This window comes from Lycorma delicatula, chromosome 2, assembly GCF_047948215.1.
Source record: "Lycorma delicatula isolate Av1 chromosome 2, ASM4794821v1, whole genome shotgun sequence".
NCBI lineage: Eukaryota > Metazoa > Arthropoda > Insecta > Hemiptera > Fulgoridae > Lycorma > Lycorma delicatula.
Window position 1 is genome coordinate 90,735,091 of NC_134456.1, and position 119,501 is coordinate 90,854,591.

Genomic DNA, 119,501 nt, shown 5'->3' on the forward strand with positions numbered 1-119,501 from the left:
GTTCTCAAATACTGCTTACTTAAATACAAATACCAAACAATTAAGTGTGTATATTAATATAGATATATTTCTTTCCTAACTAACTTTACTACCCTCAAAAGGAACTAACTAACCTTCATAATGAGCCCTAATTTCTTTTTAATTATAATCCCTGTAATCTAGAGGAAGCAGACTTGAAATTTATCACATAATATAGTGTAAAAAATATTTTTATGGGTAGGAACATTGAAGTATGGAACAACATAATATGAAACACTATTAGAGATTTGTATAATTTTTATTTCTGAAATATAGTTAAAAATATTACATCATTAAAATATTAAGGGCATGTAAATAAATAAACAAACAATTTTTCCTGAAGGAATTATTATGATCAACAGTTGCACACAAACGACCATTACCATAATGATGAGTGCATGTGGCCAGGAATTTACATTATTACACAATCAGTTCTGAAGGAATTTATTGCCATGTAAATATTTTATTTCATTGGAACATCTTTCCCCACCTTCCATGATAAATAAATATAAAGCAATAATATAACAAAATAAAGTATATACAATGCTGATTATTAAAATTTTAACAAAATAAAAAATACTATAATATACAAAAAAAAGTATTGATCCTTGAATAATAGCACTATAACATGTTTTCAGTTAATTTTGAATTTTAGCACAGAATGATGTCCATTACCTGTAAAAAGAGAAAAAAATTCAGTAAATAAAACATTAAAATTGTAATAAAATTTTCTTTGCTTTTAAAAATTATAAGGGAATCTGTTAATTGATGCTAGATCAATATTGGATAACTGAAAATAGTGAACAGAAGTTTCGTTTCAAGTGACATTAGAAGGCAGCACAACACAGCTAACAGTTATTTAGTTACAGTTGCTGTGTGAAAAATGCATGAATGCCTACTCAGTTTGAAGATGACAACCATGCTAAGTAACAGGTTATAATTTGTGGGCAAAATGGTTTCGTATAAAGGATATTCAGAATGGAATGTTAACACTCTTGCAGCAAATTTTCTTAATGACAATCAAAAGTTGTTTAAAAAAGATCAATGTGATCCTTACTAGATAATGTATTACCATAATTGGAACTTCTAAAAAGTGTGCTCTGGATTGATGCCCAAATAACTAATTTAACATTTTTTCAACTACTTTATAGACATTCCTTTCTTTTAGCACCCGCCACACAATTCCTTATCCCCACTATCAGGAACACTAATAATGTATTATAATACCATTTCTTCTCAGTCACTTGTGTCAGCGCAAATATTGTGTCCATAGGAGTATTAATCTTAATTCAACAAACCAACAGTGCAGCCCTATTTTTGATTTTGATGATATTTAGTATATAACTCTACCATGTAGTGCCAAAAAATATTTTTTTAAAAGTAATGAACTATCTTTCTAACTCACAAACAGGTAAAAACAGTCATTTTCATCACTTTTTCCACTAGCTGTAACATTATTATTTTCCATCATATAGAGGGTCAAAAAGAGCTTTTCGGAAAGAGTAAAGAACTTCATCTTAGAATACTCAAAATTCATTTTGTTAAGTAATCAAATCTTTTAATGTTTACTTTTAAGTTGCATTTACAATTTTTTTTTTTTTAAATTTTGGGCTCAAAATAAATAATGAAGGGCTTAGGATAACAGGCCAGTTTTTTTTACAGTTTAACTCTTAGATAATAGTAGTACTTAAAAAAAAAAAAAAAGGCCACCAAATTGTAAGATTTTGAAAATGTCTCATTTTCAGCGACCAAAACCCACATGTGGCAAAAATCTGATATGTTAACAGCAGTAAGTAATTTTTACGCACTTTAAAACCATATAAAATTTGGTTTGTTATTCACAGGGGTTGACAAGTAATGAAGCCAACAATACTGCTAAAAACACCGTTCCTTCTAACCGTAAACAACATATCCAAAAATACTGATGTGTATGTTTTTCAGTTTATAAAAATTACAACTTAACTCATTAGAATGAATTAATTAATAAATAGTCAATTACAAAATGATAATTCAAATACATTAACAAGTTGTTCAATTCACTTTTACCTTATTTTATAAGGAAGTAATAAATAAATCTTGTACTTTTTAATAAAAAATTTCACATAACTTAGTACTCCTGCCATTTTTTTATTGAGTAGAACTGATACGTCCTTATTCGTCTTTGGTGTAATGTTGTGTCCTCTTCCAGTAGTTATAGAAAAAGCTCTAAAGAGTGAGAATCTTTGAAATATTTTCCAGTTGAACCTGTGTTTGAATAACCCCGATTGATTTCTTGAATGAAGTACCAGGATCCTGCAGATGGAAAAAGGGTTTTCGATATTCCTCTTCCTGTTCAAGTATTTTGACTTTACTAACTTCACCTAAACACTACTTGTCATTGTATATGCAGCAGATAAAAATAATCCCAGCTCTCTTGCAGTAATCTGAGCACTTCTTAGTGCCTGGACATTTTTCACACTGTGACAGCATGCACGTTTCATTTTCATGGATGAAAGAATTTTATAATCATATTTCATTTTTAATTACGTTTTTCTTTGAAGGCTGTGAACAATTCTTTTAAGTTACAAAGATAAGCCTTTTTTGAATATTAATTTTCTTCTTGTCAGCTTGTCTTAAAGAGACACAATCCTTCTTACCTATCATCATTCTGAAAAATCTTGGACACATTTAATAACATTTTTATAAATTACAAGACTGGGTTTCTTTTTGCAGATTTGTGGCAAAATTCCACTTGTTTTAATAAGTTTTTGGATTGATGGGCTAAATACAGACTAACACTAAACTCACTTTGATTTTCCAGCTGCTTGGTAATAAACTTAAAATATTAATTTTTTCCTGTGTTGATGTAACTGCTTTCATTTTATCCTTTATTTTAATGATTAATTCTTTATATTCCCTACCTAAATCAGCATAGTTTTATGGTACTAAACTGGTTTTTTCCGCAGAAATATTTAAATCAAAGGAATTGTTTAATTTACTGATAACTGACTAAGCTATTTTTGTATCTTTATTTTTTAAATTGGTTCCTTTGCACTCTTCGATAATTTTTTAACCTTAATGGAGGGGGGGGGGTGCCAAAAGTGCTTAACAAACTTTATTCACAAACTTGACTAACACGTTGTGGCTAAAGTATATCTTGACATTATGGTTCGCTTTCTCTATCATCTTGTGGTTTTTGTGTTTTAAGCATTTTGTACACATGCCTGAATTAATTTTAAATTTGGATTGCTTGTTGAAAGTGTCAAAGAAATTTCTTAACCGGTTTAGTGTGACAGCTGAATGGGTCAGAGCAACATTTCCCATTAATATGAAAACATTTATCTAAATATGTGGTTTTATGAAAAGTACAGATATATTTTGTTTCAGTACATCCACTTCTTAAAGATATCAATGTTATCTTCTGTTCTGTAAACTCTAAAATATCATGCAATACTGAAGATATACTGTAAGTCAATTTGTGACGTACTGCTTCAGTGAGAATGCCTATTGAACACTCCATAATCTGTTTTTTATAAAATGCAAGGGTTCTTACAATAACAGTACAGTTAGTATAAATTATAAAACTACCAACTGCACCTCACTTTGCCTTATCCCCAGTCTGTCTACAAGTAAAATAAAAATTTCTCAAATTAATAAATTAAAAATAAAAGATACTGCATAAAAGAGAAGTTCACTGCAACAATACAACACATCACATTGAAATCAAGCAGTAACTGAGCCTTCTACAATGTTTACATTCAGGATTACGCTAACATTCATGTCTATTCACTTTCAAGTTTAGAGTTTATGTGTAAGAGTCATACTTTAAGCAATAAACTATCTAGAATATAAGCTATCTCATAATAGACATACCAAAATATTTTGTACAGTAGACCTACATTATCATCTGAATAAATACATGCTGTGAATTTTTTGTATACATTGTTCAGTTAGGAGTAGGGTTTTTAGTGGTTTTACTCATCAACTTCTTTGAGTAACAAAATAAATTTTATATGGTTTTTAAATATATAAGTAAGTACTTACTGCTGTAAACATTTCAGACTTTTCCACCTGTACCGTACAGGGTTTTTGGCCCCCAAAATGAGACATTTTTAAAATCTTATGATTTGGCGGCCATTTCTTTAATGGACACTTAGATTGTTGTAAGTACTACTAGTACCTAAGAGTTAAAAGGTAAAAAATAGGCCTGTTACCCTATGCCCTTCATTATTTGTTTATGTAACAAAATGAATTTTGAGTACACTAAAATGAAGTTCCATCTTTACTCTTTCCAACAAGCCCTTTTTGACCCTCTGTACGATGTAAAATAAGAATGCTACAGCTCATGGAAAAAGTGACAAAAATGGCTGTTTTTATTTGTTGGCAAGTTAGAAAATAGTCTATTACTCAAGAAATTTTTTTTTAACTACAAGCTGGGTAGTTATCATATACCAAATATCATCAAAATAAAAAATAGTGATGCAATAAAATTTTTGAAAATTTGTTCAATTAAAATGGAATACCCCAGTAATGGTTCTACCATATCTTAGAATTCTATCTGTTGCTTTTCCAAACCCCCTTCAGTCTTCCTCAGATGCGATTTTCCAATACCCTTATTGAAAGAATATGATTTTTTAAATTATCATGATCATTAATTTTGGAATCTAGTTTAATAAGCAGCAGCATCATCTCACTTTATAACTTGCACAGTTTCCATAAGTGTGTGTATTTGTTAATACTAGAACCATAGTTATGCAGCAGCCATGTACTAGAGAAGTAAATACTTTTAAGAACAACTTTTTCATTCTATTCCCATAGGTGGTATGGGTGTTCACCAGTTTTCATGATATTTTACAAAAATGTATATTTTCCAAATTATAACTGTCGAATGGTTTAACTTTTTATCTTAGTAAAAAAATCTTAATATTGATTGTAATTAGAAAGAAATACACAAAAAGTTCTGGCTTAAAAAAAAGAAGTATAACTCTGAACATTTTTTTTCGTATCATCTTGTGAATCTAAAAAATGTTAAGGTGGTTCCTCTTAATTTCACTGAAAACAAGCAATTTTATGCCACTTTTAGAAATAATAGAGTAACTTTTTTTATGATTTTATAGTTATTTCGTGCACATAAACTTAGTTACTAAAACTTTAGATTGATCTCCAAACAGATTAAAATTATGGAAGATCTAACTAACACATACAACATAAACAATAAAATATTTAGGGTTTTAAGTAAATATCACAACATTTGCTAGAACTTAACTTATAAACGTATAAGTAAAGCTTTTAAAACTTTTTTTACCAATTAAACATAACTTTGTAACAAAGGGATTGAATATTTAGAACAAATTAACAAAAACTAACGTAATACAAATTTTGATAACATGGGATATGCTATTGGAGTACTTTGCAGAAATAGCAAATAGTTCAATTAACTTGTAGTGCAGCAGTACACTGTACAAATATAACAAAGAGCTTTATTAGTTCTTATAAAAAATTATGCCATGGCATTAGTCAACAAATTTCACTATTTATAATAATTTTCATATATGTTAACATTATTAAACAATTCTCTCTTTGTTAATTCTGATATAGACAAAAGTCCTGAAACTGAAATCGAAGATATGATATTGTCTTGATTCATTGTCTTGCAAAAAATAAAAATCTGCAGTCTGATATTTTGAATCCTGACCTTAAGTGTTAACCATTAATAAAACTTTTTAAAACAGTTCAAAATTTAAAGATCTTTATTTCCGCACTCAGACCCAATCTACTTATACAAACCAAATTTCCACGAGCAGAGGTATTTTAAATTATACAGGAACTAGAAGTGGATCAATTTCTACAAGACTGATATACAGAAATTACTTAAGAGGTTACTTTTAGATAACTGAATAATACAACTGAACTTCTGTTTAAAACAAATCATGGATAATGATTTGTTTGTTTGATGTTGATTCTTTGTTTGAAGAAGTTCATTTAAAGACTTAACACATACTTACTGTCACAAAAAATTACAAGATTTTGTAACTACCTTACAAAAAATTAAAATAAATCACAATAATACACGTAACATTACCAGTTGTTCCAATATATAGCAGCAATACATGCTAACATTTCTCTTCATTCAGACCATGTTTAAAAAACATAAGAACAGGTACAGAATCTCCATCAAGTTCTCTATATTCCAGAAGTGCAATCATTCCATCTACATCCATAGATTCACCTGTAAGAAATGAATTTATTTAAATACTGAGAATAATAAAAATTAGTTTCATATTAAATATTTTAATTTAGAATATTGAAAAAGCAACTTTGCACAATAAAATATCAAATAAAGTAGATATCTTGCTAATCATGAAATGTAAATAATAGTTCAGTCTTACAAACTTTTAGTAATTCATTAAGTTTTTCTATTCTTATTAATGAACAAAAAAGCAATACAATAGTCATAGTCTGGTGTAAGAAGTACAGTATATACTTGTTAATAATTATATTAAATAAAGAGTAAATTAGCATTTTCATTTTAACATTTAGATTCAGAGCAAAATGGATTTTGTTAATTAATTATCAGATGTTAATTTTATAGAAAATACGACATGAGTTTTGCATAGAATCAAGTCATAATTAAAGTTTGAGAAAATAAGCAATTGTTTTGAGCCCTAATGTGTTCTGTAACCTCACTATATTATGGATTCTCCACTGACTCACACAGAGACTTGCGCTTCTGAGACATTTCCTAAACGCATATGAATGATTTAGCATTCTGTAGCAACAGACTTCCATAGTACACAGTTTAATGTTTCTCTCATCTAACTTACGCATTTGTTAATATAAATATCAAGCTGTGTCACAAATGACATTACTATTACAGGAAATTTTGTAAAATAAATAAGTTATGTTCAGCTGAGAATTCTAGATTAGTCTTAATGGTTTGCTCAGGATTTTCCTACGATGAGGCTAATGCCAAAAACAAATGTCTTGGTTAGCTACTTGATTAGGAATTGAAAATTTACACATAGTGATAAATTATTGAAAAAATTTAAAACACTACAAAATGTCATCACATAAAATAAGAGATGAACAAGACTGCGTAAATGAAGATGCAATTAACAGTTAGTTTTTTTTTTGTGTGGAGATTTTGACATATGTGTCACAAATGATGTCTATGAATCAGCCATACAATTTTTTTCCAAACAGAACTGCTGAAAAAAATCTGTTAAAAAAGGGGAGGTGAGCAAAGACAGTTTCATTATGGATGGTGGTGATAAAAAAAAAAAAAAATGGTTAAAAAACAATTTGTAATTAAAATATTCTAAAGCATTTCACGGTGGATGAATGTTGTATAACAAAGTTCTTATTATATGAATAAAAATAATAAAAAAAAAATGCGAATGACTTCTAGTCTTTTAAAGCAATGGTTTCTTACAATTGATGCCATATGAATTATAAGAAGAATACAGCTGTCTTTATCAGTTAGGGGAAAATTAAATGATTCTGAATAGGAAGAGAATTTATCTGGTGTTTAAAGGAAATTTCAGAATACACTGCATAAACAGAAGCAAGTAAACCAACAAAAAGTACTTTTTATTGGCACTGGAAATTTTTAGATACTGAAAAGCAAGTTCCTTTTGGCTTTAAATTTAATCTTATTTTTACTCATGTTAAACCAAATTAGACATTAGACACCTATTTCCATTGGATTTAATATGTATTGAAATAGTTTAAACAAGCATAATCTTTAATTCTTTATGCATTATGTTTAATGAGTTTGTGAGTAAATCTTCTCTGATTAATTAAACTTTCCCAAATAAAATAAATATTTCATAATAAAAATAGATTAGACACTGTATTAACATTTAAATACGGTTAACTGATTAAGAGAATAAAGAAGTATAGCAGACAAGCAGCTTTTCACTTGGAGAGAGCAAAGTTCGTTTGAGGTTATAAAATACAATTATAAGCAACAATCTTCAGTCACAGTCATAAACATTTCTCTTATTATATTGCCAATTCAGACAAACTTTCTGCCAGAAGTATTTTGAGAGTAATAAACAATTTATAAAGTCTATAAATACAACTTGTACTGAAGGTACAAGTTATAAGGAGGGCTATATAATAGCAATCATTTAAAAGGGCACTTTAAGGCTGCCTACTTCTGTAAGATTACTACTGAATTTTATCACTTTTTTACCATCAAAATAAATTTTACCTCTTGAAACTTTGCATTGCTTATGTTTCACAGATAAAAATTTATGCAAACTTAGTTCAAAAAAAGAGAAGCCAATGTTTTCAAACAAATAAATTTTAAGAATTTTTTAAATAACTGCTAAATCAACAAATATGTATGTTAGAGCAAATTATTTCTAAAAGAAATAACTATATAAATATCCTTAAAATATAATACAACTTAATGAACAAAACAATTAAAATGATAATTTTCTTAATTTTTCGGTAGCTAATCAATCACTTATAAAGATATAAAAAATACTCAATTACCTGTAAAGAATTGGAGATCCTTAAACCTACTGAGAAGATCTTTCATTACTTTGGTCATGTTAGTTTTAAATGTGTTTACATCATCTGGATTTTTCTTTTCAATGTGGTCTACCAATCTATAAACAAAGCAACCATTGGTAATAATTTTTTTTTATAAATACAAACAAAAATCTTCAGCATCATGTTAATGTGAACAAAAACATTTTAATTCAATAATTATATTGTTACATTTCACAAAATAAATCCCACATGATCAATAGATAAAATGAAATTATTTCTCTTAAATAAGAATGATAAAAATAATGTAATACTTTTTGTAATAATGTAATACAAACCCCATTAAAGAAGTACAGTCAACTCCTGCTTATCCATGAGCAGTTTAACAACGAAGCCTCTAGAAAAAAATAAAGGGTTAAAAAGGTATAAAGAAGGTAAGAAGTTAAAGTTTTTTATTGTTCTCGGACAGATTTTACTCCATTCATATGTTACTTGTGTGTGCTTGTTTTGAATATAATGCTGTACTATAGTTCATTGTACGATATTGTTCTACGCAAACTACGTAGTTCTAATGTAAGAAAATGTTTTCAGTCACTAAAACAATCAATCGTGCTTTATTATTTTTTTTAATCTAAGAGTAAAATGCACAATTTGTATATAGTATGCAGTGGCAAACAATATTTCCTACTGCTCATTTCATGGTTGGGGAGAAAAGTGGTGGTAATATTAATTAAAGTTCACAACATAAATAAATCTTAATAACACAAACTGACTGTTCTTCCCATTGCACAACTAATGAAAAATGCTATCAAAGATATAATTATGGAAATCTATGTTGCATAAAAGTAGAGAAAGTAAAAGACAGGTTTAATCTGAAAGAAAGTGGTTTGTGGCAGTGTACTGATACACTTTCACCACTTTTTAACAGTAATGAATGATATATATAAGGTGGGATAATTTTTTATAAGAAATATGAAAGGAGTGGTATTTAGAGTTGAATACAGTACATTCTAGTTGGGCTGTATTTAAACAGATAACTGATGACATTTTCAGGGCTGTCATAAGATGTTCAGCAACTGAAAATAATGTGCCCCCTTCATAAGAAAATACACGAGATGACTAGCAGGAGTGGGATGACTGTAAAGTTATAAAAAAGTGGCAGAACTAGAAAAAGTCAATTTATTACCACTACACTAAACAAAAACATAAAATTCATAAAAATTAAAAAAAACCCTATATGAACAAAAACAAACTTTATAGTAAACAAAAAACAAAAGTAACTTTTCCCTAGCTTTTTCATTTGCAAATTGATTAATAATATCATATGTATTTAAGTTAAAATACGTCACACTATGGATAAAATATTCAATTTAATTTGCTCTGTCCCAAAGAAGACTGTAAATAATTTTTTGCCCTTTTCAGTGCTGAAAAAGATATTTTGCTGCTGCAATTTTTAGTGGCAAAACTTAAAAAAAAAGCGCAGTGCTGTGGCCACATTAAGAAATGTAAACTCAATTTTCAAGTCAATTATTGTCCTTAGTTATATTTTTTGTATTTTACAATAAATATACGCGTTTAAAATGAGGGTATTCCTCAATAAAATTAAATTCTAAACCATCCATATATATTTTGTACGACTTTGGACCATTCTTTCTAATTGTCTTCACTGAAAAATTTTTAATTGACCAGAAACCCTAATTTCAAATAAATGTCATCATAGGCACGCACACTTTCTCTTTAATACTTCTGCTAGAAGTTTATCAATAATAGCATAATATGTATTTATGTGGAATTCGTTATTGGCATCAAATTTAACTTCTTCCAATGTATTTTCATCATACTAAATTCTTCTTTTGCACATTCGTTTGTATTCATCACACATCTGGACAATTTTATACCTTCAGATTTATAATGATTAAGAGATTCTGTATTTTGTTTAGACTGTAAAAATTCTTCTAAAGAAGCAGATAACCCAATGATGAATGCTTTCAATAGTATTATCAATTTTTTGGAGTGATATATTAGTTTTATCTATGATTTCTAATATGGTGCTCCAAAATTCTACCATAATAACAGTTTCCAGTGAGTTGAACTCATTTAACAACCCCTCAACTTACAACTTTTGTTACAGGCTTTTGAAAATTATCTTCGTAAATTTTTTTCATAGCTTCTTTAAAATTTTAGTAACCGGAAATAGCTCACTGTATCAGCTTTTGCTGACCAACAGGTGTCGGTTAATTTTTTAGGAACTTTGTTTTTTTGCTACTAGCATATCTTTCAAAATTTCCCATCTTGATGACGTAGCAAAGAAATTCTATGGCTTTTGTAGAAATAAAAATAATTTAGTTGCTTTTACGCAGTATTCTGCTGCCAATTCTCCAATTAAATTTAAAGTATGTGCTGCACAGGGTACATAAACGGCAAGATTGATTTTAGATTTAATGTGTGTTTGGAGGCTGCTGTATATACCAGACATATTAGTGGCATTATCATAAGATTGTCCTCTATAATCTTCCAAAATCGAATAATAGCTTTAAAATACGATCTTCCATTACTGTGCTCTTATGGCCAATATTTTCTAAAAACTTGAAAAAACCTTTCAACAAGTGTCTCATTTTTATTGACTTAACTAATGACAACAGTTAATTGATCCATATGGGAAATATCAGGCATCTACTCTACTATAATGTAGTAATACTTTGCTTCTTTTAATTCAGAGGTAATAAAACTTCTGACATTTCTACCCATTATTTTGATGAAGTCATCGCAAATATTTGCAAATAAGAGACATGCCCAGTACCTTTATTTGCAAAATTAAATATATGTTGGTTGTAAGATGGGATCAAATTTTGCTAAGAGTTCTGTACATCCTAAATAAATAATTTCCATTGTGTTTATCCCAATAATTTGATTCTCTCCCCAAAAAGCCAACCCATTGAACTTAAAAATTTGTTCTAAAATATTTTTCCATTGATAAAATTGAATAATTTTTGAAGTATTCACAGTTAACAAGTAAATGGGTGTTTTCTTTATGCAGGATGGAATTTTTATAGTCCAACATTTTTTCACAGTTTCCAATCGTTGAAACCTACACTCGGTGTACTCACACTACCAAATAGTTTGCAAGGGATGCAATAAACTTTTCCTGAAGAATTTGAGTATAAAGCCAGTTTCTTTTTGGTTGTTTTCAGTTTAGTAAATGTCTATAAAATATCGTTTTAGTAGCATATCTGCTCTACGATTTGTAAACCACTTTAGATGCCATAAAATCTGTTTTTGAATATCTACATCTAAGTTAGATATGTTCTTCATTATATCTATTATTTTATCTTCGCTTAATCTTCCCCATAATACAGGATCATCATAATTAACACTCAACATATTAACTTCATCTTCAGCTAAATATTCTCTTCCCTGATTTTCTGGCCGTGGCTATTGCAGGTTTTGTTGCTCCTGCTCCTCTTGTTGTTGAGTATCTTCTTTTTCTTTCTCATTTTATTGTTAGGCATTATTATCATACTGTTGTTGATTTTCTTCTTTTCTTATGTAATACTTTCTATTTCATTTAGAAAAGGTTATTTTGTCATAAAAAGATTCTGAATAAAAATAACTAATAACAAGAAGAAAAAATATAACACCAATAAAAATTGCTGTCCCCTGGGGCTATAGCTCATTTAGTCCGTGGTTAAAGTTGCCCTGGACATTTTTAAATCTAATTATTTCCTTCTCACTTCCAATTACGTTCTGCAACTAGTGTGGGGGAATAAAATGAAAGAAAGTCAGCAGTTGAAAATAAAGCTCATGGTGTATGTAAATGAAACGGGCAAAATTAAAACCATAACATAAGTAAAGGAAATATTTAAGCAAGAGAATTTGAAGTACCTATATAATGGAAAAAAAGGAAAAGAACAGTAAATGAATAAATGAACACTGGAAGGCTAATGTCCCTAAGTAATGAGAAATGTATGTAACAAAGAAAAAATATGGGTGAAGAAATATAAAACAGGCTTCAGATTTTTAAGTTTTTTAAGCAGACAGGTTATTAAGCAATAAGCAATTAAGTTATAAGTTAATAAGTTATTAAGCAATAAGTTAATAAGTTATTAATCTTAAGCAATAAGATTAAGCAATAGCATGCCACACAGCTTCGAACTATGAAAATCTTCAATGCAACTGAGAAAAACTAAATGATAAAAACCCAGAAAAAATCTATGCAAATAGAAGGGAGTAATAAGGACAAGATAATCCTTTCAAAATAAGTAAAAGAAATCAAGGATTGGCTTTAAAGAATGACCAAAAAAATTTGGCAAAGGAATTAAGTAGGAAACTAAATAAGATGAATATTTAAAACATTTAATGCAAATGCTGTTAAGACGAATTATTAATAACTCTCACGTAACTGAAAAGAGAAAACCTACTATAGATTCTGTTTACAAAGTAGTTATTTGTTAGAAGTAAAATGTCATTTCGCAATCTCATACTGAATTTGAGTTTTGAATGGAAGAAAACTAGTAATAAAAACTCTTTGAAAAACATGATATAAGACTGAAAACAATGGTGATATGGTAAAGGAAAAATGTATAGAATATTGTGTATGCAGATTTATGGCCATAGCAATTATACAACCAGAAAAAGCTTGGATTGATAGAGAAGTAAAGATGGCTACTTTGCACCAATTTCTAAAGGAAATCCATCTAATAGTTAATGCTGGCAGAGAAACCGGTTTTGTTCCGAACTGTTTGTTAACGTTTTAAGTCAGACTTTACATCAATGGACTATTACAATGAAATAAATTATTTTAATTTTAAAAGTGGGCTGAAGAAATTTTAATCCACAACTTGCCAGATGAATCTGTTATCATTCTTGACAATGCACCGTATCACAATGTGATTGCCAACCCCTCTCCCAATTCAAATACCCATAGGGCTCAAATACACAATTGGTTGAGGGGAAAACAAAATTCATTTTTCAATGTTAAATCTGGAGAGATGTATCAATTGTGCAAATTGTGAAACCTAAAATAATAAAATATAGATTTTATTATTTTGAATCAGTACTGATGCCAAATAGGAAGTATGGTCAGAGGTTAAACATCATGTAGGAATAACAATGCAGTAAATATATGTAATGTGACCTCAGTTCAACAAGGTTCTTTTTTTAATATGAAAATGAGATTTCAGGAGTATTCTATTCTATAGTATTCATTCTATATCGATATCTTACTGTGCAGTGATTAGTCAATTTCAATCTAATGTTACAAAAATCTCAATTAATTATACCTCTATTTGGACTCTATAACAAAAATTTAGAAGAATAAAGTTCAATTTTGAGCTAATAATAAATCTTGTTCAATGAAATAAATAAATAATTTATACAAATTATTTATTACATAAATCAAAAAAAGTCTAGTGAAATATTCTCTGTAGTTACAAAGTATTTTATTTTTACATTGTTTGATGATTCTGAAGGCAGTTTCTCCATCTCTAATGAAACTTTTTCATCTCCTAATGTACTAGAAGAAATTTGGACAAACATTTCAGTTAAACCATTGGTTCTCTATAGTAACACTGAAAGTACTGAGGCAGAGAAAAAACTCTAATAAAACATAAGAAAAAATCCAGAGTACGGTCTCATAATCCACTTAATGGGAAAAAACATATAAATAAAAGAAACTACCCATCTAAGAAGGAATATATTTCTAGCAGCGGTAGCAAGGTAAAACCTGCAATGATTAAGACTACAAAAAATTGTAATAATTCTTATATTTTTACTTGTTCTAATCACAATTCTGACGACAAAATCACAATTTTTAATTCTTACTACAAATTAGATTATGAACCAAAAAGTTCTTTATGCTAAATAATACTATTGAAAATGTTACAAAGCCTAAAACTAAAAAGCGGTTACAGTTTTCAAAAAACTGATACAAAAATTAGGGTAGAAGAACTTCTTTTTAAATAACTTATGCGCAAGTCAAAAACCCATCTAGAATGCTCACAAAAATAAGAGCATTTCTGGAACACCATTTTTCTTTTGTTTGTGTTCTGGTATTACTTTGTTAACAAAAACACAAAGTTATGAGGAACAATAATTGATATAGTTGGCAGGTATTGCAGTTATTAATTTAACAATTTGTAATTTTTACTTTAATCGTTTTCTTATTTTTTGTAATTTCTAGTAATTTTTTTTTTAGAATATAAACTGCAAGTACTGGGCTACTAGAAAAAAATTGTTTCAGTTGGGTAAGTGCAAGATTGAAACTTGCAATCTAATTCTTGTTTCCTTATTAGATTCTACAACTAGGGAGTAAAATTAAAATACTGTATTTCATTAATTTTTAGTCTGGTTTTCTAAAACTTTTCAAGATAAGTTTTATGTAGTCGCTTACATGATCCATAATAACTAGTAAAAGTAAAATAAAAATGTTTTCATAAAATAAAAGAAAAACAGCATAATAAAAAAATAATCTTATTGGAAATATTGTTGACTGAACCTTATTGACTTCACTACACAGTAAGCACATTCATTTTGTTAAGTTCCAAATAAAGCAACACAAAAATAAAATCAAAATAATGAAAAATTAGAGTAAGGAAGAAACAAATTCCTGTTACATACTGTTAAACACAACCTTAACAATTGTTTAGGTAAAGTACATGCTCATGGTGATATAATGCAGATCTGAAAGATTAAAATTGCTATCCTGAAAATTTATTTACTCTCCTGAGGTCACAATATATATGTGTATGAAAATATATTTCTTATTAGTTATTAAAACGAGTGCTCATTTTTCTTGTTAAGATCTTTATAGTCATGTCCAGATTTGGCAACTGTAAATCAAGGGAATAATAATACATGCTTCAACATCAGTTTTGAATAAATAAGTCCTGACTGTAGGGCACTACAGAATTCTGATCGCAGAGTTGAACATGCTTAGAATGTCAGCAACACTTAAACTGATGCAGCAAACAAAAAATTTAGTTGGTTAGCAGATGAGAAAGTGGGTAATGTTATAATAGAAAATGTAAGAATTAATACTGCTTGTACGCGGAGGAAAAAACTCATGTTTTAATAAAGATCATTTGTTCAATTTCTTCTTACTTCTCAAGAAGACTAAAAAAAAAAATCATTATCCCTAAACTGAAACTTTCACATTCTAATTGAGTTGGTTACAAGATCGATAAATAAGAAAATTTAGAAACAGAATCCAGTTTAACACAGTTATCTCTAGTAATATATTTACATACTTTTTCATATAGTCCTTAAGGTAAAGAGTGTATTGTTTCTTGTCACTGAAAGCATACGTCTCTTGTAATCTGTGATTTAACACAACATCAACACCAGATTCAACAGCTTCATCTGTACCCTCAAGAGATTCTTCTGCAGATGGATTGAAGCCATCGATTTGAACATCACCCTGTTTTCTAGTAACATGCTGGAAAAAAACACAAAGAAATCATTTTTAATAAAAAAACTTTAATAATAAATGTGCACAGTGGTACAAGCATACATTCAAGGTATTTCTTTTTTTCATTAAATTAAATTTTTAATGGTAAATTTAAATAGTGTAAAAACTCTTAATGTATGTCTTCAAATGCCATAATTTTCTTAATTACTGTAGCAGTAAACAACTTCAAGACTCGTAATTTTGCATGCATTGCTCCCATAGCATCCATAATGCAGAGTTATGGGTATTACAGCATGCACATATTTAATAAATTAAGTATAAAAACTTTTTCAATAAATAAATGTTCTTTTTAGGAAATGTTTTTGCAACAAAATATGTAAAAGGGATATTCCATTTTAATTCAACAAATTTTCAAAACTTTTATTGCATCACTCATTCTGATTTTGATGATATTTGGTATATGATAACTACCCACCTTGTACTGGTCAAAAAATATTTTTTTATATTTAAAAAAATTTATATGAGTAAGACTATTTTCTAACTTGCCAACTGGTAAAAACAGCCATTTTCAACACTTTTTCAATGATCTGTAGCATTCTTATTTTCATCATACAGAGGTCATCAAAAAGGCCTTTTTGGAAAGAGTAAAGATGGAACTTCATCTTAGTATACTCAAAATTGTTACATAACCAAATCTTGTAATGTTTACTGAAGTACATTTACAAATTGTTTCTTCAAAATTTGGGACCAAAATAAATAAAGGGTTTCGAGTAAGGTCTGATTTTTACCTTTCAACTCTTAGGTACTAGTAGTACTTACAAAACAAAAACAAAAATTGGACTGTTACAGAGTACCCTTCATTTAAAAAAATGGAACACCAACTCGTAAGGTTTTGAAAATGTCTTATTTTTGGGGCCCAAAAACCACTTATGGGACAGGTGGCAAAAATCGGAAATGTTTACAGTAGTAAGTACTTTTTATGTATTTTAAAACCATGTAAAATTTATTTTGTTACTTGAAGGGGTTGATAAATAATGAAGCCATCATCAAAACCACTAAAAATACAGTTCCTCCAAATCACGAACAATGTATCCAAAAATTCACAGAACGTATTTTTTTCAGATAATAATGTAGGCCTACTATACAAAATATTTTGATATGTCTATAATGAGATCCTAATATAAGTATGACATACTCATGAACTCATGTTTAAACACAAAAGTGAATAGACATACATGGACACGAATGTTTACATAATCCTGAATGTTAACATTGTAGAAGGCTCAACTACTGTTTTGATTTAAGTGATATGTTGCAATGTTGCTGGTGTTAATACTACGGTTAAGTAATTTTCACTTGTTTATAAAGTCATTTTATTAACAATGAACATTTCTTTTATGCGATATCTTTATTTTTTATTTTATTAATTAGAGAAATTTTTATTTTAGCTGTGGAGAAATTGGCATAAGAAAAATCTGAGGTCCAATTGCTAGTTTTATAATTTATACTAACTGTATTGTTACTGTAAGATCCCTTGCATTTTATAAAAACGGATTATGGAGTGTTCAATTGGCATTCACACTGAAACAGTATGTCACAAATTGACTTACAACACATATCTTCAGTACTGCATGATACTTTTAGAGTTTACTGAACAGCAAATAACATTGATAACTGTACTTTTCATAAAACCAAATATTTAGATAATTATTTTTAATATTAATGGGAAATGTTGCTCTGACCCATTTAGCTGTCACACCAGCTAAACCAGTTAAGAAATTCTTTGACACTATCAACAAGCAATCCAATTTAAAATTAATTTCTGGCAGAGCAAAAAGTAACAAAATGCTTAAACAAAATACAATAACCATAAGATGATACAGAAGTAAACTGGAATGTCTAGATATAGTTGAGCCTCAATTGTTACAAAGTTGGTGAATAAAGCTTGTTCAGTACTTGGGATTTCTGTAAGACAACCTGAAGGAAGAATATTAATATTAAAAAAAGGCTTATCTTATGTAACGTAAAAGAATTATACACTATACAGCCTTCAGAGAAAAACGTAATATAAAAATTGTTTTTTCAAAATTTGTTGATTTTGAAAATCAGAAAAATCCTAAATTTTGTGTTCTGGCTGGTGGGTCAGATACTCGCTCTGTGTCGCCCACCAAAATGTCAAACTCATGTTATCTGCTCTAAAAATGAAATTTGATTATAAAATAGTAAAAATTTCATGAATTTGTGCTACCATCAAGAAGATTTTGAAATCACAGTTGAATGGAATATTTTTGCCTCACACCATAGAAAAGGACCGTGTGATGGTATTGATGGAACAGTAGAAAGAACAAAGCAAGCTTTCAAAGGATAGTTAATTACTGCAAAAACAATATTAAAATTATAACATTTATTTTCTCCTCTAATAAAGATGTTCAAGAGACTGAAGAATACTTCAGTTCTTGTCAGGTAATCAACAGTCCCAGAAACAGGAACCTTTCAGTTATGTTCAACAAGTCAGAAATATATTCTGAAATATATTCTTTTGGCAACTTCTGAATCAGAAAAATCAATAAACAAGGACATTAGTTTCTGATTGCTTTATAGGTTTACCAAAGCCAGAATGTAAAAATTATGTCTATGCATATACGATGGGAAGAGGTGGTTAGGCGAAGTCAGTGAATTCAAAATACATGAAAAGGAAGAGGAATATTGAATACACTTTTTCCATCCACAGGGCCCTGGTACTTCATTCAAGAATCATTAAGGGATAATAATCAAACACGAGTTCAACTGTAGAATATTTTAAAGATTCTCATTCCTTCAGAGCTTTATCTATCAAATACTGGAAGAAAACACAACATTACATCATCAAAGATGTATGAGGACGTATCAGTTCTATTCAATAAAAAAATAGCGGAGCACTAAGTTATGTTAAGTTTGTTACCAAATATTACAAGATTTATTCATAACTTCCATTAGGAGGAGTAAAATAAGGTAAAAGTGAATTGAACAACTTGTTTATTTGAATTTTTTATCATTTTGCAATTATTATTAATCCATCTGCAATTGACTATTTATTATCTATTTATTCATTCTGAGTTTATTTGTAATTTTTATAATCTGAAAAAAATCAGTATTTTTGGATAGATTGTTTACAAATAATAATAACAAATAATGGAAAAAAAGTGTAATTGTGTAGGTATGAATATTATTTCCTTATATTTATATAGAAAGTTTGCTTCAAGTTATGTAATAATTGTAATATAGTTTAATAAAATTAATTAAATTATTACTAAACAATGGTTGTAAATCAGTTTTAGCAAAATAGTAGCATTTGTTCTAAAAATATAAATGCAACAATATGTTATTACATTTTAATTATTATATTGGCCATTTCTTAAATTTATTTGAAGTTAATGGACTGAGAGGAACATTTTGATAATTTTCCAGAATAGCAATGAAAACTTTAACTTTCACTTTTTGACAGCTTCCTTTAAGCTGAATACTTATTCTACTAAAAGTTGACCTTTTTGAAAACTTCAGAAAAATGATTTACTTGTTCAAAATATGATATTTTTTCATAATTACTTTTCTACTGGATGCATATCACTTTCCAGTATTTTTTATGTTTGAAAGCAGGAAAGCCATACAACACTGACGAATAAGGTGAATTTGAAAGCAAGTTGTAGTGTTAATATAATTTTGCTTGTGCAAATTCCTGTACGGATCGTGTATTGTCATGATGAAAAAGTAACTTTTGCTTTGTCAAACTTAGTCTTTCTTAGTTCATTGTTTAAAGGTGTAATAACACTGCATAAATTTTCCTGGGATTTTCTCTTTCAAGGTAATTATTAAATTAGCATTAATGATATTAGTGCTTCTTTGAATGGTAAATCATTAAATAAAGTTAAAGAGAAGTTTTAATTGAACTTAAAAAAATGCATGTAAATTTCTACAGCTAACTAGTGAGATAAATATCTTTCATAAAATATCTAAATATGGTGATAATAAATTAAACTGAACATATTGAAAGAAAAGTTGCTAAACCAAACACAAAGAAGTTATTACAGCAAGTAATTACAATTCAATTTTGTCATATTACATAAAGAATTGATTTGTTGAATCCTCATCATTTTTTTTTGTCATTACTAGACCTACATTTAAAAAATGTGGAGTTTAAAACTATTAAAATTTAAGGAAATTAAATTCAAACGGTTACACATGAGTTTAAAAAATTATTACGCACATGACAAAACTATACATTGAAAAAGTTTGAATTCAAAAGGAATAAGTACTCTGATCTCTTCTCAAAATTCTTTTACTACAGTAACCATCAATCAGATTGTAGATGTAACTTTAACTAGATTTTAGATCCTAGAATAACACTACTAGCTTTAACAGCTAATGTTATTCTAAATGTGAATTTGATTATGTGAGTAATATTTTGTATTATGATAATCAGTTACTGAGTTCGCTTCTGCTGATTTAATTCTCCCATTCTTCTTCTATATTTTCTACCTTACCTTTTTTACTCAGACCTCTTGCAATGTACTCCTCAAAAACCTTCTTTTTATTTCCTCTTCCTCAAGCTTCTCTAAGTTCCGATTCAACTGACACCTTTTCTTCAGGTTTTTAAACCCTGATCTATATTTCATTATCACTAAATTATGGTTGCCATCAATGTCTGCTCCAGGATAAGCTTTGCAGTCAATGAGTTGATTTCTACATCCTTGTTCAACAATGATATAATCTATCTGATACCTTGCACTACCGCCCAGCTTTATCCATGTGCATATTCTTCTATTATGATTTTTATACTGGTTTAGCAATTACTAAATTATATTTCGTGCAAAACTCAATAAGTCAGCAAATTCAGATTGTGATCGTTTGGAGGATGATTGCGGTATATGTTTAATTTGTAATAATGGTCAAATAATATATCAAAGTTCAAAGGTTGTTTATAATGAAGACAAAGTCTATGTTGTTGGATCAAAAAGCATTAAACTATCATTACTGTGAATTACGGTTTATTTTTATATACTTTTGCTTTAAACGGTATACTTTTTTTTTACATAAGTATAATGCAACAAAGAAAAACTAGTTACAGGTAAAAAAAAAATCACTTTCAGTGTGACTTGATTTCTAAAACATGCAGGAAAGGCAAGTTTTTATACCTCCAGCTTCACTGACAATCACAATCTATCTGTAATGTATCATGTTCCTAATAAGATGACCATGTAAGAGGCAACACATTGCATATACTCCTTATACAGAGATGTATAATGTAAATAATTGTAAGTTTTTTCTAAATAGTGTAAAGTTTTTTTTAGAAGTTCTTTAAGATATTCCACCTCAATTCTAACATAAGGATCAGAAACATGGACAACCTCAGGACTGGAAGACAGTAGAATACATGGTGGAAATGAAACTTTCAAGTAGCGTGAGGAAAAAACTAGAAGGGACAGAATTAGAATGAGGATTTTCAAAGTAGTTTGGGGATGAGAGAATGATGGAAAAAATTGAGAACAGAATGAGATTGTTTGGGCATGCGGCGACGATGACTGAGGAAAAGGTTCCATGAAAAATGCTAGAATGGAGTGGAAGGGAAAGGAGACCGAGAAGATGAAAAGAAGTAGATGGTGATCACTAATGTGCCACCTGAACCATGAAAATGCATAAGGGCTAAGAAGGAAAAGAATAAAGGGTTATATAAAGTAAAATTCATTTAGATTAAGAGAATTTGGGTTGATAATGCAACAAGAACGGTACAACAGACCTTTCTTTTTCCTGTTTAGCCTCTGGTAATTGCCGTTCCAATAATAATTCAGAGGATGAATGAGGATGATATGTATGAGTGTAAATGAAGTGTAGTCTTGTACAGTGTCAGTTCGACCATTCCTGAGATGTGCGATTAATTGAAACCCAACCACCAAAGAACACTGGTATCCATGATTTAGCATCTAAATCCATGTAAAAATAAACTGACTTTACTAGGACTTGAACGCTGGAACTCTCGACTTCCGAATCAGCTGATTTGAGGACGCGTTCACCACCAGACCAACCAGGTGGGTATAACAGAATTGAGTAATGGATTCCTACCAATTAAGAAAAAAGCTGTGAAAAATATAATAAGAGGAATCCAAAAAGGGGCCACAAGAAACCCTTGTGGTAAAGGTAACAAATAACCCTTGTTATAAAGGTTACCGTTGTGGTAAAGGTTTGTTTACCAATAATCCTTTGTAATACTTCCCATTGATACACAATAAATGTTTGTATCATAAGAAGAGTTACTGGACCAAGGTTTGGAATTTCATGGGAAAATGTGAGGGCTCGGTCGATCATTCTCACGCTTCAACTTGGGTCTGGTCTGGCAGGTAAAAAGAATAAGAGTGTAAATACTCTGGGGAAAACCAGCTGAAATCAGTTCCATGAGGAAAATCTGTGATATAAGTTCTATGAATCAGTCTATGCGAGAAGTTATGATGTCAGTCGGCGAAGTGAGTTTGCAATATGAATTCTGCGAATCAGTCTAGCAAGATGTTATGATATCAGTCAGCGAGATCTGTATTCTGTAAGGTCATCAAATTTGATGCGATTAAGGTGATGTCACAAGTAACTCCGGTTCACAAAAACAAGAAATGGTTCGGTGAGCTACTGTAAGACTTAGAGAAAGAGATAATGTACTAAAATTTCATTCATAAATTGTTAGGGTAGTTTTACTTGCGAACAGCAAAGGTATTTGCAGTGAAATAACTTTACACTTGTCTTATCTATTGTAATATTGTTGTTAATACAAGACTACTGGTTAAAAGTGTTAAGACTAGCGGTTAGGCTATGTCTTTTGTCAATGGGACTGGATTCTGGTTTTTATTATTTATCTACCTGTGAATAAATCCTGATGATTACTATAAATTCTGTTTTATATGTAAAATCTGTTTATTATTTACTGTTGCCATTATTATTAATTTGTCTTGTTTTACTTATATTCTTTAACAAATAATAAAATGTAATTATATAAACATTTTCATTTATCAATCTCTCAATATCCTGATTGAGCCACGAAACACACAATATATTTCACTATAACTATAAAAGTAATTTTGGTGTGACTTTTATTAAAACTATAGAAATCTGTATATTTAAAAAACTGTAATGCTATATTTAGAAAATTATAAAAGAATAAAAATTAGTTTGTTTGTAATTATAATAAAAATGCCAATGAAAATTTCTAGAGAAACTGGTGATTTTCAACAAACAATTTTGACATTCATTCAAAAATATTCAATTGCAACACACAGGAAAAAAGGAAACATTGCCTACAACGCAAAAGTCCACAAAGTAGCATTGCCATACAGGTAATATTTATTTGCACATTTGCCTGTGAAACACAACCGCATATGGGGAACTTGCATTATTACTCTTAACATCCTCAACCTGTCTGTACGTTTAACACTATTACTTTCTACTAATTGTGAAATAAATTTCTTTAGACCTTTCTTAATTTATACTATGTGAGCTGAAGGTTTGCCCCCCCTCGCAGTGTTTGTCAACTGAACTGTTAGCTGATTTAGGCAGGAGGGGCGTGCAGGGTTTGTTGTACTATTTAACTGGATGACATCATCAAATTACTAATAACAAGACAGATTTGAATATAAAGTACAAACACATTAAGAATATTGTTAAAGTTTAATTGTGAAGTAGTGCTTGCCATGTAAGTTATTTTGTTTAAACTCATCTGTATTTTGGTTTTCCATATGTTATGTGCATTATCCTGTGTATATTTTTGTAATTATACTTAAATATTATTGAATATTTATTTTCTTGCATATTTTTAGTGTTTTCCTAACATTTGTGGAGTTTTACATCAAAATTTGGAAGGGAAAAAAATTGAATGTCATCAAAAATGATGAAATACAAGAACAAAGAATATATTATTCAAGGTATATTAAATGCCACAAAGATGAAAAATGTCCTCTTGTTTACATAGATGAAACATACATTTTATTTTCTCAACAAAACATGATCAGACAATTCTGATCACGACATACTACTTCATCATATATCAAAAGAGACTGACAAAGCGATAATCATGTATAGTGGCAGCAAGATGCGATTCATTAACAATGCTTTGCTGGTATGGAGAAGTAGTATGCGGGGATTATCGTTAACATAAACTCTGAAAATGTCATGAAATGAGTGAAAAACAAATTTTGTCCAAATCTAACCCTGCAATTGGTTGTATTACTGGATAATACTGCGTAGCATAATAATCACAAGATACCTACCATAAAATACAGTTTCATCCTAAAATGCTTCGACCAAAGCTTCAAAAACCAGTTAGGCTGAATTAACCAAGGCATAAGACATATACTTTGGGATTGCCTTCTGGAAGCTCATGGTCACACAGCCATTCAGTCACTTGCCACCATACCACCTGGATCTAAACCTCACTAAAATGAAATGGGCTAATGTAAAAGGCTGTGCGGTTCAAAGAAACATCACACTCATGTAAAATAACAGAGAAGACTGAAATTACAAAATGAATATTTGGAGAAAGAACATTTAGTTCATCATGTTCAAGAATTTATCAATTTAAGAGAAAGTAGTGATGAAGACAGTGGATTATTCATCAAAAAACAAAGATAATTTTCACAACACTTTTAGAGGAACAGTTTCAGCATCATTGCAAGTCAAAATAAAACAAAAGGATAAGAATAAAATGCATATAAATTAATACAAGGAATTAATAAATTTACATTGCGTATAACATAAAATGAGATAAAAATATGAGCAGGCATCGCATTATGTTTTGCATGACTAGTACACTAGACCGAGAGTTAATACATCTGAAGTGACCTAAGGGTGGTTGCTTGACCAATTAAAAAAAAAAATGAAACTTACCCACTTGTTTCTACATGTCTTAGGAATTTAAAAACTATTTATTTTAATTTTTTTATTTAAGCAGTTTACATGTGGCGGCAATTTTTGTTTTGGTTCGTATACCTATTTTTGTGATTGTAAGGGTTTACAGAAAAAATTATTGGTCCTGGAAGAATGAAAGAAAAAGAAATTTATTTACATTTTCTCAAGGTAAAAGACTGGTCCAGTGGTTTATTAACTTATCTCTCTCTTTCTATGAGAAAATTACCAAAAACTTTGAACATGAAAAACTGTGGAATTTCACTTTTGATAATTTTTTTCAAGAGGCAGCGATGACATACACAGTTTGAATTATTTTTTATATGTAGGTATTTGTTAGTAGTTTTACCATAAATAATATTAATAGAGATAAACTTATCCCTAAGTTATGAATTTTTGAAAACTAATTTTTTTTAAAAATTCAAATTTTGCCTTCAAATAACTCTGATGGGGACGGTGATAAAAATCACAAATTTGCAAAACTAATAGTGTTTTTGTAGATGTTTATGGCAAATAAAAAAGTTTCAAGTGTATTAACTAATAAAAAAGCCTCTCAAAATCCATGAAAAACCAGTTAAAAGCGATACCATTTTGACTCGTTGTTCTGAGGTGTTTTTTGTCTTCTTGGCACTATTAATAATATTTTTATACATATTACTATAGATAAAACAAACTTGTTTGAACCATTCAACTATAGTATTCATGTTGCAACATGCTCAATTAGGGGTATTCCATTTTAATTGAACAAATTTCCAAAACTTTTATTGCACCACTATTTTTCAGTTTGATGGATATTTGATACATGATAACTACCCACCTTGTAGTGGCAAAAAAATTTCATAATTATAAAAAAAATATTTCTTGAGAAACAGACTATTTTGTAACTTGCCAACAGGTAAAAACAACCATTTTCATCACTTTTTCCATGAGCTGTAGCATTCTTATTTTACATCACACAGAGGTAAAAATAGACTTTTTGTAAAGAGTAAAGATGGAACTTAATCTTAATGAAGTAACAGGCCTGTTTTTTACCTTTTAACTCTTAGGTACTAGTAGTACTTATAAAAAAAAATTGGACTGTTACCAAGTGGCCTTCATTAAAAAAAATGGGACACCAAATTGTAAGATTTTGAAAATGCCTCATTTTTGAGACCTAAAAACCATGTATGGGACACGTGGCAAAAATCTGAAATGTTTACAGCAGTAAGTACTGTAAAACCATGTAAAATTTATTTTGTTACTCTAAAGTGGTTGACAAATAAGGAAGCCATCAAACCGCTAAAAATAGTGTTCCTTCTAACCGTGAACAATGTACTCCCAAAATAAAGTAAGCCTATATACAAAATATTTTGATATGTCTATAACGAGATAGCTTATATTCTAGATAGTTTGTTACTTAACGTATGACACACACAAACGTATGTTTAAACATGAAAGTGAATAGACATGAATGTAAACATTGTAGAAGGCTCAGTTACTGTTTTGATTTCAATGTGATATGTTGCATTGTTAATACTGTGGATGTACACTTGTTTATAAAGTAATTTTATTATCTTTTTTATTGTTATTGTTATAACCCTTGCATTTTATAAAAACGGATTATGGATTGTTTCATTGGCATTCACACAGAAACAGTATGTCACAAATTGACTTACGATAGATCTTCAGTATTGCACAATATTTTAGTTTATTTAGCAGTAAATAATATTGATATATTTAAGAAGTGGATGTAATGAAACAAAAAATATCTGTAATTTCCATAAAACCGAATATTTAGATAAACATTTTCATATTAATTGGAAAAGTTGTTCTGACCCATTTAGCTGTCACACTAAACCGGTTAAGAAATATCTTTGATATTTGTTGATTTTCAACAAACAATCCAAATTTAAAATTAATTCCAGGCAGGGCACTGTGTACAAAATACAAAGACCACAAGAAAAAGTGAACTTTCTGCCACAAGCCATATGTTATACGACTATAGTGTAGGATACGACTTGTCAGTCTGTGAATAAAGCTTATTCACACACACATCGTTCTTCTGCTTCCAAAAGCAAGTTATAAATTGAGTAAATACACTGTTACCGCAACTTAAACAATTTTTCTGATGGCTCCTCAGCCCAGTATAAAAACAAAAAAATTTCATAAATTTGTGCAACCATCAAGATGATTTTGAAATCACAGCTCAATAGCATTTTTTTGCCTCATACCAAGGGAAAAAGGATCATGTGATAGTATTGGTGGAACTGTAAAAAGGACTGTGACTGAAGCAAGCCTTCAAGGATAGTTAACAGATTGTTACACCTGAAATGTACAATTACTGCAAACACAATATTAAAAATATAACATTTATTTTTTGTTCTAATAAAGATGTTCAAGAGACTGAAGAATACCTCAGTTCTCATTATCAGGTAATCACAATAGTCCCAGAAACAAGAACCTTTCACTGTGATGTTCCAACAAGTCAGAAATGTATTGTAAAAGTTCAGGCAATCTTTGAATCAGAAACATTTACGTTAGTATCGGTACACAAGGACTTTAGTGTTTCTGACTGCTTTATAGGTTTACCAAGGCCAAAATGTAAAAAATTATGTCTGCTGTGCATACGATGACAAGTGGTGGTTAGGTGAAGTCATTGAAGTCAAAATACATGAAAATGAAGAGGAATATCGAATACACTTTTTCTATCCCCAGGGTCCTGATACTTCATTCAAGAAATCTGTCAGGGATAATGAAACATAGGTTCAACTGGAAAATATTTTAGATTCTCGCGTCTTCAGAGCTTTTTCTATAAATTCTAGAAGAAGACACAATATATTACATCAGAGACAAATTAGAACCTATCAGTTCTACTCAATAAAAAAATGGCAGGAGCACTAAGTCAAGTTTGTTAAAAAGTGCAAAATTTATTTATAATTTAAAATTTATCCATTAGCAGGAGTAAAATAAAAATAAGGTAAAAGTGAACAACTTGTTAATACATTTGACTATTTATCAATTTATTCATTCTAATAAGTTTTGTTGTAATTTTTTATTATCTGAATAAATACAAATCAGTAATTTTTGGATACATTGTTTACGGTTAGAAGGAATGGTGTTTTTTGTGGTTTTGTTGCCTTCATTACTCCCTTTGAGTAACAAAATAAATTTCATATGATTTTAAGGTACATAAAAAGTAGTTACTACTGTAAACATTTCAGATTTTTGCCACCTGTCCCACATATGTGGTTTTTGGGCCCCAAAATGAGACATTTTCAAAATCTTATGATTTGGCATCTCATTTTTTTTTAAATGAAGGACTGTAACAGTCCAATAATACTACCAGTACTAGTTAAAAATCAGGCCTGTTACCCAAAACCCTTCATTATTTATTTTGGGCCCAAATTTTGAAGAAACAATTCGTAAACATACTTCAGTTAATATTACAAGATTTGGTTATATATCAAAATGAATTCTGAGTGCACTAAGATGAAGTTCCATCTTTACTCTTCCCCAAAAAAGCCTCTGTATGATGTAAAATAAGAATGCTACAGCTCATGGAAAAAGTGATGAAAATGACTTTTACCTGTTGGCAAGTTAGAAAATAGTCTTACTAAAAAACTTTTTACAAATATAAGATATTTTTTGACCACTACAAGGTGGGTAGTTATTATACACCAAATATCAAAATAAAAAATAGTGATGCACTGATCATTTGTTGAATTAAAATGGAATATCCCTTTTATGCTTGTTGCATCATTTAACTTTGCAGTTCAGACCGGTTAATCTGACATTAGTCTATGACCTCGTCACATCTTTACAGTGTTACAAATTCCATCCTGTGTTTGGAAGTTTTTATTAAATAAATAAGTTTTACTTAATATTTTTGTCAAAATCAGTCACCTATATGGACAGTGCTGTTGTGAACCTCTCAGAATTCATTAAAAAAAAAATAAGAAAAATTCAAGACAAATAACATTAGAGGAAACACTTAAAGAACACATTTTTCCAAATTTAAATTTAGTTCCTGGTAAGTCTCTGTATTAACGGTTTCAAAGTATTTTTTTCTCAGCAGAACAAAGAACTACATTAATGCAAAGACCAAGAACAATACATTGTCCCACATCACAATACTGAACATGTAACAGGTCATTCTCACACAATTTCACAATAATTATCAGAAAAAATATAACAGCTGTTAGTTAACCACACTAAATAATAAACTTTTATTGCTATAAAAACAAGCTATTTCATTGAAGAATAATTAACATTTTTTTGCAATTTATTTTTTCTGTGTTTAGGAGAAAACATATAAAAATAAAAAATTAATTCTTGAAAAAATGACGTGGGATACTCATTGAAATCTTAGTTTAAGTAAGTTCAAGCATTTTTGAATCAAAATTAGGTTACTGGTATTGGTTAGGTTATCATTAAATTACAACCTATCATTAACTAAAAAACAAAAACAAACTACTTTAAAAATACTGAAAACATCAACTTCAACGACATAGGGACTAAATATAAAAAATATGCAAAGAAGACAAGAACACTTCTTTAGAGAATCAAAATATACTGCTTTTATTAGGTTTTTCATGATTTGTGAGAAGTTATAACCTTTTTTATTAGTACAATACACAAAAAAAACTATTTGCCAATTTGAGATTTTTATCACCGGCTTCGTTAAGTAATTTGAAGCCAAAAATTGAATTAAAAAAAAAAAAAATAGTTTTCAAAATATTTAGGGGCAAGTATATAACCATTAATATCATTTATGGTAAAACTACTAGCATATACCTAGATATAAAAAATAATAATTCAAACTATGTATGTCATCCCTGCCTCTTGAAAAAAATTAGCAAAAGTGAAATTTCAGTTTTTCATGTTCAAATTTATTGAAAATTTTCTCACAGAAAGAAAATAGGCAAATAAACCACTGGGCCCATCTTTTACCTTGAGAAAAATATGAATATTTGTTTCATCCTTCCAGGACCAATCGTTTTTTATTTATGATTTTTTTCTGTAAACCCTTACAATCACAAAAAAAGGGTGGGCATTGAAACAAAAATGACCAACAAAGGTAAACTGCTTAAATAAAAATAGTTTTTAGGTCCTGAAACGTGTAGGAAGTGGGTAAATTACTTCTTTTTTTTGTGAATTGGTCAAGCAACCAGTTTTTTTTTTTTGGGGACACTTCTAATGGATTGACCCCACAGCAGTTGACGAGGGGCAAAGTTTCAGCTCACATATTGTAATTAACTCTGCAAATTAATAATTGTTAATGACATATGATTGAGAATTTTAAAATATTGAGTTATTTCAACCTTTTATTCACAAACCTTATAATAAAATCATTACCACTTAAAAATTAGGTTCATTACATATTAAAGAAACATATAACTCATAATAAGAAATTCTGGAGCAACAAAAGTTTTCTTAAAGGTATAAATTTATGAAGTTAATAAATCTGTTACTCACAAATGAATATATAACTAGCATTCTATTTTATGAAATAAAATGGCTATTAAATTGAACAGTTTCCTAGTTGCAGTTTTTTATCAGCTTAAAAGTATTCATTATCATAAATTCATATAAATAAAATTATATTTTCTTCTTATTGTTAATGCAAATAATACTAACAAAGTTTGTAATTAAAATTTAACAAACTACTTACTTTTCCATATACTTCATAGATGACATCATCTACTAACTTCATTTTGTATGTATCTGAGAACATTTCATCTCCTGTGGAGAAAGACAAATAAAATTTATAACATATGGTATATATAAATAAATTACATTATTCTGCATAACACAACTTGTCACTCTTATACAGCAGTCTTTATCTTTACTAAATTTATGGTTTTATATTTACACATTAATAAGAGCATAGTAGAAGTTCAAATGCTATTCTGGGAAATACAGTTTTTACACACCGAAGTGGACAATCTTAAACAAAAAAATAAAGGAAATAAATAATAAATTGATGTACTTCCAAAGTAGTATCAGTTTCATTATTGCCAAATTGAATAAATACATTTACTTGCAAACTATTAATGTAATTTCACATACATATTTCAGACATAACAATGCATTGAAAAACAATTTATTAAGATGGAACTTTGTCTTTAAACAACCTGCTTATCCCCAACTTACATTCAAGGCAAACATAATAAAAAACTTTAACAAGATATTCCTAAAGTAAAGACAAATTTAAGAAGTTACCATATTTTTAATGTCAGTAAATAAATCCCATTTTTACAATACTATTTGGTTACATAATTACTGGCTGCTGTTTGCCATTCATAATGTATGTTAAAACTTTAAAATAGAAAATATCGGAATAAAAAAAGGCAAATTACTTAAGTGATACTTTTGTATGTCGTTCACATATACGAAGTCAATTAAGTGAAACACACCCCAGGTTTTTTTTTGTGGACTGTTAAGTATCACAATGAGAGAAAGTTCATTACAAACACAAATAAATGTGTCTAAAAAAAAAATAAATTAATTCATCAACCAACTAAAATGAACATATTTGGCCTACTTCAGCATTCGTGGAATAATTATTGAGCAGAGGCATAAACTGTCAAAATTCCTATCACGTTAAATCATCGCAACAGTGGTAGAATACTTTTTCATTTACAATGGGAATGTACGTAATTTATTAAACTATCACTTTATTAGAATCTAAGTAATCCATAAGCAATATTTACACGGAACGCTTACGTTCCTTCTGGACTCGACCGTAACAAGTATTGGAATTATTTTTTTTTCATGAATATATTCAATGATTCACTAGAAAAGACAATACTAAAACAGAAATTAATAACACTAAGATAAACATATTAAACACAACTAACAAAAAAAAAAGTAGAAAAGATGCAATAAGTAATACGATGACAGTTTCCAAAGGTAATGATTCTCAACATACAATTTTTATTAAAACAGCATTAAACAGATAAAACATAAATTAAAAATAATTCATAATTTTTTTTAATTACCTGTAAAAACATCCTTAAAAATCCTCATTTTGGAAGATGGAGAAAGATAAAATACCTCGCAAAAGTTTTGTACACTCTCTACAGAGACCCTTCGGACCGGAAAGAACTGGTTGAGGCAAGTTTCCAGTGTACTGATACAAACATACAAAAACAAAATTATCTACTATACGTAATTTTCAATTTTTCGTTAAAAAAATAAAAAACCCTTTAAATTAATACAAATAATCAAGTAGTGGCAGTTTCATAAAAATGAGTTTTTTAAAAATTGATTTGAGAGAAGTATATGATTAATATAGCACGTATGACAGATTCGTAAGTAGAATATCTGAAAAAAAAAACATGGCGGCCTCTTTAATTTACATTTCACCAGTATTTTTTATTTAACTGATGGCATTATGAAAAAAATAATAGTTCTGAAGTGAGTAATAATTTTTATAATAAAATTATTTAATTCAGTAACCGGTTAAGGTTTTGAGTTATTGGTCACTGGAATAACTATTATTGGATGGATGCATGTAAAACAAATTAATTTTTCATTACATCATGTCTACTGTTCAAGCACTCTTAATTTTAAGCAATTCTAACAATCACCAATCAAGAAAAGATATTTTACTTAGAATCACAGCCTTCTATTTCGACAATAACTTTGAAAGCAATATGGCGTCGTTTCGTTAATTATAAATTTAGTTGAGGTTATGTTCCTGTACTATATTCTGATTTGTTGCATTGTAGTTTATTATAATAGAATTATGAAAACATGACTAGAATTGATACTATATTAATAATTTGTTTATATTTTCTTGTAGAATGAGCGAATTTTTTATAGTTTCTGATGATTACTTACAAAAAAAAAAGAAAGGAATTAGGATCAGTGCATTCTTAGTAGGTTTTTATTTTTTGATATTTTGTTTGAAAGGTTTTTATCTTAACGTGAAGCAACTTCTGTGTAATACTGATTTTAACAATTTAGGTAGGTTAATACTAATTAACAATTCTGCGTGTATGGGACGACCACTTATTTGACACATGTAACTAAATGTGCTAACAGTATTTAGTATTAAGTTCTTTTCCGAGTGATTTAAATTGAGTAATTCTTCGTGACCTAAATATATTTAAAGTTAACTTTATAACAGTGCGTAAAGTTTAATTTACGTTTCAACATTTAAATCGCAATTCTCTCATATATTTTTATATCTTTGATGTTTTTGTAGATTACATAATATTTTAATTTAAACAAGTTTTACTCAAATTGGAAACTTATTTGCAATTACTACAAATAAGTTACTTATAATATAGTCCAACTTGTTTTTTTTTAGTTATATGCACAGAATAAATTGTACACCAATATATGCATATTGAAGTTGTCCATGTATATAAAATTATATGCAACAAGTAAATCCCTCTAAATTTTTTTTTTAGAAATTAGAAAATTCTGACTGTATTTAAACATATGGTATTAACTGCTCAGAGTGATACTAATATTAATGGACATATTTTGAAAGGTGTGACAACTTTGAATATCCTCCTATTTGTGGTTCATTTTGTATTATCTACTATTGAGTTTAAGTACAGTAGTTTGAACATTATTATTGTGATGAGTGAGTATTGTATTTTACAGTTTTTATTTTTTTTTTAAACATATTCAAACAATTTTCTCCACTTTGTACTTAAGTGGGTGTATGCTGATTTTCTTTTTTTAATATGCTCCATAATAAAGTAATGTACCATTTTTTCATGTACTTTTCTCTTGCTTCAATATTTATTTGCCATCTTTTTTGATTCCAGCAAAGTGTAAAAGAGGTTGGATTGGGAATCCTTTATATATACAGAATATCTATGGGAACTTGTTGAAATTCATATCTTTTTTCGGTACTTACGTATTAACGCCACCGCAGCTACAGCTTTATTTAAAAACAAAGTAGTCAATCGGATTTCGGTAGAAAATGGGCCGATATAGAGTTTAACATAGATTCAAAACAGTCTCTTTATTAATTTTAATAAATGTTTATTTATATTTATTTATTTTATAAATATAATGAAATTATAAATTATAATATAATGAAATTATAATTATAATATTTATTTATTTTATAAATATAATGTAACCAAACATAATCTACGCTTGTTTCGTTAGCTAATCTTGACTAATAACAGGAGTGTTTTGATTATTTAAATAATTGCAATAATTACTGAATTTATTAAATAAATACTCAAAAAATTACGGTGTAATTAGTCAAGGTTAGAGAGCGTAGGTTAAGTTTGGTTAAATTATATTTATAAAATAAATAAATATAAATAACCATTTATTAAAATTAATAAAGAGACTGTTCATTTTCCACCGAAATCCGATTTACTACTTTGTTTTTAAATAAAGCTGTAGCTGCGGTGGCGTTAATACGTAAGTACCGAAAAAAGATATGAATTTCAACAAGTTCCCATAGATATCCTGTATATATATAAAGGATATTGCGTTAATACGTAAGTACCCTTTTTTCCCTAACAAAGGTTTTTAAAATGATAGTTGACCCCTTTTTATCTTCAAAATTTTCAGATAGTGTGCAAAGTATACTTCAGGGAAATGTACTTTGTGTTATTTTTGTGTGGTTGCAATAAATAGCATCATTAGTTGAATAGTAAATACCTCTGTGTGTTGATGATTTTCAATTTATGTTGCTTTTTGTAGGGAAAAACTGATGAAACATCAATTAAGGATATAGTGTATTTCAAGGCTAGCGGCTTGGAAATAATGTACTTGTTTCTCTTTCACCTGAAAACACTAAGTGCTAGGTGACTTATTATTGGAGTCTGATGAGTTTACTATCTAGTGAAATTTTTAGGGCTGCTCTTGGATGAAAAGTAAGGAAGGAGTTTAAGAAAAGAATACTGAATGTACATTATTAGTTGGTGAACATTGGTAGGGTTCTGAGCGGTTAGTCAATCTCAAAGAGGTAATTTATGATAAAATTTAGTTATATTTTATCACAAATTCCTACCACATTTAAAAAGTTGAAAACAGGGGCTATTTTATTTTTAGAATATTCATTTTTTTTTATTGCTGTTTTGCTATAGGCACATCATTTAATTTTGCCCTTTTTTAACTTTGCACTAATTTTAATAACTTCCTTGCTTTGAAAGGCATTAACTTCAAACTAAAACTACATTAATTTGCTTAAAAAAATACTGTATTTTATGGCCACTAACTTAAAACTCTTGAACTAAATACAAAGTCTGTTCGAAAAACACATGTCCTAAAGAAAATTTTATTGAATTTTTATAGCCTTATACAATTAATCTGCTTCAAGGAACTAAAGTACTTCAAAGTTTCAAATTTCTCCCCATTTATGGCAATTTCCATTTTACAGATATAAAAAAGGTCATTAAGCTAGGTAAAGTAAGGAATGATTCTGAGTAAATTTTTTATTCAAAATTTGTGAATTAGCTATTTTAGCAGTATTGGCATATTGTCATGGTGAAGAAACCATGTGTTGCCACACAAACTTTCAGTTCTCCTGAAATTTTTGCAGTGATTTCTGATGACTTCTAGATAATTTAGTGGTGGTTGACTGTCTGTTGTGTAGGTAGAAATTCATAGTAAACAATACCTTTGATGTCAACAAAGACTATCATCATTACCTTTGTGTTTGAATGACTTCTGCTTGCCTTTTTCAGTCTGAAACATTGTTTCCATATAAAACCCATTTCTCGTTACTGGTTATTATAGTCAACAATAAGGTTTCATAATCATTTGTATGATTTTCATTAACGTTTCACAGTTAGCTCTAGTTTATGTCTGAATCGTGAGATTGGGCTTTATCTTCTGCTAGATTGTCTGTTTTAATGGTGTTGGATGTTTTCCAGAATTCATTCATTCATCTTCAAATTGTGTCTTTTGATCTTGCTATGTATGAAGTCTGCTAGAGGACTGTGACATGTTCTTAACTTTTAAATATCCAGAAAGATCATTTTCTCCTTTTGTTTCCTGGTCTGAGCTTGACTGCATATCCTAATCACCTGTTGATGCTGTTATTAAATGCCTGTTGCAGAAAAAGGAATCCCCATTTGATGTTAGAGCACCATTTTTCTTACTAATTGAATCCACTCTAGTTAGAAAATAATACTGATTTCAACTTTACCTTCTATATGTGTGTGTGTGTGTGTGTGTATGTATATATATATAATATTAATTAATATCTAATTAATGTTTAGTTTATTTTTATTGACGAAGAAAAACATAGAAAACATCTAAAATTACAACATAACAGTACAATATTGCCTGAATGTACCATATATACTGAATTAGTAATTGATAGTTATGTAACTAAAACTATTGTTTTAATAGTGCGTAATTTAAAATATAAATATTTATATATAAATATAATGATCAAAAGATTATCTAGTAATAATAATCAAATTGTCCATATGATTTAATTTATTTGATGATAAAGATTTATTGAAAATATCTGTTGCTTGTTCTTCAGTTTGTATATATTCCACGCTATTTGTTTATGTGCAATTAATTGTCATAATTATTGATAATGTGACCATATGTTTTGAACGCTCTTAAAAATAGGTTTCCACTGAATTTAATGGTACTCTGATTGTCAGCGAACATCACTGGAATAGAATTTTTATCAATAATTCCAACTTCTTACAGTAGTTTCTTCAACCATACTAGGGATTTTGAAGTCTCACAAGTAGCCATATATTCTGCCTCCATAGATGGTTGGTACACACAGTTTTGTAATTTACTCTTCCATACTGGTTTATCACTGAATCTTAGCAATGTACTCTTAGAATATCTTGTAATTTTATCTCCAGCAAGGTCTACATCACTATATACTATGATTCTTAAAATCTATTTTCTTAAATTCAGTCCCATAATTTATGGTGCTTTTAAATATCCGCTTCATCAATTTAAAGTGTGCTTGAGTTGGTTTATCCTGAAGTCATGAAGCTATATTAACTCCTTAGGCTAAATCTGATCTGGTCCCTGACATCAAATACATTTAACTATCATTGATTTTATGATAGCTGTTTTTATCTTCTGCCAATGGTGAATCACCGGTTTCAATAGGGATCATTCATGATCTTTACAACATTCATGATGCATCATGATAATTCATTCATTTGCATCATGCATGAGCTTTGCAAAATTTTCATGCAAAATTTTTTAAAATATTTTATTTGCATTTGCAGTTTGAGAAATTCTAATATAATCATGAAATTTATCAATTTTCATTCCCAAATAACAATCTAAAGCTGACAAATTAATCTTAAAATAGTGGGCCAATTTGATTATGAATTCATTGATTATTTCCTTTTGTCCCATAACTAACCCATCATCCACATGGAAAAACAATATCAAACAGGATGTTTTCCATAAATCACAAGTTCGAAGAAATTTTATTAATATTTATACAAACGTTTGAAGCTTATTTCAGTCCATAAAAACTTAAACATATGTAATTAAACACACTATCTTTATTGTCATTGTATTCTTATAGTTGCTGCATGTATATATATATATTGCAATTCTTTTTCATTCTCTCTTTTGACTGAACAAATATTTTTTGTTCTTAATTTTTAAAATGTTTTTAAATTTTATTAACAAACGAGTTTTACAAAATAAAATGTAAAAAGCTAATAAAATTAAAGTATAAGTATAAACAAATCAAGAATTTATTAAAAAAAAATCACTGAAGATGGGCTTAGGCCCAAAAATATTTTGATGAGTGTAAAAAGGTGTGAAAAATTATATATATATGTATATATATATATTTTTTTTTCTGACACCATTCAAGAAAGCTGTTTTCATGTCAAATTGTTAATACTAGATTCACGTTGAAGAGCAACACCCAACAGGGCTCCCATGGTTTCTAATCTGGCAACTGGACGGCAACATATCATTAAAAACATATCCTTTTTTTTATTGAAATCACTAGCCACTAAATGAGCTTTGTACCAAGTAATTTAAACTTGGGAATTCATTTTTATGGAAAAAATCCATCTATTATAATGATCCATCTATCTATGATCTATCTAAATCCATCTATTATAGATGGATATACCAATGAATATACTTGTACTGTGAATTTACTAATCCCCACATCTTATTTTTGTATTATGATTTAATTTCCATTGCATCTTTCCCATATTTAATGGTTTTTTTTTATTTAATAACCCTATCATAATTCATTGGGTGTGCTGGTTCTTGAATTTTCCATCTATTCCTTAGATTATAATGATACTTTTGATTATTATCAATAATCTGTTCCTGTTGTTGATTTTTACTTCCAAATTGTAAAGAAACATCCTCATCTTGTGTTTAATTCATTGCTACTGAATTTTGCCAATTGTTCTCATTCTCATGTACTCAAATTATTATGTATGGGATATTTATCTTTTATACCATTTGAATTTGGCAAACAAATCTCATCCTCACTTTTACTTATAATTTTATTTGTTTATTCATGTTAATACATTTTTTTTAACATACTGAATACAATTATCTACTCTTCTTAGTTTCATCATACTTAAATCACATGTTGACACATTTTGCATATATTCAATTTTCAAAACTTGCTGTACTCTCAGCTATTTAATATTGATTAAGTAGTGATCTAGCACTCTGTGATTAAGTAGTACAGTGAGTTTTGATTTCTTTTTTTGGGGGGAAGGATTTTCTGGGCGTAAACCCCCCAAAAAAATGTTAGCACTCAGAGTTTTGAAAATGGAATATATTTAAAACATGTCAATAGGTGATTTAATTATGACGAAGCTTAGAAAGGTAGATAGTTGTACTCAGTATAAAAATTATGATGATCTTAGCAGAAAATATATATATTTTAATAATTTTCATTTTAATCTTTTTCGGTTTCTGTGAAAATTTGTTTCCCAATATTATATGTCTAGAAACACAAATAATTTTTCATGAGGAAAGTAAATTCAATAACCAAAATCTGGATAACCAACAATATATCCTCTAATAGATTTTACATCAGATTTCTTTCACTTCTGTTGGATAATCCATACAAAACATTCTGTACCCAATAGTCGAAATGGTGAAAATGGTACATCAAATTCTTATTTGATAATTAGTTATAGCTTCACCCCCATCAAAAGTTTGGTAGATGAACAGCTGATTGAAGCCAAGAACGTAACATCTCATATATATATATATATAATTCTCCTATTCAGCAACTCTGTTTTGTTGTAGAGTGTAGGAAACTGTATTTGAATGTTTTAGTCCAATATTATCAGCACACATTCTTATATCCTTGTTATCAAATTCTCTTCTCTCTGTATATAATTTTTGTATAATCAATTCAACTTGCGTCTAATTCAATCAATTTTTAAAATTTTTCTTTCTTCTTATCCTTTTTATGTAATAAACTTGTAACTATGAAACTGGAACAATTATCTTTAGAAAACAAGAAAATAACAATAACCATTAAAATCATTCTCCTCTATTTGGCCATAGATGTCAGCAAAAATCAGTTCTCAGTTGTTGATGTTTGCCAAACATACGTCCATTACAAAATTCATTATCCATTTGTATACTGGTATTCCATGATCCTTACAAAAATCTGCATATGCTTTTTTTGTAGACCGAATTTTTCATGCCAACTTTGAAGAGTATCTCTAGCCTCAAAAATAGCATAAGATTTTTCTTGACGAGTTACTGTCACTACCAGCCAATAAAGTTTATTATCATAATTACAAATAGCTATAGCAATGTGTACTCAATTTATGGACAGTCCATGATTTTTCATTATTCTGAATCAATTAGTCAATTCCATTTTGTTCAGTCTTTTTAACCGAGAACAGATTTCAAATTCCATCTGGACAGTATTATTCATCTTCAAAATAACAATCAGACCAATTTTGACCATCAAAAGCATTAATATTTAATGTTTACTAGAACAATAATTTAATGTTTATTAGAATAATAATTTAATGTCAACTAGAACAATTAAATGATTCTTAAATCATAATCATTAAACTTGTACATACCTCCCTTAATATGTTTTTTTATATTTCCTTCCATTAGATATTCAGCAGATATGGCATAATAATAAATATGATTTTTATCTTGATTTGAACAAAGATTTGATTGATGACCCTTCTTTTTACATTTGCAACAAACAATGCCATTCTTAACAGTTTGTGTAAATGTCAACTTTTCCATATGAGAAACACTGCTTTTGATCATTTTGTTTTAAAACTTTTGATGAAAAGACCTTTTGTTAATTAACCCTCGATTTCCCTTGTTTTTTAATCTGTATACTAGATTTTGATTTTTATAACATTGCTGCAGCCAGATAGACTGCTGCACAGATAGAGAATAGTTTCATCTCCATCAATCGAAATTCACAATTCTCAGCTTGGGCAAGTCATGCCAAGTGATATAAATATAATCAAAATTTTGGTAGAGTTTACAGCAATTGAGCATATAAATCATTTTCTTCAACTGGATTACCAAGTAGTGACATTTTTGTCTGTACTTCATCAAATTTTGCTAAGTGATACTGCACATCACCTGTTGATTCCCACTGGATAATATGAAACTGATGCTGCAATAAATCTTTATTTTCAATAGACTGAATATCATAAACTTGGTTCAACTTAAAACATTGTGGAGGATCAGTCGCGAGAATTCTCATGATTTGTCTTCGTTTTATCAAAAGACTGTTCACGAGAATCACTGGATTTTGTACATTGTTAACTCTCATACCATCTCTCATATTTTTCATCAGTTTCTTATTAGTTCTAAAGGTTCGTAGCCTGGACTGAATATTCTCTGAACATTATACACATGTTTGGTTAATGAATGCCCATTCATACTGTACTTTGAAGACGTCATTCATATCAGCTGTGTAAGAGGGGATTTACACCATGTCTAACGCAAGTTGATGGATTTAAATCGTAAATGTGACGAAAAAGATAATGAACTAAGCGAATTACTTTATAATATACTATCAGATTGTCCTAGTGAAGATGATGACTTGGATTATAGTGGCAGTGGAAGTGTTATACAACAACAAAGTACCCGTAAAGGCCAGTACTATTGAATATTAGTTCAGAATCAACCAATTTGAGTGATGACTCAAATTCAGGTAACCCATGGAAAGTTATAGACACTTTACCGAATTTAGAACCTTTTGAGGGTATTTCAGGTGTTAGGGTTCTACCTACTAATAATGAAAATATAAATGATATTATAGAACTAATTTTTTGGGAAGATCTTTTTGTTATGATGTATAATGAAACAAGCAGGTACCACCAACAAATGATAGGAGTACATAGAAAGTCACCTAAAACTCTCAAATGGAAAGATGTGACTGTAAATGAAATGAAAGCATTCTTGGACCATATTTTGATATTGGGGAAAAAAGTACAAAAAGACTGCATTAGAGATTACCGGGCTACTGACTTATTGAAACACCAATTTTTTTAAAATTATGAGCAGAGGTAGATATGAACAAATTTGGCAGTTTTGGCATTTAGTGACAATGAACAAGCAGGAAATATCACAGACAGATTGTACAAAATTACACCTTTATTTCATATCTTCTGGATAAATTCAAAACTGTTTATTAACCCAAGCAAAATTTGTCTTTAGATGAAGGAATGATTCCCTGGCAGGGTAGGCTGTGGTTTCAAACATACAATCTTGCTAGAGTTATAAAATATTGGTGATAGTCAGAATGGTATGTGAAAGTGACCCAGGATATGGTTGTAACATGGAACTGTACACTGGGGAAGGTAAATGATTGGAAGAAATTATTCTTTCTGTCCTTGATTGTAATCTTGGTTTATGGCATCATGTATACCAAGATAACTATTACAATAGTATTTCAATTACTGAAAGGTTATTAGAAAATAAAACCAGAGTTTGTGGAACAATAATAGATAGATCTATACAATAATAGAAGTTTACAGGGCACTTTGAAAGCTAAAATGAAAAATATGAAAAAAGAGGAATCCTCATCTATTCGTAGGGGTTATGTGCTACTTATTGGGTGGAAAAATAAAAGAGAGATCAGAATGATTTCAACAATCCATGGTAGCCAACAGCAAACAACTGGTAAAAGGGACAGAAAAACTGAGACAAAATATCCACACGTTTGCATTTTAGAATAAAACAACCATATGAAAGGTGTAGATCGTGCAGATGAAAACTTGTCATATTACTCAATTATGAGAAAGACAAGAAGGTCCTCTGCCTAATAAATTGTAGTCTTTTCAATTTATTTATAATATACAAATGTTTGAATCCCCCCCATAAAAAATTACATATAAGAATTTTCTTTTGGCTGTGGCAAAAAATTGGACACACCAATAGTAAAGGAAACCTCACAAGATTCTGACTCTGATTCAGACACTGACAGTATTCATCTAGATTCTTTCCAACCAACCAAATGTGCCCCATTTAGTGACCCCCCCCCCCCCCCATATAGACTGATTGGTGACATGAAGAAACATGCTTTTGATGTTACTGTTAGTTCTGGAGGGAAAAAATATCCTACAAGAACATATAGAGTGTGTGCTGCAAAGAAACCTAGAAAAGAAACAAGGTACATTTGTAAGTTTTGCCTGGTACCACTTCATAAAGGAAGCTGTTTTCAGAGGTACCACACCTTGAAGCATTACTAGAACCTCCCCTCATGATTTTCAGCAAGTTTCGTGGAATTTGGACAATAATGAGTGAAGATATGATTTTTTTTCTAAATGCATGCATAAATTTAAAGATCCAGTTTAAATACCCTGGTAGTAGGGTAAATGAAGGTCATTTAAGCTGGTCCACAATGTGTTAACATATATCTTTTGCAGTATCACATCCAGGTACATGAAATAACGGCTTCATATTGAGAGATAAAATAAGATTTTTTTTTCACATTTGCATTTGTTTTTTCCAAGTATCAAGGTTTTTTGATAATTTTCAGTACCAGGTTCAGTTTTTATAAATGTACCTCTACAAACTTCAGTGAAAACTGAATCATTCCAAAATAGTTTTTATAATGATTTTCCATGTTATTCACTTTTCTTCTCCAGAAAGAACTTATGTATTTGTTGCTTGTCATCATCCATTTTAATTGATGTTTCTTTGTTAATCTCAAAAAATTAATGTACAGCTTGCATGATACAATACAACTTCAACATCCGCTTTATTGTTGTGTTTCATTCTTTCATCAAAATTCAATTTATCAATAGAAACAACCACACTGATTAATTTGTAGTACATTTTTATTGACAAAGAAAAACATAGAAAATATCTGAAGTTATAACAATATAGCATCATCAACTTGAATATATCATGTATTTATTTACTAATCGATAGTTATGTAATTAAAACTTTATTGCTTTATGGTGCATAATTTAAAAATAAATATGAATATATATATATATATACGACAATTTTCAATTTTAAGTTCAGAAATCTATTTTCCAAAAATGGCATCTTGCAGAAGACTGCCATTCTGCTGTTCACATTCAGTAAGACTAGCTAAAGTCACCCATTACACCTTGCAGCATCTCTAGGGGAATTATTTTAACTTCTTCCTGAATGTGATGTTTCAGCTCTTGAATTGTGTGAGGTGGTGGAACTTTGAAGAGTTGGGATTTCTGATAACCCCAGAGAAAAAATCACATGCTGAAAGTTCGTGTGATCTAGTTATCCATGTGATACCTGGATATCCCATCCCAAATCTGGAGATAACACAGTTAGGAAACAGGTTTTTCAAAACTGCCATAAAAGCACATGCAGTGTGGCATGTAGCCCGATCTTGTTAGAAAACATTTCTTCATTAACTGGAAGATGGACAGGGCAGGAGGAAGGAAATTCTCCAACATGTGAATGAAATGTTCAGTGACGGTTACAACCCTTTCCTTCATATCTTCAAAAAATATGGGTTGATAACTCCAACTGAATACGTAGCTCACCAAATTAAAATAGATAAAGGATCTTGTTTGTTACTAAAAGAAATTATATAATAATACAAAAATAAGTTTGAAGGTAGAAGTTCTCATAAACTGTGATTATGGAAATTGTTCCTTCATTCTTATGAATGAAATACAGTTTTAACCTTGGACTAACAGCCAGAGTACATTTCAGTCTTATGCTGTATAGTAAAACAAAGAAAATTGTTTATAATAATTGTATTATAATAATGCTATCTAATTATATACACGTATATAATATGGCAATGTGGCTGTTGATTACTTTATAGATCATCTAAGAGCTGAGAGCTTAAGATATTTTGGGTGGTTTGAGTTGTTTAAAAATTAAATGCGGATTAGTTTTTTATGTTGATTTTTACACCAATAATAGCATCAATGCAAATTCAAACATCTATACTTTTTCATTTGCTCGTAAGTTACAACTGTTCCAAAACTAGTAGAACATTATTTTGACTGTAGTATTTTTTTCACTCTATATCTTGTTTATTATTGATATGAGGATCATTCAGATATAAACCAGAATAAAGCTATGCTTTACTGTTATTAGATAAAATTACAAATAAATTACCTTATTTTTCTACATAGTTTCCTTCAGCAGAAATACATTTTCTCCAATAAATAAGTAGTTTCCTGATCCCCTCATTGAAAAAAATATGGCTGCTTGAACAACCAGTTGCACACAATATTCGACTGCAGCATCAACTTAAAATCTTTCCACTCCTAAAGTTTCTTTCAGTAAACTAACATGTGGAAATAACATGGTGAGAAGAATGGGGGGGAAGACATCATCTTAACAACTGACAGTAGTATGCCACATTTACTGTCCTTCATTCATGCAGAAAATAATCAATCAGCAGCACACTTTCTGAGGCACAAAACACAGTTGCTTGTTCTTTAAGAACTGTCCAAGTGTTTCTTAGTCGCAATCAGTGCCTCCTCCTCTCTTTCCTTCACTCCATACTTGTTTTCTTGCTTTCTTGGGTTTTTGTGATAGACCCTTGGTTTAGTGAAGTTTCATCGCAGGTCATAATATGGTCCATAAATGCTCCTCCCCTTCCTCAAAGTGATTCAGAAACCACTTACAGATATCTTTCTGGACATATTTTTGTACCTCAGTGAGAAGATGTGGAACCCACTTTGCTATAACTTCATTTTTTTCTGTTTAGCTTCTAAACCACCATAAGGTATTACTTCAGAGAATGAATGAGGTTGATGTGTATGAATGTAAATGAAGTGTAGTCTTGTACAAACTCAGGTCGACCACTCCTGAGGTGTCTGGTTAATTGAAACCCAACCACTAGTATTCATGATCTAGTATTCAAATCCATACAAAAGTAACTGCCTTTACTAGGATTTGAACCTTAGAACTCTCAACTTCAAAATCAGCTGATCTGTGATAATGAGTTCACCACTAGACCAACCTGGATAGGTTATCCAAGGGTGTCTGACAACATGTATGCTCACCTCCAACAGTTAACCCACCCATCTTTGATACAATTATTGGTTATGCTGCAGTCATCTTCCACAAGGTCACAAATGGCCTGAATGTTGTGATCATTGATGCTGGTCCACAGACAACATTCTTGACTTATGTTCTCACTGCATCACTACTTTAAAGTTTTTTGGCCCAATAAAACACTTGAGTTTTTTGATAGTGTAGTATCTCCAAACTGTCCCTGGAGTTGAGTCAAAATTTCATAGGATTTGTCACCTTTGTTGGCGAGAAATTGGATTATAATTAGTTGCGCGATGGAGGATAATACTTCCTGCTTAGACATTCAGCTACCAACATGGGAACTTGATTTACGGGCATGGCTGGCTGGTTGCTCCCTTCCACACATATCCACTAACCACCCACAGTACCCCACCACATTCACTGCTCTTCGTCAGTCCGTGCAGCAAAATTCCAGTTTATGTTTGAAAGATCCTCATAATGTGTACATTATTTTGTTTATATTAGTATTTTTTAAATTTATGAAAGTATTTGTTAATTTTGTTGTAGTAAACGTTTCTGTGGTTTAGTTTTGAATTGATTTCAACATGAGCAATTACTTTTCACTTTGAACGATCACTTAAAGGAAAAAACATGGCACAAGCTGTATTTGATGTGTTAAATGGTAAGTAATCTTTATTTATTTTTTTAATTTTGACTTTTTTTAACATATGTATATAATTAATTACATTGCTGGACTGAACTATACAGTTGCACTTTGTTCAGCCTCACTATAATTAATTAACACTGGGTCAGGCTGGTCATACAAAAGCCTAACAAAACATTTGAGGAAAGATAACTGAAAACAAAATTAATTTCCTTCCTAGTTTTTCTCTCTAAATTATTAAAAACTACTATTTTGGCTCAAAAATGTATTACTGGAAATGATTGGACTGCTTATCTATAAATGTCACTGCTGTACTTGGGTATCAAATTAAGTTCTAATGACTAATTAAATTATTTGTACTTTAACCATTGTCTAAATTGTCTAACAAAGAAACCAGTGAGGCTAAAAGTTAAAATACTGTAAATAAATAAAAATGGGATGTTAACCTGTTCAGTGCTTTTATTTTGCCCTTATAAGAGGTAAAATTAAATCTTTCAATTTTTACCCAACTATCTCCCTTTTTCTTTTTCCTGTTTAGCCTCCGGTAACTACCGTTTTAGATAATACTTCAGAGGATGATATTATGTATGAGTGTAAATGAAGTGTAGTCTTGTACATTCTCAGTTCGACCATTCCTGAGATGTGTGGTTAATTGAAACCCAACCACCAAAGAACACCGGTATCCACGATCTAGTATTCAAATCCATGTAAAAATATCTGGTTTTACTAGGACTTGAACGCTGTAACTGTCGACTTTCCAAATCAGCTGATTTGGGAAGACCCGTTAACCACTAGACCAACTGATGGGTTACCCAACTATCTCCCTACCATGAGTAAACTGTCAGACATACTTGAAGTGTATTACATTTTATTTTAATCTTTTTAATTTATGTATATCTGTTATATTATTTACTTTTGCATTTCATATATATTCTTCTTATAACATTACTAATTTGTATTTGTTGTAATATTTATTAATCTATATCACATTATACACTAAGAAACTGAAACAGATTAGGACATGTGGCTGGAAGAAAAGGAATCTTGACAATTGCATTGGAAGGGTCAGTAAAATGAGATGGGAAGTGCGGAGGAAGAAGAATGAAGTTAATTGATGAGGTGAAAATCGGAAACTACAAGTAAACAAAAAAGAAGTCTTAAAATGAAAATTGATGGAGACAGTGATGACATAAGGGATCTGCCACCAGGCAGAACATCAGTTGATGATGATTACATTGTAATATGATTATTATTTTTATTTCATGAGCCTGCCTTTATATCATTAATCCATATTTTAAACAATAATCTGTCTTTATCCATATATAATTTATTTGTATTTTTTATACTATATAATTCACTCATAAATTTCTGATTAATGTAATTAAAAAAATGCGAAAATTATAAAAATTTGCATTGCACTATCTACCTTATTTTATTTTTGACTATTCATTTTGTATTCTTATAATTTTCATTTTGCTATTAATTTTGTATTCTTATAATTTTTCTTGTGTGGCACACAAAACAAAGAGATTTTAGATGATGTTGGATTATCCCATCAGTATGCTTTGTAGCAAGTCAGGTGTAAGTGGTAGTGAAGTTAAAATATGTTCAATTTCATTATCATTAATTGTAATTATTACAAATTAAAATCATCAAAAAGCAAAATGTATATAAAAAAATTACAAAAAGTGAATTAGGTTACGAGACTTACTTTGACAAATCCAGCAATAAAAGGCACCAATCAATGTGTTTTACAAAAATTATACACTGTTTACTTACATGTGGATAAAATATTTAAACAAATGAACGTAGTTAACAAATATTATAAGAACAGTATAGTTTCTGGATGTATTGGGAAAGTACTTGATGTTCCAATATACCATTCAATGGGACTGAAGTCTATTAAAAAGATGAATGGTAAGGTGTGATCGCAACTAAAGTTGATTAAAGTAGCCTTGGAAAAACAATCAAATTGACTAGTATAAGCGTTAAAAGGATTGTAATATTTTGCATTTGGTTAATCCTGAGTAATTACTAATTATGTACTGAAAAATATTAGCAAAATTTGTTATAGATCTCACATGTTATTTAAAATATGTAACAGAATTTATTGTATTTTCTAATTTGAATGTAAAAGAAATGAGTTGTTCTGAATCCACTATATTTAGTAGACCTTCCTTGTTCCTTCCTATTTGATAATTCTGTACATTTTTTGATTAAGCGCCAGGTTTCTATAAGATTTGTTAGTGCACAACTTAATGCTACTTTACTCAATCAGGAGAATTAGTAGAAACTGAAATATATTTGTTAAAGTAGTTTTAGTTATATATTATCAAAGCAATTCCTATTTTTCCCTATTGGTAGTGTTATTAATCAGTAAGTGTAATGTTAGTATATTTTTGTAATATTAGTGTATAGTTTATAAACAATTCCACAGTATGGCGAGACATATTTTCAGTTATAATGTATATGCAAGGAAGTTGCTGACAGCATGGAGTACATAAAAAGTATTATGTAATGGTTGATTAAATTAAAGTAATTAGAGATATGATTACACTGATAAACATAATTTTAGTTTCCTAACATGCGATACATGATTTTAATCTGTTTTTTGATGCTGAAAATGAATATGAACTCAGAATCTTCCATCACCCACCATATTTGAAAAATTTTTTAATATTAAAAGGTTTTTTTTTATTTTTCAACGTATAGTTAGCATTTTAAGCTCCCATATTGTATTTTGTTAGCCCGTTTTTTATTGTTTAACTTTGTTAACATATTTTTAAGCTATAAATAAACAATATTAGACAAAGAATTAAATCATACATAGTCACATATTATGATATCATATCTAATACTGAAGGGTGAGCCTTCATGGACAAGATTAATCATGTCTGTGCAGGTCAAAACATGTAGCTGAAAACACAGCTGTGTTGTTTATTAAGCACTGGATTTAGGAATGAATTAATTTTGTTCAGTCTTATTGCTGTCTTAAGTTTGTTAATAGTGCAGTGTCAAAATGCCTTGAAATTGTGTAAGTGATGTGGATGCCTATTGTGTATGTAATGAGTTTACTGTAAAATCAAATAGAAAAAAATATTACACCTTTAATTAAAAAAGCAAATCATTTGTACTTTCAGTGTAAAATTGATGATCAGCATAAGATGTGAGCTCCTCATGTAGTATGCACTAATTGTTCTGTATATTTAAGAGGATGGCTGAAAGTTACACAGAAGGCTTTGTCATTTGGTGTATCTATGGTTTGCTGTGAACCAAAGGATCATGTAACAGATTGTTTCTTTTGTTTAACAAGTGTGTCTTGAATTTCTAAAAAATCTAAACATACTGTAAAATATCCTTCATTGCAGTCTGCAATCAGGCCTGTACTTCATAGTGAAATTATTTCAGTTCTTGAGCCACCTGTGAATATATGTTTTGAAAGCAGCGATGAACAATCAGGCGGTGCTGAAGAAGACAACAATGATTTTGATTTTGAATTTTCTTCCAATAAGCCACATCTAATATCACAAGGTGAGTTAAATGACTTGGTTAGGGATTTAAATATATCAAAAAATCAAATTGAACTATAAGGATCAATATTGCAAAGTTGGATTTTACTTCAAAAAAATACAAAAATTTTGGGCTTTCAAAGCTGACAAAAAGAACTTTCTCAATATTTTATTGATGAAGATAATTTGGTTTACTGCACAAATATTGATGAGCGTATGTTGCACTTTGGACACAAACCTAAGGACTGGCAGCTTTTCATAGATTCGTCCAGCTATAGTTTAAAAGTGGTTCTACTACACAACAGTAACAAATATCCCTTGTTACCAGTTGCTTATGGTAGTAATTTGAAAGAGACATATGATGTGATAAAAGACATTCTTGAAAAAATAAATTATAAAAAAACATAGCTAGATCATATGTGGTGATATGAAAGTTATAGCTAGCTATGTTGCTAGGCATGCAGTTAAGCTGTACTAAGTACATGTGTTTTCTTTGCAAATGGGACAGCCGATCTAGGGATAAACATTATGTTACGAAAGAGTGGAAGAAACAAGACAACTCCAAATGGAAAAACTATTATTTATGAGCCCTTAGTTGTATCCAAAAAAATATTTTTACCCCCTCCTCATATCAAGCTACGACTAATGAAAAATTTTGTAAAAGCAATGAAGAAGGATAGTCCCAGATTTTTGTACATCAGGCAAAAATTTCCAAATGTAAGTGATGGAAAAATTAAAGAAGGAATATTTGTTGGTCCTCAAATAAAAGAGTGTTGGTCAAAGATGATGTATTTAACTTAATATTAAATAATGAAGAAAGTGCAGCTTGGGCTTCGTTTAAAGACATTTGCAAAAAGTTTCACAACAAACAAAAATCTGACAATTACCATGATATTGTTGATCAACGTCTTACTTCATACAGAGCAATGAGATGTAATATGTCTTTGAAAATACATTTCCTCCACTCACATCTGGATTTTTGACCGGAAAATCTCAGAGATGTAATTGACGAACACTGTGAACGTTTCCACCAAGACATTTCAGTAATGGAAAGCCTCTGTAAAGGGAAATGGAATATTAACATTCTAGCTGATAAATGTTGGACATTATTTCAGGATGTGCCTGAGGCTATTTATAAAAGAAAAGCATCATTCTAACACAGGTATGGCCATGCAAAATTAAAAATTTTACAGATTTTAACTATATTATTCCTTAATTTTTTTTGAAGTGTAATTTATTTAAAACTAAGGGTGATAGAAAAATTGTATTTACAGATTTGTAATGTATTCAATAAAGTAATTCAAGAAATGGTGGTGTCACACTTAGACACATTAAAAACATTTTTTGTCTATCAGTGTTATTAATGAATTTAAATGAACAATATCTTGAAATACAGATTCAAGATATCAGATGAACTTTTTATAGCCTTTATTAGCCATTATATAAATTGAACATCTTGGCTGAACTTAAAGATACACATTTAAATGATAATTTTTATGCCGTAATAAATTTAATTAAAAAAAACTTTTATATTTGATGAATTATTTATAGTTACATAATTGTAAAATGATTGAGTATAAGATGTTATTGTAATATGTAAAAATAAATAATAAAAAAAAAATATATATATATAATATTGTCGCCGAATGACTTCGACGGCACGTGGCACTTACTAACTTTATAGTGGCCATTTTTGTCGTCGATTGGCTTAGACAGTTTGTATTTCATAACCTTGTGGTGGCCCTGAAAAGGGCTGTTTTTTGCGTTAGCTCTGGGAAGAGCTGTTGGGTGCAGAAGCTGGTCTCCGGCGAGGTCGGTGAGTTGCGGCTCATCTATTGAAGGCCGACCGGGCTTTTCTTCAGTGCCTGTTGGGTCCGCACTGCAGCATGGCAGTGGTGGCATCCAGAGCCCTGCAGTGTTAGGTCGGCATCGGTCCTCCTTTGCCGACATGACCGAGGCGGTTCTCCCCGAGCAATCCCACGCTGCGCCGGCTCCTGTGGCTGAGTCTGCTGGCCAGGGTGATTGAAGCTCGGCGAGCTGGAGTGAGAAGGTAGCGTCTGCATCCAGCGACTCCCTCGGCGGGCCGGTCAGACCTGCTGCTCTGGCGGGGATGTTGGCATCCGCCAGGAGGTCCCACATTGAGCCGGTCAGGGAACTTCTTCTGTCTTCTTCCATCTTTTTCTTCTTCGTCTTCTCCCATCTTTTTCTTCTTCTTCGTCTTCTCCACGTGGTGGTCGACGATGAATTGCGAATTCACTCTCGTACACGCTCTTTTATTGGAGCCTGAGATTGTGGAGCTGCAGCACTGCTTGGTGGGAGTGATGCTTGTATTAGCGCGTCTGTATACTGTGAGCCTGCTCACATCGTTGCTACTGTTATTGCCCACCGATATTAAATTAGGCATATATGTGGTAACAATATATGTATAAAATATTCGTGTATGTTTGTTAATTTTATTTCTTATAATGCTCTGATAAAAAAAAATATAGTTGATTTTTTACTTTGAGTTTATAATTACTTGTTGATATGATGCATCTTAAGCTGAAGTCATATAACTAACTGCCTTTGTATATTCCGGTTTGACAGCTATTTATTATCAATAATATTAGTTTTTAATACCATTATATTTTGTGTAATTCAGGAAATTGAAGGTATATCTTCATCATAGAATTTTCAGTGGTTGTTTCAAGTATTTAAAAAAAATTAATGTATAAAACTTTTCAGTATTTTTATTATGTTTATTAAAAAAAATTATGATGTACTGAAACTTATTATATTTCCTTTTTTTATAAAAATATTTTTTAATGGCATCCCTTAAAAAATTTGTACTCTACTAAATTGAATTTAGATAGCCCTTTTATATTGTAATATTCTTTCAATTTTGTGTAGGTGTCTGTGTTGATAACCAGACTGCATTAACACTTCATTTTTTGCTTGGATCACAACCTGGAGCACCTGCCACACTTTCTGCTCATGGTACTATTCAGATTTTTAATTTAATGTGAATTTTTAAGTCAAGTTATAAATTGAAAACTATTATGTAAAATAGTTAAAGTGTCTAGTTTTGCTAAGATTATCAGACATTTTATTTCACGTTCAATTAAATGCAATACCTAACATCTCTTGCATACTATTCTTGTTTATAAATGATTCTGATTAATATGTTAGAAATGTTATTATAATTTACTCAAGGTTTGTTTTTGTGCTATATAAATATATGAGCTGAAATGTAAACATTTATAATAACTTTTTATTTAAAAAAAAATACAGTAATTTAAGAGTGGATTTTGAGAAGTGAGGATGCCAAAAAAAATGTTGAAGACTTTGCACCTTGAATAGTTCTATGTGCAGAATACTACAAGGTGCAGTAAAATTTCCTTACTCACAAGGGCTGAATACCTGATTAACATAAATTGAAGAGAAATATACTGTATGGGCTAAATGTTGGGTTCTCTAATTATAAAAAGGTTAAACTTGTGTCCTTATACTTTCTTGACATTTTTTAACAATTGAATTACATATTATCTTTTCAAAAACAAATTTCCCTGATGTTTAAAATGAACTGAGTTCTCAATTAACAGCTTGAAAAAATTGAGGTTATTTTGACTTTAAGAAAATATGTCTTTAATGATTTTCAGAATGAAAAATGTCCAGACATCAAATCAACGAGTGCAGTGATATATTGACCATTGTTCCTTGTATACGTTCCATTCAGCAGAAGTTTGATTGAGATAGTTTGTAACTAGAGAGCATAATGAGGAGGTGTTCCATCCTGCTAATAAATATAGGGATAACCAATGTCAAACACAGACTATGGAAATATCTTGGGAAGAAAACATATCAAGTTATGAGTCTTGAGATTCATATCTCAAGACAAATTGCTTGAGGATTTAACAAATCAGCAAACAGTTATGATAGTTTGAAGCTTGCTTTATCAGGCCCCACACAACTGAACTAGAGAAATTAGAATCTGCTTCATAAAAAATAATAAATATCCCTTTCTACTAATCTGCCAAAATTATCTGCATGAAATATACAAAGTAATCTTGACTGATAACACTTAAACTTCAATTACTTTAGAATTTTTACTTTTCTGGTATCATAGCTTTAGAGTTATGCCGCAAGAAGGAAAGTATTGTAAATCAGTAAAAAATGAGATGTGGGTTTTTTTATTTCTTGACCTTTCATGCCTCATGAACTCTAAAAAACAAAAAAAAAGGGGGAATGTTTATGTGCATGCATATGTGTTGGCGTGCTTGAAGCTTAATAACTTTTGACTAGATTAACTGATTTTGATGAAATTCTGTACCGAGACTCGTGCATATAGGGCAATTTGTTGGTAAAATTTTGGAGTCAATTTTCTCAAAATATAAAATTTCATTATAATTCAACTACCATCCACACCTCCAAAGAATCTTAGAGGTGATTTTGGGGGTGGGGAGCAGAAAAAGTTAAAAAAATATTGATTTTATAATTTTTCATCTATAGTTATTTTTCCTCTTGTAAGAATAAATTAATAACCAATGCCAAGAAAGTATAACATCTTTGTTGTCAGATTTTTGTTTACTTTTTTCAGGTATTTCCAACCTAATGGAAGCTCTTTTAGTTGTTTGAGGGCTACGTGGTATAAAAATTTCCATAATCAGACTGATTACATTCCTTGTTAATGTATACATTTTTATTTATTAATTGCAAAGACATTTTCCATTATTTAAGCACATTCAAATTATTGTCGAATTAAAAATCAGTTATCATTATTTAAAGACATTTTCTATTTTTAATTATTGTTACTTTAATTATCTTACTGTTCAAGTCATCACATATATTTTAATTGATGATTGATAATCTGCCACTTTCATACCCACTTAATTCAATTTCATGTACATTAAAGATCAAAACTTTAGCGTTAACTCAAATTAATCTTCTTTTTTTTTATCCAGGTTTTCTTAAAGGAAAATGTTGTAGACATGGCAAATGACATTTGTGTTTATAATTCAATGTGATTGTTGAAAACATAAATTATAACTTAGGAGTAAATAATTCCTTAACATTGATAGTTGTCTAGATGTACAAAAAACAGTAAATTTGTTTGAAATAGGTACTTCACTAACTAAACCTTAACTAGAAACTTCACAGCAAAATTAAATAGAGTCAAGGAGTTTGCAAATGAGGTTATTGTAATAAAGATCTAAAGGCTATTGTAATAAAGCAAACCACATTTTGTAATTGTAAAGGAGTTACTTTAAAAAAATGTATGGTATATTATACCCCTTTTATTATCAGGTATTTTAAAGATTTTAACTTTTTTAAAGTATCATAAAACAATGATAACAATTTTTTCTATTTTCCTGAATAATTTGTTAAATCATTTTGTAACTTTTATATTTAAGTTTTTAATTTAGATTGTGAATAAGTGATTCTGATTGGTTGATTGAATAATAAATACTTTATACATAGTATTCTGTAATCATTCTAAAGTAACACAGCTGCAGGTGATATTAATATTTCTATAAATGAGCAATTTTCACTATACTATATTTCACTTAAAATTAAGTAATGAGCTACTATGGGGTTGTTGACTAATACATCGTATTCAATTGGTTTGCAAAGTGTAACACACGGTTTAAATCAAAATTTACATGCAATCAGTAGCTTAAAATTTTTTTCCAAATCTTCTAAACTACTAGTTTCCTTAATCAGAGGTTTCACTGTATATACTCAGAGTTACGATTTAAACCAGTTATCACAGATTTGATTAAATTGTTTAAGTTCAGTTTTCCTGTTTGGTTTTATTTTTAAAAATCTCTTCAAAAATGCTGGAAAGTTGATAAGATTATATTGGTATGCTCCATTGAGAAATACATGGTTTGTTTGTGAAAATACTTCAAACTATGTAATAGAGGAAGGAATAGCCCAAAAGCCTGTTCGTAGTAGAGTGGTCTTTGTTTTATGATTGTTGAATTGGTAGCTTCACAAAATCTGTTACTAACTGTTTATTGATTTCTTCTTATTAAATGATATATCAAATGGTTCTTATATCAAATGGTTCTATCAAATGGCGGTGCTTTTATTCCCTCTTAGAGAAAAATTCTGAAGTTTTTATTCATGTAAAATGTGAGATATTGCACTCATTTGTTTTAATTTTATTTTGTAGGTGATGTTACCATTGATGAAGATGATTTATTTCAGTGTGGGAAATGTAAAGTTCAGTTTACATCATTTGCTGAATTCTTTGCCCATAAGAAGACTCATAGTTCAGGTAAATATTTGTACATACATGTGCAAATAATATTGTAATAATAAAAACTTAATTTTATTATTGATAATTTTTTGTGTGATTATTTTTAATGTAAGTTTAGCGATGGAATCATTGTAATAAGGATAAAATAAAAACCTAAGTCGCCAATGATTTTTAACATCTATGTGTCTACAAGTGCCCATGATGATGAGGTAGAGTGTGTATATGAAGAAATTGACAAAGCAATTAAACACATAAAAGGGGATGAAAATTTGATAATAGTTGGAGATTGGATTGCAAGGATTGGAAAAGGCAAGGAAGGAAATATTGCTGGGCAAAAGGAATGAAAGAGGGGATCGACTTATTGAGAGTTCTGCACGAAGAGTAATTTAGTAATTACCCAAATCCAGTTTAAAGATCATAATAGAAGAATGAACACATGGAAAAAGCCAATTGATACTGCAAGATATCAGATAGATTATATCATGGTTAAGCAAACATTTAGAAATCAACTCGTCTACTGCAAAACTTACCCTGGAGCAGACATTGATAGCGACCATAATTTAGTGATAATGAAATGTAGATTGGGGTTTAAAAACCTGAAGAAAAGGTGTCAGATGAGTTGGTGGAATTTAGAGAAGCTTGAGAGCGAGGAGGTAAGGAAGATTTTTGAGGAGGATATCACAGGATCTGTGATGTCCTCCTCAAATGTATTCTCCTCCTTCTTATTTTTTTTTGAGTAAAAAAGGTAAGGTAGAAAATGTAGAAGAAGAAGGGGAGAATGTTAAAAAGGAAATTCTTAAATCAGCAGAAACGAACTTAGAAAAAAGAGAAATGATTGAAAACCTTGGATATCAGAGTATGGATGAACATAGAATCCTAGTGATGAAGAAGGTAAAAGGAACTATCCACAGTCAAGAAATACTATAAACATGAAGTGCAAATTAGCAAAAGTAGAGTGGATTAAAGAAAAGTGTTCAGAAGTGGAAAGAGAAATGATCATTGGTAAAATAGACAGAGTATACAGGAAAGTTAAGGAGAATTTTGTGGTACATAAATTAAAATCTAATCATGTGTTAAGGGTGGTACATGATTTATAATATGAAAGAAAAGGTCAATAGGTGGGTGGAATACATTGAAGAGTTATACAGAGGAAATTAATTAGAAACTGGTGTTTCTAAGGAGAGGAAGTCGAAGAGGATGAAAAGGGAGATACAATACTGAGATCTGAATTTAATAGAGCATTAAAAGATTGAATGGCAGAAAGGCTCCTGGAATAGACAGAATACCTGCAGAATTACTGTTTAGTGCAGGTGAGGAAGTGATAGATAGATTATACAAACTGGTGTGTAATATTTACGAAAAAGGGGAAGTTCCACCAGACTTCAAAAAGAGTGTTATTGTCACAATTCCAAAGAAAGCAGGAGCAGATAAATGTGAAGAATACAGTACAACTAGCTTAACTACATCAAAAATCTTAACTAGAATTCTATACAGAAGAATTTAGAGGAAAGTGGAAGAAGTGTTAGGAGAAGAAGAATTTGGTTTTAGGAAAAGTTTAAGGAAAAGGGAAGCAATTTTAGTACTCAGATTAATAGTAGAAGGAAGATTAAAGAAAAACAAATCAACATACATGGCATTTATAGACTGGATGAAATTTTTGGCATTTTAAAAAATTTAGGGTTCAAGTATAGAGATACAAGAACAATTGTTAACATTTACATGAACCAAACTGCAACAGTAATAATTGAAGAACATAAGAAAGAAGCTATAATAAAACATGGAGTCTGACAAGGACATTCCCTATCCCCATTACTTTTTAATCTTTACATAGATCTAGCAGTTAATGATGTTAAATTTGGATCTGGAGTAACAGTGCAAGATAAACAGATAAAGATGCTATGATTTGCTAATAATATAGTAATTCTTGCCGAGAGCAAACAAGATTAAGACAAAACAATGAATGGCATGAATGAAGTCATACACAAGAACTACGTGTAAATAAACAAGAACTACATGTAAATAAACAAGAACAAAACAAAAGTAATGAAATGTAGTAGAAATAATGTAGATGGACCACTGAATATAAAAATAGGAAGAGAAAAGATTATGGAGGTAGAAGAATTTTGTTATTTGGGAAGTTAGAATTACTAAAGATGGATGAAGCAGGAGTGATATAAAATGCCAAACAGCACAGGCAAAACGAGCTTTCAGTCAAAAATATAATTTGCTTACATCAAAAATTAATTTAAATGTCAGGAAAACATTTTTGAAAGTATATATGTTTGGAGCATAGCTTTATATGGAAGTGAAACTTGGACGATTGGGCCCCTGAGAACAAATGATTAGAAGCTTTTGAAATATGGTGCTATAGGAGAATGTTAAAAATCAGATTAATGGATAAAGTGATAAATGAAGAGGTGTTGCAGCAAATCAATGAAAAAGAAGCATTTGGAAAAATATAGTTAAAAGAAGAGACAGACATAGACAACATATTAGGGCATCCTGGAATAATTGCTTTGATATTGAGGGACAGGTAGATGGAAAAAAATTGTGCAGGCGGACAACATTTGTAATATGTAAAACAAATTGTTAGGGATGTAGGATGTAGGGGATATACCAAAATGAAACGATTGGTACTAGTTAGGGAATCTTGGAGAGCTGCATCAAACCAGTCAAATGATTGAAGACAAAAAAAAATGTTTAATGTAAAAATATAGACATTAATTTTTACTTTTTGTTGCGCAGTACTAAATATTGTAATTGAATGGTTGATACATTTCTGGACAAAAACATTAATAATAATATTTGATCAAAAACTTATTTTGTTAATGGGGAAAATTAATACTTTATTCACTTCATAAGAATTTGTACATCTTGGTGGACACTAACATAGAATTTGAGCAGTAGTAAGTCTTTAATTATTTTAAAAAAATTTAGAATTTAATTTACATCAAACAAACTAAACAATATAATTTTCTGTCATTCTTTTCTTGTGATTAATTGCAGTTGTGTAAATTTCTTTATAAGGCTTACGTTTAATTAAGGATATTCTTTGTAAGGCTGGAGCAAATTAATCTTACACATTTAAAAATATGTATTATTTTATAATTTTTGTTCTTGTCTTTCTTGAAATTTTATTTGATGCAATTGCTTTTTGAGTATAATATCTTTCAAGTGTGACTTAGCAGGTCTGTTCAGAAAATAACTGAACTTTATTATTTTAATCTTTATTTTTAATTTTACAGATTATTGGTCCTTGTTTCCATCCCTATTCACACACTTTCCTAGCAGTGTTTCCACTTCGCGAAGCAGTTCTGGATAGCTTCATTTGAAATGGCCTTTAAGCTCTGTGACAAATTTGCTTTAATGTTATCAGTAGTCTCAAAACGGCTTCCTTTCATCACTGATTTTAATTTCAGAAATAAGAAAAATCTCAAGGAGCCCAGGTCTGCTGATTACGGAGGCTGAGGGAGGATAGTCATCTCATTTTTGGCACAACTGACAAATTGACATAGTTGAGTGTGTGGGCACATTGTCATGGTAAAGGAACCATGAGTTGTCTCACCACAGCTCTGATCTCTTGCAGATTTTTTCATGTAACTGTTGTAAAATGTCTTGATAATACGCACAGTTCACTGTTTCTTCTTGAGGAGAGAATTCAAAATGCACAATGCCGTTAAAATCGAAAAAACAGAGCATTACTTTGACATTGGGTTGAGACTGATGTGTTTTCTTGGGGTGTGGAGATCCTTTGCCAGTCCATTGTCATAATTGAACTTTTGTTTCAGTGACGTAGCCATAAACCCAGCTTTTGTCTCCCATTATGGTTCTTTGCATGAATGTTTTATCTTTATTGGCCAAAGAAGGAACAAACTTTCCTGTAACTTGATGTATGTTTAATTTTTAGTCAAAATGCCATGGTATGATCCAATTGTGATGCTAACCTCTTCTGCAAGTTCTCCAACAGTCAATCGGCGATTTACATATACCAGATCATTGATTTCCTGAACGTGGGTGTCGTCAGTTGAAGTCAAAGGTCTTCCTGGTTGAGGGTCATCTTTAGTTAACTGACAATCACTTTTAAATTGTGAAAACCATTCATAACATTGCATACAACCTAGAACATCATATCGTAAGCTTGTTTCAAAAGTTGAAACATTTCTGTGAAAGTTTTCCCTAGTTTCATGCAAAACTTTACGCAAATGGCTACTAACTCTTAAACATGTTGTACTCAGCTGGCAGCTACATGTCACACAATATCTCCATTGGTATGTAATTAAAAATGTTTGGTTATTTTTTGAACAGACTTTGTATATTGGACTACAATATACAAAAAAAAAATGATGAAGTACACAATCATAATGTACTTGGTTAGTACTGCTATCATTATTAAAAATTTCCCATCTTTTTAAGAGTATATAGAGAATACATTTATATATATATAGAGGACAAGCATATGAGAGGGAAGAACAGTCTTGATATACATTCTTGCGTGAATAATAGTAATACATTTAGTATTTAACAGTTAATGGGAGAAAAAAATTATATACAGGAAAGAGTTGCACAGATATTTGTAGATCTGAAAAAAATTATGATAACATACTTATAAAAAAAGTGTTGGTGTATAATATTACATAGTGGAGTGGAAGAAGTGTAATATATGTGAATTCGGTGAAATGGTGGATTCTCAGAGCAGGGTGACTGTGGGAAATGTACTGTTTGATGAATTCCCTGTTATAAAAGGACTAAGAGAAGGGTGCTGTATTTCCCCTACCTTGTTTAACATGTATTTAAGATCAGGTTTTGAGAAACTAATGAAATAAGAGTATGTTTGTGTAAATATTAGACATTTCATTTATAGTTTATTATTTGTGCTGATAATCAAGTTATATTGTCTGATGAGAGGAGGATGTTAGCTGTAAGTTGAAGGAAATTCTTGTGAAGTACCAGACTTAAGATCTTGAAATATATATTATAATACAGTACCAATGGACGAAATGATTCCGGAACCGATTTAAACTTTCTCCAAACTTAAAATCTCAATTAAGAAAATCGGTTTGCGCCTCCACGTTGGTTCGTCTGGATAACCAGTTAGAAACGTGGAGATTTCTACTGGTGAACTAAATCGGAATCACCTCTCTGGATCACATCCAGAGTTGTAACTCAGGAATTTATTCCCACCCAAGGCTGACTTGCCTTTGAAAGTCAAATATGGAAGGTCTTTAAAGAAAAAAATCCACCGTCTGGTAAATACCAGAGAAGGCTGCACTCGGATCCGGTGGGCAGCTGCTTAAAAGATAACAATGAATCGGAGCGTTTGGAAACACCCAAAAACAAACTTCAAAAAACAACTTCAAAATTGAGGATAAGACACAAGCAAATAAACTACATTGCCACTCACAACATTAATTCTCTAACTCAACCTAAAAACTAAAAACTCTAACAGACATAATGGACAAACAAAATATCCAAATCGCAGGACTTCAAGAAATGAGAAACACCGATCGAGAGCCGTTTGAATCTCAGGGTTACAGAATTTACAAAGGAATCCCCGGGAAACGTGTGATGAAGAATTGCCCACAGTTCGGAACAGGATTTGCAATCAATCTTAAAATAATTGACTCAGTCGTAGAATTTAAGTCTTACTCCCCCAGGATTTCAACCTTAACCCTAAAATCAGCCAATAAATTCTACACTATAATAAATGTCCATGCTCCCACCAATGACAAAAACAATCTTAAAAAGATAGAGAAGAGATGGACAAATTCTGGGAAATTCTTGACCAAACTGCAAACAACATAAATAAGACCCACACGAAGATTTTAATAGGGGACTTTAATGCCCAACTTGGTAAAGAACGAAGATATCGTGATATTATCGGAAAATGGCCTGCCCAAAAGAAAACTAACATGAACGGCCAAAGACTTGTTGAATTTTGCAGAAACCATAATATGATCTCAAAATCCACCTATTTTATGAGAAAACCAAACAAATTGAAGACTTGGAAACACCCAGATTGGAAAAAAGGAGAATGGCAACTGGATCATGTTTGCATGGACCGGAATTATCACAAGGAGATTTATAATGTAAAAGTCTTGAGAGGAACAGATACTGGATCGGACCATTACTTAATTAAAGTTAAAATAAAATTCACCCCGCATAAAAAGAAAAAATCCCAACCTAAAAACAAAAGAGCTTATGATCCACATAAATTAATAAACAATGCCATCTTTGAAGAAACAACAAAAAAAATCAAATTAACTAATAATTTAAAAGAACTGACATCCCAACTGAAAGAAATAGCTGAAGAACTAGCCCCTATAAACCCAAGAAAAAAACACCAATGGTGGAATGAAGAATGTGACAAAGCAGTCAAAGACCGACACCGGGCTTGGATCAACCACCAAACCCAGAAAACTGAAGAATCTAACCATGAATTCACCAAACAAAGGAAAATAACTCAGAAAATTATAAGAGGAACCAAACGACAAGCCCAAAAAAACTTGATTCAGCAAATAGAAGAAAGTTCCAAGAAAACTAATTTCCGAGACTATTATAAAATTTTTGGTCAGGCTCTTCAAAGATATGAACCACCCACCCTTATGCTGAGAGGAAAAAAAGGAAATATGGCCCACACCAATAAAGAAAATGCTGAAATTTTGGCAGAAACCTTCAATAGACTCAACTGTGACGACCCCCCAGAGCTTTTTGAGATTGACACTGAAACTCCAGTTAAAACTTCACCGGTAAATATCAACCCGCCAACAATTCAAGAAGTTCTCGCAGCCTTAAATGAAATAAAAAACTACAAAGCAAGCGGAGAAGACCAGCTTTTCGCAGAACTCTGGAAACACTCATCAGTTTATTCAGTCAAAACTTCCAGAACACTGGACCACAGCCCTCATCCATCCATTACATAAAAAAGGGGATAAAACTAATCCGGAAAACTACAGCCCTCATCCATCCATTACATAAAAAAGGGGATAAAACTAATCCGGAAAACTACAGAGGCATATCTCTCCTGGATTGCACATACAAAATCCTGTCGAGAATCATATACAACCGATGCAAAGACCAACTTGAACTGGAACTTGGGGAATACCAAGGGGGATTTAGGCCATGGAGAGGTTGCCCGGAACAAATAATATCCCTAAAACTTATGATGGACTTATATAAAAGACGGAAAAAACAACTAATAATCACCTTCGTCGACTTTAAAAGGGCCTATGATTGTATACACCGACCATCCATGCTGAATATTCTGAGAAACCTGGGCCTTCACCCTAAACTCGTAAACATGATAAAATTAACTTTAACCAATTCCCAGTCCAGAGTGAAATTCAGAGGTGAACTCTCTCAACCCTTCTACATAAAAACTGGATTGAGGGAAGGAGACGGCCTCTCACCACTCCTTTTTAACTGCGCCCTCGAATTTGTCATGAGAAAATTGTATGAAATAAATCCCAAAAATATAAAAATGGGTACTAAGAAAAACTCCATCACACTAAATTGCCTAGGATTTGCAGATGACCTCGCTCTTTTAGCAAATAATATTCAAGAAGCCAAAACACAAATCATGAGCCTTCAAAACCTAGCACAAAAGATAGGGCTTCATATCTCTTTCGAAAAAACTGAACTAATGGCCATAGATCCTCTGGTAATAGAGCAGATTACGGTAAACAATCAGAAAATTAAAATAGTAAAACAATTTAAATATCTAGGGGAAATAATAACTTATAATTTAAATGAAAAAGTGACATGGCAAAACAGGACAAATAAAATGATTAAATCCCAAAAATTAACTTGGTCAACACATAACAAAAAATGCCTTTCTGCTAAAACAAAACTTAAACATTATAAAACTGTAGTACAGCCAGAAGTCACCTACGGAAGCGAGACCCTTTTCAAAATCACTCAGAAAAACCGAATTGAAAAAATTCTGAAAATAGAGAGGAGAATTGTCAGAACGTGTATCAATAAAAAACACCAAAAAGAAGGCCAATGGTGGATTGTGCCAAATGAGGTGGTGTATCGAGAAATAGAGCCTGTTACTGATACTATGCGGAAAAAAAGAATCTCTTTCTTCGGTCATCTCATAAGGACACCGCAAACAAGACTGTCAAGAAATATCATTGAAAAGCTCTGGTTCCAAAAGCTAGAAGTAGGATGGATCAAAGAAATTAGAGAAGATATGAAAAAATTGGGAAATTCCCTGACTGACCTACAGAATAAAACTGGAAAAATTACAAAGCTAAAAGATAAGAGCATTAGATTTAAACAAAAGACAGACAAACTACAAAATACAACGAAGAGGGTGTTTACGGATGAAGAAAAGAAAGCAAGATCTGAACGGATGAAGAAATACTGGGCAGCTCGAAAGAGTAAAAAATAACACGCTTTTCTCAGAAAAGATCCAACTAAAATTGACTTAAGTGGTCCCATGTTGGCCGTAAAAGCATAATAATAATAATAAAGTACCAATAATAAAGTAGGATCAGGACAGGATTTGAATAAATTTGTCTCTAATGCTTGTTGATAGATTTGACTACTGTAATTAATAAAATTAACTGCTGTACAACAATGATAATTATCATTCAGAATTTTTAAACAATTCTTATTATTTCTATATTGTGTAAATAATTAGTAAATTGTAATAACAATGATGAATTTTGTAATATTCATTTTCTTGCTCATGTTACAAATCTATTAGTATTCTTTTGACACTGACAGTTATGTTAATGTTATGAGTATATTTGTTTAAAAAAATCAATTTAAAAATTCCAGGGTCTGAGGTGCCTTAAATAAATGGAAAGAAACTCATTAAAGTCATTTTACTGATCTGAAGCTCACAGATAATTTCCTGTAATAGAACTAAGATGCTAAAAAAGCCCATGGAAAGACTATCTTTATGAAGTCATAACAATATAATCATAACTGATAATGGCCATATTTGAAATCATGTCATTAAAAATTAACTTGTAACTTTTTAGGCATTGATGTTATTTGTTTTATGTTGTTGCTTCCTGTAATTAAGTTTTATAGGTTTATTTAAATGTTAGGGATTTTTTAAATTTAGAGAGTTTATCTTAATGACGTTTTCATATATGATGTTTTAATCTCTAGCCTATGCACATTTTTGCAGAGAACTACGTGGTAACAGTATTAAGTAATATTCAGAGAAAAGTTTTTGATTTTTAATTTAAAATATTGCAATTTATATTCTCCTTATCCCAGAATCTTTTTGTCATGTTTATGGCTTAGGAATTGAGCTTTTACAGTAATTCTGTTGTGTTTCATTATATGTAAAAGCGATCTAAGAAAACATTTAAGAAGGTAAATTATCTTTTATTAAAGACCCTGCCTATTTTTTATGTGATAGTGGTATGGAAATTAACACGTTGTTTGCCAACCACTCTGGTCGGAGTAACTTGGCTTCGTTCAGTAATGCTGCCCATTCCATTCAGAGTAGTGGTAACTAATCACTTTTTTGGCTGTATTGTGAATTTGGCATATTTGAAAGAATTGTTTTGCTGTTGTGACATCATTGATAAATCTCTTGTCTTCAATACTGTGCAGTCGTAGCTGAAAATGGCCAATACACCAGGTTGTGGACTCCAGCGTTAACGTAGAAATAAATCGTTAACTAATGAAGAACTACTGCGATATTTGGAAGATTGTGAAAATAATTTAGAAGATAGCTACAGTTAGTATTTTCCGGGTTTTCTGACGATAAAGCTGAGGTAATCAATGGTGAAGCTGAGTTAGTGAATGATAAAAATGAGCAGGTTAGGAACCAGTGGGAAGATATGGATATGCTAAAAAACAGCAAGGAATGCTTAATCCAATTCCGGTTGATGCTATGCCAATAAACATCTTTCAAATGATTGTTGACGATCATTTTTTCAAACTATTATCAGGTTTACTACTAGTAAATACGCCATTGAAGTTTTGTGTTTTCCACAAACAAAGGTGAGATCCCATATTGCAGATTGGAAGGATGTTACATAGAAGAGTTAAAAATATTTTTAGGCTTATTGCTTCACACTGACTATTTTGGTTAACTCATCTCAGTGCTTATTGGAAGACTGATACTCTTTTCAATCTACGAATATTCAAAAAGTACATGTCCCGAAACAAATTTATTTTAATTTTACTTCTTTTTTTAAATTTATGTATATGAAGGGACTACAGACATTTTTAGGTTGTACTGGTTATACAGAAAAAGTAGTGATGCATTTACTGCAAGAAAATTTAGGCAATGGTCATGCAGTATATCTTGATAATTTATTGATTTTTATAACAGCTTCGGCCTAGCTACCAAATTAGTTGACCAAGATACATACGGTCCTGGTACTCTCAGAGTAAACAGGACATTTAATGTCTGAAGAATTAAAAAAAGGAGAAAAGAAATTACTTTTTGTAATGAAGTTCATGTTGAGAAATGGTGTGGCAAGCGTACTGTGAATTATATGTTATTACTGAATTTGGGAATTGATTGGGGCTTTTCACAGATGAAAGAGGCACTATAACAGAGAAACCAGTAGCTATTTTAAATTATACTAACTTTATGTCTGGAATAGGTAGGTAGACAAGATCAAACAATGGCGTACTATCCTTGTAGTAGAAAAACTTTTGGTGGTAAAAAGCTTTTTGTACATATTTTGCAACTAAATTTGTTAAATGAATACATTTTATATTCTATGTACGTTAATTGTGACAGTATTTACAATTTTCGATTAGAAATAATGAGTTGATTATCATCCCATATGGCACTAAATATTCAACCATTGCCAAGCCTTAAGAAAATACTGCATCAGTAAAATTGAAAAAAACAGCACCAGAGAAGAAAGGAATGAAAGAATCAAGAAGAGTGTAAAAGCTGTAGACAAAAGAAAATAAGGAAACTGTATATGAATATAAAATGTGTCCAGGAAATTCCAGACTTTGTTTTAAACTGTTTTGAAGATTATCATAAAATGTAAAAATCATAAAATATACTTAAATTAAGTATCAAAATTTGAAAATTGTGTAATAAATTGTGTCATTTTTCATATCATTAATAAGATTCCAGTGTCGGGAAAAAATACTGAAATATTTTAAATTCCAATCACTCTGATTGGAGTTCATTTTTTAATATTTTATTTATAAATACTAATAAAAATATTTATAAATACATACTAATAAAAACCCACTGAACAAATAAATAAATTTAAATTCTGAAAACAGTGAATCGTCTATATTCAGTTAGCAGTCAACCTGTTAATACATTATTTCTGGCATATGTTAAAAGTATTATATATAATTGTAAACTAATTACAGATAATTTTTATCCTCCAGTAGAGAATAGCATAATGATTTATTCTTCAGTTTGATCTCTGATGGCAAATGTTAAGTGTTCATCAGTATAGTTGCCCCAGTGAATCGATGAGCTTGTGACATCATGTGCTGACATCTCATATTATTGTTTTCCAAAACATTATTTTTGTGCGTAATTATTATTTTTATTTCATTTTTTAACTTACAAACAATATGGGCACCCAACAATACATTTATGTTGTTGTGTGTTCAATTCCTTCCACTAGAGTTGATTATATGTATAAAAATGTTTAATGACTCAATTTTGTAAACAATAACAATTCCTTAACCAATGACTAAAGCTTTGATTGATATTATGTAGAGGCCTATAAAAATTTATACGTGAAGTTAGAAGTGATGTCATTCATCACGATTATATTTAGATCCGTCATTTGTAGTACACATTGTAGGATACAAGTTTATTACTTAGTCCAGTTTGTATTGTGTTCAGTAAAGGTATTCAGTGTTTTTGTGCGGTCATATTATTTTAGAATTACTCAATTTTTTCACAAATTTTTTGTAATATATTATTTTTCTTTGTGTATTAGTGCGGTTTGTTATGGCAGTATTTAAATCTATAGTTAAGAAAAAAAAAATAGGAGTCAAGCACATGATATTATCAATAATGTTTCTTATTGTATTAAAAAAGAAGCTCTAAAAGTAGGTAAATTAAGTGACGACAAACATATAATTGGCATTCAAAAATGTGAAGAAAGAACTGTTGCTGCTTGTGGGATATGAAGAATAAAGGTTCAAAAACTCAGAAGAAAAATGATTCTTCAATCAACATCCCAATCATCTTCTTTCAGTACGCCAAAGAAGTATAAACGATGTTCAAAACCTGTCAGTGGACTGGAAAGTTTTGATTTAGGTGTAGTTAAAAGAGTATTAATGAATTTCATTCAAAGAATGAATTACCTACTTTAGGTAAATAAGGCAAGAAACTTCTGTCATCTATTGATTTTAAAGGCAGCGAATCAACTTCAGCTGTTATTTTTAAAGAGTTAGGTTTCAAATGGCGTAAAACTGAAAATAACAGAAAACTTTTAATTGAGAAATCCAATATGAGTTAGAAGAGAATTGAATATTTTCAGGCAATGGCCAAGTACAGACAAAATAATATTACAATTGTTTATTTGAATGAAACATATGTTTTAAGTTTGCATTGTTCGACAAAGTCGTGGTCTGATGGTATTGTTGAGGGATTTCATGTGCCAATTAATAAAAGTGACCGACCATTTATTAGTAATTCATGCTGGAGGAGAAATCTGTTTTATTCTGAATGCATTACTAACTTGGAAAGCCAGTTTGAAAAGTGGCGACTACCATGGCAACATGAATACAGACAAGTTCATGAAATAGGTGCATGAAAAATTGATTCCAAATCTTCCACCAGTGTCAGTATAGTTGTTGATAACGCCCCTTATCACAATTCAGGTAAAGTGCCAAATTCTAACTCCAGAAGAAAAGATATAACCAATTGGCTGGATAAAACCCATATTCTGTGTAGTTCAAAAATGCTGAAACCACAGTTATATGAATTAGTAAAGTTACATAAAACTAAAGTACAAAAATATCACTTGGATGAACTTTTGAAAAAATATGGGCATTGTGTTCTTAGACTCCTACTTTACCATCCTGATCTGAATCTGATTGAGATGGTTTGTTCAGTCTAAAAAGACATGTGGCAAGTCATACAACATTTTCTTTCACAAATGTTGAAAAATTAACTATGAAGAAAATTAATTCCATGAATGAAGATTACTGGAAACCCTACTGTGAAAAAGTAAAAAAATATTGAAAAAGAATATGAAAAACTGGAACCACTGATTAATGAAATGACAGAATGTTATATTATATGTGTAGACTCTGATAGTGAAAGTGAAAATGAAAGTGACAGTGATAGCGATTTGTTTAGCAAGGATGGTGAATTTGCTAGAATTTTGTATTAAATGCATGAAGAAAATTCAAGTAAGCTTTTGTTTATTATTAAAAATTAATAATCTAGCAGAAATAAAAGTTATAAAAGAAATAATTATGTATTGTTTATAATTAGTAAATGTAAATATGATAGTTATTGCCATGTACAATATGATAATAAGTAATACTTGATTTGATGTTTTCAGGCCAAGTAGTAATACACAGTCTGCTTGTGATGTCAGAAGCTCGTAGATTGGCGGGGTATAATGTTCAGATTCCTAGGTAAAAATGTCCCAATCTTCTGAGGGATTGGGGGTGGGTGGTTTGGTTGTTTGTCTTGTGTCACGGTTTTTCCATGGGTAGATTGTTTTTCTAACCACTCACTCTATTTCCCTAGCCTTTGATCCCTTCATCCTCAGTTTGGGTTTTGTGAATGTAGGGCAGAAGATTCTGAGAGTAGCATTTAGCAGATAGAGTCAATCCATTGTTAGTGCGATCTGGAGGGAGCAGGTGTTACTCCATAGAGTTTCCTGACTTATGGTAGTGCAGTGCTTAGCAGTTGAAATGTGTATTGAATAAGTTGGGCTTTTTAAAATACCTATTTAAATAAAATACACCCTGCTTGAGATGAGAAAACTGTGTGTAAGATATGGTAAATTACTATTAAGTCAGCACAGCCATCTAGCTTTACCTCAATACAATCTGTTTTCTCTTTTTGCATTTAGGTATTTCCTAGAGTGTATTGGAAGTGGATTAATTTATAGGTTATCTTTTATTAATGAGGAAAATTGAATCTTCCACTGATGTACATTTGTTTTGTGAAACGTTTCTGTAACTGATTTCAATGATTTAAAAAATGTGCTGCTTGAGCTGTTAAGTGTCAAATTTTTTCTTTAAACTATTAACTATGTTATTGTGATTTTATTAGTGATGAAACTATATTTTCATTTTCATAAAATTATCTTAAATATTTTGTTTTGCAGTTCGCTTAGAAGCTATGTCCTCTAAAGGTGTTGAATCAAGTGGTCTTATGTATTCAGAAATTGTACCAGAACAAACATTTACACAACCAATTCTTGCAACCAATTGCACTTTATCAGATTCTGGATTTCTTTCATTAAATATGGATCAGGGTCCATTGAATATCGCTGCTACTTCTCAGGTGTGCAATTATTTATACATAAATGTTAGTTATTTGTTAATAAGAGTGGTTAGTTAAAAAGAGAAATACAGGGCTAACTTGACATCTCAACAGTTTAATTAAAATCAATTTTAAAACATGTCAGCTGATCATTTACATTAAAATCTGGTTTTGGATAACATTATAAACTGCATCCTTTACAACCTAATTCACACCTCTTTTCTACACCTTTTACCCTTTTTTCTTTTTCTGTTTAGCCTTTGAAGCCACCATAAGGTATTACTTCAGAGAATGAATGAGGATGATATGTATGAACTTAACTGAAGTGTAGTCTTGTACAGTCTTTGCTAGACCATTCCTAAGATGTGTGGTTAATTGAATCTTCCACTACAACTGAACCCCTGACATAATTCAGGTTTGGCAAGCTGGAAATTAATAAGTGTAAAGTAAGGTTAAAATGCCTCCAGTTGAAGCCATGTAACTGGTTCCCATAAATCAGTGAAGTTAAACAATATTAGTTATGTAATGTTTTTTATAATTTTTTCTTCATTGAGACAACAATATAGAATAATACTCTGAATTAATTGTTTGGCCCTTCTGAAGATAGTCATCAACTTTTTCCCAAAAAATAAGTGGTAGTTTAATCTTTCTTGCTGATTTTCAGTCATGAATTATTTTTCTTATGAAGAGCCTATGTATACCATACTAAAAAATTGCAGGTGTATTTATGTACAGTATAAATAACAGATATGAAATAATATAAGAAATATGTGGCAGAACCATTTCAATTATGCATATAAATTAGTAGCCTATTGATAGCATTGAAGCTGAGAGTTAATGGATAAAATAACCTGTTGTGCTCTCTCTCTCCCCCCTCTCAATCCCCCACCCCCTCCCTCTCACACTCTCTCTTTCTCTCTCCCTCCCATCTCCATTTTAAAAGCATTGTTTTTAAATTAAAACAATGCTTTTAAAATTAAAATAAACTCAATTATATTTTAAGTTTTATCAAGTTGGTCAGTAATATTGTTTGTATTGTAAATGTTTACACAGCAGTTGTAATAGTTATTTAAAACCAGTCTTTATCTAATCACTTTCATGTTTCCAAATAATTTTATATTTAAAAATAATTACAGATAATAAATAAAGAGCAAGATATCAGCCTACACTCTTCATTCAATTAACAGTATCAATTATTTTTTAAATTCTTAATAATTTTATATAAACTGTAATTATTTTGTATTCATACAGACAATGCTATATCATGAATGAATAGTTTATCAACTTCATACTTATATATATAAACAGCTTAAATTCTACAGCTTTTGACAAAGTCAAAGCTCAAATGTTAATGAAATCAAGCCATAACTGCTAAATGCAAGGTCTGACAAAGTGTTTGAACTATGTACAGTAAGATTTGTACATTCCTTACTGCTAAATGTCAGGTTGTTCCTTCAGAGTAATCTCCTTAGGAATCTTACTCTCATCAGAACCTAGTTCAACCTTTAAACAGTTTTAGAAGAAGTTTTGTGGAATCTCTTTTAGAGTTGTCATTACATTGTTCTTGATGTCATCAATGCCAATAAATGTGCCCTTATCAGTGTTTCCTTTATCTTTGAGAGAAGGAAAAAGTTTCTTGAGGTCAGATCCAGTGAATAACATGGCTATTTTAATATAATGTAATTTTTTCCAACAGGCTTTGCTGCACTTCTTTTCTGTACAGTACATTCAATTCACTATGCAGTACCAGTTGCTACAAATTCATAATGAACTATTCCTTTAATACATGAGTGCAGGGTGAAAAGTTCTGGGCCTGGATAAGAAAACAACATTTTTCTAGGTACATTTTGATTTTTCAACAGGCATCATTAAGGTTTATGCTCTGGTACAGCATTACACAAGTTTGGTATGTCGATCTATCCAGCTCCTTAAAATAATCATCTACGGCAGCAGTAACTTCAATATTGGTTGAAAATCTCATCCCTCCTAAGTCATTATTTTTAGGTTAGGAGTCAAAAAATATTCATTGGGAGCTAGATCAGGTGAATATGGAGGAGGGTGTTGGAGCAGTTTGAACCGTTATTCGTTGATTCTTGCCATTGCAGTGACTGAAATGTAAGTTGGAGCATTGTCTTGATGGAAAGCACTTATTTTTTTGCCAAATGTAGTCATTTTTCCGTAAGTGAGATGCTACATTTGGGTCTCATAGATTTGCCATTTATTGTTTCATTATTTTTAAGAAAATCAATGAAAATAACCCACATGCATCCCAAAAAACAGTTGCCGTAATTTTTTAAAGGATAATGTTGTTTTAGTTTTATTTTTGAGCAGGTTGACTTTTTTCAACCTTTATTTTGACTGCTGTTTTGTCCCAGAAATGTAGTGATGAACCCAATTCGCATTAATCATCACAGATCGATGTAAAAATTCCTCTGGATTATGCCGAAATAGCTCGAGACAATCGCTTGAAATGTTTGTTTTTTTCAGCACTGTTTTTAGTTAGCAATGAGCAAATGCGGCACTCATCTAAAGCACAGTTTGCTCATGCAAAATATTATGCATGCATTCTATTAACAGGCCTGCAAACTCTGTTAACTTGTTCACCATCACTCGTCAATCTACCAAAATGATTTTATGCACTTCTATCATTTCTGATGTTGTAGTCACTTCAGAATGGTGTCCACTGTGTGGTTCATCGCTAGTGTGTATTCGACCCATTTTAAACTCTGAAACCCAGCGTTCAACTGTTCTATTTGATGGGGAAGAGTCTCATAATGTCATATCAAGCTTTTCTAAAATTCCTTTGAACTTAAGCCATTTAGAAAAAATGTATTTAATCATTGCATGAATTTCCAGTTTTTCCATTTTCCAAAAATTGCTGTAATTCTCTGATGGACTGAAAATACTAGATTAGGTGATGCAGCGACTTGAAACTTTATAGTAAACTACTGTAGAATGGAATCAAGCGATACCATCAAGAAGTTAAGCATACCAATGCTATCTCTATGTGAGGCCTGGAACTTATCACTTCACCTTTGTATTAAATAGAAGTTAGCAGTTTTGTTTTGATTGTGATTTCTTTTTTTTGGGAGCATCGATTATTGACAGTCTAACATTTTGAACTTCATTCTAAGATCATATTAGGTTACATTGGTTAACCTATGACTCATCCATCACATGTGAAATAGTTCAAAATGTTTCTTGCCCCTTCAGGTTTTGGAAATTTCAACTTATCTTTATTTCTGTGAGCTGTTTAAGTACCATTTTTCATATACCTTACTCGTTTTAAGGTTTTCAATTAAATTATTCTTATAATATAAATGTTCACTTGCTCTGCTATGCTTCTGACAGTCAATGACTTTCATGCACAATCTGACAGAGTACAATATTTTCATTAGTTTTGTTTATTGGTGGTCATCCTGACTTCTTGTCATCAAAAACAGTTCTCCTTCCCTCAGAAACCTGTTTTATTCATTTATAAAGTGACGTTTTCTTTATACTTCATTCTACTAACTATAAATACATATAAATTAACTAAAATAATAAATTTGAACTAACATAAATTAACTAATATATAAATTTACATAATATATTATATATTTAATATAATAAATTAACATATAAATTTGTGCTAAGCACAATTTGCACTTCCATCTTTTCCAAGTTTGATAAGAAGAATCTAATATTTTGCTTTACTCTAACTCAAACGCTGACATTTTTTTTTATATTATACCTAAATAAGACAATCACAAACTTCTTTCAGAAACAAACAATTCTGGTGAACAGTAACACAGCTGTGAAATGCCAGTATGACATCAGTAAAGCAATATATTGCTGTCATACAGCCCTGCTACAACACACACTGGTGAATTCATAAAATTTATTATGAGACCTCTTGGTTTAACAACAAAATTACTGAATTAATTTTGATTGTATTTAAAAATAGATAAACTACAATGAAAAAAAAACTGCTGTCAGTTTTATAGTTTCTATATTCTGTTTACTTTATATTGAGGCCTGAAATAAACAATCTGCATGTGTTTCGTGCGTGTAAATAATCAACATACATACATTTGACAAAAATTAGCTACCATGTGATGAATGTTAATCATTACTTGCACCTGTTATTAATTTCAGATTATCACATTATTAGTTATTATGCAATTATAAATATGTTAGGTCTAGAGCAATGTAAACAATGCACTATCATTGAAAAATTTATACTAATTTCAGTTTCCTAATTTTATTATATTTACATTATTTGCTGCTTGAGGGCTAGATTAAACCAAACGTTCCTTGTGTTAGTGCAAGAATTTGAATTGCAATTCACTACATATCATGTACAATAAACTGTAGCAATATGTCATAGTTATTTATAGTTTTATGACACAGTTAAATTATATTTCTGATACTATTTTAAAAACTATTACTTGGTCTTGTGAAACTTTATTGTTATTTTAACTGCTGATGATAGAAGTTACTTTGAGTGAGGTTATTTTCGTTATTAATTTGGTTTAAATAAGTATTGTACAGAAATTTATGACTTATTTGCTTTATTACAGTGTTAGAAATTAAGTTTCTGTTTATAAGTGTTGTGAAATTTATTAAGTATGACTGAAAGTCCTTCCTGCTGTATAGTTAAACACAAAAAAGTAAAGTATTAGAAAGTGGGTAAAAGAAGATAGTTCTTAATGTTTTCAACAAATTTTGCGAAAAATATCCTACTTTAGAAATTAAACTAGTAGAAGCAGTTACATTTAAATTCACAGGTGTATCCATTTTAAGTATTGAAAAAATGTGAGTTGAAAGGAAAAAATATGAATAGGATACATGCCAAAAAAGAAAAGAAAACGTGCAAAACCCATTTTAGGCCAATTTGTGATTTCAATAAAAATACTGTCAATGAAAGTGGTTTCTTTTTTTAAAAATAGATCACCCACACTCAATAAGATGTTTTCAGCAGTCAAAAGAGATCTAGATTTACTAAAAATTAATTGGGTTAGTTTACATAAGCTTCTTTATTGATGATGGGTTTCAAATTTGCAGGAAAAAGTAGAAATAGTTTTATTATTAATAGAAATGACATAAAGATTTGGCGAAGGAAATGTTTGAAATAAATTAAAAAGTTAAAAAAAATGGAGAAAAAGATTTTTTATTTGGATGAAACTTGGGTGAACAAAGGACATTCAGTCAATAAAGTTTGATGTGTCATGTCCGTTAAGACATCTAAACAGACTTTTCTGTTGGTTTAAGTACCAGTATAAATCTGAAAATAACAAAGGAAAATGGTTGATTGTAGATCATGTAGGGAATGAAGTTGAATCTATTAATCGTGCATTATTAGTTATCAAATCCAATAAAAAAGTTGATTACCACAAAGATATGAACTGTAATTTTTTTTTAAAACTGGTTTAATATGATTATGAAATTAATTCCGTGTTATTGTTACAGATAATACACCAAACCATAATGTAAAATTAGAAAAAATCCCAAATACATCATAGCTAAAAGCGGATATAGTATCATGGCTGAAAGAAAAACAAATTCCATTGGATTATATATTTTTAAAGGTTGAACTCCTAGAAGAAGTTAAAAAAATAAGCAAAAATTTAACACTTATGTAATTGATGATATGACTGAAGAAAATGGGTATGCAGAATTATAGCCTCCACCATACCACTGCATTCTGAATCCAATATAACTAGTGTGGAGTCAAGTAAAAGGATTTGTAGCTTGGAATAACAAAATTTATAAATTAATGGGTGTAAAGGTTTTACTTGAAAATACTATTGCTGAGTTAACTCCAGATAAGTGGCAAAACTGCATTAAACATGTACTGCAAGAAGAAGAAAAAATGTGGAAGATGGATTATTTTGTTGATATTGAGGAGGCTTCCAGGATATTTGGTCCTCACTTTAAGGTTTATTTTATGCATGTAAATAGTATTTCAGGGTTTGTGTAAAGCACTTAACAGATTATTTACAAACCTATTTATGTTTATCATTTCATTAAACTATTATTATTTTGTATAACCACTAATTGCGTATAACAATTACTGCTGTAATGGTAAAACAAAATTACCATCAAAGATAACTAGTATATTTAAATTTTTTTTAAAGTATATTTACTAGTATTTTTAAATTTTTTACAGTAATATAAATGCTATCTAAAAAAAAAAAATCACCTTCAATGAACTCCGTAAAATAAACTTTTTTTTGTAAGTACAATTTAAAGTGAGAAAAAGTATTGTTCTATTTGCAACAAATTACATTAGTCCAGATTTCGTATTCATTGGAAATTCTGCTTTGACATTGCATATTTTTTATACAGGACTATGTGCCAATCGCTATCTTGACTTCTGAAGATTGCATCGCTAATGAGAAGTCTACTTGTGTTGTGTGGGTACAACTAAGAAATAAGGAAGTTAGTATCATTTGTGGTTTTGTAATCACATTTACAATTTACTTTCCTAAGAAGCTAGAAAATGATATGCACAAACAAGATCTGCTACTGCATTGTGCAAAGTAAGAAAAAATACGTTTGGTTGAATACTCAGGAATTGCAGAGCTTTCCCTTATTATTGACCTAATCTATATTAAATTTTACTCATTATCCTTAGCAGTAAAAAGCTTGTATTTATTAATCTTCTCCCCTTTATTGATTTTTTTTTTGTGTATCTTTCAGGTATTTGATGGCTGTGGCGCATACCTTACGAGTTCAACAAATCAGGAGCAAACAACATTTCAAATTCCTACTACAGTTCCTCCAGAAGAAGTTACTGTGTCAACTGCTACTACTGCTGCTGGTGCTGAGGTTTGCCATAGTCATATTTAACAAAAATAATTTTTTTTCTGTTATTATAGTCATTAGTGAAACTGTTATTAATTGCATCCTGCAATTCACATTTCCTTCAGTACACATATCCTAGGCTGATTTTAAGTAACTCTCCTATCAAAATGTTTTCAACTTTTTTATAACATATTCGTTGTTTTTATTTTAGAAGCTTATATTAATCTGGTGAACCAACATAATTGTAACCTAAGGATAAAATCTCAATCCTCAACCAGCTTTTTCCAGTAACCTATTTATAATGTGTATGCCCAGCCCATCATCGGATACATGTAGTGTAATATGTACATTTAACTGAGCTGTACATAAAACTTGGTTGTGTTTTGCCATTGTACATATGGCAGCCAAAGTATTAAATTAAATGTAATGTACTATTAAAATTAGAAATTAATATATTCGCTCACCTTTGTTTTTTTTTTACCTCTGTTTGTAATAATAAATCATTGTCAGTTGTCTTTAAAAAAAAAAAAACTGAAAAAAAAATACAATTTTTTTAATTATATATGCTACAAATTTAAGGTAAAAAACTGGATTTTAAAGACAATCAATTAACTTGATCCAATCTGTTAAGCTTTAACAATAAATAAGGAGAAATCCAGTAATTAGCTATTAATATTTTATCTATAAATATTATAATTCGATTAGATGTTTAATATGAAGAACAAATCTTAGTTTTTTGTTAGTAAAATGTTTCATGCTGATCGCTGATGTGAATTGGGTTGACTTGATCTGTTTATATAGTGTAAACTTATCACTTCTTCCTTTTCACTTACTTTTCTATTTATGTTTCTATTAATATATTAATATTTTCTTTTCTATTTTTGTTGGTATTACTGAATTTTGACTATCCTTCTTACCAATATAACCAGAAAGTGGGTTGTATATTTGAGTGGTGTTTTGTTTATACCCCTGTAAACAAGACCCAGAACAGCTGTATTAATCCTATCTTAACATATCTGTTATATCGTATACATTTGTTCAGATATATTATTAAAAGATTATTGGTTATTGTTAATAACCAATGTGCAAGTTATGATTTATTATATTTGGTACCAAAAGAAAAAAAATTAAGGTTTTTTTTAGACAATATTCATTATGTTTATATGGAGTGCCTAATTTTAATTTTTAAGTTCTTGCTTGTCTATTATTCATTCACCTTGTTTCAGACATTAAGAGAACAACAGAAAGAGATTACTGGAGCAAATACAATCACAGTGTCTGTTGTAGGAGCTGTACACGATCAGATAAATGGAGATGTTAGAAATTGTGAAATGTCAAAGGATGCAGATTCAGCTACTGGAAAGGTTGGCTAGTACTTATACACTAGAACATTTATTTGAGAATAATTTAACGCTATTGATAGTGAAATCATATCTTGTTAGTTAGCCATTTGATAGTGAAATGTAAATAAGATATGTAATGTTTTAAAATTTCTTAACTGTAATTTATCTGCTCCTGTATAAACTAATTAAGTTTTTATTTTCATGTTACATAGTACAACTAACAGGTTACACTGACTATGTTATGAAGTCAAATGTAAAAAAAATTAATCTGCAAAAATAGTAACAAAATTTACCCAAATGAAAGCAAAAGTTGATTTTTAACCCTTTGCAGTCCTTTGTCGTAATATACTTGATATTCTGAAATTCACATCAGGTCCAGTGGTGTAAACCCCGTGACATTATGTAATTCACGTAGCAGTCCAATGTTGTGCAACGCTCGTCACAATATTTAGACGTCAGTAAATCTTGAACCAAGCATCGTTTGACATTTAGACAGTTCTTGCTCGACATCATATTCTGTTTAGTTTAGCATCAGCTGTTTAATCTCAATCTGTTATTAGTAAAGCACATACGATAACATATCTAGTAGGCTGTGTTCTGACATCTTGTCTGAATTGTAAATAAACAAGTTAAGGTATGAAAGATGGCTTGAAGTTCTCGTAATCGAATTGGAAAATATTATGTATGAGCTTTCTAGTGATGATTTGGAAAGCCTGTTTAGTTATGATAGAGTGCAATCCAACAGTTAATGAAAATACTCTTGATTCGTCTTCAGGATTAGAAAGTGATGGTGAATTTGAAGATAGTTATGTGCCGGTTTGTGACAATATTGAAGATATTTCCATGAGTAATACCAATAATTCTGATAATCATATTGACTCACCTTTGGGAAATGGACCATTTGGTGATACTTGTTATAATGTGTTATGGGAAAAATACAATGTAATTGATGGTAATTTGCCCAAATTTCCAAATACAGTTCTGCGATTTGGTCCAGTATATAACAATAAAATGAAAACTGAATTGCAGTACTTTCAGTTATTTTTTACAGATTCATTATTGTCTGAAGTTGTTGCCAAAACTAATCGATATGCAGAAGAAAAAATACAAAAAAAACATGCCGCTTAAGCAATATTCTTATGGTGGGGCTGGAAGGATGTCACCCTTGTTGAACTTAAAGCATTTTTCTAGAGGTAATAATTAATATGGGTGTAAAAAATTAAAACTGATATTAAAGAATATTGGTCAGAAGATTGGTAGGATAAAATGTCATTCTTTAAAGATGTATTTGTGCATCATCAGTTCCTTCAAAGTTTTTGGTCACTTCATTGAGTATTTTAGTATATAAATGAAAAAAAAAAAAGAAGTAGACCACTCACCATTTGTATTATGATACTTTGAAAATTTTTAAAAAATGCAAAAATAAATATTGTGACTGAATGTTAATTTCACTGTACTGCATGCTTTTTCACTAATTTTACAAGATTGAAAACTAAAATAAAGTCACTACTCTATCTGTTAATTATTACAAATAAAAAAAAAGTATTCATTTAAATATTATAACAATAAATATGCACAAAAAGCAAGATGTGAAATTAGTCTGTATGTACTTGGCTTCAGTATGACACAGTGCTGTATCACAGTCTAAACACCTTCAGCCAGTTTCTTGTATCTTCCTGCTTCCCGTAGATGCTTTACTCTTTTTTGAACACACTTTACAGACCCATGCTGGCCGACCTTTTTTTCTGTGGGAGGAATCCTGTCTGGAGAGTTATGTCCAGGGAGTCTGAAGCAACGGACATAGGAATTGTTTCTTAAGCAAGAAATCCACCCTTATTGCCCAATTCTACTCCAAATGACTCAATAAACTTTTCTAAATGTATTTTTTCCTCAAATTTAGAAGTCAGGATTCACAATAAAGGAGAAATGATTTGAAATAGGCATCATAAGAAAATTAAAGAAGAGTTTCATCCACCATTTCATTTTTTTTCCTCTTGAAAGGGTAATAGGCAATGATGACATCAGGTTTAAATTTTGTAATCATACGCTCCTTTGAACAAACTTGAACATCTGTTCGAGTCATTTTGTGACTTGAGCTGATGACAATGCTAGAACATCTCTTGCGTATTTCCATTTTAGACATAGAAGATGTTTACGTCTCATAAAAACAGATTCAGATTTATTCAATTTTTTTGATACTAGGCAACTCTTTCTGATTCAGCATACATGTCCCAGCAGCTTTTGTTTTTCTCTGCCAGAAGCAGGTGAAGTGTAAAATCTGTCCATGAATACAGTATGTCAAGATACTGAGACAATAGTCTCAGGAATAGTTGATAGTTTTTTTTCATGTATCTCATCCATTATAACATTATAAAACTAACAAAATTATATGATGATTGTCAGTTTACATTAATACGAAATAAATAAAAAAATTACATACAATAACAAGTAAATGTACATGGAGTAGGACCTACTAAACAAAAATATTCATAGTCAGTTGTTAGTAATAAATCACAGAAAAAAATACAAAAAAACATGCGTAATTACAAAACATACATATTTGCATGCATCTTTGTTATTACAAAACAAGAATTACCAATCTTGTAACCTATTAAAAAACACAATAAACACTGACATAAAGAAAAAAAACTTACTGCAGTAAACTGCAAAATACACGCCTCATGAACAAAACTCGACTATGAACAACACATAACCTCAACGTGAAAATAGCTTGTTTTTCTTCAATAATTTAAAAAATCCTTGCCAGAGTATAGTGATAACAGAGTGATTTGAACTAAACTATTCAATGAATGGTTTACAAAACCCTAGGCATGAAAATAAGCCATGGAAGTTTTTATATAGAATTAAATTTGATAGCCTGAAAATTTTTGGGCTTCGTCCATTAGAGTATTTCAGTCAGCCTGAAAGTTTTCAGGCCTCAGCATCAATGTGTTAGCTGTATACTATGACTTTCATTTGTCTGTTTGGAGCACAGACATATTGTTTTATGACTTGAGAATGAGTTTAGATATCATATCCAGCGTTGTAATTAAATGCCCCGTGAGATTGGCTGGTGTCCTAACATACCCAGTCACAATGTGGGAGCAGGCGGCAATGTGTGGGTGCAGAGAAGGCACAGGATGCAAAGGTGTCACTAATATTAAGTGTGTGAAACTGATAATGAGATGGAAAACAGGTGAGAAGGAGGTAGCAGATGAAAGAGTGATTCATTCACATGCTATTGATTAGTAAAGAACAAAAAAGTTGTACACTGATTTTCAACTTTAATAACTTACAGACGAAGAATGCTATCAGAACCAGGAAAATTGCATTTTGTAGGAAATTTTATGGACTTTCAGAAAATCACCTCAACTTTGATTGATTTCCTCTGTTTTTAGCATATTTGTGAAAAACTAAAAAGCTGCTTGTTAAAAAAACTTTGCTTAAGGGGGTAGGAATAATTTTTTCAGAATGTAGATAACAGTTTTACCCTTGTTTTGAACTTTTAGTGTGAAACATTTCTGAAAACTGTAGATCAGTTTAAAAGACAAACAGACACAGAAACATTCCTCTTTATATTTATAGATTAGCTTTGTTATAGATGATAATAAATTGTGTTTGTTGTAGTTTAAATTTGCTAGTCTAAGTCATATTTGCTAGTAATATATGTTCTTAACTAGTTTTTTTATTTTAGACTAACATTTAAATATGACCCTCTGGATTGTGATATGTCTCTACTTTTTATGAGTAGATAGAGCCTTTTTATTACAATAAATTAAATATAACATAATTTATTTTCTTATATTTTATTTATTTACTTATCAAAAACAAAAATCTAATGCTACTCAACAGCTCTTGATGGATGAAAAATCCCAGTTGAAAAATGCATACCTGATGAGAGAAAAGCTTTCTCCAGATGAAAGACAGAGGTCTGGTTCCCTATGGACAGAGTGGCATTTAAATGTTAAATTAGAACATCGTGCTTAGAATTTATGAAGGTATAAATTCTGTTGAATCACTCGTGTGTACTAATAATAAATTCAGAATTGGTATGTAGAAATGCCTAGTGAAAAAATCCCTTAAATTTAATTTCTGTTACAAACATTTTTTAACTATTTAAAAATTGAAAAATTCAAATTAGAATACTCCTAATCTTTTTTTTTCCATCTTTTTCACTTAATGGATTAGGTCCCTGGTAAAACCTGTTCTGATATCAAAACTTATTTCCATGTTTTCATTGGTAGTCGTCTACTATTCATTCTCAGTTAATTTGCTAACCAACTGTCTTGATAATGAATTCGAATATGAATGTCCTCATTCCAACCTGATGTCTTCTAATCTGCAGTTTATTCTGAATATCCTCATTTCAACTCTGTCCATCCTGGAATACCTTTTAACTGCATTTCTGCAGCTTCTATTTGTTGCCCCTGATTGTCATCATCATTGTTATCTCATTGTCATCATCTTATTCTCTTTGTGGATGAAATTTAAAAAAATTTTCTTTTAAAAGTTTCAGTTTGGAACAGAGTTCAAGTTGATAGGAAGAAATTGTTTTTGAAATTTAATTTTCCCCAGAACATAATATGATAAAGCAATTTTTCTATTTTGCTCTAAAATTTTTATTTATTTTTCTTTTCTAGTTAAAGTGTGTGTACTGTGGAAAATCTTTTTCAAAAAACTTTGACTTACAGCAGCATGTACGCTCACATACTGGAGAACGTCCTTTTCAATGTGTTGTTTGTGGAAGAGCATTTTCTCAAAAATCAAATGTCAAGAAACACATGGCTTCTCATAAGGTATGAAATGATACATCTGTGAGCTTTTCAAATCATTTCTGTTCTAAAAATATTGTGATTTTTTTCTTTTTTTAATTTTATTTTTATTTGGTAAAATCAGGACAAACTTCACAAATATAGCAGTTGTTCAAAGTAAAATAATTTTTTTTTTGTTACTATAAAATAATTTTTTTCTTCTATGTTGATTTTGTCTTTAGTTGTATTTCTTATTTTTTGAAACTGATTTGTTAGTTTGTTACTTCTAAAGGACATGATTTTTTTAATATACTTTTATTAGTTAACATAAGATCATGCATAGTTATAAATTTTTATTTTGTTTGGAATTTATTCTGCATAATGTTCTAATTAAAAAAGTAAAAATTAAAAGTTTCGTCTTTATTTTGTAACATTTTTGTTGGTTTCGATTTAAATTTTTCAAAGAAGCATTTGTCTAAAGGCAGATTTTGTTAAAAGTTTTACTTTACTTAATTTTATTTTTAAATACTTTTTAATTTTTTTCTTATGTTTTTCTAGGTTTGGCCAAAGCGTATTAGAACTCTTTCAACTGATCCAGTTTCCCCTTCACAAAAAATTAGTATTGAGTCTGTTGAGTCACAGAATTCTGAGAGTGTTAGTATAAATTAAAATATTTTAATGAAAATTAAATTTTGATTGTTATTATTAAGGTATAGTAGTATGCAAGTTTTTTTCTGTAATTTGACAGTTATATAGATTATGTTAACAAAAGTATTTTGAAATTGTAAATTTGATTTTAATTTAAATAACACCTGGATTTCCTATGCTCATCTTCTCTAGTAATTAATCCATTGAGCTTATCCAGTAATAAAAGGATGCGTGTGTATGTGGGTGTACAAGTACATGTACAAACTTTAGTTAGATATGACAATAAAAATCAAGGAATAAAATTGAAATTTTTCTTTTCAACGAAGAATACCGTAATCCGCATCCAGTTATCTCGGTTATGAAAAAAAGTTAGAAGGAAGATGTAAGTTACTTTTCAGCCACCTGGTATATATACAGTTTACCAGCTGGCTTTATGGACTTCAGCTGCTGTACAGCAAGATCATTGATTTGTAAAAGGCAGTGGTTTTAAAGTATATTAACATTATGGTGAGATACCAGTGCATCTATATCCCTTTTTATTATCTGTATATCCCTTTTTCTAACTCCCCTACACTATAAATGATAATTTAACATTTAAAAATCAAAACGCACATTCAATTTTCTCCGTTTGTGTCAATGACTTGTTTTTTCTCTATTTGGAAGAAATTAACAACACCCACTTCTTCTAAAATTAAGCTCATTCATTGCTCTGTCAGCCACTAAAATTCATTCTTCCTATCAGTGAGTGATCTTCCATGTTTGAGCAACACATCAGGAATTTTGAATTCTTTCCAGTCATATCTTTAATCTTTGGTATTTCACCATAATGTTACTATACTTTATAAAATTCTGGCAGCTGAAGTCCACTAAAGCCACTGGTAAACTATAGTTATACTGCATGGCTGAAAAGTAACTTATGTCTATCTTCTAACTGTTTTTTTTTTTTTTTTTAATTTAGACAACTGGATGCAGTTTATGGCATTCTTACTTGAAAAGAAGAATGCCACAAACTAATATTATAAATATTCTTACAAGAGGTAAGAAATTAAAAAAAAAATGTAATTTTAATGTTGAAAATTTAATAAATTAATTATTAATTATTTTTTAATTCAAGACTAATTTTAATTAATAGAAGTATTTGAAAAATTTTAATAATTAATTTTTTAATTTTCTCATTAATGAAATGCTATTGTGATGTCCATTTTAGATTAAATAGTCAGAATTAATTGTTTTGATACCATTTTGCTCGTCTCATAAAGACTTAAATCATGTTTCACACGATTGTGTGATACCTTGTTTTAACCTGGCTTACGCCCCTTGAAGGCTGAATATTCTGAATTGGGGCTTACTGAGTTAGCCTCTGTCATCAAAGAAGATTTCCAAAGAGTGAATCGGATTGTCAAATAATAAAAAAATTAAAGGGGGGCATACAACTGTAGTTCTAGCTACCTGAATGGTAGCTTGCTCTTGTTGGCAAGGGCAGAATTTAGTTTTAACTGTGGAAGTTTTCTCATCTCATGCAGCTCTTTAAAATTTATATATCAAATGACCATTTAAAATTTTTGAGTTGCCCTCTCCCCCGCTAAGTTGCGTACCATCCCACTGACAAAAAACATAGAGTAAAATATACATTTATTGAAGTAACCTCGCAGAACAAGGAAGAATGTCATAAACTGCATCCAGTTATCTCAATTATAAAAAAGTTAGGGAAAGGTGTGTAATTTACTTTTCAACCACTGGTGTGTGTGTCCATTTAGAAGATTTATTATCAGTAGATCTACATGTAAGGATTATAAGGATTCTGTTATTTGCTTTATAAAATTGTTAAAAACAAGTAAAATGATTATTTATTGGGAGAATAATGTGCTATTTCATATATAAAGAAATGCAAAAAACTGTTACAGATACAGCATTGTTGGTGTTAGCCCATTATTAAAATGGGCTTGCTGATTTTAATATTATACATAACCAATCCAATCACTGACATGGATAATAATGATAATAATTTATTTTATATTTATTTTTTCCAGAAAGATGAAGATACTGAAAATGGAAAAGCTTCTGAACAAATAGTAGCTAAGTCATATGTATGTCAGTATTGCCCTGCTCTATTCAAAAACTATTTTGAATTGAAAACTCATCGGAAAGTTCATATACATCAGAAAGTAAGAAGAATTTATTTCAGTTTCTGAAATTCTTTGTTGTATTTATTAACCTTGTTTTTGTGATCATTTGTCATTGTTAATAGTTTCATGATATTTACTGGTATATTTTGTTTTGTTGATTCCATTTTATGGATACTGGGCAACCAGTAATCACTTAAACATCACTTATTCATGTGATGTTTAGCTTTTATTTAGTTTTGTTGTTTTCATATGGGATTACTAAAAATAATTTATTGAAATTCAATGTTTATTGTTTTAGGTTTATAGATGTATACAAAAGAACTGTAATGAGACTTTCAGTGATCTAGATGACTTTTTATATCATACTCAGATTCATGAGAATGAAGCACAGTATCATTGTCATGTATGTAATAAAGAATTTACATCGCTTGATGAACTCGGAACTCATCAGTACAGTCACAGTGTACCTACTCATAAGTTTACTCCTAGGTAAGATTTATATTATTTATTAACATTTTACAATTTATTTTAATCGCTCTGTTTTGTATATTTGAATTAATTTAGTGGCTCCTTTCCAAATGATTTTTTAAGTATCCATAATTTTCTTTGTGTTCAGGACATACAAATAACCATTTTAGTAGCTATTTTGCTATCTGCCACTTAAATATTTCATTTCAGATCAAGAATAAAAGATTAGACTTGTAGAATATCATTTGGTTATCCCCTGAAGGAAAAATTTGGGAAAAAGGTCAAGACAGAAGAATGAGAGAATAAAAATTCATGGGGATAAATCAAAGCACTTTCATTTAAAGGGCAATAATCAATGTCACCCGGTATCTACAGTAAAATTTATCCTCATTCAAAGAGTACCACTAATTGTTATTATGTACATTCACTGCATAATTAATAGTAATGCCAAAGAATATGTGATACTTTATTGTGAAATATACACTTTACTATTTCCTTTTATCCATGCAGTGGAATTTGGTGCAGTTCATTCACATTTTCTGCTGCCCATATTTACATAAGTTATAGAATTTATGGTACCTTCCATGTTTGTAAAAAAAAAAAAAATTGTGTTTAAATGGAAACTTTATGTGAGATCTAAGCAAAGACAAAAGCAAGATGTGATTTTCAATGTTTGTTGACCATAATTCCTGGATAGCTTGATTTTTCATGCTTGAAAATTTAAAAGTAGCTAAATTAATAGTTAAATAATTAAAATATAAATCCCACTTACCAACAAATCTTTTTATACATTCTAGCGCTTTTGAAATTCCATCTGCAGGAACTTAGAATTTTTTATATTATTCTTAAAAAAACTAAAACTTTGTCATCATAACTAGAATTGTTATGTAAAGTGTGTAAAATATATAACAGTGGTCTTCATGTGTTTAAAATTTTGTCGACTTAATATCCTGTCATTATGAATGTCTCCACAGTTATGATAAAATGGGAGAGAAACGGTATGGTCAACTCACTCTATAGATATTGTTTAGTACTTGCTTATATAATATATCATTTTCAAATGTTGTTTGTTCATTTATTAATTTATCATTAATAAAATATATATGGTACTTTTCTAAGTTATTGGTAATGTGTATATTATTTAAAAATCAAGAATGTCAGTAAAATTTTCTGGGTTATAATTATGGTTGTTATTTAAAATATGCTTAGTGAAATTATATTTTTCTACTATATTTTGACCTTTTATCATTCCATTGATATATTCTAGTATTCTAATTGAGAATGACCAATTGGTCATGCCAATGTATTTTAATTCACAATCTGTGAATTTTAAGCTATATATGCCTTGTTCACATAAATTATTACCATTTTTTATTTCTTTAGATGGAGATCTGTATTGTTTATATGTTTTATTATTTATTATTAGTTATATATGCAGTTTTTAAACCAAATTATTTAAATATTCTTTTGAAATTTCTATAATTTATGTTATATTTGATTTTAGTATAGGTATTACCGTTATTATTTAATTTTATGTATCTTATGAAAATGTTGTATTTTATTCTATTATATAATTTATCTATTAAATTTTTATTATATCCGTTCATTATGGTGATTTAATTATTATTTATTTTGGTTTTTAATTTTACATCATCATATTTTAATTATTTTAAGGCTTTGTATATCAATGTATTAAATGTGGCCATTTTTTGGTTCCAAGGATGAAAGGATTCATAATGTATTACTGTATTTTGCTTGGTGGGTTTCCTAAAAATGTCAAATTTAGTTGACATGTCTAAAAAATCTATACTATTATTATTTTCTTGAGTTAAGGTTAACTTTTTATATTATTATTTAAAGAATTCATTTCATTTAATATTTTACTTTCATCATTGCATTGTTGGATGTATATAATTAAAATTTCGTCAGCGTATCTTTTATATAGTAAAATTTGATATTTATTAATAATGCTATGTAAATTATTATTTTCTAGGTCATTTATAAATATATTGGCCAATATTGCTGAAAGTGGAGAACCCATGGTGAGAACCTTTTCTTGTATATAATACTTATTAAATTCAAAATAGTTACTTTTGATGCATAAATTTAATAAGTTTACTGTTTCATGTATTTTAAATCTGTTAATGTATTTTTAATTATATGTCTGGTTCTTACATTATCAATGCTGGTATACGTATCCTTTATATCCAAAGATATTAATTTAGTTGTACTTTTTATATCTATTTTATTAATTATTTCTATTAATTCGTACCCATTCTTTAAAATATATTTATTATTGAATCTAATATGTTCTTTAAGAATTTTGGCTAAAGTTTTACTTAGTAAATAAGTGGGAGAATTAACCCAGCGTCATTGAGGTTGGGTCAAAATGACCCAGTGTGTTTAAAAATGCAAATTTTTTTACGTATGCGCGCGATATTGCCATTCTTTTCAGTAGCTGGAGCCAACACCGTGTTCTAAACGTGTTTGAAAAGAAATCAGTTGAGCGGTGACCGCGGTGGGAGCTAAATGCGAGCTTTTCTCAAAAAGGTAAATATGACCCATCCTCACAATTAACGTAACAATTTCGCGCCTTATTTAAGTTTAATTTTTTATTACTGAATTGTTTTTTGGTGTTTATTTAAGGTTTTTCTTATGTTTTTATGTTCATATTTTTATTTTACTATTTTTTCCTTTTTTGAATGTAGTTAGAAACATGGATAGAGAGAACCAAAGAATTTTGTCAATTCTGAGGAATCTGATTCAGAAGAAGACTTGTCTGATAATGATAATGTGGATGAAGAGAATCACATGAGTGTTTGTAGCCAGCCAAGCGATACAAAACAGGAGTGTTCAGACAGTGATGACAATATGTCCCGCTACATGAAATTAAAACGTAGTTGCAATCCAGCGCAAATCGTTCAATGCTGCCACAGCAGGAGCGTCCTGTTTCTTCAGAATTATCTTCACGACATGAGATACGTCCACGCTATATTGGTAAAGATGGAACAGTTTGGTTGAAAACACCTTTTAGACGGAATGTAAAAACTAGAGCAAACAATATAATCACACAATTGCCAGGTGTGTCACAAAAGTCCAAATCTGCTACTTCTGAGTTAGAATGCTGGAATTTGTTTTTCAGTAATGATATGTTACAAAACGTTTTGACGTACACAAATGCACGCATTGAACGTAAAATGGCTTCGTACCCAGATTTGTCGAAGCACACTTATTTGAAGGTATGTAGCATGGCAGAACTCAAAGCTTTTATTGGCCTGTTATATACTGCCGGCTTAATTCGTTCAGGAAGATAGAATTTGAGTGACCTATGGGCGTCTGATGGCACAGGAGTCTAAATATTTAGACTTGTGATGTCTGAACAATGTTTTCATTTTATACAAAGCTGCCTGTGCCTTGATGAGGAGACTTCCCGTGAAGAAAGGAAGAAAATTGACAACTTGGTACTGATCAGAGAACTATTCGAAAAATGTTATTAAAATTGCAAAACTGCATACATCCCCAGCGATTGTCTGATAAAATGCTAATAGCTTTTCGAGGCCGGTGCCAATACATACCATAAAAACCTGCAAAGTATGACATCAAGATAATAGCTTTGGTGGATGCTAAAAATGACTACATTTTGAATCTTGAAATATGTCCTGGAAAACAACCCCCTGGTCCATTTGCTGCAAGTAATAAACCATACGATATTGTGAATCGCATTATGCTACCCATTTCAAAATCAAACCGCAATATAACATTTGCTAATTGGTTCACCAGTTACGAACTAGTCCAGCATCTGCTCAAAGAACACAGGCTAACGTCAGTTGGAACCTTGCGTAAAAACAAAAGACAAATCTCTCCTGAATTACTAAAACTCGTAATACTGAAGTGTTTTCATCCCAATTTGGCTTTCAAGAAGATATTACTCTCATTTCTCTTATCCCTAACAAAAATAAGATGGTTTTGCTGACGTCGAATTTGCACCGTGATGATCAGATTGACGATTCAACTGGAGAAAAACGAAAACCTGAAATTAACACCTACCATAACTCAACCAAATGTGGGGTGGACGTTGCTGATGAACTTAGCGCTACATATGACGTGAGCCATAATTCAAAGAGATTTCTGGCATTAACGGTTTTATAATACACCGGATAAACAATAATAAGCCAATAGAAAAACGACATCATTTTTTGAAAAGCTTAAGTCTTGTGCTTGTCAGCGATTGTTTGAAAAACTGCCAGAATTTGAATCGCTTGCCACGAGAAATGCGTAAGAGAATCAGAGAGTTTACTGGTGCATCACCTGAAGAGCCTCCTGCTAAAATACCTAATGCCCACAAAAAAAGCCAAGTATGCCCTGTACAAAGAGATCGTAAAATGAAACACATATGTCGAGGTTGTGACAAATATATTTGCCCTGAGCATATCATACCTTTCTGCAGTAATTGTGTAAACAATGAGGATTCGAATTAGTTTCGTTAAATTTTTTTCCAAAGATATAGTTAGGTATAATTTAAGTGCTATACGTGACTGAAAAGACTATATTTTAGAGTAGTAAAGCGATGAAACTCTAAGGGATCTCAGTTTTGGTAATTTTGTGTGAATTTAAGTAAAAATTTAAATACTTTGAATAAATGTTCTGTAATTAATATTTTTTTCTTTTATTCCTAAGACCAGAGTGTAAATATGCATTATAATGACAAAGATTATGAGAATATATTCAATAAAACATGAAAATGTCGTACATCACATACACGGGTTATATTGACCCACCTCAACATCCGTGTAACAATTTTGTACCATAATGACGCCGGGTTAATATAATTTATTAAAGGTCTCACTGGCATATCTATTTTATGTATTTTAGGAAAGGCTCTTAGAAAGTAGAGGAAAGGAGGGCTTAGTAAGGCTCTTAGGAAAGTAGGGACTTTTGCATTGGCTAATTTGAAATTTTGTTTGATATATTCATCTTTGTAAATTTGTTTACTATTTTTAATGTTGTGAATAATATCTTTTTTAAATTTACATGTAGGGTCTTTGATTTCTCTGAATTTATTGTCTATTATAAATGTATTGGTTTTTTTCAATGTATATATCATTGTTTATCTAAAACAATAAAAAATGGTAATAATTTAGGTGGACAAGGCATATATATAGCTTGCAGATGTGCAGATTGTTAATTAAAATACATTGACAAGACCAATCGGCCATTCTCCATTAGAATACGAGAACATATCAACGGTATAAAAAAAGATCAAACAGAAAAATCTAATTTCGGTAAGCATATTATAAATAACAACCATAATTATAACCCAGAAAATTTTATTGACATTTTTGATTTTTCAAATAATATACACATTACCAATAACTTAGAAAAGTACCATATAATCTTAATAATAATAGTAAATTAATAAATGAATAAATAACATTTGAAAATGATATATTATATAAGCAAGTACTAAACAATAACTATAGAGTGAGTTGACCTCCCATTTTATCATAACGGCGGAGACATTCATAATGACAGGATGTAAGTCGACACAATTTTAAACACACGATGACCACTGTTATATATTTTACACACTTTACATCACAATTCTACATATGATGACAAAGTTTTAGTTATTTTAAAAATAATATAAAAAATTTTAAGTTCCTGAAGATGGAATTTGTTTCCAAAAGCGCTAGAACACATAAAAAGATTTGTTGGTAAGTGGGTTTTATATTTTTATTATTTATTTTATAATTATACCAACAGGCCATGTTTGATAAAATTATTATAAAATAATACTTGCTGATGACAGTAAATAATTTTTAACATAGTAATAATTTTTAAATTGGATAAGATTGTTATTGTTTTAAAAAATGTGACTTCTCTGTGTCTCTTCTTGTCTTTATATCCTCTAGTTTATGAAAATATTTGAATAGCTCAAGTGATATTGAATAGTTACTAAACTAGTTAGTTAATATTTTACAAGTATGATCTTCCTTCTTACAGGAAGATGTGATGAAGGTTCTTATTTAAGAATCAAATTGTTCCAGATTGTTTTTAATAGATGATTTTAACAAAAGTGTTTAGTTTTACACTGCTAATGAGGTGAATTGCATCTTGTACATAAATATATGATGCATTTTTTAGGTTAATGATTAATAATGTTACTTATTTATTTGCTTTAAAAATTTCTGTAGAAAACTTTAAAAACATTCAAAGAAATTAAAAGAAAAGTAAAACTTCTGTATATATAAGGTTATGTCCCCTGAGGTAGGTTCCTTGCATCATATCCTCCTCTATTCTCTTCTAGTTGTATCTAAATTTTTGAGTTATTGATGACTACCATTTCCTATTACATTGCCTGAAATTTTTATTATTTTCCAGTCTCTTTTCTTTGCACCATTTATTGATTATTCTAACACTGCTTTGAAATGAATAAAATTTTGTTAGCTAATTACAAACTTAATATCATAAGAAATAATAAGTAAATTAGTTAGTTAACCATTATAAATAATTCAATGAAAAATTCAATAAGTAATTGAGATATTTACAATTAATATGATGTGTAAAGAAACTGATAAAAAATTTATCCTTAATTTATGGTGGAAGGGTTAATAGTGTAATGGATATCAAGGTTGAATTTCATTGTACTATTTATTTTTAAATTGCCTTAACTGTATATTCCTTTAAATACTTTACTTGATGGGAACAATTTTAAGGAGAGCAGATGCAATTGAAGTTTGATAGTTTACATTTATATTTATATGAATTAACTCATGTCCAAAAAAAAATTCTAAATATAAAAAAACTCATATTTTTTGTGTCACAGCTGCACTTAAAACACAATACTGAGACTACTCATTTTCCTTTATTTCAACTACACCGTAGTGATAGAAACACTTGTAAGTATAATATAGCAAAAATACCAGGTGCAAATTATTTTTATAAAAAACCAATACCACCTGCCATTGCTGAAGTTGTTTAAAGATAAAGCCTGCGTTTAAAGATTTGGCAGATCCTTTGTTATTACTAAATGTTTGCACAGTATGACACAAAACCCCAAATTTTTTAACAATATCAATTTGAGTAAGGCCCCAAAAAAGTGTCTGGTAGTTTAGAAACTCTTAGGTTAGGTGTGTGTAACTGTGTTGTTACTTTTAATGAGGGTGCTGTTGGAAGATGTAACGATTTAAAATTTTTTGGTATTGAATTGGGGATGAATACTTTGATCAGTTTAGTCTACATTGATGAAATTAGAGTAAAAAAAGCTGAACATTAAGCTACATTCATTTATAAAAAAGTCAATAGGAAATTAAACAAGAGAAGGGGTGCTGAAAATGAGGAAAATCCAGATAACCAGATTTAGTCATATGATGCAGGGATGCACCAGAACAAGGTGCTTTTAATGTACATTTTCTATAAATTAGATTTTTTTTTTTAACTTTATGTTCCCTTTTCATGAGAACCAACTTTGAGAAATGACATTTTCGAGGATCTATATAGTGTATTAGTACAGCTGTTGACAGTTTTTTGGACATGTAATACTTTTCAGTCTTAAGATAATGAGGCTAACAATTTAAAAAAAAAAATTGATTAAAATGGTATTATATAAAAAACATTTTTAGAAAATTTAGATTGTATTTAGTTGCATGAAAAAACTGTTAGCAGGTGTAATGAAGTTGTACTTAAATGTGTGCAAAATTTCAAAGTGTAGTGTTTCTACAAGGTGAGAAAAAGGAACTTGAAATTGACAAATTTAACATTATTAAGATACAAGGTGCCTGCTCCCCTTAATAGTACAAAAACCGTTTAAATTTTTTATGGTGATACTGATTTGTCATTCCTTTTTTAGTTTGATTTTGTAGCATTCTTAGAGCTGATTTGATTTGTTAAGTGAATTTGTTCCAGCTAAGAAGCTTAGAAACTCATTTGCATAATTCAAATCCCTCATAATGGCTAATCAGTAATCTAATTTCATTCATAATAAGTAAAATCATATTGAAAATAGATGAAATCTGATGACAGTAAAAACTGTTATTACGGACTATTTTTTATTAGACTACTGTTTTGTAATAATTAAATTATATTGAACAAATTAGGTTACTTATGGTTAATTAATTGATTAATTGTTTAGGATTGTTTCTTGTAAAAAGTGCAAGAGTAAATTTGCTAATTTGGAAGGATTAGAAAGACATATGGTTCAGGACAGTCATACTTATCCTTGTCCACAGTGCAATAAGGTATTTGCTTGTGAACGATTTCTTCGAAGACATCTTACCACACATTCCACTACACTTCCTTATGTTTGTCAACATTGTAGTAAAGCTTTCAAAACTGAACAGTATCTCAACATGCATTTAATCATCCATTCAAATGAAAAACCATTTACTTGTCAGGTTTGCTATTTATAATTATTAGATATTATAGAATAAATAGTTTCTGTTAATTAAAAAAAAATATTATTATTTTAATTTATCTATTATTTAATTTTTGTATATTTTGCAGCATTTTAATTGAAGATATTGTTATATTTTATTTATTAGGTAATTGAATTATTAATTTTTAATATTTTTGATATTTTGTAAGGAAACAAAAATGATATGTAAAGAAATATATTTCATTCAATTATTAAAAGTGGGTTGTAATTATAATGGTTTTATAAGGAAGTAGAACAGTTTTATTGCATGCTGCGAGAATATTTGGGTATGCATGGTTTGATATTTCAGTTGTGGTTATTCTGATAAAACTTAAATTAGAAATTTTGTTGTAAATTTTGATAGGGAAATATACTAAATCCTTATTTTATTGCCCTTGAATCATAGAAATGATAAAATAAAAAGAAAATAATAGATTTTGGAATTGCATGTAGATAACGTTCTAGTTATAAAACAGTTAACAAGAATACAAATATTAATAATGTAACCAAATAATTATAATCTTGCTGAAAACATATAAATATCATGTACTTTTATTTCAGTGCAGAAGGAAGTCATTAGGTTACATGTTTCTTTTTTTTTACTGGAAAGAAATCAAGTGCAAAAGTTTACTAAAGTTTGGAAAATGAAAATAATAAAACATATTATGTAAATAATGAAAACATATTAAATAAAACATATGAAACAAAAAAATAAAATAACAAAATGAAAACTTTATTCAAAAATGAATTAATGGTTCTCATATCATTATTTTGATTATTTTGTTTTGCAAAAACAATTTTTATAATTCTTTTTAATAGAAAGTTGGTGAATTCATAATATTAATTTCACCAAATCTGCTTCTTTTGTTTAATATGCGATTGCATATTAAACAAAAAGAAGTAGATAGAATAGAGGAAGTGGGTTCACTTCCTCTATTTCCCAATATATTTTAACTGCTAAACTCGCATTCTTCAAGATTAAAAACAAAAATTTTAATTATATATTTCTTCCATCATTCCCTATACATGTTTCATTACACAAATTATTAGATTTTACAGAAATATTTTAATGTAATGTCACTTAACTGGGTGAATCAAACTAGAAAAGTGATTTAAAAATTAAATTAAAAAACAAAAAAAAAAAAAGACAAGTGAGAAATCATGGAAGCTTATGAATTATATATTTTAATTTATTTATTTTGATAGAGATGTGAACTTAATACAGAAGTTTTTATAACTAATGCAATTTGCTTTTTAATTTATATGATATGTTTTAGTGAAATTTAAGTTCATGTTTTAATTATTAAAAATTAAATTAAAGGATATTATAGGATAGATAATAAAGGTAAAATATAGGATAATTACTAATGAAATATACACTTTTGATAGCTTATACAAAATTAAACTAGTATATGTGAATACAGTAATTGATATGGTTTTACAGTTTTATTTTTTTAAAGTTTAATATTGGTATATCTGCTCTGCTGCTAATGTCACTGATTGATGTGTCATGTTACCAGTTTGGCAAGATGGCTGCTACTGCAGTAGAAAAAGCTTTTTGAGTGCTTGAATTAGCGAAAGAAGACTCTGTTACTGTTGTGCAACAACGTTTCAGATCAAGATATGGTAAATCACCACCAAGAAAATAAGTACGACTGGAATAAACACTTTCAAAACGTAGTGTCTGTTTAAAAAGAAAACTGCTGGAAGACCTCCTGTTTCAGAAGAACAAATCAATCGTTTTTGTGATGTGAGTCAATATAGCCCATCCAATCAACTTGATCAGTGAGTTTAGAACTGCAAATTTCTCAATTGACTGTGTGGAAAATTCTGTGAAGATGTTTGAAATGCATTATAAATTATGGTTAGTACAAACTTTAAATGTTGACGATGACGTTTTATTTGAAAATTTTTATGTGAAGTTTGCAGAAACATGTTGAAAATGATGATGGCTTTTTCATCGCCTAATTTTCAGTGATGAATGTACGTTTCACATTAATGGAAAAGTTAATAGAAGTATCTGAAAAACATGGAATACAGAAAACCCAAGAGAAAGTTTACAACATGCAGTTCCCTTAAAGTGAATGTGTTTTGCACTGTATCCTTGTGAAAGGTTGTATGGGCTGTTCTTTTTTCTAGAGACAGTAACCAGAGTAATTTATCCTGACAAGTTAAGTGACTGACTAATGTCTCAACTCAAGGAAGATATTGCAACTTTTTTTTTGTACAAGATGGAGCTCTGCCACACTGACACTAACAGGTCAGAAATTATCTAGATGAAACGCCTTCCCAGATAATGGATCAGCCGTGGAAGTGAGGAAAACATGATATTTAAGCGTTGGCCACCGCGTAGTTCAGACTTAACGCCTTACGACTACTTGTTGTGGGTTTTGTATTAAACAGAGTTTTTGTACTGCCCCTTCCTGTTGATATTGTTGACTTAAAATAATGCATCACAAATGCTGTTGCTACCATTAATCACATACACTTGTACGTGTTCAAAGTCGATTACTGTGTTGATATCTACCGTGTTACAAACAGTGCACACATTGAATATTTATAAATAAAAACTTAGATTCTTCTATATAATCATGTAAGTATCTCAACTCATAAAAAATAAATTGTTAATAAGCTATGACAAGTGTATATTTAATTTGTAATCACCTGGACATATTGAGTTAAAATATCTGGAATTAATTGAGCTAAATGATACCATTTTGTCATTTTTATACGGTTAATTAATTTCAGGCAGATTTAATAAATGTTCTAATTTAATGATGGATATCCATTTCATAGTTATGTAGTGGATACTTTACTAACAAAAATATCCATTAAAAAAATATTTTTAATGGATATCTTGGTATGTGAACTAGCACCATCTTAATGCTACATAGTTTGCAATTTTTAAGCACATAGATTGTCATTCTCTTTTTTAATCATTATTCAATGTTCAAAGTTGTTTTGGACATATCAGTATACTACTAATTTGTGACTGTTACATAGTCCACTAAGTAATTACCAATCACACAATCACAAACAGATAACTTTATTCAATGCACTAATTGTTCACAAGATATGGTTCAGAACAACTACCATCTACAGTCTACAGGTTTGCTTGTTAACTTAAGCTTTTAGTTTTCATCATTAAATTACAAAATACTTCAGGGTTTTCATATTACATGTAATAGATTTTTTTCATTTAGTTGAGTTTTCTGACCAATTTCAGTTTTGAATGGATAAAAAAAATTTTAATGGATTTTGTCGTAACATTTGATCTGTCAAGTTTAATTAGTTATTATTAGTAATTGTAGCTGTATTGTTTATTAAAGGATCTGTAGAAAGAATCACTTGTTTTTCTCCAATCAGCATTTTCAGAAGTTGGCGACAGGCCAACAAACAAAAGTATGCACTTCCTGGTCATTTGAAATGATTTTTAATGTCTAAAGTAATAATTTGCAAAATTCATCTGTCGTGGCATGTTAAATTTTGTATAAATGTTCTGTAAATGTTATAACAGCAAACACAAATTTGCACTTATCATTTCTCCATGACCACTTAAACAAATTAAGAGAATGTAGTGTAGAAAACTTTCCTTTCTTTTTCCTGTTTAACCTCCAGTAATTACAGTGGAGTGTAGTCTCCATTCCTGAGATGTGTGGTTAATTGAAACCCAACCACCAAAGAACCAATATCCACGATCTAATATTCAAATCCGTGTAAAAATGATTTTAAACTGACTTTACTAGGACTTGAACACAGTGTAGAAGACTTGTATCTCATTTCCCCCACTTCCATTACTCGTTTTCATACATTAAGTCACATTATTTTCGTGCTGAGCCTGTTATTAATTAATCTTCTTGCACCAGAAATCTTTGGTATTTATAGTTTGCTATTCTAACATGTTAGTAATTTATTCTTATCTTACCCCACAGTAAGTTGTCTGTCTATGATTGTAACCTGTCATTCTTATATATATTTCCATATTGCTTTGAAACCACACCATGAAATACTTTACCCTTTATCTACTATATTCATGCATATTTATTAATTCAAGAGTTTACCATTTTAAAGAGACACTATTACCATTTCTTATATGTATTATAATAGTTTCCTTTTATCATCCCTACATTGACAATTTTCTCCAATTCTTTTTTTTTTAATAAATTACTATGTTCTAGCCTCTACTGTTTGATTCTTTAAAATAATTTTCTACATAATATATCACAATAGATAAGTAATATTATTAAAAAAAGTATGGGAATTTATAAATTATAAACACTGAAATTTTCTATTAAAAAAAAAAAAAAAATCAGAATGTTTCCTTTCATCATTAACATTTTTTTCAAATTTTATAAGATTTATTTACATTAAAAAAAGAAAAATAATTAAACAAAAAATATAATAATGATAAAATATGATAAAAACTATTGATCAACAACAGACGAATTAGATTTACAACACTTATCAGTCTTACAAAAATAATAAAAAATATTAAAAACAAAAATAATATTATAACAACTTTGTTTTATTTGTCTTTTATGATCGAGTTAGTTTATTTACATTTACAATGTGATAAAGGTGTGAAGAGAAAGAATTAAAATAATTTGCTCCTATAAGTCCCAAAAATTATTAATGCAATCTGTTCCCAGAGAGAAATCAAGGAAAAGAATTGTGTTGATTATATTTCTGGTATTCTGAATAAAAAAGGGACAACATTGCAAGAGGAAAAAAAATTTGAAATTTAAAAGAATTTTAAGAAATGGCTGGAAGAATACCTAATGCTTTATGGGAGAAGAAAAAATAAAGGAATGAAGATGTGCATACGTGTGCTGTAAAGGAACTCTATTCAGAACTGTAGCTGTCAGAATATTGTACGATGGATCAATAAGTAGTATCTGTGTTAGGAATGAAAATGCAAGTTTTCTAGAAAGTTTTTTTTTATTTTTCATCATAATCTCTTTTTAGAAGGATACACTTTTCCCAACGTCCTTGCCGTTTTTTTAAACCCTCTAAAAAATATGATTTATCAAACTCTTCAAAATAAGGCTTCTGTCTCGACAATGACTTCTTTGTTTGAGCTGAATTTTTTTCCCCGTGAGCCATGTTTTCATGTTGGGAAACAGAAAAATTTGCTGGGAGCCAGATCGGGCAAGTACAGTGGATGCGGCAGCAATTCATGCAATTTGGCTGTGAAAATTCCAGATGAGTGAGATGGTGCGTTGTGACAAATCAACACTTTTTTCTTTGCCAAGTCTGTTTAATTTCTTGAAGAATCAATCCAGTAATTTACTGTAGTACTGCCCCATGATTGCGCTTCCTTTTTACAGAAAGTCTATGAGGATTATTCCCTTCATATCCCAAAAAATTGTAGCCATGATCTTTCTGGCCGGCAGGACTGTCGTGGCCTGCTTTGAAGCAGATTCACGTTGAAAAACCTGTTGTTTTGATTGTCATTTGGTCTCTAGCATTTAGTAATGGATCCAGGTTTCATCAACAGTGATGACTGACTTGTAAAAACTTCTGCAAATATTGCTTAAAGTGTTCCAAACACTGCTTTGGAGTTGATGACCGCATCCGCTTGTCCGAAGTGAGCAATCGCAGCACCCGTCGAGCCGACAGCTTTCTCATTGTTCACTTATTACATAAAATGCTTTTTATCGTTCTGTACGACACATCTACGGCTTCTGCTACTTCGCGCATTTTGTGAAAAATCATCAGCAACACCATCTGTCTGAAACACGTTTACTTATTGATCTACCCTCATATATGGAAAAGTATAAGAGTCTATAACAGTGACTTCTCTAGTAATATGAACAACTAAAGGTTAAAATATTATGATATAGCTAAAGATGTCTCTCCAAATACTGCGGATTAGCTTTTTTTATACTTATATTTGCTGGTTTTAAGTGCAGGATGTTCCATGAGGAAATAGAAATATAGTCTGTTGCAAAAATTATAGCATCCAAAAAAAAAAAAATAAAGGCATTCATATACACATAGATCTGAAAACATTTCATTGTTGAGTTATGGTTGAAATTTCTCCCTGATTTCTGCTTATTGTATAAAATGTTGCTAAACTAAAATAATTCTTGGAAAACAAATTATGGGCCAAAGTAATGGTTTTTTTAGCTATCTGACCAGAAATATTAGTAAAGATAATTATCTGTACTAATACAGTAGTTAAGTTAAAATGTATTGAATTGATTTATTCAGCCATTTTTTGTTGTATAATTAAGATTTCATATTACAAATGTTACTAATGGTAAATTTCTTTTAATGAATTAAAATGTAATGTATAAATAAAAGAATCTATTTTTAATAAAAAGAAAACAATTAATTTTACTTTCTTTAAATACTTAATTGGAATTGCTGAATATAATTATCATGTCTGACTTGTTTTTTATGGTTTATTTTGTCATCTATTCTAAAGATTTTAATAAATTTTTACAAAAAATAATGCTAATTTTGAATTAATATTAACAAATTTTTTAACTGTATTCCTGAAATATCTTATATTTTCTTATGGGACAGCTGTCTGTTTTTTCATTTGTTAACTGATTACAGAAAAGAAAAACTTTTTTTTTATAAATATGCTAGAATTGAGAAAAATGTTTTTCTTTGAAATGAAGCAAATTGCTGCTGTCAAAGAACATTTTAAGGAGGCTGTTAAAAATTGCCTAAATTGTTATTAATAATGGTTGGTTATTAATAATCATAGGTTGTCTAAATTGTTCATTATTGAAGTTACAATAAATTCTAACATTGTAATATTGTGGTTAATAAACATTTGGATGAGTGAATCTTCATTGAATATTTGTATGCTAGTTAAAATTTGATTATTTAACTATTAAATCACTTAAATTGGAGGTGTAAATCATTGTGTATTAGGTAGACAGTAGTTTTATTTTTATTATGACTTAAACTCTTAGCTTAAAACTGTTTTAGTAAATAATTAAGGTCAGTGATTTCCTGAATTATGGTATTAAAATGTCAAATATTATGGTCTTTGTTATAAGTAAAAAAATAATTTTTCACTGTTAAAATGTTAGTTGTAAAGGTGATTCATATTTTTGGTTGTTAAAATTATAATTGTTTTATTTTCTAGCATTGTACAGCAGCTTTTAATCGAAGAGACAAACTAGCACGTCATAATCTAATTCATGAAAATTTGAGAAAGTACAAATGTCCGTTTAGTAAACATCTTGGATGTACAAAAGCATTTAATAGAAAAGGTAAATTTAACAATGTGATTATTTAAATTACATACTTAAGTATCAACATAAGAACCAAGCTATTTAAATTTTGTCTTATGAAACTGTGCAGCAGTTTAATAAATATGAATTCAGCATGTATAAATAATATTTCAATAGTTTAGGATGAGTCAATCTGTCACTCCCGTGTGGAAGTGCAATTATTGCTTTATGTGTATAATGTAATGTAAGCAGGTCACTTGTCTGGCCCCATGTCATGCTGATGATTAAAAATGTTTATTTTTTTTATTGATGTTTAATTACGATATCATTTTTTTAAGAAAATATTTCAGTCGTATGTTATCTATTACTCTGCACAGTACAATATAGTTTTATAGTTCATTTTTATAAGTTTTATTCAGTGTCATTTTCATTAGTTTTAATTTATCCTGAGTTTTTGTGCCAATCAGGTTTAACAATGATTGATTCTGTAGTAAAACATAAACTAGGAAAACCTTTAAATAGCTCTGAAAAAATAATCAGCAATGTATATAAAACCTTAAAACAAGATAACCCCAAAACTGAAATCAGAAAGCAAGTAGTGAATAAGGTGTTCCAAAAAGAACAATTTTTAATATAATAAAGAAATAAAAAATGGAAAAGTTGGATGATTTTACTAAATCCACTATCAGAAAAAAAGTTCATTCGTTTAATTTCAATGAAGCTTCCTAACTTGAAGAAAGTATTAAATGTCGAGAATACCAATCCTGAACTGCTGAATTTTTCTAGAAGTACATAATACTGTGTTTTAAAACCAGTGAATTTTTATTTCATGTCCAGAAAAAATAATTATTGATTGAAAATGAAAATTTTCTTTTTCCAACAAGATGGAGCACTGCCACATTGGGATATTAGTATGAGAATCCCTCAACAACACATTCCCAAATCACTGGATTGGATATGATGGACCGATCGCTTGGTCACCTCGATCACCGGATACAACTCCATGTGATTCTTTTTCTATGGGGTTTCACAAGGATAATGTACACAAAACTCATGTAGTGAATATTTTTTTTTTCTGAATTTTTATGGGCATCGACTGCTAAGGTCATTAGCCCTCGTCACATTCTTTAAAAGAAATTATTATCTCCATCAGGATCGTCATATGTAAGGGTGTACAGGGCCCTTACATTTTATTTAAGAACACAAACTTCACAATAAACATTAAGACATAAAAGACAAGGACAATCACAAACACTTACGGGGTGTAAAGGGCCCCAATATTAAAATTTGAGATAAGGTTCTCAATAGACCATGAAATTAAAATTTCAACTTATCAATACCATTTCTTTCTTTATATATATATATATAAGACTACCGCTTAGAGATTCTTTTATCACAGCTTTAAACTTTCATTTTATAGACTTTTAAGAAGTCCACTGGCGTGTAAAAATGCAACTATATTTTCTTCATTTCCATTATCCAGATCAGCACTAATATTATTTCTAAGACGGAACCTCTTTCTGAGGTCCTCATATATGGTACACTCTTCTATTAGATGCTTGATTGTCAGTGTTTTATTACAAACACTGCACATTGGTCTCACTTCGCCGGTTAACATATATAAATTTGTTAATCGCGTGTGACCGATTCTAAGTCTGGTCACCTCTACTTGTTCATGGCGAGTCAACTTAAAGTCGCTTTTCCATTTATAAGGAGAAGTTTTTACTGAGTTTAATTTTGTATTTAAACTCCTCCATTCAGCATTCCACTTGTTTTTTACTATGTTTGTTAGACGGTTTTTAACATCTGCCACTCTTACAGGAAATGCATCTAAATCATCGCAGACTTTGCCTTTCTGGCAGCTTCGTCTGCGATTTCATTACCTGTAATACCAGCATGCCCCGGAGTCCATACAAATACACATCGCTGTCCTCGTTTTAGAACGTATGGACAGGATGTTTGCAATTAGGACATCCTTAATGTTCTTGTTCCGAATTGCGACAAGTGCACTTAAAGAATCGGAACATATTAACACTCTCTCTTCGCAATAGTGTTCAGTGTAGCGAAGAGCTTGCTGAATTGCAGTGAGTTTTGCCGTGTAGACACTGGCCATATCTGGCAGTTTCAAAAAGTGGGCTTCTCCATTTACATATATTGAGCATCCAACACCATGTTCGGTTTTAGAACCGTCAGTATAAATTCTGATATGCTCTTCGTAACTACTGACGGTTGCCAAAAATTCCTGTTGGATGATCATTGCTGGTTTCTTTTTTATTTCTCCTTGAGAGAGATACAAACTTGTATTTACCGCTGGCAAGAGCCATGGTGGTATTTCTATAGTAAAAATTGCTAGTGTCTCTGGTATAGCAATTTCGTATTTTCTTCTTAATTCGTGGTACCTAATTCCGGCTGGTCTGGAATAGGTAGCACGATGTTCATATACTGCAGCCATAGGATGATTCGTAAACAATTTATTATTTATATGAGCAGGGAAAGCCCATACATTTGCTGCATATCTTAACAAAAGGATCTCTCTTCTATAATGTAGTGGCATTATTCCGGCTTCAGGCATCAGACTAGCTGCCGGACTTGTGCGGAAAGCGCCTGTTGCATATGTTATTCCGCTATTATGAACTACGTCTAACTTTGTGCGACTTTCTAGCGGATGAATATACGATACATCCGTAGTCTAGTTTAGATTGAACCAATGCTTTATACAATCTCAATAATGTCTCTTTGTCTGAGCCCCAATTTAAGTTCGATAAACATTTTATAATGTTTAGGGCTCTTTTGCATCTATCACTCAAGTCCTGTATATGTAATCCCCATGTAAGGGATTTATCCAATACTAGTCCTAAATATCTTATGCTGTCTTTATATTGTATTGGATTATCATCAATTGTCAACACAGGACTTTGATGAGGAGTTCTCTTCCTACAAAAGTGTACACAGCACGTTTTTTCTGTTGAGAATTGGAATCCGTTATTCCTTGCAACTTCATTTAGAGCATTGATCGCTCGTTGCAATTTGTACCTCACTATAGCAGTCTTGTTGCTGGCATAAATAATTGCCAGATCATCAACATAGATGCTTTTGCTGATTTCTGCTGGAATGGCTAATATCAATTTATTAATGGCAATGGTAAACAAGGTTCCGCTCAATGGCGAACCCTGCGGTATTCCATTTTCCAAGATTCTTTCACATGAATATTCATTGTTGACGCATACTTGAAAGGTAAGGTCATTCATATAGTTGCTGAGCAGTATAGGCTGATTGCCACGAATGCCCCATTCATGTATCTGGAGCATTATACCATGACGCCAGGTCATATAGCCTTCTGAAGATCAAAGAAGACTCCGACACAATGTTTCCTTCTAATGAAGCTGTTATATATAACGTCCTCTAAGCTGATCATTTGATCAGTGGTAGAATGGTATTGCCGAAAACCTGCTTGATATGGTGATATCAGGTTTTCTTTTTCCAAAACCCAGACGAGTCGATTATTAATCAATTTTTCAAATATTTTTCCCATAGCACACGTTAATTTAATTTTTATTTTTCTTTGGTACTGGAACAACATGAGCTTTTTTCCACTGCTGCGGGTACGTTCCATCCCACCATATTTGATTATAGAGTTCTAATAATCTGCGTTTTGCAGTGGTATTCAGCTGCCTGATCATATTATAATGGATTTCATCCGGACCAGCAGCTGTGTTACCTGCTTTTTCCAACGCTTTCACGAATTCTTCCATTTTAAATGGTACATTATATGAGTAATTATACTCAGTTCTAAAATTTAGTAGACCTTAGAGTTCTTTTTTGGTTCGAAAACCTTCCTCGTAGTTGGCAGTTTTGCTGGCCTTCTCGAAGTGATTGGACAATAGCTCTGCTATTTCGTTTGGAGTATCCTTAATTCCATCTTCATCTTGAAGGCTAGTTATGGGAGCAAAATTTTTACGCCCACAAATCGCCTTCACTTTCCTCCAAACATCTGATGCAGTAGTGGTTCTGTCGATGGATGACACGTATTGCTCCCAGGATCGTTTTTTCGAGTCAGTCATAAGACGTTTTGCATACGCCCTGTATTTTTCAAAGGCAGCAAGATTTTCTATGCTAGGACGCTTCTTGAAGGCGTTATACGCTCTTTTCTTTCTTTTGATAGCTTCACTTATTTCATCATTCCCCCATGGAACGGGTTTCTTCGTAAGTTTCCCAGATGTGTTGGGAATATATCTCGATGCCGACTCAATTATTGCATTTGTTATGGCGTCGACATCATCTCCGATAACTCCAGTTGTTTCAGAGAGTATCGTTCTAGCTGTGAAGCTCGTCCAGTCTGCCTTTTCAAATAACCATCTTTTAGGGATGGGATATATTGTTCTTGTAATATCAGTTACAATTTGCACCGGGAAATGATCGCTTCCATGCAGATCGTCTAAGACATGGAAGCTGTACCTCGGTGCTATCGATCCGCTTATAAGTGCAAGATCTATACAGGACGTCGATCCATCTCTGGCATTGAAAAAGGTTCCTGATCCATCGTTTAAAATAATAAGTTCTGAATTCATCAGGAACCCTTCCAGTTCTCTTCCGCGGGGATCTATTCGATCTTGCTATGTCATCCTTATTCGGCAAGTATTGTTGCAATCAAAATTCGGCAAGTATATGCTGCAGACAGTGATCTGAAGCGGACGCTTCATTCTAATGGCGACCGCTTGTAGGTTTGTGTTTAGAACAACCGCTTCGGTGGTAGCTCTAGTCGATGTTAATATAGCTACTCCACCTCTAACTCTTACATTTGGCGGTTGATCTCGTCAAAATATATCGAATCCTTTTAATTTAAAATTTTCATTTCGGCGGAAGTGCGTTTCTTGCAGGCATATACAAATCGGGTCTACATCATGTACCAAGCGTTGGAGCTCATGGATGTTTGAAAAACATCCATTGATGTTCTATTGTACTATCGACTCGCTGATTTTAAATTATATTATAGCCTAGGTTTTCCCTTCGGCCATCCTTTTTTTCTTTTCTTCTCCATCCTACGAACAGCATCATGTTCGCGGAAAAGGTCGTTGCCTGTAAGGCTTCCGGTCATGGATCGGCACTTGGCCGACCCCAGACACGTGGGTCGCACCGGTCACCGCCTGTGGAAGGGGGGACACTCGTCCCCCCTGTGAAATTTGTGGCCTCTGAGGCTTAGAGGCCACTTCAGTTACAGGAGGCTTGGGAGCCTCCATAACAGACTCTGTAGCTGTCACTTTCTTTTCATCGACTGAAATCTCACTAAGACGGACTTGAATTTCAGGTTTAGTGTCCGTTTTCTTCTGTACTGGAGCAACTTTCTGTTTTGGAGATCTGTCTTCAGGAGGCTGTACAATTATTCTTGGCTTAAGAGGTTCTTTAGTGCTGAGAGGCTTCATTTTATTTTCAATTATCCTCTCAATTAAGCCAGCCAAGGTAGGTGCGAGTTTGTTGATGATTGCACTCTCATCAACAGCAACTGGAGCAGGAACAGCAGCCGCAGCCTGAGCATAGGTTGTTGTTGCTCTAGGTCTGCGGGCGTTTATGATCTTCTTGGCTTCAAAGTAGCTGACCTTTTGCAGGGTTTTTACTTCCTGCACTGCTACTTCGTCTTTGTATACAGGACAGTTCCTGGATCTACAGGAATGCTGTCCTCTGCAGTTTATACAGCTAGGAGGCTCCTTACACGGCTCTCCTTCATGAACTTCATCACCGCACACGCATATTTGCGGCCTCTCACACCTAACAGCAGTCTGTCCAAAGCGTTGGCATTTAAACCATCGCATTGGTTGCGGGACAAATGCCCGCACATCCAACCGATGTATGCCCGCTCTTATCTTCTCCGGCAAAGTAGGCCGGTTAAATGTAAGAACATGGGATGCTGAAGGCAGGACTTCGCCATTCCTTCTCATGTTCAACCTCCGACATTCTAGTACTCCCTGCGGCGCTAATTCTTGTTGAGCATGACGTGGGGATCAATATGTACAGCTAGTTATCCAATTTTTTTAAGACCTAGGATCTTCTGAGACTGTATATCATTTACAGTCTCTACATGAAGTCCCGTGAAAGTTTTCCTAATTTCCTTAACAGAGCCTCCAGCACATTTTGTTATTTCTCGAGCAATGAGGAATGGACTCACCTTCGAGAAATTACCGTCTTCTTTTGTAATAACTAAGTATTTTGGCTTTGGAGCGTTGCTTTTGAAGAAAGCTTTTTGCAAGCTTTTCCTAGCCTCAACTTCAATTTTACGAGATTCTGCGCTCTTTCTCCATTTTGCCTCAGGCAAAACGGCTGGTTCTAGACGAGGGTGTTTACGTGAACCGTCTGCCACGTTTGGTTGTTCAGTTTGCATGAACGATTAATCCCTTCTGTAGTAAGGCTAGCCGCCGGGGTATACCCCCACTCCAGGGCTACCAACCCTGGAGGTCCATTCCGGTACTCCGGTGGAACCTGCATATGTCCTGGCAGAGAGCGGATGCGCAGTCTCTGCACTGACTCCAGGCCTCCACACCGAGGCTTTCAGGGCTCCCATGCCCCGAACAACATGGGCACCTTAACTACATGCTTGCCATCGCGGGGGGCATGTGGACAACGAAAGGTCTCCGTTACACCTTCGCAAATAACTTCGACCGTGGCCGCCACATCGCCAGCTCTAAAGGCAGTATCAATCCATTTCCATAATCAGTAAGAATTTCGTATCTGCAGGTGGCCGTGAAATCCAGTCCTCTAATTCGGCCTGCAGATGAAAATCAGCCGAAAAAGTATATCCGAGAGACAATGCTCGGAACTCCGTTAGCCAGCTATATGTAATGTACGTGAGTACAGCTATTGCCGCCCTGGACGTGGAACGTAGATGTTGTGTTCCGGACGTGGGGATTATCTACATCAGGGCGTATGTAGTGAATATTGATGACTTTAAAGAGAGGGGATTGTTAATGCATTCAAACTCAATGATAGGACGTGTTACAATGAACATGTTATGAGATTATTACCGGTTGGATATTTTGCAAATTACTAATGGTGCACACATTGAATGCCTGATTTCAGGTAAAAAAACCTTTCAGTTTTAATGTTTCTAAATTCATAACAACCCTTTTTTATATCTTTCTAAATAAATTATTTACTTAACATTAAAGTAGTTTAGATAATTCTCGGACACCCGGTATATTTAAATAACCTTTATATTTTATTATTTAAAAGTTTATAATCTGTTGCATTAAAGATGAAAGTGACTGTAAGGAATAATTACCCAGATAACACTTTCAGGATCGGTAAAAAGGATCTTCATAACATGACAGTTCCTTTTATTATTTCAACATTACACTTAATTATTCTATTACTGTATTCATTATACCTTTTGTCCCCCAAGAGCAAAAATAATATTACTAGAAAATAAATCACCTGATGCTTAGAAGAATATCACTCCTGTAGAGAGATTGGTGGAATTTTATTTTTGTAGTAGAAGTAAAATACATCGGTTAGTAAAGAAAAGTGAAGGGATCAAAATTAATTGGAGCTACAAAGACAGCCATTGTAGCAAGATCTCACTGAACATATGAGAAAAAAGCATGTCGTATCTGAATTGAGATAATTTATGTTTTGTTTCACAGCAGAAAGGATACACTCTGTTGCTATTCACTATCTGTTTCAACTTTTCCTCATACCTGTGATACATATAAAGAATATTTATTGTACACATCATATACTTTATATGTTTATACATAATGAATATACTTTTTTACTTGTGGCATAGCAAGCACAAGTTAGAGCTACTTTTTCTGAGAAAAATTATGTTCATTATATGGATGAACCAAGGATTCATTTGTAGTCCTGAACATCACCTACTTTTCAATGGATTGACATTATGAAATTAAAATAATATATTTGGTTTAATGAAGAAGATAATGAGAAATCTCTTCACTCCACATTTTTATAATAAGCTGGGAATAGAATTTGGGTTGTCGTTGCCATTTCTTCTTGTTAATGGTTTGTGACATATCTGGTTGTCTATATCAGTTACAATGACGGATTTAGGCTCTTAACAAATAAAAACAAAAAGCGTACAACTTTTGTTGAAATTGAAATTTTTATTACAATTTTTCAATTACATAATTAATTTGTACTTCAAATAAAAATAATAATCGAGAAGGAGAGCCTTCATTTCTAAGATCCTAAACTACTCTCTGTTGGGGATCTGAATGATGTATAATTTAGTTTGATATATACTGCATAACTCAATGAATCAGATCTGAGCTTAATCTTGGTATGATTTTAGTATCTGGAGAAAACCAGTCTGTTGCAGTATGAGTTTGAGATGGTTAATACGAAATGATTTGTCAATAATGTGTTTTTCCCCATCCTTTGTTATCCAATTTAATCGATAAAATAATAGCATATGAGAGGCTCAGTGACGAATAATAAAACTGGTTGATTGTTGTCACTTTGTGTACTGACCTAATAAGCATGAACATTATCTGATTTACTACTGATACTTTAATATAAACTGTAAATCTGAATTTTTTCTTCTTTGGTTTGAGAAAATTAATGTTCTTATTTTCTTTGTGTCAATATTTTAACACATATTTTTATGCTTTTGTAATGAAAATACTACCTAAATATGTCTTCAGGTTGTATAGATTGTAGTATTGTAAATCTTTCAAAAATAAATATTGTAGAATAATTGTGATTTTTTTACAACCATTTAGTAAGCATTGTATGAATTTAATATTAAATTTTTAAAAAATTTCAGATAAACTGAAAGCTCATATGCTTACACATAGCACAAAATTAAAACATTTATGTAGTGCATGTGGTCGTATATTCCAAAAACAAGCCCATTTGAAGCAACATGAAAAAATATGCACTCAAGCTCAGAAAAGTGCAGCAAAAAGTGTTAATTCGTCATCATCAGTAAGTGCTATAACATTTCACTTATTTATAATTATGATTAGTTTCTTTTTATTTTTGAAGTTACTTTCATCTGTTATAAAAATATTCAATTTTAGCCGGCCCTGATCTGTAAAAGTGGATTCGTTGGTAATATTTTTGCTTGTAATATCAAATGTATATAATTTGCTAAAAACTACTAATAATTAGTAATAACTACTATTAAAGAAATGGTCACTACCTCATTATTCTTTATATGTACACTTCTACAGTACTGTCTAAGGTGTGAGTAATAGCATATGATTATTGGTAAGATTGAAACTACTCTTAAAGTTATAAATTTTTGTATCATTAAAATATAAATATTGTATTCCTGTTAAAAACTTCATTAATTGATCTTATTTTGAAATTAATTACTGTATAATTAAGTTTGGATTCTCTCATTAAACGGAAGTGAAATTGAACTAATTAAATAATTAATAGTTTCTGTCCAAAAATAAGAAAAAAAATAACCTGTGTTTCTTTGCTATTTTTGTACTGTCTAGGAAAGGAAACTATTTTTGAAGTAGTCAGATTTAAATGACTTCTAAAGTATAACTGGATCAGATAAATAAATTATAATTTTCTGTAAGCATCCTTCCAAGTACCAAGTTGATTAAAAATCTTAAAGGACAGGGTAATTTTCCAAAGTAATGCATTTTGGGATGAGAGCAGTTTTGTATAGAATTACATGAATCTACATGTAAAATTATGAAATGAGAATAAAATAGTGAAAATGAAGAGTTTGAGATTTTTTATTATTTTTTCATATGTTACACTGCTGGGCATGTAACTGTCCAAAATTTCCCCAGTTTATTCAAGTCATAACTTATCCTGCTAATGGTTGGTTGTAGAATTGCATTGATGAAAAGTTAAGGTTGAAGTCATTTCTTTGTTTCTGGTTGGAGGTGGTAATGGTATTCAGTGACAGTCGTTCAAAAAGGCCATAATTTTCTATTGCAAATATCTCAACATTGGCATCAACATTTTATTCTTTCAGTTCTGCAATTAGGTATTCATGATATACTCCTTGTAAGCATTTGATTGAATTGCAGAAAATCATGGAAAATAAAGTATGCAATGCATTTGTGTAACTTCTATCTAAATAGTAGCAATTGTCATTCATTATTGCAAGCCAATTTTCCTGTATTATCAGCACTGATAAGAAACAAAATTAAAATTTAATTTCAGTGTCAGAAGTTTATCCTCAGACTAGAGTATAATAGTCCATGCTATCAAAACTAATAATAATTATTAAGAACAAGAATTTTATCAACAAGAGATAATAAATTCAGCAAAGTAAACAGCTTACCAACTCAGGGACGACTAACCCACACTAACTTGTGTCACTAATGAACAGTCTGTTTTAGACCCTATTTCCAATGGCAATAAGGCCAATAACTAAAAATTTAATAAAAATTAGTCCAGCATCCAAAACTTGAGAAAAAATAAAAAACATTTTCTCAAACCAACAATACCAGTCCTACTGTCTATAAAAAATACCATAAATTCTTACTAAATAATAAAAAATCAGAGTGCAGAAAAACACCCACCACTCACCTCATTTCAAGGTTGTAATTCTGAATTAATTTAAGTACAATGTTTTTATGTTAGAAATTGTTTTGATATATATATATATTTTTTTTTAATAAGTTTTTACGGGCATCAACTACTAAGGTCATTAGCCCTCGTCATGTTCTTAGAAAGAAATTAGTATCACCATCAGGATCGTCATATGTAAGGTTGTAAAGGGCCTTTACATTTTATTTAAAAGCACAAACTACACAAAACATTAAGACACAAAAGACAAGGACAAACACAACACTTACGGGGTGTAAAGGGCCCTGATATTAAAATTTGAGATAAAATTCTCAAGAAGATAAAGTAAAAACTATAAAAACGATACCATACCATTCCATTTATTTTCTTATACCCGTCTCTCGTTTAGTTGTTAATTTAGCACCCTCGGGGCGACAAGAACTGCCGTGAGGCAGTATATTAGTCGTGCTAGGATGCCGTGGCAGTGACTCCTTATAAACAGGCTACAGGCATCCATTGCAGTTACCCATAGCCTCGCGCCCTCAGTCCACCTTTGATGGTCCCCCATGCCATCATCGGACACCCCCCCGACTCTTAAATGCAGACGAGCCAGGGTGGCCTAGGCAAGAGGGCTACCTCCCGTCACTATACGTGCCACGCTTCGAGACTCCCATTTATAAATAAATGAAACTACCTCTTAGAGACTCTTTATCACAGCTTTAAATTTTTCACTTTACAGACTTCTAAGAAGTCCACTGGCGTGTAAAAATGCAACTATCAATTCTTCATTTCCATTACCCAGATCAGCAGTAATATCATTTCTAAGACGGAACCTCTTTCTGAGATCCTCATATTGGTACACTCTTCTATTAAATGCTTGACTGTCAGTGTTTTATTACTAACACCGCACATTGGTCTCTCTTCGCCGGTTAACAAATATGAATTTGTCAATCGCTTGTGACCGATTCTAAGCCTGGTCACAGCTACTTGTTCTCGGCGAGTCAACTTCACGTCGCATTTCCATTTATATGGAGAAGTTTTAACTGAATTTAATTTTGTATTTAAACTCCTCCATTCAGTATTCCACTTGTTTTTAACTATGTTAGTTAGACAGTTTTTAACATCTGCCACTCTTACAGGAAATGCATCCAAATCATCGCAGACTGTTGCCTTTCTGGCAGCTTCATTACCTGTAATACTAGCATGCCCTGGAGTCCATACAAATATGCATCGCTGTCCTCGTTGATTTAAAATGTATAAAATAGACAGGATGTTTGAAATTAGGACATCCTCAATGTATTTGTTCAGAATTGCAACAAGTGCACTTAGAGAATCGGAACAAATTAGCACTCTCTCTTCGCAATAATGTTCTGTGAAACGAAGAGCTTGCTGAATGGCAGTAAGTTCTGCCGCATAAACACTGGCCATATCTGGCAGTTTCCAACAATGGGCTTCTCCATTTACATATATGTAGCATCCAACACAGTGTTCGGTTTTAGAACCGTCAGTATAAATTCTAATATGTTCTTCGTAACTACTGACGGTTCCCAAAAATTCCTGTTGGATGATCACTGTTGGCTTCTTTTTTATTTCTCCCTGAGAGAGATCCAACCTTGTATTTACCGCTGGCAAAAGCCATGCCGGTATTTCTCTTGTGTTAATTGCTATTGTAACTGGAATAGCAATTTTGTATTTAATTCGTGGTACCTAATTCCGGCTGGTCTGGAATGGGTAGCACGACGTTCATATACTGCAGCCATTGGATGATTCATGAAAAGTTTATTATTTATATGGGCAGGAAAAGCCCATACATTTGCTGCATATCTTAACAAAAGGATCTATCTCTCTTCTATAATGTAGTGGCATTATTCCAGCTTCGGACATTGGACTTGTCGCCGGACTTGTGCGGAAAGCGCCTGTCGCATATCTAATTCCGCTATTATGAATTACATCTAACTTTCTTAAATGCGACTTCCTAGCGGATGAATAGAATAAACAATACATCCATAGTCTAGTTTCGATTGAACCAATTTTATTTTTGATATTGATATTTGATATTTTATTTTATAATACAAATGTATAAATATGATTCTATAAATTATGTGTCTTTTGTGGTTTTCAGAATCCTGAGGCCAGTAAAGTAAAGGAAATTAATTTTCTTAGTTTGAAGAATGAAATTGAGATGCAAAATGACAATATGTCAACGATTGAAATAGTTGTTGTTCCAGTTGAAAGACAGCATCTTGTTAATAAGAATAGCGACACATTTCGTGTAACATTCCCAGCAGCTGCAGCGGTATCAAATTCAATAGATCTTTCTCAAGCAGTTGTAACACCAGATCAAGAAGTACCTGTATTCAAATCTCTTCCTAGTGTAACTAATACTTCATAGTTTTAGTTCATTCTTGAATTAGACTGAAATTGTACTGATTTGATGGGTATTATTAATAGGCACTCTTAAAAGATATTTTTTATTTTATTTTTTTTAATTAATAAAATTAATTTTTATTCTTACATACAAACTTTTTACAATCTAATAAATTATTATTTTTTTAATTTATTGTATTTTTCACATTATAATAATAAAAATAATTTGTAAGGTTACTTCCTTATCATAGTTTTTGTATGGAATCGTTACTTTAATTTAATAAAATGATTGCCTTCAGTACATCAGTACAATTTTAATGGAGTATACGCTTCATACTTTTAAGGTAATCTCAGTTACTAGTTATGTAAAATTATTCTTTTTGCTTAATATGTTAAAATTTAATTTTTCAAATGTGATATAAGATATGCATTGTATTGTAATTATTATTAAACTTAGTGGTAATACTTTTATATGCCTTGTGATTAATTTATACTTTCACTAATCTGTGATTGAATTTATTTGTTCAATTAATTTAAAATAGAATTTATTTATTTATTCTGAAATTTTTGTCTTTCCACAATAGTAATTTTAAATTTCCATGAATTTAAAAAAAAAATTATTGGCTCCATTATTAAAGTATTTTTCAAACAAGAAAAAATATTTACATAAAATCAGTTTACAACAGGTTTTATTCATTCTCTTGGTAAGAGTTCACCATTTTACAAAAAATTATTTTATCATTAATAATTAAAAAAAAAAATTACATAAATAAACAGAATTGTTATACACTTCAAATTAAACCATATCATATTTTCATATCTCTACACAATATTTATCTATTTTAACCAGCCTTTTCCATCTTTCTTTTTCAGAATATTTTATTCAAATTTTCTTGTTAAGTAATTTTAAATTCCCTTCTCATTTTATGTAACAATGAAGTTTAGATGTACTGATGTATAATTATTTAATTTGATAAATTAGTTTGGTTTTGTCTTAAAATAACAAATTATTAAGTTAAATTTGTCATCGCTTTTGTTAAATTCAGATCCTAGCGACATAAAATGCTACCTTGAATAATGGTTTATGACTGAATTCCATTTCCATATTTTAATCTTGTATAAAAGTTCAATAATTTTAAAATTTGAAATTTTTAACAAACAATATGACGTCAATAAATCTTGCCATTCTTTGTAACAAATTTTCTTTTCTAAAATCTGTTTTTTTAATAGAGTAGGGAATCAATATAAAGCAGACAACCACCTCATGAATGCTGAATACAATGGCAAACAGATAAAATTGGGTTTATATTTGTTTCTAGATGTAAGTAACTCTCAGGAACAGTATACATAATGAATATCTTTTTTTATAAAAATTTGTTAATCATTTTAATCGTTTCTTTTGTTAATGTTGTATACTTGCACCAGCATATTATATGCATAACTGCATACTGATAATGAATTTAAACATTTAAAAATATATATTCTTGAATATGAAATGAAATAATATTTCATTCATGTAGAAAATGGAATAATAAGAATTAAATTATTCTTATATTCTGTTAAAATCAAATTTTTTTTAAATTATTAATTTTTATATAATAATGTAATAGTTCTATAACAACTATATGTAGAATGATGCTAAATTTGATTCCAAATATTATGCTAGTACTGATAATGCAAGTGATTGTAGAGTTCAAAAAGACAATTAAAATTTCCAAATAAACTAAAAATTAAAATATTAACGTTTAGAAAGCAAAGATCATATATATTTCAAGGATTGCAATCTTATCATCTAAATCTCATTCCAACAAAGATATGGTTGAGAATAAAATGTTATATTGCAGAAAATTAATGAAATTGGTGATGATTAGTATTTATCCTACAAACATGTTCCAAGTATTGAAAAGATAATTTATAACAATCACATTAATTTGATAATTAATAAATATTTGTAATGACAATAACTCATCTAGTGAATGTAAACATTCCAGTAATGCAAGCTATCTAGATTTCAGTTATTTCAAAAATAAACAAAATATACAGAGTTAGGTTTAAACTAAAACAAGTTAAAAAGTAATCAAATCAAACATGCTAGTTGTTGGCCAAGTTATTGGAGCATAAGATAATTTTCATAGCAGCAATAACTGTAGCTTCTACTACATTGTTTGCAAGACATGGAAGAAATTATTGCTTGAATTTAATCTTATTTACTGGTGGGGATAGTTTAGAAGTCTCTTCATAACATTTGGCTCCAGAACGGGTATTAGGTATATAACAAGTTTTACTACAGGCATATTTTTGTTTATTATTCATATCAGATGTTTTTTTAATAAAAATAAATCTAATATCTAACACTTATTAATCTTTTCTTAATTCCATCTCCTAAAGATCTTTTCTATGTCCATCAGATATGGTCAGATGTATGATAATAGTGGATCTAAAACTGTTTCATAACAAAAATAATATTTTTTATTTTATTATACATTTTTCTTCTTAAGTAAAAAACAGAATAATATTTATTTTATGTTTACTAATCTTACACTAAAATCTTCATCTTTAAAATGATATAAGACAAAGATTTTATAATAAGACATTGAATACAACATTTTTTTTTGTGATAAATACATAAGAATTAAGTGCAATAAAACACACTTTTACTAAGTTAATTTAATTTATATTTTACAAGTATTGGTACTGGTAATAGTACTAATGTACCTGATAATTAAGTTTAGACTTATCTATCAGGTACATCACATAGTTTTATTTTGAGTAAATTGTAAATTATTTTTAATATTATATGATGCTTGTGATATTTTTTCAGTAGATGTAAAGTGCAGTGAGTACATTTAGGAAAAAATAAATATATATATATATATATATATATATAGGCTAAAATTGTTATGATAGTAATAGAGAATTTTTTTTTTTGTTATAAGACTGTAAAGGATATTTAGGATCAGATTAACTTTTTTCTAAAATAACAACTTTAGCAAAAGTGTGCCTGAATATATCTGGAACCAGTAGGAAAAATTTGTCCAGTGAACTGAAATCTAAACAAACTTCACAACTTAATCTATCATCTAGTCATATCCCACTATCACCTCACTTTAGGTGGAAAATCTTGAGTTGGAGAACGGCAACTAGCTCATGTCTTCTTGCACAAACACACCACAAAGAAATCTACAATGTAAGAATCTTCTGAGGAGTAGTCAAAATTAGATTCACTCCCCAAAGGAAGCAAAAAAACTAAAAGAAAAATAGACCCTACCCAATTAATCAAGGATTGAAGATTACCAAAAAAATAACAAACAGATAAACTTGAAGACCTAATCAACAACACTAAACAAATCGCAGAAAACCCCTGTAAAAAGCATCAATGATGGAACAGTGAATGCGAAAAAACATTGAGAAGAGATATCAAGTATGGCACCAAACCCAAAAATCTGAAACAGCCTTAAAAAATTTAGTAAAACAAAGAAAAGAAACCACCTGAACCCTAACAAAAATAAAAAAAACAATACCATAAAGACACTGAAATCAGTAGAAGATTTTTCAACAAAATGCAGTTTAGAGACTACCACAAAACCTTCAAAAAACACGAACTCCCAATTCTACAAACAAAGGGTGAAAACCGTAATCTGGCCCATAATAATAAAGACAATGGAAATCCTAGCTGATTATTTCAACAAACTACTAAATTGCGAAGAACCAACAGAACTCCTTAACCTCGACACCAGCACCCTAGTAACAAGATCACTGAAAAACATAACCCTTCCATAACAAAAGTAGTCTACCGCACTGAGGGATGAATTCCAGAGCAGCAGGAAAAGATCAGACCTTTGTAGAGATCTGGAAACATGCTCGCAGCAAGACCAGCAACAATCGCCTTCAACAGCTTGTCAACATCTAGATCAACAAAGAACTACCAGAACACTGGATAACAGTCTTCATCTACCCACTGCACAAAAAAAGCTGACGAAACAGATCCTAACAACTACAGGGGAGTCTCACTCCTAGACACAACAAACAAAATTCTTTCAAGAATCATCCTCAACAGGATCAGTTTACAATTCAAGAAATAACTATGAGATACCAGGGAGGGTTTCAGACCCTGGAGGAACTGTCCAAACCAGATCATGAGTTTTAAGCTAATAATGGATTACAACAGAAAAAGAAGCAAAGACAAAGTGATAATGTTCGCAGACTTTAAGAAAGCATCTACAGAGAATCTACTAAAAATTCTAAGACACCTTAGACTACTTCCCAAATTAATAAACATGATAAAACTGACCCTCAAAAACACTCTTGAGGCAAACTCTCTGAGCCGTTTGAGACTAAACAGGAATACACCAAGGTGATGGTCTCTCACTGTTACTGTTCAACTATACTCTGGATACAGTTATGAGGGAATGGCTCAAAAATGCCTCCAAAAAATAAAAACAAGCAAAAAAAATTTTTAAAAACTGCTGAAAAGAAACTCCCGATGGTAAGAAAACTGAAACTCAAAATTATTTGATCACCAGAAAGGACACGGAGAATGGAACATATGAAATGTACTGGGAGAACCATAAGGTCTGAATGGTCCCATTAAAGAGATTTTGATAATGGACTGAATAAAGTGATCCTATGCTGTCATAATAAAAAAAAGAAAAACTGTAAATAGATTAGTTATTATTCGTATTTGCAATAAAGAGGGTTTGTTTGTTTTTAATTTTTTTTAATTATCTATTTTAAGATTAATTACACTGAAACATTCTTCTACCCTCTTAATTAATCAGCCAGCCAATCAAGAATATAAAAGCAATAAATGTGGCTCTTACCTGATTAAAAAAAAGAAAATTAATCTGCCTTTATAACATGCACTCTTTTTACATGTGTACAGAAAAGAGTATTTA

At 30.5% G+C, this 119,501-nt stretch overlaps 2 protein-coding genes across 12 annotated transcripts; one reads left to right on the plus strand and one right to left on the minus strand.

Moving 5' to 3' along the window:
* Nucleotides 1–258: 258 nt before the first annotated feature.
* Nucleotides 259–31,947, minus strand: Tctp (translationally controlled tumor protein). Its single transcript, XM_075355756.1, has 6 exons — nt 31,798–31,947; nt 30,468–30,538; nt 15,741–15,928; nt 8,500–8,615; nt 6,080–6,226; nt 259–693 (listed from the first exon to the last, which is right to left on the minus strand). Exons 1-5 carry the CDS (start codon nt 31,823–31,825, stop codon nt 6,111–6,113), a joined length of 519 nt encoding a protein of 172 aa, XP_075211871.1. The 5' UTR covers nt 31,826–31,947; the 3' UTR covers nt 259–693; nt 6,080–6,110.
* Nucleotides 31,948–32,452: 505 nt separating this feature from the next.
* Nucleotides 32,453–115,221, plus strand: LOC142318993 (zinc finger protein 341-like). Of its 11 annotated transcripts, XM_075355759.1 has the most exons (16): nt 32,453–32,767; nt 34,481–34,745; nt 45,761–45,875; nt 52,256–52,342; nt 55,521–55,625; nt 69,866–70,044; nt 76,708–76,836; nt 78,039–78,176; nt 82,796–82,951; nt 83,465–83,560; nt 85,585–85,719; nt 85,979–86,169; nt 94,280–94,541; nt 101,667–101,793; nt 110,525–110,685; nt 114,362–115,220. In XM_075355759.1, the coding sequence occupies exons 3-16, from the start codon at nt 45,845–45,847 to the stop codon at nt 114,629–114,631; spliced, it is 2,067 nt and encodes a 688-aa protein (XP_075211874.1). In that variant the 5' UTR covers nt 32,453–32,767; nt 34,481–34,745; nt 45,761–45,844; the 3' UTR covers nt 114,632–115,220. The 11 variants fall into 11 exon arrangements, with proteins under 11 accessions (XP_075211874.1, XP_075211872.1, XP_075211875.1 ...); XM_075355757.1 differs by lacking the exon at nt 34,481–34,745; XM_075355760.1 differs by lacking the exon at nt 34,481–34,745 and having other exon boundaries at nt 32,453–32,679.
* Nucleotides 115,222–119,501: the final 4,280 nt, after the last annotated feature.

Bases quoted from the DNA above. Each gene is read 5' to 3' on its own strand.
- LOC142318993 (XM_075355759.1), top strand. From the start codon at position 45,845: ATGGCACAAGCTGTATTTGATGTGTTAAATG. The intron at 52,343-55,520 runs GTACTATTCAGA...TTTATTTTGTAG, and splicing joins TGCCACACTTTCTGCTCATG to GTGATGTTACCATTGATGAA. The intron at 110,686-114,361 runs GTAAGTGCTATA...TGTGGTTTTCAG, and splicing joins GTGTTAATTCGTCATCATCA to AATCCTGAGGCCAGTAAAGT.
- Tctp (XM_075355756.1), bottom strand. From the start codon at position 31,825: ATGAGGATTTTTAAGGATGTTTTTACAG. The intron at 30,539-31,797 runs GTAATTAAAAAA...CTTTCTCCACAG, and splicing joins TTTTAAGGATGTTTTTACAG to GAGATGAAATGTTCTCAGAT. The intron at 6,227-8,499 runs GTAATTGAGTAT...CATTTCTTACAG, and splicing joins GGATCTCCAATTCTTTACAG to GTGAATCTATGGATGTAGAT.